Source organism: Aulonocara sp. 'chitande type north' Nkhata Bay, linkage group LG19, assembly GCF_057382095.1.
Source record: "Aulonocara sp. 'chitande type north' Nkhata Bay isolate Kocher_YH1m ecotype deep benthic linkage group LG19, A_spYH_male_GT1.1, whole genome shotgun sequence".
In the NCBI taxonomy this organism is placed as follows: Eukaryota; Metazoa; Chordata; class Actinopteri; order Cichliformes; family Cichlidae; genus Aulonocara; species Aulonocara sp. 'chitande type north' Nkhata Bay.
The window spans coordinates 8,314,180-8,458,358 of NC_141362.1; the positions used below are offsets into that span (position 1 = coordinate 8,314,180).

A 144,179-nucleotide genomic window follows, 5' to 3' on the forward strand; every position below is an offset into this window, starting at 1 on the left:
ACTAACCTCATATTGTGGATGGATTATCTCAGTTGTTCTCCTGACTGAAGTTTGGTCCGTTTACAGCATCCTGCCATGCGATTGCATTTGTCTCTAACCATGAGGAACCTTAACGTTAACTTTTATAAGTGGAAAAGTGTTAGTGTTCGTCCTCCAGCTTCACTGTTTATGTTATACTAACATAGCTGTGTCGCTAGCGATCACGTAGCACATCATTATATACCAATTAGCCCAACTTCAGTAACCCTACAAACGTCGCTGCTGTTTAGTTTCCTGTCTTCATTTATGTTGGAAGTGATAGCAGAGCTGTACGTTTGAATTTTTTCAGAAATCTCTCAGTCAGAACATGCAATATCATGCTTAGGTAACTAGCGAGCTAACTTCCGCTAGCTTCCTGCTAACTTCTAACTCCGTTAAATGTAATAAATTTTGTTTTCATGGATGCCTGGAAGTTAAACTTCATAGTTACACCTGGTAAAGCAGCAATGCTGATCGTTTTATTAAAGATGAAAGAATTTGCACAGTTTTTAACTCTCAGTGATGCTGCAGTGTTCGTTTGACCAGAAGAATACGGAGTTTAGGACCCAGATTACTCCCACATTTAAGAGCATCTTAGTCCGACAAATACGACAATAACGACGGCCGCTTGCATGTTCTGCAAAGAAATGTGCTTTGTTGTGTATCTGACGGACAAACACCAAACAGTTCCACATCACTGAAGTTGCACCATTTTTACAAACAAATTCTGGTTCATCTGTTTCACTCAACAATCGGCCATGTGCGTATGAAAACAAAGGCACTGCGCATGCGCGTTTTACTCATATTCTATCGCGATATTTCATTTTCCTATCGTTGCCTAACATTATACCGGTATTACCGTGAACGGTATAATATGGCCCAGCCCTAATCCTAACCAATTTCCTCTCACCTGACGACAACAGTTTGGATCTTCTTCCATACCTTGGCTATCTTGTACTTATGTACAGTTATTTGAAATGATCACCTTGGATTCTGCAGTTGTTTAGTAATGGCTCGAAGAGAACCTCCCAACAACCAAATCCTTTTTACGCTGTAAAGAGAAACTACCAGTTGTAGTCAGTCATGCTCACTAACAAGAAATAACTAAACCATGCCCTTGTCAACAAAAGACACTGGAGAACGTTCACCACCAAAAGCTATTCCTATCCCCATTACCAAATGATCTGCCAACACGATAAGCTGAGCTGGTGGCAAATCTGTAGACTCATGTTTCTTTCTTCCACCCTTATTTCCTTTACATTATTTCCTCTTTCCCTTTTTCCTCCTCGCCCTCCCCATTCCTTTTTCCTCTGATCTTCCTTTTGTGTTCTCCATCTTTCCGCTTGTCCTTTTTGACACCCCCCATTACTGTCTGTTCCCTTCTCTTCCTCTTCTTTTCTCATATCTTCCTCTTCTCTACTTATTTCTCTGTGTGCCATCAGGAAGTGCCTCGTCAATGGGGACTATTGAGTGTGCCCGGCTCTGGCCCAGTTGGGCCTCTCTGGCCCTTCAACAGTTGTCTTGGAGAGGGACAGCAGCCGCCAGAGCTGGCTGTCCTCCCACTGTGCTTCTTTGGCCCAGCTCGGCCCAGAGCTGCTGGACTGCCCGCTCCCAATGCAAACAAGTCGGTCCGGAGCCAGAGGAGGTGCTGCTGGTGGATTATGTATGTGTGAATGAGACAGAGAGTGTGTATGGGCTGGTTGGCTTGCTGGCTGAGCTCACTGTCACAGCTTGGATGGACATTCAAGAGGAGGCAATAAAAAATTATGTGGTTTTACTTATTCTTTAATTTGATATGATGCAGAAAACTGTTTGAACTGATTATTTACCAAATACCCAATTATACCCAGTGCAGCACTGTTTCGATGCATCTGTTAATCACAGCAGACTTAGTAGACTATTAGATATGCATACCCTTTAAATGGCAACATAAGGATCAATTGGACTGTAGTTTTGTGACTGACTTTGGAAACTCTGGGATCCTCCCTTATGGTTTCCCCATTTTAGCGCAGAAGAACCTGACTTGACACTTGAAAAAAGACAGAAATATAAGATTGGTGTGGGGTTTTTTCTAGCTTCACCTTTAAATACTACATAAAAAAAAGTCTGTTTGTATAACTGCTTGCTGTGGTGGAGTTACACCATATAGAAACTATCCTGAGAGCCACAGCTGTGGCCTCCAGTTCTGAAAAGAGCTGGACACTTTGATTTGGCTGTTCTTTGGTGTAATGTAGAAAAACATGCTGCAACTGTTTGAGAGCATGTGATACTATAATTATGCAATGTACATAGCCCTACTACAGTATGTAATTATGCTTTAAACCACAGTCTGTGGTTTCTTTCAAAACAGAAAGTCTGCTGTTGAGAAATAAGGGAAAAAGCACAAAGTTGCTTTGGTCATCTTTAGCATGCAGCTGTGAAATAAAGATAGAATTGGCATGTGAACAAGTTACACTTTTGCCCCCTGGCAAGACTTAAAAGACTTATTTTGAGATTTCACCTGAATTACTCTCAGCAGATAACCTGATGTGTGATGTGCTGCTACTTCTGGGAAGTCACTGCTAGAAACTCTTTACTAAAGAGCGGGTGCTTTAAAAAAAACTTGGTCGGTTTTTGGGTGAACCATCTGTTACTGTCTACCACAGGCCAGCCCAACCATTCAGATTAATGAACCATAGGAAGGAGAGACACGAACAGGCTAAACAAATCACTGTCTGGGGAGGTTTGTAATCTGTCAAAATTAAAACACAGCTTTAGCTGTAACTTCTGGTTTTGTCACCAGAAGTTCCTCAAAGATGTATCATCTCAGCTAAGGTAGCAAGGCAACTAAAAGTCTTCTCTTTTATGACACACATTTATTCCATGGCCTAAATATAAAAGACGAATGTAGCATTTGGTTTTGGACTCTGCGTTAGCTTCAGGCATGTTGGTTTTTTGGAGACAGAAGTTACTATATGTCAACTTTAGTGGGTTCTTAGTTCTTCATAGCAAACTTAGATAGTAAGCTGCATTCAAAATCTGTACAGATAAACATATCTGCTAATTATATATATAACAATAATAATACTAGAATTTCACTCATTAAAACTGAAGCATTAACTTCTTGTGTGGGCTCTACCACAAAGTAAACCATTCTGTTTGCATGGTCCAGTTCAGTGCCTGGAATTACTGGAAGGGAAGCCTGGAACACAACAATGCACTACAGCGTCAATCAAACTGCCAAGTGTCCAAATGGAGGAGGAAAAAGAACACCGAGTGCACAATTGTCATGAAGGGGGAAATTACCCAAATGGCTCTAAACTAGTCTTTGGTTCAGACTGCCAGCTTGTTGTTGTTGTTGTTATTGCTGTTTTTAGTGCTTTGGCACATATATATTGTCTATAATTATTTCCAGCAGAGTCACACAGTGTATGTTATTTAGAGAAAATGCAGCATGGAAGTCTTGTTGTGCTTTGACCTGCAGGATAAAGAGCTAGAAATGGTATCACTCGGATCTGGCCCACACAATGTGCTTAGACATGGCCCACATACCGCAAAGAATGACGACCCTTTGGTGGCCCAAATTTGGTTTGCCAGAGGTGGCCCACACATGAGCCAGCACAAGGCCAGTTGTAGACACACTGCTGGCCCTGTGCTGGCCCAGAACAGTCAGCCTCATGTGTACCTTAATCAAGCCACGTAATAACAACATGCATAATAGAGCAAAAGTAACATGACAAAACTCTGTTCAGATAGCATATGGAATGATTCTTATACAGCGCTTTTCTACTCTCCCAGATTACTCAAAGCACTCAACACAACATGCCACATTCTTCTAATCACAGACATTCTCTAAACTGAGTGCTTCCTAACTACTTTCATACACATTCACACTCTTGACATGCAGACTGGAGGAGCCAAGGATCAAACCACTAACCTTCCAATCAGTAGGTGACCTGCTCTACCTCCTGAGCTACAGCCACCCGGTGGTAACATAACTAAACCGTCACTTATTTTTTTGGATAAAGTGTACACTCACAAACCTGTCAAACCTGCATTTGAAATGTTGGCTGCCATAGCAGTATCGTATTATAGTATTAAACCCGATACTTTGATCCCCATGATAGAACAGAGAAAATCAGGAGTGGTCAAAACATTTATTTTTCTTTATTCAATCAGAGCCCTGCACAGCCCAAAGCCAGTTGCAGAATCTCTAACATTAGAAGCTAAAAATGTGTCTCATATAGGTGTTATTTTGGTACTTTCCACGTCACACATAGTTTCGATATAAACAACTCCTTATATGTTACTAGTTCCGCTTTTTCTGTCTGGTTTCCTGTATGTATTAATATGCTTGTACAGCTCTACACTAACTTCCTGTTTTTCAGTCTGGCTGAGCACTTAGTTTGTGAATCAAAACTGGCTTTGCTTTACAAGCCTTTATTATTAAAATACATAAAACAATATAATCAGAAAATAAGCACTAAGAATATATACATTTATTCCTTAACAATAGTCTTCTAACTAACAGGAGTAACTGTCATGTTACTCCTGGAGGTACCCAGGTCCAAGAGAAAGCTCAGAGGGGACAGGGCCTTCTCTATTGCTGCTCCTAATCTGTGGAACAATCTTTCCCAGCACATTAGAGAGGCCCCTTCACTGTCCACTTTTAAAACACGTCTTAAAACCCATTTTTACTCCTTGGCTTATGACACAGTCTGACCCTGATTTTATTGTTTTAATCTAATGTGCTGATTTTATTGTTTTAAATGTAATTCTCATCATCATTTTTATACTTTATATAATATTTTATATTTTATTATTGTTTTTTAATGTTTGTTTTTTAATTTTAATTTTTTTTAATTGTTTAAATGTCATTTTAATAATCATCTTATTTTTTTTAAAATATTTTTTATTTATTTTATATTATTTTTATTATTATTTTATTTCTTATTTTTTGTTCAATGTATCATTTCTGGCATGTCAAGTGTACAGCACTTTGTGTTCAGCTGGGGGCTGATCTGAAAGTGCTATATAAATAAATTGCTTGCTTGCTAAAATAGGAAAACAACATAACAGCAACATAAACAGTGCCATCGTTGCCAGACCTGGCCCATATCTGGTTGACATACACTCTGCCATGACACCAGTCAGTAAGAAGTGCCAGCTTTATGCCAGATTTGGGCCAGACCTGTTTTCTATGGGCCTGGGTCACATAAACCAAACCATAATCGAGCTAGATATGGCATGCCATCACATAAACAGTGCCATCTATGACAGGCCTGGCCCATATCTGGATGGCATACCACTTACCATGCCAGACGTCAGCCAGCAGTGCCGGCTTTATACCAGATCCGGGCCAGACCTGCGTGCTATGTGGGATAAGTGTACGTGTATAAAGCCTGTATAGACAGTAAACATCTGCTTCTTTAGTTGAGTGTTATTTGTAGGAAAGCAAGGAAGCTAGAAAGCAAATATGAGGATGCTTTGATGCTGACAAAACAAAATGACACATATAAGAGCATAAACACTCTATAATATACTATATATGAGCAGCATCAGAGGGCACTGTGAGTTAATGGAAAGCTGAAGAAAAAAATACTTTTGTTCTTTAGGAGTTTTTTTTGTCACATTGACAAGGTAAAAATGATAACACCCTAAAATACTTAATGTACTGTTATCACTATAAAACACTATGCAGTGAACACACTGCAACTCTTTGAATACATAAAACAGAACAACATCAAGCCAACCATTCTTTTAAGCCACTGTGACACCCGCAGTCTCTGACTGATGTTTCAGTAAATGAAGAAGAGACTTCTCTCTGCTTTGACATACAGTAATGTAGCAATGCAAGAACAATCGAAAGTGTGACACGTTGCCAAATATTATCACAACAAGACACAGTAGCTCTTTGATTGCATGTTTAAAACCAGCCAACAGCTTTGAAGTACATGCAGGACTTGAAAGACGAACTGCTGGAAAACGAGGAACTAAAAGCATACAAGACATCACTGAAACCACTTGCCTAATGCTGTACAAATCTCCTTTGGGCTGTTAAACAACTCTGACCCATGGAGAGATTAGCAAAGACCTCTGAAATTGTCTTGTGGTAACAGACACTACGGCATTAGCGGTAGATCCTTTAAGTTGCAAGGTGTGGTTCTTGGATCTGAGCGAAAGTCAACACCTTAAACTCTTAGTCATATTCCTCAGACCAGTCATCGCCATGAAGTACAGCAAATTATCCTGTGGAAAGATATCAGTGACGTCAGGGATTACTGCTAGTAGGAAAGGGTGTACATGATTCGCAAGCATTATCCGCATAAATGCCATTTGCTAGATATAAAAAAAAAGGTGACTCATCCTCCTTCCACGGCTCCATGATCTTGTTTACCTGCACATGCATTGCTTTCTGCGGAGCACAGGGGTCCCCCACCACAGTTGCATATATAGCAAATTGCAATGCTCTGTAGAACCTAGTGTCTATCCATCAATCCTTCTTCTTTCACTTATCACTTAATTTAGGGTTGCAGGAGGCCTATCCCAGCTGGGTTAAGGTGAGAGGTAGGGTACGCGCTGAACGGGTCACCAGTCTATCAAAGGTCTAGCATCTATCATAGCTAGCACATAGCTTTTTAGTAGTTTGTGCTATAGTGGCTCTTCTGAAACTGACTGTTCCCCTTTTGCCTAGCAAATACCACCTTTTGGCAGATCAAACTGTAACAAGATAATTGTTCACATTAAATGAGAGTGGTTTTAACCAAAGCTGAGAAGCTCAAATCATTGAGTAATTACTACAGTCTGTCTAAATACAGTTTAGCTGCATCTTCTGAGAATCAGAAATGAAAACGGTATGCGAGTTGATTTTGTAAATATGGTGTGTAAGTACAGCATATCCAGTTTGTGAAAACTGTTCCTTTGTCAACTTTGTGATGCTACCTGTGCACCAAGACAGGTCCATAGCAGTTCTTTTATTCTGAAATAACTTTGGATGAACCAGGCTATATTTCCTGACTTCCCACTGTAGATGTAAAACATGCATGTAGCTTCCAGGTCAGAAAAATGAAACCAAGGTTGCAAGTGCTTTAAATTTAAAGATGATATTTGTGGTTGGTTTGACAAACAGTGTGAACAGAAAGGGAAAATCATGAGCCACATCTCAAATAGAGAGGAGGCCTCCTGTTAATATAAATTGAACTTATTGAAAAGTACTACAAGTTTATGGGCTTTTTTTCATTTACAAGTTTTAGTGACTTAAGAGTTTAAAGTCATTATACATGTTTATACATTGTGTAGGTTTGAAATGTCAGCATTATTCTGAGAATATTCCCCCCCGCCCCCGTAACGAGACAGTCCTAATCACCAAGTCTAAATTTGGGTTCTCAGTGAGCATCCCAAATTTAACTTCAGTTACTGTCAAATGTGGTAACTGAATTCCCCCGGACTGTCGCAAGCTCCACATGTCCACCCAAAAGGAATGCACTGATTCACAATAGAAAAACAAGTGATCCAAACTTTCAATGTCATTTTCACAGAACGCACAGGCGTTCACATCTAGGTTAAATTTCAGTCTTAGGAATTCATTAGTCTTGGCAGCCGGGGGTCAGTCCGCCAGGGCCTCCGCTCCTGGCCGCCACCCGGCACACAATGCACCCGACCCCTATGGCACCTCCTGCGGGTGGTGGGCCTGCGGGAGGATGGGCCCATGTCTCCTCTTCGGGCTGTGCCCGGCCGGGTCCCATGGACTAAGGCCCCGCCACTAGACGCTCGCCCTCGGGCACCCTCCCCGGGCCTGGCTCCAGGGCGGGGCCCCGGTAACCCTATCCCGGGCAGGGTAAACTGTTCCCTCGGTGTCCTTTTCATAAGGGTCTTATGAATCGCTCTTTGTCTGGTCCCTCACCCAATAAGGTTCTGTTCATAATTTTTATGGACAGGATTTCTAGGCACAGCCAAGTGGCGGAGGGCTTTCGCTTTGGTGGCCTCAGAATCTCATCTCTGATTTTTGCAGATGATGTGGTTCTGTTGGCTTCATCGGGTGAGGGCCTCCAGCTCGCACTGGAACGGTTCGCAGCCGAGTGTGAAGCAGCGGGAATGAGGATCAGCACCTCCAAATCTGAGGCCATGGTTCTCAGCCGGAAAAGGGTGGAGTGCCCACTCCGGGTCGGGGATGAGTTCCTGCCCCAAGTGGAGGAGTTCAAGTATCTCGGGGTCTTGTTCTCGAGTGATGGGAGAAGGGAGCCGGAGATCGACAGACGGATTGGGGCTGCAGCTGCAGTAATGCGGACGCTGCACCGGTCCGTCGTGGTGAAGAGGGAGCTGAGTGTAAAAGCGAAGCTCTCAATTTACCGGTCGATCTACGTCCCTACCCTCACCTATGGCCACGAGCTGTGGGTAGTGACCGAAAGAACGAGATCGCGGATACAAGCGGCAGAAATGAGCTTCCTCCGAAGGGTGGCTGGCCTCTCCCTTAGAGATAGGGTGAGAAGTTCGGCCATCCGGGAGGGGCTCAGAGTAGAGCAGCTGCTGCTCCACATCGAAAGGAGCCAGCTGAGGTGGTTCGGGCATCTGACAAGGATGCCCCCTGGGCGCCTCCTGGGTGAGGTGTTCCAGGCATGTCCCACCGGGAGGAGGCCCCAGGGCAGACCCAGGACACGCTGGAGAGATTATATCTCTCGGCTGGCCTGGGAACGCCTTGGTATTCCCCCGGATAAGCTGGAGAAGGTGGCTGGGGAGAGGGAGGTCTGGGCCTCTTTGCTTAGGCTGCTGCCCCCGCGACCCGGCCCCGGACAAAGCGGATGAAGATGGATGGATGGATGGATGGATGGATGGATGGATGGAATTCATTAGCTGGGTAAATCTCATTTATGACTTTAAAATTAACCTCTTTTGCTTTAGGGGGAAGGGGAAGGCTTTAGGACTAACTATTGGGGTGGCTATCTCATTTCTGAAATCCTGAAGCAATGCAAATTAGCCACGTGGTGCGATGTAAGGAGCTCTCTGATTGGTTGGACAAACACAGGCTGGGTCAGAGGGGATTGTTGGGGTTTTCTCTCCTCTGTCTCTTTTTGACCTCTTTTTTTTTTTTTTTACCTTGTTTCTTTATTTACTTGTTTGTTTATCAAACAAAATAATAAACCAACCAACCTTAATTGATCCTTTGAATATTTTTCATCTAATTTTTCCAAAACATTTTCAAACATTCAGATCCGTCTTTTATTTTCTTGTTGAAATCTCATAAATGGTGAACTAAAAACCGTGGAATATTGTTTGAAACACTGAAACTTTAGTCTTCAAGGGAACATGTTTGGCTTTCTTGCAGCTTTTATTTTGAAAGTGGAACACTAATCAGTGCTTCTCCACACCTGTGGTGCAGGCGCTGCACAGACCTGGTTGGGCATGCGCTGCAGAGCATGCACACCTGAGGAGGGGGCTGACTTGATCGGAAAGCACGCAGAAACAAGTCGAATGGAAAAGACAGACCGATGAGGAAAAGCAGACAGAAAGAATTTAACTGAGCTTGAGATGAAACAAGATCTCTGCCTGACAAGTAATTACCCCTGTTTGGTTTAATGTTTGATTTTAAAACAGTGTAGCTATGAAGCTCAGACAAATACAGATCACATATTTTCATACAGCGATGCTCCAGTCAGGTTAATGTTTGTGGGTCATCACTGTAAAGACTGCAAGTTATTGGAGAGTGTCTGAAAATGTGTCTGTAAAACGCCCCTTCAGTCCCAATTTTAACCACTGTCTGCACATCTGCACTTCGGTCCCGCTACTCTTGAAAATGATTTGTTTGTTGGCCTTAAGTAAGGAATTCCTGATGCCCAAAGTGATGAAATAATACCTTCCCTCAAATGCCTTAAAGCTAAAGTACTAAGCCCATTTTGAAAATGTAAGGAGTAAAAGTAAAAAGTTGTCAGAAAAATGACCACTCAAGTAAAATACAGAGACCTGAAAATTCTTCTTAAACACATTAATTTGTACTTTGTTACTTCCCACCTGCCTAGGTTTGGTTCAGGTTTGCAGTATCAGTTTCTCAATGACGAGATCTCCACTCAGATTAAAAATAAATAAATAAAAACAACCTTAGCCAGAAATGGTGGTGATAGCATTAACCATTCTTGTTAGCACAGTGGGGATGTTCCTGGCAAGGCTAACCAACTAGTCGCTTGTGCTGAAAAGGATGATACCAAACCGGGAAAGGTAAATAGTCTTTAAAGTGAAATGTAGAGGTAAAATCAAAAGCAGTGTTGGTCAAGTTACTTGAAAAAAGTAATCAGTAACTAATTACCAATTAATTCCCCCAAAAAGTAATCCAGTTACTTTACTGATTACTGATTTTCAAAAGTAATTAATTACTTAGTTACTTTTTAAAAACACGATTTACAACCTGAATAGGTGATAAAGTGATAGATCTTTCAGCCCAATTCTACTTTTTCTGCATAATCCATCATACAAAATGTAATCAAATGGAAAAGTCGCTTTTTTCTTAAACTTGTTTTATTAGTTTTAATCTTTTAACTTTATGCATCAAGCAAAAATGAAATTATATGCAACATTCTCTGACTGGAAGAAATTAGTTTAATATTTAAACCTATTTTCTGCACATTCCAGCACATAAAATAAAATATTTTTTGTGTTTACACTCACTCTTTCAAATAGATGCAAGTAAAACAGCAGAAAAAAAATAAAATCAAAGACTAGCGGTCCTGTTGCTCTATTTTCACCTGTAAAGCAGGAGTGGGATAGGCGGAGGTTTACCCTGGTGCAGGTGTGCCGCAGCGGTCAGTGGAAGAATCCGCGAGTTTCTCTGTGAATTTCCCATTATGTCGTTGCGCAGTCGGTGCTTATTTAGGGTTTTCTTTTTCGCTGTAAAAAGAAGTTTTCTTCCCACGCACAACGGACGCTAATGTTTTTGTCACTTTTTATGTAATCAAACTTAAAGTAAGGTCAGTACTTCCACGCTTTAAACGCTGCACGCTCATACTCTGTCCCGCACTCGATATATGATCCATTGTTGTCACGAACGTCGCACTCGCTTACGTCATTGTCATGAGACTTTCTCGCAAAAAAATCACGGTATTAGTAATCCCTTACTTTTCTCGTTACTTGAAAAAAGTAATCAAATTACAGTAATGCGTTACTGCCCATCTCTGCTCAAAAGTAATGAAAAATGGCGGTGTCCTGCAGGTTTTAGATGAGTCTTTGATCTAACACAGCTGATTCAAATGGCTAAATTACCTCCTCAACATGTCCTGAAGTTCTCCAGAGGCCTGGTAATGAACTAATCACATGATTCAGGTGTGTTGACCCAAGGTGAGATCTACAACCTGCAGGACACTGGCCCTCGAAGCCTGGAGTTGGCCACCCCTGCCCCAGAGGGTTACATTTTTTCTTTTAAGTAATGCAATAGTTACTTTTTCTAGTAATTAGATACTTTTTTGATACTGTAACTCAGTTACTAACTCAATTACATTTTTGAAAAAGTAACTGATAACTATAACTAATTACCTTTCAAAGTATCTTGCCCAACACTGGCTTTTATACCCTCTACACTTCAAATCCACTCAACAACTATTGGATGATGTGAAATGCTGATAACAAAGTGATGCTGAACCTCACAAAACAGCTGAGTAATTCCCAGGGTTTTCATATAACACAATAAAAACACGATCAAACAAATAATTTTAAGATTATCTTTCTAACTGCATAGTTTTTAACTTTTGATTGGCATATAAAATACCCCAGAACACCTTATTAGATTAGATTAGATTAGATTAGATAGAACTTTATTAATCCCTCGGGTGGGTTCCTCTGGGAAATTCGATTTCCAAAAAAGCACAGCACCGACAGAAGTTACAGAGTTACAGAATATTATATATATATATATATATATATATATATATACACACACACACACACACACACACACACACACACACACACACACACACACACACACACATATATATAAATACAGAGACAATATAAATAAAATATACGAAGGGGATAAATAGAATAAATAGGAATAAAAATAAAAATACAAGTGAATTGCACATTTCAAGTATTGAGTCTATTGCACCGTTGACTATTTACAAAAGTATTGCACAAAAGGTATTGTACAGTGAGGTGAAGAGGCACTACAGCTTAGTTGTTCCCCCCTCCTTTGTCCACCTGTTTCCCCTCCCTCTCCCCTCCAGAGAGGAGTTAAACAGTCTGATGGCGTGTGGGACAAAGGAGTTTTTAAGTCTGTTAGTTCTTGTCTTTGGGAAAAGCAACCTGTCACTGAACAGACTCTTCTGGTTGTTAATGGCCGTGTGCAGAGGATGCCTGGCATTGTCCATAATGTCCAGCAGTTTCTTTAATGTCCTTTTCTCTGCCACTGTCACCAGAGTGTCCAGCTTCATGCCGACCACAGAGCTAGCCCTCCTGATCAGTTTCTCCAGCCTGGATGAGTCCTTCTTTGCTGTGCTGCTCCCCCAGCACACCACAGCATAGAAAAGTACTCCAGCAACCACCGACTGGTAAAACATCCTCAGGAGCTTCCTGCAGATGTTAAAAGACCTCAGCCTCCTGAGGAAGTACTGTCGGCTTTGGGCTTTTTTATACAGGTGCTCTGTGTTGCATGACCAGTCCAGTTTATTGTCCACCCACAGCCCGAGGTACTTGTACTTGTTGACCACCTCCACCTCCTCCCCCTCTATCTGAACCGGCAGTGGACCTTCTCTGGACCTCCCGAAGTCCACAACCAGTTCCTTAGTCTTTGAGGTGTTGAGTTGCAGGTGGTTTGTGTGACTCCATGCGACAAAGTTCCTCACCAGACTTCTGTACTCCTCTTCCTGATCATCCCAGATACACCCCATGATGGCTGTGTCGTCTGCAAACTTCTGAATGTGGCATAATTCAGAGTTGTAGCAGAAGTCAGAGGTGTACAGGGTGAAGAGAAGAGGGGACAGCACAGTTCCCTGTGGTGCTCCTGTGCTGCTGACCACTGTGTCAGACGTGATGTCCTTCAGCCTGACGTACTGTGGTCTGTCGGTGAGGTAGTCGGAGATCCAAGCGACCAGGCAGGGGTCCACCTCCATCCTGTTCAGTTTTTCCTGAAGCATACAGGGCCGGATGGTATTAAAGGCACTGGAAAAGTCAAGAAACAGGATCCTGACCGTGCCTTTTCCCCCATCCAGGTGTGAGTGGGCTCTGTGTAGGAGGTACAGGATGGCATCCTCCACTCCGACACCCGCCTTGTATGCAAACTGTAGTGGGTCCTGGGCATGTTGTACCTGTGGTCGGAGGAGGTTGAGGAAGAGCCGCTCTAGAGTCTTCATAAGATGTGACGTCAGTGCCACCGGTCGGAAGTCATTCAGCTCATTGGGCCGGTTCTTTTTGGGGACCGGGACGATGCAGGATGTCTTCCATAGGGCGGGCACTCTCCCCAGTCGCAGACTGAGGTATTATGGTGGATTGTGTTCGTCAAAGGAAAAGCCCTGCATTGTGCCGTTATACTTGGGTGTGGCATGAAGAAAATCTTTAGACAACACATATCTGTAAAGTTTTTTACTTACATTTTCACTGCATGTTTGAAGTGTGCGAAGAGTGCAATGAAAATATACAAAAAAGCTTTTATGTAATATTACCTACTGTCTTAAGCAGGCTGCAATATTTTCCATTACTGTAACCTACATTGCATTACACACTCCAGCATATTTGCACTATGAAGGAACTCTACCATGATACTCTATATTTCACCAGCATTTTAATTGAACTCCCCAAACAGTGCTGGGGGTGCTTTCTAGCACTGTACCTCCATATTGATCGCAGAGAACAATAGAGACCTGAAGGCCTTTGTAGTCCAGCTTTTGACAAAGAGCCGTTTGCAGACAGATAGAAATGTGCGTGGAGTGCAGAGCCGCTGGACTCACCTGTCACTGCGCACTGAGGAGCGTTTAATCTCCACTACAGCTCATCCATCAAACGCTGACACCACAGGAGACAGCCACTATGTTTACATGCACAGAGCATTCACTTCTAAGTAACCTAGTTACTCGACCGCGATCAATTTTTTTGTCATAGGCACAAGTAAAGAGCTATTTCGATAAAAAAAATCTCTAAATAATTGAAGACAATTTATATGTATAGATGATGGATGTGCTGCCCTCACTTTCAAGCAAGAATAAGACATCTAAATGTTGAGAAACGTTTTCTGTGGGGATACTTCATTTCCATGCACGGAAGCAGCCTGGTTTTGATCGGTGCATATAAATGACACCACTCTCAATGACCTTGCTAAGCTTATAATTTAATTATGGGTTATAGGTAGATTTGGATGTCAATAAAAAGGCATGGCAAGCGAGCAGTACCTACTATCACCGCTGCCATGGAAATCCTCATTTATTTACCCTGTAGGCTATTAAAGGAAGCCTCGGTCACTGAGGGAGCTGGCAGCCAAATCCTTTCATATATTTTATGGAGCAGCAGGCTCAGAGCAGACAGGAATATTCTATTAACTGTTTTTTTGACAAGAGGGAAACTCAATCCCACAGTATCAAAGGTTCATGTAGAGTCTGGAAGCTTAACCTGAATAATACTTTAAGTATGACCAATAGCTGGGTGGCTCTGTACATGTATTTTTCACTGCTTTGCAGACCTATACATATAGAGTATTGTGCTAAGTGCCAATACTATGTGCTCGATAGATTTCCATTGTGTTTTGAATGGCTTTGGGAGTGTCAAGATGGTTATATTGTATTTAATACAGACCTGACACTATTTAAAGGATCTGGCAGCATTGCTTTTACAAACTAGTGTGCCTCTTTTTTCCTCTTGGATGGCAGAGGAAGTCCCAGTTACATTATTTGTAGGCCAAAAGTAGCACGTTTTCCCCCTCTAGCATCATGAATGGGCTGGATGTACACTGCAAAACAACAGTGTAGGTGAAATCATTAAATTGTTTTTTGACTTCATGCCTGAGGGCTGATTAGGTCTGAGTTACAGCACCTTTCTGACAAAACTAAGATAAATCCATGTTCTCCAATTAAAGGTTACAAATAGAACAAATAGGAGTGGATTCTTATGTCTGAAAGAAAATCATGCCAGAATAATTATTCTTAATATGTGACCCACACAGGAACTTTGCAATGGTCTACACTGTTTTCTTATGGTAAGTTCAGCCTTCAGGGTGACTTTGTCTACAAATTTAGCGGTTAATGCTGTTTCTCACCTCTTTTTTACCCATTTTCAGAGCTGTAGGTATTGAAAAATGACATAACCCTTTACCATGTTTACTGTTTTTCCGGTGCCATTTGTCCCCCATTTTACGGAGTTGTTCTTCTTTTGGTTGCTCTCTTCACTGATCGCCAGAGTGGATCATCTACCTCCATCTACTCCTCGCATCCTGTAGCTTCTGTCCCACCAACTCTCTGTATTTTCTCCTTTACTACATCTGTGGACCTTCTCTATGGCCTTCCTCTTTCCCTCCTATGTGACAGCTTCACATTGAACATCCGTTGTCTAATATATCCACACGTCTAAACCATCTCATCCTTGCCTCTTTAACTATTGTCTTTAAGCCACTAAACCTGAGCTCTAGTTCTGATATACTAGTTTCTAATCTTTTACATCCTGGTCACTTCCAACAAAGCATAGCAACTCTGTCACCTCCAGCTTAGCTTCCTGTCTGTTTTACAGTGCCAATGTCTCCAAACGATGAACCATCACCTTCATTGTCCCTCTTGCTACTATCTTTCTCTCTTCTTCGCTTCCCTTGTTCACTGTCCTTTGCTGACCATTCATAAAGCAAAACATCACATCTAAAGTGTTTTTTCTCAACAAGAAGCCATACAGCTCCTCATTGATGGTCAACTCCAGTCTTAATCTAGTTTCAACAACTCTTTCCTGTAGCTTTATCCTATGGCTCATCCACGTCCATCTGTAGCTACTACAGCTCTCCACATCACTTGTGTTCTTGAAATTTAGTATCAGTACGCTTCTTCTCAATTCCACAGGCACCAAGTTGTTTTAAACAATCAGATCAGAAAGTCCACTGCCCTCCCTCGCAGACATCTCCATACCTCCACAGGTATGTCCTCTGGACCAACCACCTTTCCACTCTTCTATGAAGAGACCATCCTCTCCATGGCTGACGTACTTCCTCCTTACTAATCCTCTGCTGATTTTCCAGCTGTCTTTTATTTGTCTTCCTCTCTCATTTTCTTCATTCAACTACTCCTCAAAATATGCCTTCCATCTTCTCAACACTCTCGTCACTCTCTGTTAGCTTATTAGTGATCACTTAATAATACAGTTTTCTAATATGTCAAACTAATTTTCCTAACCAGACAGCTGCCTGCTGAGGGAACCTAACAATATACATTTCCTTGAAAAACTTATAACATAGCCATATTTGGATGTCATTGAGGCAGCTGCTCAGTCTGGAGTTAAGGCTGAACTCAAGGCGTTCCCAGGCCAGCTGAGAGAGGTAATCTCTCCAGCCTGTCCTGGGTCTGCCCCGGGGCCTCCTGCCGGTGGGACACGCCTGGAACACCTCACCCAGGAGTCGCCCAGGAGACATCCTTACCAGATGAACCACCTCAACTGGCTCCTTTCGATGTGGAGGAGCAGCAGCTCTATTCAGAGCCCTTTCCGAATGGCGCAACCTCTCACCCTATCTCTAAGGGAGAGGCCAGCAACCCTTTGGAAGAGGCCCAATCTTGTTCTTTCTGTCACTGCCCACAGCTCGTGACCAGGTAAGGACTTAGATTGACCGGTAAACTGAGAGCTTCGCTTTTACACTCAGCTCTCTCTTCACCACAACGGACCGGTACAGGGTCTGCGGCACAGCAGCCACAGCACCAATCTGTCTGTTGATCTCCCGCTCCCTTCTCCCGTCACTTGTGAAGAAGACCCCGAGATACTTAAAGTCCTCCACTTGGTGCAGGAACTCATCCCTGACCTGGAGTCAGCACTCTACCTTTTCCGGCCTTCCCCGATACTAACCCCAAGTTGCCCTCCAATGCGTTCATCGAAGTGTGAATGTGTGTTAGTGTTGATTAGTTTGCACTTGTGCATGTATGAGTGGGTGTGAAAGGGTGAATGAGGCATGTTGTATACAGCGCTTTGAGTACTCCGGGAGAGTAGAAAAGCGCTACATAAGGATCAGTCCATTTACCATTCTGGCTGAGGACCATGTTCTCAGATTTGGAGGTGAGGAATCTCATTCCCACTGCTTCACACTCAGCTGCGAACCGTTCCAGTGCGAGCTGGAGGCCATCATCCGATGAAGCCAGCAGAACCACGTCATCCGCAAAAAGCAGAGATGAGATTCTGAGACAACCTAAACGAAACCCTCCGCCACTTGGCTACAGCTAGAAATTCTGTCCATAAAAATTACGAACAGAATCGGTGACAAACTAAATGAACAGGAAAAAAATCTATGAAACAAATGTTAATGCTGCTGTTTTTTATCTTTTGTTTCTACTACATAAAAGTGTCATGCAAATCCACGTAAACCAGTGACTTGATCAGTCAGAGCTGATGCTTCATGTAAATTAATAGCTGTGGCGTACAAGAGTGGTTTCTCTAAGTTACAAACCAAAAGAAGAGATAAAAAGGATGAGTGGAGAACAAGTTGGCCGCACTGTTGAAAAATACATGAGCTACTCTTATATTTTGCAGCATAAATAGGTGCATTTCATCATCCTTACACAATTTTGGCTGATGACTGCATTGTGGTAACTACAGGGGGTGATGTTTTCCTCCCTCTCTGCTACAGATCTGTTGATATCAAGATAAAAGTTATCATCTCATTTGGCTGAGTAATCAGTCAAGTTTAATTTACTGTGATGGATACGGCTCGCTATAGAAGCTCATTCCTAGTATGAAAAGAAAAAAGCAGACATGAAACTGAGGCAAAAAATGAAAAAGAAATCATAAATAGTCAAGAACTGATTTATTAAGACAAAAACTAATAAGTTCAAAATACCCTTAAACATTCTCTCAACATTAACTGAGCAGTTAAAACAAGATAATAAATCTGTAGTCAGCAAGTCAGAACGCAACAAAATAACATTTGGACTTGATGAAAATAGACTTCATAGATTCAAAGTTTACAGTGTTCTGTTGAAGGTAGTGCTGTGTAATACTGCACATTTTGGTATCGATCAATACGACGTAAATAAATACAGGGGAAGCACTGCCGAGACCAATATTGATGCTTTTAACCTATAAAGGCCGTCTGTGTAGAGGAGAGCAGTGTGTGATAATTTATTAAATGAAATACAATTTATTTACAAGTTCTGAACACATTTTATTGACCTCTGAATCACAGAATTTTTTATTTTTCACAATAATTAAAAAACTCCACTCTTTTCAGCTTTGCAGGTACTTTAAACTGGGTGTTTTTTGGACACCTGGAATGTAAATGTGCTTGTCTCTAAAGCAGTTTGGGGAAGCTGGGGGTGGCTATAGTTCAGGAGGTAGCGCAGATCATCTACTGATCGGAAGGTTAGTGGTTCGATCTCTGGCTCCTCCGATCTGCATGTCACATATCCTTGGCTAACCCCAAGTCGCTCTCCGATGCATCCATCGGAGTATGAATGTGTAGGAATGTAGTTAGTAAGCACTCAGAAGTTTAGAAGAAAGTGCTTGTGTGATTGGGTGAACGAGGCATGTTAAATAGAGCGCTTTAAGTACTCCGGGAGAGTAGAAAAGCACTATCCGGTTGTTCAGTCTGACGTCATTAGCCGTGTCTGGGCCTAAACTCCGCTGCAGGTCCATATATCCAACGATCACTATGGCATTATTGAGAGTTGAAAAACTGTCTAAAGTCTTTCATCTTTAATAAAATGATCAGCGTTCTGCTCTACCAGGTGTAACAATTGAGTTTAACATCCAGGCATCCATGAAAACGGAATTTATGACATTTAACGGAGTTAGAAATTAGCAGGGAGTTAGCTCGCTAGCTTCTATCTAAATACAATATAGCATGTCCTGACTGTGGGTTTTGGAAACAAATTAAAACGTACAGCTTTCTTATCACTTCCAACATAAATGAAGACAGAAATCTAAACAGCAGTGACGTTTGTAGGGTTACTGAAGTTTGGCTAGCTGGTATATAATGATGTGCTACGTGACCGCTAGCGACACAGCTATGTTAGCATAATATAAACAAGCTAACTTTTTTTCCACTCGATAAAAGTTAACGTGAGTGTTCTCGGTGGTCAGGAACAAATGTAATCGCATGGCAGGATGCTGTAAAAGGACCAAACTTCAGCCAGGAGAACAACTGAGATAATCCATCCACAATACGAGGTTAGTCATTCATATACTGCTGCATGGGCTGGGCTGTAATTACATCCTAAGGTTTTAAAAACTGAGCTTAAATAAATGATTAGCAGTAATAAAAGCCGAGGGAGGTCAACAGTGATCACTGACTGTTTTAGGAGCTTTTTGAGATCAAATAGAAGAAAATACAAAACATTAAACATGTTAACAACACAAAAGCCATATTAAACGCAGACTACTTTAGACCCGGAAGTAGGATTCGTCGTGTCATCACTGAACAACCGGATATATAACAATCAGTCCATTTACCACTTTAGGCTTCTGTTGTTTAAATGTGCTATAGGCTATAAATAAAATCAACGTGACAGTCAACAAATAAAGCTTCATCTATTTTTTTAATGCATATTTTAGGTATATTTTTACATACTAAACTTAGTAGATAGAAAAAAGTAATCCGATGCCGATATCAGCATTAGTAACGATGCTATTGGTTTGTGGATCAAGCTGCCCACCTATATTTGAAAGATGTTAATCTAAAAAATCATTATATTTTTCTCTGGTAATGCATTCACTTTTTCTGTCTCACGCTAGATTAAATTTTCCGAACTGTGATGCCTCCTTCCCCCCCAGGCTTTACCTTTTGGTGTCAAAAATGTATCCCACATGACAATCAACAACATCAAGGTACTGTGATTTGACCTGATGCGTCAGACTCTGTGGAAACTTCCCATATCACTGTGTGAAACAGCTCTTCATCCACACCTCCTACCCATCACATTCCACCTGGCCCCACATACACAGACCTCCTGAGCTCTGTCTTGATGGTAGCAGCTAAGTTTCACAGGCTCACTTTAAATTCCACATTGGTAGCACTGTGTTACCTTAGTGTCATCAGTCATGTTCATTCCTGTCTGGCAAAAAAGTGGAGGAAGTGTTCTCGAGTGTTTCTGCGTGTGTGTGCGTTGCTGTGGATGATCAAAACATCCTGCGAGGTCAAACGAAAATGTGAAATGTGTGGGTGAGAAAAAGATGTATTGTTGGCGCAGTGTGTTGTTAAGTTTGTCATTGATGCTACTTTCTAGGTCAGACGTCTAGTGAGAGGGGAGATTTGAGCTCTCAGTGGGGCTACCTGCAACTAGCTTAAGGTTATAAAAATAAAAGAGTGAGGGCAGGAGAGTGAATGTGAGTGAGAGAGCTGTCTTTGTTGCTTACCTTGAACGTGAGACTGAAAACAGTTTTCGCATGTGGAACCATTTTCCCCAGCCTTAATGACTGCTAATTTCATGGCAAATAAACTAAACAATGATGTCTTTGAGTCTCGCTTCATTTATAGAGCAATGCTACAAGACAAAATCACATTCTTTTCCAGTTAAAGTGCAGCTTAAATGTTCCTTTCTTATCTACCAATCGACCTGTGAGTGCACTCAGCCGGATTTAGTTTTGTGGACCAGTGCATAAATATATATATGTGTGTGTTTTGCAACATAGGCCAGCACTGTTGTCTCACTGCAGGAATGTACTCGGTTCAAAGTCACCATCTGGCCAGGGCCTTTCTGTGTGGAGTTTACATGTTCTCTCCATGTTTGTGTGGGTTCTTACTTCAGCTTCCACCTACAGTCCAAAGACGTGCAGTTAGTGAGGTTAGGTTAATTGATGATTCTAAATACCCATCTGTGTGAATATGAGTACAAATGGCTGTCTGTCTCCCAGTGTTAGCCCTGCAACAGACCGGTCCAGGGTGTACCCCGCCTCCCACCTTATGGCAGCTGGGATAGGCTTGTGAGATGATGGAGGGATGGCTGGATGTTCAACTTTGAATTTCATGGTTGTTGGCCTGAATATTTCAGAAACTGCTGTTCTACTGTGATTTTCCCACACAAGGAAGTCAAGGGTTTACAGAGAATGGTATAAAAAACAGAAAACATCCAGTGATCATCGATTGAGAAGAATAGTCAAACTGCTTTAAGCTGACAGGACCAAAGGACAGGAGAGAAGAGGGTGTCTGAAAGCGCATCACACTGAACCTCGAAGCAGATGGGCGGCAGCAGCAAAAGACTGCATTGGGTGCTACTTCTGAGATCAAGGCTACAGTTCATATGGGCTCTCCAAAATGAGACAATAGAAACATTGGACTGACGAGTCTCTTCTGCTCTGACATTTGGAAGGTAGGGTTGGAATTTAAACACCACGAAAGCATGAATTTATCCTGCCATGTACGACAGTTCAGGCCACTGCTTGGTGGTGTGTTAGTGTGAGGAAATTTTGTTGGTGCTCTTTGGGCCGCTTAGTACCAACTGAGCTGACCATGTCTCTTTATAACCACAACGTACCGATCATCTGATGGCTGCTTCCAGCAGGATAATGCATTGCCTTACAGCTCTAATCATTTCAAACGGTTTGCTTAAACATGGAAATTGAGTTCTCTTAAATCGGCCTGCACAGTAACCAGATCGCAACACAACAGAGCAACTTTGGTGTTACCACATTTGGTCTTTAATGCTACCATAAAGAAAGGAAAACTCAGCGGTGGCATTTTAATACATGAATTTAATATTAAGTGCATCAAACACATCATGAAATAAATGCTGATTGTACAATATAGTGCCAACAGAGTAATAACAGGATAATAACTTCCCCAGTGTTGTTTCCTATAAATCTGCTTTCACTGGCCATTTCTTTCTGCCACCAGTTACTGACTCCCCTGGGAAAGTTAACTGTAACTTAACTCTTACTTACTTATGAACATCTGACGTAACTGTAGATCTATACTGAGAACATGGAAATTATCTATTGCAAGTTTTAATATAAGGTAAATGTATTTTGATGGGTTAAAAGTTTTCCATTTCTGTTACTGTGAAGCTGTTATTGCCTACCAAAATGCTTTTACGGTTTACTAAACAAGAATCGGTGTGTGCGTGTTTTACTCTCACAAATGGTGCAACTGTGACCAATAAAGAAAACCTGATGGTTAAAGATAGATGGTGAGTTTCTTTTCCTTTTCCTATCTTTTCCTTAGCTATCCAAGTTTAGGTTGAAATACATCTTACATCATAGCTGACTTTTCAACACTCATCCTCATGTCTGTTGATGTGTGCTTTGCTACAATAATGTGTGCAGGAATGATCAAATACGTGAGACATCAGAGTTCAAACAGCACACAAAAATGTATTTACATAACCAAGGACACTTTCAGAAAATGACAAGAAAGAACCACAAACACGTTGTAACCTCCACTCCCTTCAACCACCCTGATAAATGCTATTGAATGTTGTGATACCGTGACCTACACAGGCATTTTCCCCCCATGATTGCACATCACGGGTGAACTTGTCAAAACAGCTCTGAGACAACTCTTAACAACCAGGGCCTTCCCGTCAACCATTAATCCAACAATTAGAGAAAAGGCCAGAGAGATGAGCAGATGCTCCATAAATGGGAAAGGCTGAGGGAGTCCTGGCCATCAAAGGTATTCCTAATCTCTCTAAGGAGGATGACCAAGGAGAGTAAGAGAACAGCCGTCCTCCTGTAGTACAGACGGATTTCAAATAGTCTACTGATAATTCATGTGGCTAAATTTAATCTGGACAGGCAGCCAAAAATAGTTGAGATTGCCTGTAAGAGGGTCACTTTGAATCTAGTAAAGTGCTTATTTAATCAACAAACTCGCTCACCCTTCTATTATTAAAACTGGAGGATCTACGGTAACCAACAATACAATAAGCATGTGTACCTGGTCATTAGAAGAAGAGTGATTCATGATTTTGGAAGATTTGGTGGGACTGAATATAGCAGTGCTGTGTTACTGAAATAACAAAAAAGAACAGGAGACCTGAGCAATCAAGACCTTCTGCAACTTTGCCTGTAAAAACCATCCATTCTCTTCCACTTATCCTTATCAGGGTCACAGGGGGCTGGAGCCTAGCCCAGCAAGATTGCGAAAGGCAGCTTCGCTATTCTGACATAAGGCTAACACAGAGAGACAGATGACCATTCACACTCATATTCACACCTATGGCTAATTTAGACATGTTTCTAAACTGTGGGAGGAAGCCGGAGTCCCCCAGTGAAAAATCTGTGGAGGACGTGCAAACGCCACACAGAAACACCCCTGCCAGATGTTGGCAGTCAAACTCAGGACCTTCTTGCTGTGACATAGTGATGCTAACCGCCATGCTACTGCACTGCAAAAACCTTATCTGATTTAAATTTAGCTTTGTACTTTGCATACTGTGCACAACATGTACACGCTGGATTGGGCTCTTTCTTTGCTCATTGTATTTTCTCAGGTATGGGAAGCGATGTCCTGAAAGTTAACGTAACTGATCCTCTCAAGCAGCCACATAACGACTTGCTTCCTAAATCCTGTCTACATACCCATAGGTATATATTTAAGTTAGCTTTAGGATGAACTCAAGCCAAACTCAGGCCAACAAACACATCAAAGGAACACAGCCATGGTAGATTAACTAAAATAAATTGAAATACAGCAAACTACCTCCTTGCCTAGGAGCAAACAGTGTCAAAAGAAATGGGAACCCACCCCTAAAAACATTGTGGCTAGCAAGCAAGGTACATGGTAATGGCTACAAACTCACATATTGACTTCTGCTGCATCTGGTTCAACTGGAAAGAGCCTTTGGGACAGAACAAAGGAACTGGTCATTACCTCATCAAACACTAACAAAACTAAAGAACCACATGTTTGTGGAGAGCAAGATAACCGAACAGGTTCCACACACAAAAAAGTTAGCTTTGATGAACACAGTGTGGATATCTGTGACTGCTCCACATAATGACGCCACATCACACGGAAAACTGTTACACAAAAATATACAGAACGCTGCTCTTATACAAAAGCATAATCTAACTTACCTAAGTGTTATTTGCCCTTTTACTTGGCTAGTGTTGGGATTGCAAGGAAAGAATGTATCACACAACACTTTGTGGGTGTTGCGTTAGCAGCAGTGGATAGCTGCTTCTGGCCTGGTACAAACCAGTTAACCTGAACACTGGATTTTCAAAGTATCCAAAGTGAAGCTATAGTGCTTACTAGGAATAGCACATACAGATGGGGTCACACAGGAAGCAACTTGCTCAGTGTATATCACTGTAGCTGATGGTTGGTAATTAGTGGACACCACTTGCGTAGATAAACATCTGATGAACATACTGTATCACCCTGCCATATGTCAATCAATGGCATCCTTTGCTGTTGCTCACTGTGTTAACTGTTCATGGCAGGCCAAAATGATTGACACGTCACTGGGAAATGTCCTGGTTCTCTGGACAGGCAGTCCACCACTGGTCACTTTGGTGAAAGTGTTACTAAACAGACTTTTGGAGTTGTTGGGTGCTTATCTATTGCTCTAGTGAGACAGCTACCAGCTAGTTTTTTTCCTCACAAAAATAGTGTGTAGCTTTCTAAAAAAAATAATGTGAATTTTACGTATTGTCTTTCCCAGCTAGCAACATTAGCACTGTGCTCTCTGCACTGAAGTTGTTATTAATCTCTGGTTCTCTTCCACAGCATGTCTTTTATGCTGTCGTCCTTCTCTCTCCCCAACCGGTCGTCGCAGATGGCCCCGCCCCTCCCTGAGCCTGGTTCTGCCAGAGGTTTCTTCCTGTTAAAAGGGAGTTTTTCCTTCCCACTGTCGCCAAAGTGCTTGCTCATAGGGGGTCATATAATTGTTGGGTTTTTCTCTGTATGTATTATTATAGGGTCTACCTTACAATATAAAGTGCCTTGAGGCGACTGATGTTGTGATTTGGCGCTCTATAAATAAAACTGAATTGACTTGAATAGTTAATCCATTTTAAACAAAGCACTGGTTAGTACATATCCACCAAGAGTTTTGGAGACGTACAACATGTTCTTTTGTCCTAACGATGACACACTTTTTCTGTGGTAAGACTGAGAGCCTCTCTTTATACTTCGTCATATAAACATAATGTATGACATAAAATACAAAACAGTTCTCCACAGTTCAAACAATGCGGTCAATGCAATTTCAGAATCATGATCGGTAATTTTGCACTGGCAGATCAACACACATGCCAACACAAATGTTTGTGCACTCCAAAAACAAAAAACCCTTCCAGCCATCCATTCACCCCTGTTTACAATGAGCTAAGTTCAGGCTGTGTGTCCTTACCTCATTATCACCTGTCCCTCAAGCACTGTGGGCGGAGCTCTGATAGCTTCTCTCCTGAAATAGAAAACACAATCAAAAACGAAATCTATGCTACGTTCAGTCACACAGTAAGACTTAAATTTGAATTTGTTTGAAATATTATACAGATTCTTGATTTTTTGTCATTTAATGCTCTTTAATCACTTAAACAGTTATTTTACCTCTTTAACCAATTGTTGCTTCTGCGCCCGCCACTCTAGAAGCCAGCTTTTAGAAGGGCATCTAGCTAAGACAAACCTATGTTGGTCCCTAAACTATCATCAAGTCTATTCCTGCTTTTCAGTGGGACAGCAGTTCTCCAAGGAGTGCTGAAAACCGGATTGTTTTACACACACCTGTTTCAAAATGTCACTCAGCTACACGCTTGTCTCAGAGGGAGCGCAGTTAATCGCTGATTTGGCACACTTACAGTGACAACATACCAAGGTCCAGTTTCAGGAACTCAGTCGCGCACTCACAAAACAAACTGTCATTCTTATAGTCTCCCACACGCATGTAGTGTTTCAGACTTGGATGCACACAGATAAACGCACACACACAATTCAAAAAATTTTGCAGAAACATGTACATTATGCTAATGTCACAGGCACACAGCGTATGTAACAGACACTGAGACCTCATGATGAGACAAACAGTCCCTCTGCTCCGCAGACATCTTTGATTTTCCTCCCAATGTTGACTCACAGTCAAACTGTGCGAAACACATAAGGCTGCGTTTTCAAAGCCAGCCTGAAACGTGCAATTATTTTCAGTTGCCTGCAAAAAAAAAAAAGGAAAAAAAAAGACCCACAGTTTGTATATACTGGAACGCTTTGTGAAGCTTTGTGGCTTTGACTGAATGGGAAACAATTAAAGAACTTTTTGGCAGCACATGAAGCCAGACAGCGATAAAAATGGTCAAGCTTTTCAGCACGGGCGAGGCCTCTCAGTTTGGCCTGTCAGGAGGTCTGAGAATCTTCCAGAAAACTTTCCTCCTGGTCTCCCTGGGTTTCATTATTTAGGGACAAAAATACAAAAGTTCTGCTGCTGTACTCATTTCACGTTTGTTAAATATTAGTTATCAGAGCTAATTTACGTGAAAGGGATTAATCATGCTGTAGCTAGCCACTGTAACGTTGTAACTGCATGACTTATTATGCTATTTTCATTCATGTGTCTTTTAGAGACTCCCAGTGGTCTCCTTCAAATCTTGAGGCAAGTGAACTAATCTGACTGTCGTATTGAATATTTTCTGTGCAGTGATTAATCTCTTTTTGGGAAGGTTTCACAGGCAAGGTTCAAGCCTAGTTGCAAAGACTTGTCTTAAAATAGCTCTAGATTTAGCCTGTTCTGGATTAAACAGATCCAGTCTCAAGATGGGGGCTAGAAGCTACTCTGGGCCTACGCCGAGGCTTTAATTAATCCTTCAAGGTGGTTGCTTCAACTTCAGCTTTGCAAATTTGTGAGGGCTCATTGACAACCCTGGGTATTTAAATGAGCGTTGACATGCACTGCAAAGACCTGCCTCATGACTGCTCTAGTTGTTGAAAGGACGATTCTATTGAAATTTTTGACAACATAAACTTTTCAACATTTTCTAACATCTGGAATCCATCATAATGAAACTGGTTTTATGTGTTGCCAGAGAAACAGCTGTGTGCAGAATTGTCTAATAGTCTGCAGGGTCCTTTTTTAATGCAAAGTTTTAGAGAAAGATGGTTCCAGCTTCTTCTTCTGAGGAAGATGAAAAGCTAAATCTCAGCTGACGGAGAGCACGATTGTGTGTTTTTGTTTTGGAAAAATCCGTGTTTTTAATGCGCTGCCACTCAGTGCATTTTTACAAGCGCGTTTGTTGCAACAGTAGAACTCTGGTTTGATAAACTGACCCTCGAGTACAAATTCATGTGTTTGTTGCCTTCCTAACTAGTGCGCCTTCTTTTTCCTCAGAGACTATGGGCTCTGTTTCTGTTTGGTAGCTGTGTCATAGCTGTACAACCGACTCGTAACACCAGTGATGATGCTCAAAATCAAGGTTGGGGCATCCCCGTGCCTGATGACGCTGCTGTTTCTTTGAAGTCAGGAGCCACGGCACATAGAATCAACCAAGTGACACACTCACAATGTCAGCAGTTTCCATGGCAGTGAACCAACAATCCCGAGGTGCACTTCCCTCAAATTCTTGAAAAGTTTCAAGGGTTTGTCACCATGGTAGATTGCCCTGATGTCGGGTAACTTTCTGCCTCCTTTGAAATAGGAAACCTGCAAAAAAATGTAATTGGGCTAAATGATTTATTTATCATAGGGCTTTAGTAACATTTCAAAGTTCTCCTCAGTAGATTTTGCTCGCTGCTCTGTGCAGCCATATTTGATAGCAAGGCAATTGCAGAGCTTGCCTGGTGAGAGGCAACCTGTCATAGCCATTTCAAACTGACCACGACTGGTCTCAGACCAGTGGGAAAAGGTTAATGAGTAATTGTCTAATTTATAAATGGAGAAAGACTGCCAACTCGTTACAGTCTGAGTCAGTCTGTGCCAATGAGTGCAACTTTTCTGTGCAACATCTCTTTGCAACAGTGGACTGAATTCAGCTGGTTGCCAAATGGTTCTATTCTGTTTATATATCCATATAACAGAAAGCTTGCCAAGTGCCTATGCCATTTTGCAGTTAATTTGCCATCACACAGTAACTACATCACTATTTTCACATTTATGAAGTTCTGGCGAGATTCTGAATGTCTTGCCAGAACATTCACAGAAAAATAAATTGTATGTAGACGGCAACAGATTTTGCCGTTCGTCACCATATTGTTGCAGACAGATTACTTGTAATTGACCAATATGACCGTTTTTAATCACAAACTAATAGACACGTAGTAGACTGACTGTGTTATTGTTGCTTTATCTTCTTGAGTGACCAAAGTTGACTTCAAAGCAGCCATTTGAAAGACAAAGAAATGGCAAGTTCATTGCACTTTTGATCTTGTTGTTGTCTCCAACCACTGTTTCCCCTAATGTGACGGCAGCACTTATCAGACTCACAGATTAAACAGTCTCAGGGAACAAAACGTAAATGATGCCCAAACTGGAAGTCCACAGATGCAGTTCTTTAATGCAGCTTTTTCCTGAAGCAACTGTTTCTCATCATTTTACACTTGATAACATGTGCACTGTTTTACATGAAAAGATACAGATGTGTAGCTGGCTGATTAGCAGACTCACCACTTCTGCTTTAGAGAAGTGAAACAAGTATCCATCCCTTTATATCTGCTTTGCAGTTACCCCTCCTCGACTCCAGCTCCTCCTGTGCTGAGAGGTGGATTAAAGGTCTAACAGGAGCCTAAAGTGGGAGTGTAAGTTTGATGAACTGCAGCTGAGACTGTAGTTAGCTGAGAGCAGGGAGGAGAAACAGAAGGGAAAAGGAGAAGGAGAAGAAGGGGAAATGGGAAGTCAACAGGAGGAGGAGGAGAAAAGTGGGGGTAGAGGGTGTGTGCGTAAGTATGTGTGTCTGGGGGATGGCGTGGAGTGGAAAGCGTCCAGTAGCACAAACACCTCTGAAACAGAAACATCCATTTAGCAGCAAAAACAAGCCCCCCTCACAAGACCTCCATGAATGGGCCACTTCAGCAGGCTGAGGAAGTTCCAACGAGGGGCAGGATGTTCCCCTCAGGACGCACTTGAGACGGGCTGAGGGCCAAAAGCCTGAATACATAGACCCCTCTCTCTCCCTCTGTCACTGTCCAGCTTTGCCCTCCCACCCTGGCCGTGCCTTCAGTACCCCTCTGAAAAAAATCTTCCCCTCCTACCAGCCATTTACTGAGCTGCAGCCAGTGAGGCGGCGAGGGAGGGCGTGGAACCATGCTCAGCAAACAAAGACAGAGAGGCAAAGACTTTACTTGATTAAAGAGCAGTTAAGATGCTATGAGAGGCTAATTTGTTCACTGCGTGACAGAATCAACAGGAACTGGGGCAACAAAATCTCTGCTCACTGCATTTCCTGTTGCACTTTAAAGGTGTTATTCAAATTCTCAGCATCTTTAGTTTCCCTCTCTGCATGCTGTACACATACCATGTCATGATAATATACACATTTTACTGAAGAAAACAATTAATTATTGTATTTAAATTGTAATAACACATCTTCACATTCAGCTGATTTACATACCTGCATGTACTGGTTTTGGACCTTTAAGTTTAGCCCCTACCTTGGAGGAGACGAGGTCATAATATACAAAGAATTTCTTTGTCATAAAGCTAACTGGACGCACTCTATTACAAATTAAATATCACCACAATAACCAGTACGGTCACTGTCTTTGCTCGGCATCCTTGGTTTGCTGACTCGGCTTGTTAATCAATCAGCATTTGACTTTCACACAGCGCCATTGTTGCTGGACAACGTAAGTGTGTCTCTGTGTTGGTCGAATTCCCATAATCCTCCTCTGTACATATAAGAGCCTCTTTATGCAGAGTGGCATAAACGCTCGGTCTCTTATTTCTCTTCAAGCGCCTTTAAATAAGATAATAACACAGTAATGTGTCCACTTGTCGATGGAGATATTCGGGAATCAAAGGAAACAATACCATCCAGTAACGACAGTTATCTGTAGTTGCTTTTTACTTGACTGAAAAACCGTGTTTAGGTATTGCTAAAGACAGTATGGCAGCACGCTGGTGCAATGGTTAGCACTGTTGCAGCACATGCAGTTAGTGAGGTTAGGTTAATTAGTTAATCTAAATTGCCCGTAGATATGAATGTGAGTGAGAATGGTTGTCTGCTTCTATGTGTTGGCTCTACGACAGACTGGTGACCTGTCCAGGGTGTACCCTGCCTCTCGACCTATTGTACCTGTGATCGGCTACAGACCCTCCGTGACCCTGAATTGGATAAATGGAAGAGGATGGATGCATGGATATTTATTTTTAGCCATGCTTGTGACACGGCCTGAAGGGTTGGCCCTACAAACTGAGTATATCTAATGCTGAAGTCTTTGTTGGCCAATTTTCCTCTGCATGCAAAGACAAGTATATTTGTGTAGAAATCAGTGACAAAAATGACAAAAAATGTTGGCTTTTCATGTTTGTAACACATTTTTGTTTTCATGATCTCATAATAAAAAATAGCATGATAGTCATTTTGTAAATTATGTTTCCTTTTAGAGTAAAATCAGCTTGGCTACCCCATGATGGCTACCTCATCGTTGATAAGTTGCCATCAAATTGACCCCGTGAGCATCGTTTAAATGCCACAGTTTAAATGAGCATCGCTTACAGTGTCCTTTACACCACAGTGTTATCCTGACATAAGGCACCATGTCACAAACCTCAAATTACCTTAAACTGGTTTCTCAAGCATGACAATGACTTCGCTGAATGCAACTGGCCTTCGCAGTGATCCGGTCTCAGTCCACCTTTGGGATGTGGTAGAAAACAAGATTTATATCATGGACGTAAACCGACAAGTCTGCAAAATTTGTCAGGAATGTTTCCAGGACTTTGAAGAATCTGTGCCAGTTCTGAAGACAAAATAAGGCTGAACTGGGTACTAGTGACATGGATGTAGTAAAGTCTCCAGTGAGTGTGTTTCTTTGCAGCAACTTCTTTGTCTTTGTTAAAGTCTTGCATTTCATCCCTCAGTTATGTAAGTTTGCGTAGAAGGGAAAAGTCCCGCAATCTGCGTCTGTACTGACAACGTTCAGACGAAACAACCTGAGACAGCAAACAAACATGCTGACATTTGTACTTTTGTGGTATTTTAGCTCCATTTCATTGACATACACTTCCAAACTTCTACCATGAATCATAAAATCTGTCTGGGGTTTTTTTAATGTTTGACTCGTTTTTTGCCACAGGAACAGTTTGTTTTTGCAAATTCATACTCTTAGCGACAGACACACTGCTGACAGCAAACGCTATTATATTGTTTATTGAAAACGTTTTTTTTTTGACAGCATAGTTTGTCAGGCACAGAGACACAGAGAGAGAGAGAAACTGAGAGAGAGAGACATAAAGAGAGAGTTGTGGAAAGTTGTTTTGTTTGCTCAGAGGGGGTGTGATGGTGGAATGTTACAGAGGATTCACCATGAGCAGAACAGGTACGTTACAACAAAAGCTATGAATTACACACACGCTAAAAAAAAAAAAAATCAAATAATGCCAAATGGTTAGTTCCACCTTTCTATGTTAGAAACATGAATACAGAGGGAGGAAAAATAAATAGTGCGGGATTGTGAAAACAAAAAAAAAATCTGAGGATAACTTTTGCAAAAAAACACAAAACCCCCGACAAACAAACCCTGCAGAATGCAAAATGGCGGCAATAAAACAAATGCATGAAAACGATACTTACAAAACAGCTCTACTCGTGCATACTTAAGCAACGTAAAAGCGCATTTCAAACTATAAATTATGCTGGACTAACTCATCGCGAGGTTAGAACTATATGAAGCGTAGAGAAAAATGAAAATAGTGCGGAGCTGCTTGACAACTTACTGAAAAAAAACAATCCACGTGAGAAAGGACGTGAATGTTTGGGTGTAGTTGTGCAATATAGGGAAGGAAAGACGTATACTTAAGATGACACCCCTCTCCCTCCCCTCCTGATCGGAAACGGGAGAATAAATAAATAAATCCGAGCAGTGACCGCAAGCGTTTAAAGGTCAACGCGTGACTGTAAGTACAGTAAGAGTCGCTCCCTGCTGAGGCTGTGGGGGTTGTTCAGTTTAGTAGCAAAGCAACCATATTCACTCAAATATATGTGTTGTTTTTAATGTGTCGCAGATACTTCTGCACAATAATACGGAAACGTCTCCACTAAAACTCCCGATTCCGATTTTATTTGAATTGTGAAACACCGTCACATTTGATAGAAGATTTATTATCTTTAATAGATGTGTTTGACAGGTTGCTGAAATCACATGACTCAAAATCAAAACCGTGGAAACGAGGTCCTGGTTATTGCCAAAAATGGGACACGTCTTAAATACAACACATTCATTTTAAGAGTGATGAAACAGAGAGAGCCCATCAGTGTCAAGAGTAAAAAGCTCGACATGGACACAGAAATAACATGAAAAATAAAAGATAAACTATGCCAGGAGCAAATCCTGATGGGGAGCATCAGCATCTAGTACAATTACTACTCTACATCATCATCTTCTTCTTCTTCTTCTGGCTCTTTAATGAATAACAACACTGAAAAACTGAAATAGTTAAGAATAAAAATACTCTCACCATAGGGAAAGCTTTTACCCAGCATGGAAGAATAAATACAACAAAACATCATCTGTTTCATTAGATCCATCCAACCTTTTACCGAAGTGCCTTTTTTGTTTGTTTTGTTCACTTGGGAAAGAAACGAAATAAAAAAATCAGGCTAATAGTTGCCCGCTTCTAGTGAGAACTTTATTTTGGTAATTATACATTCAAAATGTGATCAAAATGAACCAATGTCCTAAATTATTTCCAGGCACTTTACAGATTTGGGCCAAAAACTGTTCTGAAAACAGAAATAACTACGACTTTGTGTGGCTGCTCACTATGCAAAGGCCTTGTTTCAGTGCTCTACCAGTGAAGCAATCAATTAAAATATGAATTTTCACACTTTAAAGTACTTCAGGTGAGGTGAGGGATGACCACATGTTTAAAGTCATCTCACACACTGAAGCGAGGCCTTTGCAGAGCGGCGTGTCTGCACCTTTTCCATTTAGCAGCGAGTAAAATGTGTTAGTGAACCCTTCAATGCCACTTGAACGTCGCTTTCCCTTTTGTGACTTTTCTGAAAACAGATTCTGTAAACATTTCAACGCTTTTGCTTTTTTGGGGGAGGGAGGAGTCGGCTAGACAGATGACTGCATTAAAAAAAAGAAAGAAAAACAAAAACAAAATAAAAAGATGGATCCATCCATCTTGGAAATCCCATGATCCTTCCCTGCACGTGTAAACCTCTGCCCGCCTACATTCACCAGTGCAGTATTTGGTTCAGAGATATGAAGAATTTGATAAAATACACTTTTAAGACTAATTTGGCACTTTTCTCAACAAATGGAAATTGAAGAAGGACCCACCACAGAGTCTCATTCAACAAACCGATATTTATATATTTATATATATATATATATATATATATATACTGTATATATAGTTTCTTTTGTTGCCGTGTGATCTGTAAGTCGCACAGCATGCCTTCATTTCAGTATTAATACTACAGAGCAGCGATAAAATCTCAAGCGTTTGGGCAGAGTGTTTTTTTCCCCCACACTCAAGCACAAAAGGACAACAGCTTTACATTTCTGCCTTCAAGCTGATCTTTTCATCCGTGAAAGTGTACACAGGCGCTCAGAGTTTTGAGACTGAAGCTTGTTAGCGCTGACCCTGTGACCTTTACGAGTTAAGCAATTGAAGCCTTCAGAAGCATGTTTAAAAAAAAAATCCCCCTATAATTACGTTAAATCTTTTCAAACAACACCAGCTACAGGCGATGCAACTTGAATTCCTCTTTTTGGTCATTTTTAGACTACGAAACAAGTGACATTTAACAATTACACATGAAGAAGCCCATTTCTAACCCTCATCGTAGCTGCTAATCTTAACCCTAACCCTCTACAGAAAACTGTCAATACAGGCTAACACCTTCATGTTTGCAGGTGAGATGTTACTCTGACACCAGCCTTTGTGGTCAGATGTAAAAAATGACTATAATGCCAAAACTTGGAAGAACAATTGATCCAGATGGCTGCCCCTCTCTCAGCCTCAGAAGTCTTCCTGTTAAAAGGGAGTTTGTCCTTCCCGCTGTCGCCAAATGCTCGCTCTGATTGTTGGGTTTTTCTCTGTATTATTGTAGTTTCTTCACCTTACAATATAAAGCACCTCGAGAAGACTGTTGTGATTTGGTGATTACATAAATTGAACTGAAATAATAGAAGCAAACACATTAATCTTTTCATGGCCTGAACAGTAAAACAGTCCAAACAGGAGGATTTTTTTTCCCTTACAAAGGGTCTGAAGGCTTCTTATGATTCACAGCTAGTCATTGTTGTTGATGTTCAATATGTGTTTAAGTACTAGAAGGTCTCCCCGGTACGCATCTCCTGCTTTTTCTTGCCCAGCAAGAGTGAATCGTCGCTTTGATACGGCAAACGCTAACTTTTCTAAACCAGAACTCAGAACTCATTGGAAACATCCGGCTCTCCTCAGCAGGAGCCTTCAGCCTTCGTGAGTCCTCCTCCGGCAGTCAAATCGCACTCTCTCGCTCTCAAAACAAAACAAAACAAATCATCTTCGTGTCATACATTCTAAACTGTAAACAAACCAATAAAAAGATGGATCAGAAACCAGAGGAGTCTGCCAGTTGTGAAAATAATATCGCAGTTTGGTTGTAAAATAAGTTACAAAAACAAAAGGAAAAAACCCATTGAAATAGAAATCTTTGCGTACAGTACTAAAAATCCTAAACTAGACCTTTCGAACTTAAGAACCACATGTTAAGTCTATAAATATCTTTACAAATATACACGTTAATTACTCAAATAAACCTTTTCTGATTAAGTGTTTTACACGTTCATGACAGTGTCTCCTAGATTGCAAAGTTTCCAATCCTAAAACAATATCTTAAAAAAATGTCATTTTTTGTCTTTTAAGTACACGGCTGTGGACAGCATTATGATACATATTTGCATTTATATATTTACAATAAATCACTTTGTAGATACATTTTTAAAAAACCCCTCATAACCTCGCTGTTCTTATTACTGAATGGCCCTGAAGCTTTGCCTCATCTTTGATGAGGAAAATTTGTTCCATGATTATCACTTTTTCTTTTTCCCAGGAAGCTAAAATGCGGATGATGGCGTACACGTTCACGAGGAAACGCTCACGTGATCCTCTCTGTTGCTGAACGTCTTCTAGTAACTCTGCGGAAGAACAAATCCTGTCATTGAGCTCACGCTGGCTTTGCTGGTATCTCGTTCATCAATTTTCTTTCACATCGCTTTATTGCGATAAAAGGGCTCCGTGTAGTAAAAAAAAACAAACCGAAAATTGGAGGACCCCCACCCACTGGATCACCAACAAGTCACTCATCAATGCCCTTCATTTCCTCCTCCTAAATCCAGTCTCAGGAGGTTTAATCCCAGTAGGCACGGAATGGTTTCACCCCACAGATTGTCTGTAACAAAAGACTGGCCCGAGTACAAAAATATAATTTCATTTCTGAAAAGAAGAACACAAACATGGTTCAACGGCAAGAAAAAAAAAATCCTTCAATGTTTAAAGAGAGTTCGTGGGGATGAGGAGAAAAAGAAAACACGAAACAGAGCTTTGTCCGAGAGTTTAAGACAAATCAAAAAGAGCTGAAGCACTGTGGAAGTATTGCATGCTGAGTTTTCTTTTTTTTCTTTTTTGTCCCTCTCCGTATCTTGAGGTGCTTGAGTCAGTGAGCGGTGATATTTCTGTCACAAACTGTGAGAAGAGGTTAATGTCCGACCTCCTCCGGCACAGGTTTTATGTCCTAATCACCCCGTTACTGGGAAGCTGTTTGGGAAGACAGGGCTCGTCAGGCAGCGGGTCGTGGGCGAACACGGAGTCGTCCCCTGAGGAGCAGGTGCTGTTGGAGTCCTGACAGGTGGGCGAGTACTGCTCGAAGGGCACCGACAGGTCCAGGTACTCCTGTCAGAGGAGAGGTCAGAGGTTAGACTCTGGTGTCACAGTCAAACTTTTTCACTTTTTGGTGGTCAGATGATTGGAAAAAAGTTTAGCGTATTATTCCAGGTCTTCAGAATATGAAATACTTTGGAAATGTTATGCTGCTTTACATTGTTCACTCGCATGCAACTTTAAAAATACACCCAAACATCTAAAGAATCTCTCATTGCGACTCTTTAGCAGTGTTTTTATGGTTGGGTGACGCAATAAGCTGCGTGTGCTTTTATTTCTGGTGTTGTGTGTGTTCTGCAGCTTTGCAGGGAGACTTACGTCTGTGGAGGTCATTGATAAAATCCGGTCGTGATCTTCTACCAGCTGTCTGAAGGTCGGCCTCTGCGATGGCACAGCGTGCCAGCACTCCCTCATGATCATGTACCTGGAATCCCAACAGCGAGGATTTAGTCACACTGCATCTCGTTCACTACATTCTCCGGTCTTAGATGGACTGTTTTTACTGTTTCGGTTTTTTTAGCAGACTAGACATAACACAAAAGGTCCCTATTAGGCTCATTTCCAGCTCCTTATTTTTATTCTTAGCTTTGAGTGATTCACAGTTGAAAATGATCTCATATCTATATTGTACAGGGCCAACAAGCTGTTTGGTTCCCTTATACCAGGGGTGTCCAACCCCAGGCCTCAAGGGCCGGTGTGCTGCAGGCTTTAGATATCACCTTGGGTCAACAGCGGTCCGAACCCCCGGGCCGTCGTTTGGTACCGTGAGAGACGAGACTCGGGTGTGAAATTTAAGGTTTTCAGGGTTTTTTTTATCATTAACTTGGATTCCCTGGATCTTTTCCCGTGTTGTAGTTGTGTGTCTTATTTTGAAAAAAATATTTACGTGTTACCATAGTGACCAGAGAGCATTAAGGGGCAGAGAGGAGGACGTTACTCTCTTGTTGGCGCATTTCAAAAGGGGACGCTGCTAATAAAGTTACACAATTACACAGTAAATTCTTGTTTATTATTATATTTACAAAATACCACAGTTTTCGTCCTATCATATCATTTTATTTTGTTGTATTTATCTGTGATGGATCACGGGGACATCTAAAACCTGCAGGACACCGGCCCTTGAGGCCTGGAGTTGGACACCCCTGCCTTATACAAACATATTATGAATACAGTATTTTAATGACAGAACAACTCATTAAAACATCGAAACCCTCCTAACAAAAAACACTTCAAAAAAGAGGTATAAAGTTATGGCTTTCTGGGAATGTCAGCAAATGTATGACAGTATGACAGATAAACAGAATATTACTGAGGAACATAACAGGGCCCTGGTGTAACCTGCTGTTGTTTGGCTCATCTGGACAGCCTCCTGTAAACAAAGGCAACACACTTATACTCATGCAGACACCTACAGTTCATGGGTGCAGTTGGCAGGCTTGTCCATTCGATGTCCTTCCTTCAGCAGTTTAAAGAGTTCTTCCACTGGGATCCCTGGGTACGGCGAGCCTCCCAAGGTGAAGATCTCCCACAGCAGTACCCCATAAGACCACCTAAACAGCAGCGCAAACACACGAGGAATATAGATCAGAGGTCGTAGCGACGCCGCGGTCTAAGGCAGTCATAGTTCACACAGATGCGCTCTGTCCACCGATCGATCTGTTTGAAGGAAAAATCGATCCTCGGTAATGTTAACTGCACTCAATTTGAAAAAATCCATTTGAAATTCTTATTGTTTCAGACAGCTGGTCAATATTTGTAAACAAACAAAAAAAATCTACTTCTCTTGCCTCAAGCAAGAAATAAGACGAGTAAACGAAAGAAGGAGATGTAATCATCAGTTCGTTGTTTTGATGGCTCAAGAAAAAAAACAACACAAAAAAACGAAGCGTGCACAAAAATCTTGTGGTAAATAGGCAGCTATTAACTATGGACGCAGATAATGATGTTTCCACAACACCAACACAGGCCTGACCTGAAGGGAGAAGCAGAGATAAATGGGAAAACTTATTATACAGCATCTAGCGTTAAAGCGCAGCTGCTATCTAAACCAAGCCATCATCTCTCTTTCTTTGTCTCTCGGTGGCAGCAGCTCCAATGAACCCCCGTATTATTTCTTAATGTCTAAAAAATGAGGGACAGTAATCATATAACGGGCAGTCTATTAACTCAGCATACTATTGTTTGGCTATTCGTCCAGTGAATCAGAATGAGTCCCCTCCTTCTATTGCAGCTCTCGCTAGGTCTAATCTAATTATCCGCGCTCTGGTCCAGAGGGTGAATAAATGAAAAAAAAGGGCCGCTACACTGGCTTAGCCGGCTGGTCTTAAATCCGAATACGGCGCACGCCTGAGACAGAGAGGGAGAGAGTCGGATGAAAGCCTGAGAGACGACTGTGGTGAAAAAGAGACATCAATATTCAAAGAGAGGGAAACATGTCAACAAATCAGGTGTTCAGTGTCACAGCAGGATAGTCGGAATCAGAAGGAAGAGCAGAAAAGAGAGGCTGCTTATATTTATTGATGGTTGCTAGGAATGAATATTCACAGGCTATTAGGTGACTAACAGGAGAAGAAGGCAATGAAGATATAAACACTTCATTTGGGCACCTGCAGCAACGGGAGCTGACAGTCTCGGAATCTCAATGCAAGCATCACCGATGGCTGATTTAGTGAGATTTAGAAGGATAATCACTTTGGGGAGGAATGAATATAATCCTGCATTTGGTGTGCTGGTTCAATGATAGCTGTGGCAATATCTATCGACTTCAAATGTGTTCATCAATCAGCCCTGTTGGGCGATGAAAAGCCACTGAAAGTACATGTGCGAACAGACGAAGAGGAACAACGCTGCCTTAGTAGCAAAAAGGCCATGCTGCCACTACTAATTTAGTTAGTGGGGAACTCGTTATTTGCTTGGATTTTCTCTTCACCAATCATACCAAACCTGTTACTGACAATCTGGCAGTACTGCATGTGCTAGGTGGTTGGAGACGAGAGTTAATGAAAAGTCAGCCACAACTTTATTGGCTTTATTTGTTGCCCAAGCATTGCTTCTTGCTGTTTTCATATTCAGCACCGACTCTCTTCGTGACTTATACGGAAAAACAACATCATCTGTTTCTGGGGCTAATAATAGACTCTGACGAATGGTATCCATCTGTGATTTCAGTCCTGTAGACACTTTTAATAAAGAATATTTGCACATGATACCAATCAACACACCACTGATCGTGTATTCTTACAGCAGACATTAATAAACGTCAGCCACTCATATAAGCAGCGGCATGAGTCAAATTAAGAAAATGAAGGCTGTTAGAATATATCAGCGTCGCAATATAATGACCGACTTTGTTAAAGAAGTTTTGAGTAATATTGTGAGCAGATAAGTGCAAAATTATTGAAAGGCTTTTTCCCATGTGTCTTTTTAACATAGTATATCTAAACATACTACTTTTACTGAGCTATAGCATAAACCACTACAGGATGTGCTTTAACTCTGTAATGCTCAACGCTTGTAAAATGTATCTTTCTATTTATATACAGTATAAAAACTTCAGTAAGGGTTTTTAGCTGTCGCTGTGAAAGCATCGTGCCAACAAAAAGGGAATTGGTTTAGAGGAGGTGGACATAAAAAGTTATCAGAGGGTTTCCAAGTGTCAAGATTTGGAGTGAGAAGTATCACCAAGAAACTCAAAGAGAGCCACACCGTACAGAACGAGCCTGGCAGAGGTAGGGAGCAGAAGATTTCAAAGACTCTTTGAGAGAAGTGTCAAATAATCCCAGAACACCAGAACGCAAAGAAGACAATCGCACACAAACTCTGCACAGGAATGGACTGCGAGAAAAAGTCCACTTCTGCAGAAGAGAAACCATCAACCCAGACTCAACTATGCTAAGGATGACCTGGAGGAAGATACTGCATACTGGAAAAACATGCTTTGGTCAGATGAGACAAAAATAAAGCCATTTGATCATAGAGGCACTGCTTGTGTTTGGAGGAAGAAGGGAGAGGCGAACAACCCCAAGAACACCGTCCTCACAGTCAAACACGGTGGTGGGAGTATTATGTTCACAGTAGAAGGAATCATAAAGGAAGGATATGTGAAGATTTTGAAAGAAAACAGCAACACATGTCACTGAGGAGTGTCCCAGTCCTGGTGAAGTCTACAGTGAGTGTCATTGACTGTGGGGTGAACTGACGACCAGGGTCTGTGCAGGAAGTTTGGAGGAGCTCGAGAGATTCACAAAAGAAGAATAGGCTGGGACTGCTCAGGAGGACATATACAATTGAGTATCAGCATCATGGGGGCTAATAATTTTAATCCAAAGCAAGCCTTGGTTTTTGGAAAAGCTGTGCTAAAATGTTTCATAGGGGGACTTAGAATTGCATCTACATCTAAAGATATTGACATTGCTTAATTCAGGCTTGGCCAACTCCAGGCCTCGAGGGCCGGTGTCCCTGCAGGTTTTAGATCTCACCCTGGGTCTACACACCTGAATCACATGATTAGTTCATTACCAGCCTCTGGAGAACTTCAAGACATGTTGAGGAGGAAATTTAGCCATTTAAAGCTGTGATGGAGCAAGGACACATCTAAAACCTGCAGGACACCGGCCCTCGAGGCCTGGGTTTGGACACCCCTGGCTTAAATGAAAAGAATGGCATCTACTCTATCTGTGACCATATCTTTGCTCTAAGCCTACCAGCATTACATTTACTGTTCTACTGGACATTAATTCGTTTATTTAGTTACAGGTAAGTTTCTTTCCCTTTAAAATCATTTCTGCAAACGTGTCAGTGCCAAAAGCTTTAGTCTTAATCATACCTGCTTTTACAACCCAGCTGCTTTTGGCCCACACCTTCCCCACCTTCCCTGCTGTTAATGGGCTAGTGCGTCACTGTGAAGCTGCAGTGAGATTTCTCCACTGCAGCTTTTATAGGCTGACACCTCCGAAGCTGTCCAAAATAAAATCCTCACCTCCGTGACATTGGCAGCGGCCGCAGTGCTGGCTGAGCCTCTATCTGCACTAAATAACTCTGGTGTTTGAAGTCGAAAAGAGAACTGGTGATGTTAATGACGACTTACACGTTTTCTTGAAAAATGAAAAATGTGCGAAAGGACAAAAATCCTATAAAAATGGCTCCCAATTGTTGCCACTGTGTTTTCTGCCTTTACAGCTGTAAATGAGCCAGGAGGGTTTCAACAAGCATGAATCTGACAGGAGAAACAATATGCACTACAGTTTTTTCATTGTTTTTTAATTGATTCGCCATCATATTTCCTAAAAAAAAAAGGGGGAAAAATAAGAAATCATTGCGAGTCAAAAGTCAAGGTCCCCCAGGGTGTGTGAGAGTAAACTGGCTTCAGAGCGACTACTGTATAAAAGGAGGAGGAGGAGGTTTGGCGGGAGGATTGACTGTGTAATCCAGACCTGCTGAAATAACAGAGAAGCCTGATTCTCCCCTCGGCCTGTTCCCAGTCTAGTGTAATCACACGGCGAGCCAGTGTTGACAGGGGCCTGTGTTTGGCTTGGATGGCTGTGCTGGGGACACGGCGTCTGGCTGTAGCCGGCGGGGCTTGGGGGTTGAGAAGACGTTTTGGGGTGGGGGGTGGTATGTTACAGCTACTGCAAGGCAGGCCGCCTCGCCTCCTCACCTTTCTTCTCTTGATCGTGGCCAACACGGAAGCAATCAGAGGTTGTGAAAACTGTCTCTGCTGCCCAGATTCCTTTTGAAGTGCTGTGGGGAAAGTGCCCCGAGGGAACACCTTGTGATAAATCCACTGACCCTCTTTATCTCCTCCTGCTCTGGGGCAGGTTGGATTTTCACTGATAAAACAGCACTAAGATGTCGGGACTCTGTTGTGTTCCTATCTCTCTCTGCTGTCGTTGGATAGAGATTAAAAGAACAAATGCAGGAATGCGCCGCGGCTAATACGCGAGAACCTCGGGGGTTATCAGGTGAACCGCAGATATTTGGAAAGGGAATGTTATGATTCCATGTTCGCACACGGTTGATGCTAACACGCTCAGTCACGATATTTCAACACCCGGATTCCGCCGGTGCACTCGCTTACACGCGACTGGGCAGTTGGTATGTGACGGTTAGTTTGTGCAAACTCACACATCGCTCTGGTGCGTGTAGACCCGGTCGAAGAGAGCCTCTGGAGCCATCCATTTCACGGGGAGACGACCCTGAAACAAAGGAGACAGAAACGCTTGGGTCAGCAGAAGCACTCTGTACGGAGCTGACAACCAAACACTCACACAAACACACAAACTTCAGCCTAGTCACGCTGCCACCACCACAGCTTGAACTTCAGCTAGCTTCAGAAATCTGATGACCATTTCGGTGCTTCATTCGCAGCAACGCCTTTGCTTGAAAACACATTCATATCAACACTGTGGAATCCGCATATACACTTTTAATTTTGCTCAATCTGCTCAATTCTACTTTTGAGATGCGACCCGACCGTGACACTGAAAGAAAAGACTTTCAGCCATATGTAATAAGCTGCTGCTGTATTCAATACCATCCCATCGTATCGCTTCAAACACATAATATTTTCCTAAAGGACAGCACTGAAGGAATGAGCCTCACATTTGTGGTCTTTTTGTAGTAGTCTATATTGTGCACGTCTCTGGCGAGACCGAAGTCGGCGATCTTCATAACGTTGTCCTCCGTCACAAGGACGTTTCTGGCTGCCAGGTCTCTGTGGATGCACTGAGGGAAGAAGAACAAATGCATCAAACACACGGCGCATTGCACTCACGCATACACGCAAATATACTGAAACACTGATGCAAGTTGACAAGTTTTACTTTGCACTATGAAACGCACAAACTGAACTTTAAAAGCCTCAAATTTAGTTTAAACTTAGAGTTTTAATTCACTAATCTAATTATCTTTCAATTTCGCAATTAACACATTGCTGTAATGGACTTGATTTCTTCCTGTTAAAAGGGAGTTTTACCTTCTCACTGTTGCCAAGTGCTTGCTCATAGGGGGTTGTCTGATTGAGAAGTTAAGTGCAGGCCAAAGCATCCTTTTATATGATAACTGAGTTAAAGTGAAGCAACGTGGCTAACCTTCTGTGACGCAAGATACTCCATGCCTCGGGCAACCTGGTAGGCACAGGACACCAGGTCTTTGAACGTGAGCTGCTCATCGGGGATTTTGCACGTGTCGAAGGAGTAGTCCATGCCCGGTGGCCGCCGTGCACGCAGGTACTCCCTCAGGTTGCCTTTGGAGGCGTATTCCACCAGGACATACAGAGGACCTGCACGGGAAACAGAGAACAAATATGACTTTCATGGCAATGGTTAAGTCCTGCATTAATTCTGTTGTTACTGCACTCTGCGCTCACCATCCTGTGTGCAGGCTCCGAGTAGGTTGATGATGTTTTTGTGTTTCCCAATCATCTTCATCATCTCCATTTCTGACACCAGGTCTGATAAATCTTTATCTGTGGCGTCATCTGAGATAAGAAAATCAATGGAGCATTTGTACTGACGAAAATACGAACCGAAGCAATCAAACCAACGCAAATCCAGTACACAAGACAAACAGAACAACAGCGAGCATGGTAGCACTGTCACTGCCAAGGTCATGTATTCATTCCTGCAGGGTAGCCACAGTGATTACTTACCTTTCAACATTTTCACAGCAACAGTGAGCGACTTGTTGGGCTTCTCTTTGTCGATGCCAACAGCCTCAGCCATAACCACCTGACCGAAGCAGCCTTCTCCCAGAGGTTTACCCAGAGTTAGCCTGAAACAAGTGGCCAGATTTCAGACTTGGAGTTCAGTGTGTATACTCATAAGACTTTAAGTAATTTGATTACATGTAAATTTCACATGTAATTTTGTCACATAAGCACAATGTAAAGTGTGAAATATAATTTACTTGACTGAATAATTTTTTTTGAGCGCGTGCAGTGTGCTTTTTTCCTCACCGTGTCCGAGGGAACTCCCATTTGGGGTCGGACGGCAGCTCCAGCTCCGAGACGTTGGCGAGCATCGGGCCGTCGCTGGACGACAGACGGGCGATCCTGACCAGCGGCGTGTTTGAGTTCATGGAAGAGTTGGAATCCAAGGACACCTGCTTGGGTACAAAAGAATAAACTGTTATAGTCTCTGAAAAAGAGTTTGGTGACAGGCATTCAAATAAAGACAGAGGGAAAAGAGAAATCTAACCGTGATCTTTGACCAAATATTTTTTAACTAAATAATGAATAAGTAATTCCTTTTTCAGATCAGTTTGACTCTTTATTATTTATTCAAACAGTCCTAATATTTTTGATGTTTTTGAAAATGAACCAGCCCCTGAAACATAAAATATATTCAAAAGAAATCTTTTCTCGTGACACACTGAAAATCTTGACACTCTTTTGGGGGGTGAAAAAAAACAAAAACTGACAAAAATACATCCAGTGCAAAATCCAGTCAAATTCAAAACCGCTTTGAAGTTTAAAGAACAACATTCAGTGACTTGAGATAAAACCCTTTTTGGGAAACATCACACATCTCGGGACCAGACCAATGTCAGTGACTTTTACAAACAGCAGGCCTGTGGCTGCGCACGGGAGGAAGCGAGAGGTAACAAAGATGAATGAAGGAGGATGCAGAGGTGGGCGAGTGAGTGGCGAGGTGGGGTGGACATCTCCATCCATCAACAAGCTCCATTTCTGGATCTGCGGTCATTCCGCTGAGCCCTTGGGCTCGGCATCCTCCCGCCATTTATCTGACTGCTGGGGAAAAAAACGATGGCTCGGGTCTGCTTTTTGATAGATCTGTTTATGTCAGGGTCTGCCGGCTCAGACCCTTCAGGTGGGGTCCTGAAACAAACATGTCCACTTACCAGACTTCTTGACTGGAGGAAAATGAGAAAAAGGGCCCTGACCACAATTTCAGAGGCATGAAAAGTAATATCTGATAGAACATGCCAGGAGCTTTACAGGAGATTTACTCAGAGTTATGAAAAAAAAAGGAGAGAACAGGGAGATTAGCTTTACAAAAACGAAGCAAAGATTATAGAAAAATGCAATAAGAACTTTCCCTGCACTACCTTATAAGACCATTTATATGAGCGCCGCACAAGTAGAAATGATTTAGAGGCTACAATTAAAAAATGTTTCGATAGTTGAGGTTTCTACTTGATATAACCTAACAATACTTCTTTATGTACCAAAAAAACCCCAACCTCAGACTGTATAACAGCCTTTACAGCTGAAACCTTATCGTGGTTTTAAAAGTCTGTTTGTTTTCCAAGAACTGCATTATGGCTTTCAAATAATATTTTCTTTTCTAAAAATGCATCGTTTCCATTTTGAGATGCACAACCCTTTAATTATGGAGTCGGAAAGCTGGATTTTGCACAAAACACACAGACACACATAGTGGCTATGTCCTGCACACAGTGGGAGCCAGCAGGGTGGGGCCGAAGAGATAATCGCAAACTCGTCTACATGTTAGACATTCAGACAATCTTGGCATTCAGAGAGAAATGGTAAGATGCACATCCCTACCTGGATTATAATTACTGTAAGAGACCAAAAGTAATGAGCTAAAGGCTCACAGGGATTAGTGCGACTGCTCTAAATAATCTGTTTCTGACTGTCTTGTTTTGTTCTTGGCTCTCTGTGATGTCATTCAAAGTGGCTATCCTTAATATGCTCAACCCAGACTCACAGCTCTGGCTCTGAGCACAGAAGCCTATTTGTCCCACCTCTTGTTCGACCTTCTCTTTAGAGAAAAGGTTGAAGGTAAAAAAGCTTTTTTCAGATGGAAGATAAACTACAGTACGTAGGATAAATCAGGATTTCTTGAACTGTGATTCATGCAAAGCTAGAGTCCAAAAATAATAACTTGGACTTATAAAAGAGCGTAATAGTTCCCTTTTAACCCCGTACTGCCAAGTGTATCATATCTGATATCTTATTTTTTGAAGCCTCATCAGTGTGTTTTCATTTCTCCTAATATGATTTTGCTTGTTTAAGGGAAACAAACCGTGAACAATAAATTGCACAAAATGCTATTTGTAGCAGAAATTATAAAAAAAAAAAAAAAAAAGAAGAATTATCTTGATTTAACCTAAAAACTGAAAGCCCCCTTCATATATCTGTTAAAAGTTAGCATTAGAGCTGCTCACAGTAAAGCACAGTAAAAATTGGTTTATATTAGCTATTTGGCAACATATAAGAATCAGCATTTATAACGGCATATAAATAACAATTAAAAAAGTAAAGAAGAGACAAAGAAAACACACTTTAACCATTATATCAGTGCTGACGTTGTATAGTTAGTCCACAAGAGGGCGCTCTGCAACTGATGACAACAGAGCGTAAAATGGTGACGACGACTCGCGATCCGATCCGCAACTGATCTTAGCAAATGATCCATGAATAAATAACTGCATAACAAATGTTGAGGAAATGTTTTTTCGTGCGTCTTAATTCTACCCCCAAAAAGATGACATCTGACAGCGTCCCCCGTACAGATAATGACGAATTTTAGCATCTCAGTATAAATCAATAAGGATGTGGTTTGATGACCATTAGAAGCAGTTTCTGTTATTTTTTCAAGGGTAGCTGCATAAGCAGAGACCAGCTATGCTAACGTCTGATGTGCACCCAATAATTTTGTTCTATAAGCAGTCCTGAAATATGACAGAAACCACTAAGGTCAGAAAAAGAGCTTGAAGGGTTAAAATATCAACATCAGTCTAAAAAAAAATCCTGTATCTGTCGGTCTGTCTCTGAGTGTTTACTAACAAGTCAAGCTAGCGTACCCAGGTTTTACTCTTTATGCTAAGCTAACCCGCTACTAGCTCTAGCTTTGTGTTTACATAAAGAGATGATCAATCCTTTGTCTCAACTCTTGTTGGAAGAGTGCTCAACAATTTTTTTACAAAATAAATTATTCCTTCAGCCCTCGAGACTTGCTTTAATTTCAATAACAGCCTGTTCGATAATAAACTGAGCATGATTAGCCCGATCTTAGTAGATACTGTATCTAAGCTTGAAGTCACGAAGAGTTCTTCGGACTAAAAGCTGCGGCAATGCAGCTGCTCCACTCTGTGTTTCTTCGCAAACAGTTGATGAGAGAGAGTGTGTGATACACTCAGAGTGAAATCTAAAACCAACACTGACAGTCACAGGAGCGCATAAATATCCCTGAACCAAATCTGCTCCAAGATAAATGTGAACACATGTCACCAGTGTGCTGCCGTCCATCGTCAACACAGCGCCAATTAAACAACAGGACAGACAGACGCGTAGAAACCTTCTTTAACCAATTTATACTTTGTTCTATTATTTAAATGACAGATACCCCAAACTCTTCCTTTCTTAGTTTGACCTGGGTTATATACTAAAAGCTGCATTAAACAGACAAGCAGAGAGAAGAAGGGTTTTGGGAAAGTCTTGTGCAAATCTTGTATCTACTTTCTGTTACCTGTCTCTTGAGGGGGAACTTTGACAGTTTTTGCACGGGAGGCGTGGGCAGAGTCTTCTGCGTGGTCATCCTCATACGACAGAGGATTGCGATGACCACGGCGAGGATGAAGAGCACGCAGCCTGTCACGTAGATAAGGATGTCGGCGTAGTAGTCTTCCTTTTGTGGACTCACTGCTTTAGGAGGGAAAATGTGAAAAGTCAGTTGAAATTCACCAAATTCACACAGCATTTTGTTTTAATTCCCACTCAAAAATAGCTTGCTTTGTTCAGTAGCACACTTCAACCAAATGGATTTTTAGTGAGCATTTTCTGTGAAGAAATATCCATAAATCAAAAGAGAAACCGATCAGAAACTTGTTGTTCCTCACTGAAAGCTCGCATTCACACCGTGGGTTGGGGCAGCAACCCACGGTGTGATCATCGTGTAGTTTTATCCTGCTGCAGGTAATTGCACCTGTGATACGCTTTTCCTCAGGGAGGCAATTATTGTCTTGAAAAGCAAAAGCTGAAGTGTCGTTAAATTGCCTCATAGCCCAGAGACATCTGAGCAGACGATCTGCTCTGATTAAAAAGCGCCTTTCAGTGAAGGATGGATTGCATGTTCGGTTGGTTAAATTAAAGGGATGGTGACAGAGCGTCGACGCACTTAAAATATGTGCTTACAAGTAGCAATCTATGATAATTAGGTTTGAAAATTGATGTTAAATATTGTGCTGCAGAGCAAAACAAGTTTCGTGGCGTTTCTAACATTTCAGGTAACACAGGTGGGAGAAAATGGACCCACAGAGTGAAGAGTATACCTGGAAGCACCGTCAGCCAAGCAGAGTGGTAAGAAAAGCCGATAGAGTTCCCTGCGAGACAAGTGTACTCGCCCGCATCCTCAAAAGACACATTGGTCAAGAAGAGAACCTCTAGCTCCTTATCTGTAGTGTTAATGCCAGCCGTCTGTGGAGGATGAGAGGGAAGAGAAAGAGACAGAGAGAGAAGATATATCGTAAGGCGAAAGCTTCTTAGAAGAAACACCAAATGCACCCTGGAGGAAAGGACAGTCCTGTTTACTGTTGTCAGCACCATCACCCACACCTGAAAACACCCAAGCAGCACCTACACCACGCTGTGAGACAAGCTCGTTGGTTCAGCCTAACGCCACAGGCACTCTTTGATGTAATGAACTCCTATCAAGAATTTTCTAGACTGTAGCAGTGATTTACTTTCATATGTGGAATCGTAAGACACAGGCATCCATTTCCACATTTAGAACAGGCAGAAGTGTCATAACAGAGTTTCCTAACACAAAATATTTCTTACAGACTTCTGTAAGCTTCTTTGATAAGGAGAGTTTTCTGTTGCCTCCAAATGCACCCGTGAGTTTAAACTGAACCACGTACAGTTGACCTGATGACAAAGCTTGCATTTGGTTCTGGACTTGCTTATGAAGGTCTTTGTGTGTTTGTGAGAGGAAAGTGATTTGCGCCTTTGGATCAGTGTTTTTCTAGGAATGCCTCAAGGATCAGTCCTAGATCCTTTATGTTTTTAAAAGAAAACAAATTCAAATGAGCACCGGGTTTTGTAAAGATGTTTTAAAAAGATATTTTTAGTTTAAGATTACTGCTGCAAGATGTCATTACCAAAATGGGATTTCACCTGAATTTTTTACAAGTAAAATTTAGAGAGCCAGATTTATTAAATGGTCCGCAATCCCCAAATAGAGCTCAGAGGCCTGGTTAGTTTTATGGGTGATTTAATAAAGCGCCATAAAGCACAAAAAACCCTTTTTTTCCCCCAGCTTTTTAAATTGTGCAGATATTTAACGTTAGTAAATCAGTTTGCACGCTTGATTTAAACAGTCTTAGTCTTAAATAGTTTGTGCCTTGAGAAAGGAACTCACAGAAATACAACAGGGTCTGAGTTCCCACCTCTTACACGCCATCTTGTCACTGTGCACTTTTTGTAAATATCAAGAGTATCATCAACATCAACTTTTTTTTTTAAGCACCAAAGCCCAGCCTAAAAAGTGCATCACTGCAGTTGCGATTTTTCTTTCTTCAAATATCATTTGGTGTGATGACCGCTAGGTTAGTTTGATTCAAAGGCAGTGCTGGATGTGGCTTAGTAAAGGCTGAGGTGGAGGAGTTATTCCCCGTGCCTCAGTAATGAACACTGACATCCAGACGCCTGCTGCATGCTCTCATATAAAAGCACATTAATATAGCAGGAGGATGCTCTCCCAGAGAAATCAATACTGGCTTGTTTGTGTATGGGTACGCTTTGGTCAGTAAAGGTTTTATGTGGGCTTTAATCTGTGTGTGTGTGTGTGTGTGTGTGTGTGTGTGTGTGTGTGTGTGTGTGTGTGAGAGACTTTTGAAGTTTTTGCATTAATTAATGGCGCAATATTGTCTTTCTCTTATCGACCGGGAAGGAAGACAAAGTGGAGCTAAAATAGATGATGGCCATTAGCTAACTAAATGCGAGCATTAGAACTCAAACCTCACTGATGAATGTGTATAGGTGTCAGCAAGCCAGCGAGCCAGTCAAAACCCACAACCAAGAGGAACATTGCAGAGAGGAAGAGGCACAGCAGATCAAATGTGGTGACGACGGTTCTCGCCCAGAGTTCAGAATTTACCTGGTTTGTATATGTTAAGCCAGAAAGCGTTTTCTGACTTTCCTACAAAGTTTGAAGCACGACACCAGTACTTCCCGGCATCTTTCTCTGTCACGTTGGACAGTTTCAACTTACTGTGGGTCTCAATGTGTTTACTGACAACACTCTGTAAAGGGAAAATTGAAAGGCAGAGTGAGGCCTTCACAGCTCCTGCAAAAACACATAGTAACAACATGCAAACCTACATACTACACACACATCTAAAAGAAGCACTGCACATTGGTTTTTACATTTACAACATTTTTTTGTGTTATTAGCTTAGTTTCATTGTTTATTGTGAACAAAGGGGACCTCTTACGCTCATTCTTATCTCCACATAGCTCTACGTGCTTCACAGCTCAAAAACGATCCAGGTTCTCTCCCTTTAAGGCAAACTTTCTTCTGATTGGCCGATCCGTGTGTTTTCATACATCACAGAGAGCCATCAGTGGAAAAAACTGCCTCAAGCTGAACATTTAAAGAAGTCTTATCATCCTCATCATTTAGTCCACTATTGTAACAGTATATATGTGATAGAAAATAATGAAAAGCATGATGAATAAATCCTCTTTATAAGCTGCTGTTGTAAAAAAAAAACAGAGACAGCCAGGCTATGGCTTTCCAGTTGTTTACAGATTTATGCTAAGCTATGCTAACATGACGTGAGAGTGATACAGTGAGGCATAGTGTCATTCTGTCAGTTTTGTTGATTAAAAGCAACATGTCAAACCTGTAAGATCATAAACACACAACAACAGGAACACACACGAACCATACATTGCAGACTCGCACCAATCCGCGCTGTCTGTTGCTAGTTTAAAGGCATTACAGTATGTCAGTCCTATAAGGGTGTAAACCTGTGAGTGTAAACACTCACGATCTGACTGGGTGCTTCGCTCGCAGAGAAACTGCTGCTAAATTATTAAACGGGCCCGGCGCATAAAGGAGAAAACATATCACCACTCACAACCACTAGCACTTTATATAGCCTCTGTAGAAACTATCTACACCCTCACTTATCTTAACTGCACTACTGTATAGCTCTGTGTAAATAATCATTCTGTACATTCGATAATCTTTAATCCTACAACTGTTTACAACTTGCATAGTTCCCATTTCTGTATAGCTGTATATCCCAGATTCTGTAAAGTTATTTATTTCATTTCATATTCTGTATAGTTTTTCATATTTATATCCTGTTCATATCCTGTACATAGCTTGTACTCACTACAGCCTGTACATACTTATAGTTATAGAATATTCACAACATACTTCATACCGTGTACATTATAACATACCATAATAGACCCATTTCTGTAATATACTCACATATCTATATTATTGCTAATATATATTGTAATATATCTATATCACTAAAGCACTTCTGGATGGATGCAAACTGCATTTCGTTGCCCTGTACCTGTGCATGTGCAATGACAATAAAGTTGAATTCTATTCTATTCTATTCTATTCTATTCTATGTTTTATAGTTGCTTAATGAACATCCACGGCTTGGCTCCAGACGTCTCCTTCTCCCTCCCCCGTGCGGGGCGAGTCACTCATCGTTAACTCTTTTTCCAGGCATCAAAAGAACGATTCAGGCATTTCTCAAAAAAAAGAAAAGAAAAATTCTTTTTTTGACCCCCTCGTCTCACCCTAAGCTGTATTTAACTTCTACAGTATATGCCACACACGAGAGAGCATATCATGTCTGAGTGAACTGTGGTGGGCCTAGAGAGAGAGACTGAGAGTGACAGAGAGAGAGGGAGGCACACACAAATCTCAGTAAATACTGTTTCAATTATGCGGTAGTCGAAAATAGAGCGTGGAGCCGCAGTCTGGGCTGACAGGCTTGCTTTCCCCCCTCTTTCTCTCTCTTTTTGTTGGCCTCTCTCTTTCTCCTCCTCTTTCGCTCTGTCTTACTCTCACTCTCTCAGTCCTTTTGCTTTCTATTTTACTCCACCTTCTCAGACGTACATTTCTAAAGATTTGCTGGACACTTTATATGCTGATCTTGTGTTTGAAGTCGTGAAGTTACGAAGACAACATACTGCACCCACAACCATATCTCTTATCCACAAACGACCCACGTGTTTCAGCTCAAGCATAAATTAAATGACACTACATTGATGTAAAAGGCTTCGGCACAGTCAGTGTTTTAATAAGTCATAAAATAACTGTGAATCCAGCAGATTTAAAGTGACATTTCAACATTAAATGAGTGAGCACCTAGGACACCTCGCTAAACTACCAGGCTCATATAGCCTCATATTGAACGTGCGGATAGGAGAGCGTCTTATGTAACAAGTGAAGGTATTCATTTATTTATTTAAATGACTTGACATTAAAAGTCAATGAAACTTTAATGTCAAGATGGAGTAACCCAGACCTTCAAGCTCACGACTCATAGTGTGAAGATATTTAAAAATTTTAATAATAATTCTAATAATGTGTTTAGAAGATTAGAAACTCAGGCCTTGAGCATCTCTTCAACTCAGGAAGGTTATCATCTAAAGGCTTCAGCTCCAAAATAATCTATTTGCAACCTGAGAGCACTCTTGTACCTGGACAGTTACTTTCATATGTGAAAAGCTAACACTGTGACGTTTCTCCATGCGCTTTGTTCAGCTTCTATCTCTTGCTCTTCTTGTTTCACGTTTGCATCTTATTTCCTTCGTCTCCTCCTCCCGCCCGTCTCGCTGCTTTTCTGACACCCCAGCCACTCGTTCTCGCCCTCGCTCTCCATCTTTGCCCACCAATCTGTCACACATTCTCTCCCTCTCCCTGCTGACTTTGCCCTTCCTCGTGTTCCTCCACTAATTTTTTCCATGGCTTTTTTGGTTGCCTCTTCCCTTTTTCCTCTCTCCTCCTCCTCCTCCTCAAACCACGCGACGCAGCACATCTGACGGCAGTGGCGGTTAGCAGAGCCTGCCTCTCTCCCTGCGTTGCCGCCACCACAGCAGTTAACTTAGTCCAAACCAGATGTTTGTTTTATTCACCCTCTCCTCTTTCTCTCTCCAGAGGCAGAAAAAAGAAAAAAAGGAGGGGGGGCGGTCAAAATGAGACAGCTAAGCCCTCTCGGGTTTTGCGATGTGGATGGGAGTCTTCCTTTCTAGACCCCAGATCTAAAAACACGCCTCGAAGTGGGTTTAAGGTTGTTGCCCTCTCTTCGATTGATTGAGGACAATCCTATCTACACTTTCCTAATACTTCATGAGGAAGTATGCGATTAAAATATCTTTTTAAAAACTAAAAGATGCTTCATCAGGGCAAGGACAAAAACTGAAGACGGGCAACGCTGAATAGCTCAGAAAAGTTGTGACTAATCTACAGGGACATCTGAAAATGCAAGTCACGTATACATCATTTTCCAGCTCGATTTATAATTAAATAGTTCTTTCCCAAGCAAGTAAACACGTAGGGCCACCTTGACTGATCAGACTTATAACCTTTAGGGTGGATTTTTGATTCACTTTATTCATGTATTTTGTTTTTCTGACATTCTTTAGTTGAATTACGGTTTGACTCAATACGAAATAAAGCGCAATAAAAAAAAGTCAAGTATCTCTTCTTCTCTATAATGCTGTAGCCAAATATAGATTTTAGGAAATCTGACAAAGAAAACCTTTTCGTTGTTGTGATTGTCAGTCTGTCACTTACTGAATCAAACAATGCAAACATGGCTGCCTTGGCAATCTCCTTTCCAGTGGTTAAATAAACAAATCTGGGATTTGCAATGAGACTGAAATACCAACAGCTGATATTTGGATAAACCATGACATTTATCTCAACAATAACAAATATTTCTCTGCAAATGCAGCTATTGCCTATTTCGTGCACTTCCTCCTAACATATTTTATTCAAATCGAATGTAACCAGTAAGCGGCACTCGACTGATTGGCTTGTGGAAATGCTGGTTAAGCATGATTAATTGCTGTTAGCCTATTAAAGAAACATGAATACATTTAGAGTGGTGGAAGAGACACAATGCGCAATCACTGGGTACAATCCTGCACTAAGTTAGTATACGTGCTCACCCCCAACCATTCCCCTTGCCCCTCCCTCAGCCTGCTTCTGCTGGAGGTTTCTTCCTGTTAAAATGGAGTTTTTCCTTCCCACTGTCACCAAGTGTTTGCTAACGGGGGGATCATCTCATTGTTTAGGTTTTTTCTGTGTTATTGTAAGGCCTTTACCTTACGATATAAAGTGATCTGAGGTGACAACGGTTACGATTTGGACCTTAACAAGTAAAACTGATTTGAAATTGAATTGAATTAGAACGTCTGTGCTGACAGCCAGAGCTGTGTGTCTGAGACAATCTTAAAAATGATATCCTCTTACTGTTTCATCATGACATAAATGAGTAGAAAAAAAGAAAAAGGAACAAATAAGAAAAAGGAGAAAGAAAATAAAACACTGTAATTATAAGTGAACTGGCTCCATCATCACCAGTATGGAACCACACTGCTCAGGCCAGCATTAGAATAAACTGAAGCAGTGCAGGTGCCGTGGTTAAGTGGAGAAAATTATTTACAGGGCTATTATTAGGTTTATGAGAATCCATTTTTATATGGTGTGGTATGTTGCAAAATGCAGGTGTGTTTTTTCCCCATAATGAAGGTATGGTGTTTGAGGAATGAGCTCTTCGGGTTCAGGCTGCAGCGAAAACAGCCTGTGGGCCCCACAGACCCACCTACTGTAAAAGCTCATTAAACAGAACTATTAGGAGAGATTAATTATGAGTAGAATTATCGCAGACTGAGATCGACTCCAGGCAGTGAGACTCAGGCTCATTACAGATGTAAAACAAAGAGCTCTGAGCTACAGACCCACCTTCAGCACGTTGACGTAGGGAACACCGTCGGGGCCAAGGCGACTGCCGTTCACCTCAATGTGTTTGAGCCACTGGATGTGAGGCTGGGCGTCGCTGTAAACCTTACAATGAAACTCCACATTGCTGCCCACCACCACCGTCTGATTAGCTGGCAGACCAGCCTGGAGGATGGGCCTGTGAGGTGAACGCTCTGAGGAAAAAGAAATTATAGAGTCATTACCACAACTCATTTGTGGCAATAATATGCTGCAGGAAATTTAGACTTAAGGTACAGCTAAAAATAAGCTCTTTTATAATTGCTGTGTGTTAAGTTATGTGTTGTTAAAACAGCAGAAGAGAAAAGACATTCACCGAGCACGTCGAGCTGGTAGGTGTGGCTGATGGAGCCGTATTTGTTTTGCACAACGCAGGTGTAGTTTCCCCGGTCTGACGGCACGGCGCTCTCCATCACCAGACTCCACTGCTGGTGTCTCAGCTTGGGGTTGGATGGGGTGGAGGGACGATGGAGATGAGAGAGGAGAGAATATTTAGTATATGTCATAAAAAATGACAAGGGTGCAGAAGTCTTTGGGAGAATTTGCTTTCATATTTTCAAGAGAGCAACACACAAATACCCATTTAGTATATTCCTACGTTTAATAAGACGGTCACCATAGAGAAATTGCTCCAATAAATATCAGCTATTGCTATAGAAAAGCGTCCTCTCTACTGTCAGAGCTATTCCCTCCTTTGATATCCTTTGGTATAAAACATCACAGAGCGCACCGCTCGGTAAACAGGAGAGGCCTTTGTGCAGTGCATGTTTACTGAGGTGCAAACCCTTTTGAACAAACATTTCAAACGACAACACAACTGTAACCTCTTTTTATTAATTGCATCCCGCTTGATGCAGAACAGATGTGATTAGCAGAACGCAATATTTTGACGTGGTGTAAACGTCTTAATGGGAAATTATTCCGCGTGCCCGCAGCGGCCAGGGAAGCTGCAGAGAGTGGTGCCATCAGGTATCGCTTTGAATAAATCACAAGGAACGGCCTTTTCAAGAAAAAGAACGCAGCACACGCCATATGTTTGAGAAACCAGTTAAACTAACTGGAATCATGACTTGATGAAATATGACATTTTCAAATAGCAGAGAAGTATTTTCTTCTCTCCGCCTGCAGTGAGGGCAGAAGGATTTTTTTTTCTTCTTTTGCACCTCTGAAAGTGGTTCCACTGTGCCACTCAGGAGCAAGCCATCCCCGGAGACCCGAGTGTTGAATTGTGTGTAGTAATTCAAATCAGGTGTGGCTGGATGGCAGCAGCAGACAGATACTAACTTGACAGATTCAGAAGTCTATCGGATGGGAGAGCGAACGTACGAGCAGTCCGGCACCGCGAGGCGCGAAGACAGAACCCGCCACGCATCGATAAGCAGAGTCTCCACGGGCCGAGAGGAATGACCTCCACGGTTTAAGTGGAAACGTGTGGCGCTTAGCGCTGCGAGACAGGAGCAGAGTGAACTCCTCCGCGAGAGGTCAGAATTACTAACGACGGGAGTGAGTGATGTCAACAAGGAGGCTTTTCAGGGTGGAACACTTAACATCACCCGCAAAGGAAAATGTGCCGACCCAGAGAAGGTTTAATGTTTTTGTAAACATTTAACCCCACACATTTTGGTGGCCAGCCAGCCATTCACAGAAGGTATATATATATATATATATGTATATATTTGTATGCCGAGGATCAAATTCTCCTCCCCTACTTCTTCTTCTTCTCCTCTGTCTGTCTTACAGTATACACTTCTTGACTCCCACTCTTGGAGGCGTATACGGAAAATAATGTAACAGTGTAAATATTATGCCTGTGTGTGCTTTTTGCAGTTGCGTGGTAACATAGGCTCGCTCGACGCTGGCAAATGGTTCTTCAGAAGGGCTGGCTCCACCCCGTCTACCCCTCTCAGAGACAGGAGTCAAACCGAAGTCAATGGCTGCTCTCATGAGCAGCTGAGTGACGCCTTGTGCTGTGGTGGCTGGGATTGAGCTGAGCTGAGAGGGGAGTGAAGGGATAAAAACCCCCCAGAAAACAGGCGACACATGCAGGGGGAACCGAAAAGGTGGTAAAATATGAGAACAAGTTCAAGCTCAGTAGTGGGCAAGACCACCAGGAGATACAGAAAGAGAGCGATCCAAAGCATGACTTCTTTGCTTTGTAACTCTTTGCAAACTTTCAGTTCAGATGGAGCTTTTGCGCAACTACATTTATACGACAGCTGCTGTTACATTGCAGATTCTGATTTCACACCTAGCCCGAGACATCTGTGTCTGATACACGCACTCGGTTTTAAAGTGTTAACTGCCACTAATATCGTGGCTACTGAAACCGAACTTCTTGTCTGCGGTAATAATTAACTTTGAGTGCCATTCTACTTTAATTCCTCCTGGCACTTTTCATTATTTTCTAAACACACATCACTGGCTTTTATTACCATGTTACACTGGCTAACCCCTGTTGAACTCGTAGCATTAGTCCCCAAATGTGATAATCCTATCCATTCCAATCATGCCAGATTCCAACCAGAATTAAATTATTAAGCAGCTTACATTAGAGTCATACAAGGCTTTAAAGGTTTTAAGGCTTTGGCTGTGGATGTACGGAGCGCACAGAGCATGCCATGGGAATGGACAGGCAGTTTTACACTGCAAAAAGTGCACTTTGAAAGAGACATTACCAGCTTTTCAGGAGTCTGAGAAGGACAGAGAAACAACTTGAAATTTGTATTCTGTGTTAATTTTTTCTCTGAAATATTTTGGGACAAAGTAAACTGCCTTTCAAGGCATTTCCTTTTGCTTCACCGGGATTGCCATCGAAAACACTTCAGTTCCCTCATCCAATGGGCAGATTCTCTCACGTCTTTTCATCAAATTCTGGACTCTGAGCGAGCTTGAGAGACTGGCAAAGATGCTGACATTTTTTGCAGTGTATTAGTTGTCTGAGAAAACACAGGAAGCTCTTTTCCCTTTATAGTCCAAACTCTCCGTCTTCACCTCACAAAATAGCTTCTGTCAGAACCAGCGGGGCCAGTTACCAGAATTTATGAGTGTGTCAGAGCGGACCAGTGGCCCGGATCTGCGCTACCGTCTAATTTGACCCATAGAGAAGGTAGAAACAGAGAGATGCAGCCCTAAGGGGGTTGGTATTAAAGCTGGTAAAGTTTAGCTTTGCAAGACAGCAGAAGGCTGTAAAAATGGAAGTATATGAGTAAAAAAAACAACAAAAAATTGGATCATCTATCTTTTGATATCTGCGATGTGTTTGATTAAAATGACCGAGAGGGGAAAAAGACGTGCGGCTGGTCTAAAATTAAAAAAAGGAGTCCAAAAATAATCTTGCAATGTGTAGAAATTCCTGCGTGGCCTACTGAGACTCACAATCCAGGCTGTGTTAAAATCCGGAGTGGAAAAAACAAGGATTTAAAGTGCTTAAAGTCTTAAAAAGCAACAGTGTGGAGCCAGTTTAAGAGCCCCGTCTTGGAAAGCTGTCAAAACAGGGATTGCTGAGCGACCTGGAAGGAATGAAACACAATAATTACATTGTCAGCTTTAGCCTCGCTTGTGCTGCCGAAGTTTAGCATGAGCACAACAAAATCCCATCCGCCATATGTGGCATCATACAACGGCGATGACTTTGTCTGTCGAAGGCTCGGGCTGGCTCAATGGGTTGACAACACGCCCATCTCTTGCCACGTCCATCTGATGGCTCAATAGACGGCTGAACTTTAACCTTTAGGGCTTGGCCTTCACAATAAGGAGCGCCGCAGTTGTCTGGAAAGGCGAACAATGCTCCGGCACATCGCACTGCTGGAATTTTATTTTCCATTTTATAAATGAGCCACACATCCTATTTAGTTTCCTTTAGTTTTCAGCTAATGCACCGCTTAGCTCTCTCGATTGCATTTCAACAGAATTGTAAAGTGCTTGCAAGATTTTAAGCGAATATCTGAAACAGCCTCCAGCTTGCATGGGGAAAAAGGTGTCAGTGTACAAATATACAGGCCTGTAGGGTTAGACTATCAAATACTGACACTGGAGCTGCTAACACACGGATCATTCTGCTGATCCTCTTCTGTAAATTAAACAATCCCTTTGTTGTAGTCAGCATTTTCCCCCAGAAATACATTACCTTCCAGAATGGAAAGCATGTGAAAGACATTAACACTGAAAGCCAGACTGTCTGATAATACCGTTGTCAGCAGCTGGTAAATGCAGCTTGACCTACAAAAAATAAAATAAAATAAAAAATCTAGAAAGAGCTTTAAAAAGTTTAGTTATGCAAAATAAAGTATAAAATCCATTGATCTAATAAAAAAAAAAAGTGTTGTGTGGCCAGAAAAAATGCTTCAAAATGGGTGGAATATTAATACAATCCTGCCTTCTGCCATTTGTTTTCTTGCCTGTTCTGAAATTCAATTCAGTAAATTTTTATAGCGCCCAATCACAACAACAGTTGCCTCAAGGCACTTCATGTAAGATAAAGACCCTACAATAACACCTTTGAATCTCTTTACCACAGAGATGACATTATCTCTGCCATCATTTTACTTCAGCCTCCTGTAAAAGATACCCTTAATCTCAAGAGAGCACTTTTATCCCTGATTACATTGTAACCACTGAAAATAGACGTAAGCTGTTTTGCTTTGAGATACCTTCAGGATAAATGCTCAATGTCAACATCTTAATTGTATTTAAAATATGAGAGTTTTGATGGTGATCGACAAAAGAGTCAATGTGCCACTTTCCCCCCTACATTTCAATAAATTCTTCAAAAGAAAAGTAAAACCGGAGACTAGTTTAGACGTGTGCATATTTGCAAACGAAAAGAGCGATTGTCAAACCCTCTGTTAAAGCGGAAGTCTTTAAGCAACAAAGGTGAACGTAGTGCATCCTCGGAAAGGCTGTTTTCAAGCACTCTGGCGTGAAGACAGGACGTATTTTCTGTAGGTGGCTAATGGACCCTAATGGTCCACTCAGTCAGTGCCTTTCTCTCACACGTCCGCAGATCTGAAGGCACTCAAGAGAAAATGACAAACTGGCTGGTGGGCAGCGCTTACATGGAGTGGACTCCACTGTGCCCGTCAGCATGGATCAGTTAGCAAGTCAGTCCCCAACCAGCACACTCCAAGCCCTGAGATATATGCGACAGAGTCGTTTCATCCCCCCATCCGAAGCCAATTCGTTCAGCCAAAGTTAACCATGGCTGTCACATCAAAAATGATCTTGTCATTTCAGTATAGATGCTGGAGGAAGCGACTTCACCTTGACGACCTGTTGGAGGAATAGAGTCTTTAAGAGGCCATTGTCAGGCTGTCAGGACTCCGAGACCCCCCTAACCACCCCCAGCCCACTAAGATGAACCAATATATTTCTATTAACACAACTATTATTCAAACTTTAGCTGTTAGTTTGAAAGACTAATGACTATTACCTGTAAATATCATTTTGTGCTACAAGTTTAGACTTTTTTGAGAAAAGAAGTATCCTCAATAGATCATGTTTAACATGACCGGCATTAGTTACTGTGTCTAAAATGACAAAAAAATAAGAGATGGAGGATTAAGGAATAAAGCATAAAAGTAGTTTGTGGACTAACAACTTCAAGCATATGGCAGGAACAAAAAAAAGGCAAATTAAATTATATTAGATACTATCAGGCACATCAATCAACTTAACCGAGGATAATGTGACTAGATTTTCAGTGTTAATATCTTTTAGTGCAAATTAAGCCATTATGGAAATTTCTTGGTCTGCATTTGAAGAAGGGCGTTATTTGTGGCGTGCATAGTAGCAGAATAACATGACGAGCAGCAGTTCTTGGCATTGAGATGGACTGAAGCTGTCACCCTTGACCTCACTGAAACGTAGCTGGGTCACAGACTTGTCTGTCACCCGGCACTGTGATTTTATAGAGGATGACCTCTCTGTTCACCTCCCTTAAGGCCAACAGTGGTCACATGGTGATTAGCTAAATGGATTTCGAAGCATCTCTGGGAAAGAAGGGAGGGACGAGGGGAGCGTGTGAAAACGTCTTGATAAAGACACGTAGAGGAATGTCTTAATAATCACAGGACGTGCTCTTACGTGTGCTAATGCTAACCATTTATAACAGTGAAATAACTGAGGCCATAGTGTGCAGAAATGGCCAAGCCACTACTAGAACCTATTCAGTCCCTACGCTTGTACTGCAACTACAACGTCCCATTCCACTGGATCATTTTATCCTTAGAGTACAAGTGGCCACAGATACAATTAAACCCACAGCAGTGGTTGTTTTGCTCAAGCTACACAGAGCAGAGCATGTACAGGAATTTGTGTTAATGACTTGTTAGTGTCACAGCTCACACTCAAATAAAGCCAGCCCGAGGTCAATGTGACTTTACATACTTCGTAAAGGCTTAGTATGAAGAGGCAGCTATACATATCGACCTCTAACTATACATGGAGCATCCCATAGGAGCATGTATTAAAGCATAAAGGTGTACAAAATGGTTACTGCTGCTTCAGGGGCAAACACACCAAGCTATACACACTGCATAGGCTGAGTTTGTGTGAGGAAAATACAAAGATGGCGCTGACATTAAGACCAGACCTTAATGCTAAAAACACCTCCGCTGTGCTCTTTAACTGGACACTGGTGAGTACAGAACAACTCTGGGATTTGGAGAACTCAGAGATTTGTTGAACAGTTGGATTAAACATCTAAGTGCTCTGAGCGCTCAGTTTGGGATTAATTTGCTGCTAACAACAAAATTTCTCATCCATTAATCTTCATGTGTACTACACATGCTAAAAGTTGCTGTCAGGGAACCACTCCAGTCAAAGTTGGAGCGTCCTGAGGACTGGTGGCAGGTGTGTGTGAATCTGTGTGTGTGTCAGAGTGGGGACAGAGAGAGGGAGACAACTGCTGTTGGTCTGCTGGGAGCAGATGTTGAAGATCTCTGTAAACTGTTAATAGCTGAAGAGTCTCATTACATTTAACTCTTTAAAGGCCAAATGTCTCTCACTGCTTCTATAGCAGTCTGACACATGATTACCCCGCTGAAAGTGGAAGATGAAATGTTAGAGTAATAGGAAATAGCTCAAATGGACACTTTCCCTCTCTTCTGTAATAAAAAACCTGTCTCAGTTGACTCTTTAACCTCACTCTTTCTCATTTTTAATTCAGCAATTATTCTGCAAATACACTCTCAGTTAGTGTACTATGTCCTCTACATACCTACTTGTGTAGTATGTGAATTCTGACAGCCTACTGTAACACTATCTAGAAATAACGTTAACGTTTAGCACAACTGTGGTGCTTTCACAAAACATAATACTAAATTCTTTAGCAGTGAAGATGACAGTTTAACACGCTTATAAAAAACCCAATTGCATTTATTAACTGGGTTTTAACTGCAATGCCTCGAAATGAAAAAGTTTGTTAGCTAGCTCTTAGCTAGCTAGTAATGGCTAGCTAACAACGCCGTCATTATCTGATAATATATACTTCCTTTAACTGGCTGAAAAATGTTTGTCCACGTGTACAGTGACTGTTAGGAGACACTATTCGATATTTCTAGAGCCCTCAGTGTAGCCACAGTTAGTAATTTGAGCGCTATAATACTCTGAAATTAGTGAGTTTAAGTATAGAAGTGCAGACAAAGCATTAACTTAGGGTGGCTAATGTTACTAAATGTTGGCAAACCTCATGTACATTTTTTTCTGGAACATTAGTAATGACTTGATTACATTTTAATAAATCATAATTGCTGAAATGACAGCAATTTCAGGTTAGAAAGTAACAAATTAATGCAGCTCTCCCTTACATAATTCACCACATATGTGAATGTTAGCATCTAAAACAGTCTCCCCACCATCATTTTAGGAAAGCACTGAGAAGAATGAGAAGGACAAAATAATAAGACACAGGCTGAATGACCCTCAAAAGAATTTACATCTCTGGGCATAATTTTAGAATTTATGTGCCATTAGGTTGAAGTTTATTTTGAACCAAAACACACGTTTTTACTGTTTGAATTCCGATGGTCTTACCACACCAAGTTTGTCCTTTAATTCTGCAGCTCAGGGCCATTAAGGGAAAACAAAAGTAAACCAAGCCCCGCTACTTTAAGCAGTGCCATTCCACCCGAGAGCCTAGTGTTTAGAGTGAATCCGATGACAAAACTGAGCACAACAGCTGTCTGCTGCACTGGGTTACTGTCAACACTGAGCTATCACGCGAGCATGCATGTATCTGTGAACCATTCTGATTTCAGCACAGCGGTCTGACCCTAAATTCATATTCAGCTTATCCGTTTCTGAGTGCCGGGGGTGTCCTCGACTATGGCGTGTTTCCTGACCTTTATTTACCGTGAGAAGATTCACAGAGCGTGAGTTTCTTTCAGCACTCTGCTTCACAGTCTCCCAGTTATAGACATTCACACCAGGGAACATTGCAACACCCACACTGATCTACTGATGGACACGCAGCAGGGGATTAAAATGCCTTGCTAAAAGGCACTTTGACAGTAGCTCAAACAGGGAAGAACATGAGACTCCTCCAAGCAGATTCTTTTGGTGCTGTGTGAAGATTTGAATCTATGAATCACAGTCCTGCTCCTTTAACCTTTAGGTGTTAACATGTTATTGCTCTCACCTTGATGCCTCCCATTCTCTGCTCTCCCTTGAACTCTTTGCCATTCTTCAGCCAGTGTATGGTTGGTGGTGGGTTTCCAGACGCAGCGCAGCGGAATTTGACGGTGTTGGCCGCAGGAACGGCCAATAATTTCTTGTCCATTCGTTCTGGCCTGGTCCAATATGGCGCTTCTGTTGGGAAAACACAAAAGACTCATTGAAAACTCTTAAGACTTTTAAATATTTCCATTTCAAAGACATTAAATAGATAAGGCAGACTCACGCAATACGAAGATGCCACTTTTTTTTTTCTCCAAACAGATCTGTCTACGGTTTTCCATTTACTCTTAGATCATAAAACATTTGGAAAGACCCTCCAGGAATTTACAGTTACATGTTTTTGTAATTGTTAAAAGACGGCACAGATGGGACAAGTTGCTCTTCTGCCCTTTTTTTTAAACGAGTGCTTCATCTTGGATGAGTTATGCACTATACCAGAACAGATGTGGTGTCACCAGAGGTCTTCCCTCATCTAACAACACAGAGTACCTGCAGTGTTTACAGAGACTAATACACATGTACACTGTTAGGTTTCTGTGATTCATTTTCAGTCATTTTAAGCTCTTTTTTTTTTGTGATTTCAAGATGTTTTTCTTGAGTAAATCATGAGGCTTTTGTTTTGATATCCCAAAGGAAGAGTTGCTTATAGATGTTTGAATGAAACCTTTTCATTTTTTACTGATAAAACAATCTTTCTTCCAAGTCGGCCCTTCCCCGCTGTCCACAGAGATACAGTTAAGTTGAAGATGCGCCAGCGGTGTAAAACACAGTTTGACGGATGCTGAAAGAGCTCAAAACGGACGCATGAAGCGTCACGGGGGGACCAGACAAAACCATCTTACCATCTTTCCTCTATAACAAGATGAGGAGTTGGTCTGAATCATGAGATCTTGAGAGTTTGGAAACCTGTCAGGGCGATTTATTGAGTTGTATTGAGAAGACGGTGGACAAAGAGAGCGTAGTGAGTCAGGAAGGGCTATTGTCCATGCTGTGTGGGTGTGGAGAGTGAGAGCAACGAGGCATGGCTTGCTCACTCTCCTCTTGGTATAATCTGTGTGTGTGTGTGCTTCCCAGGACAAAAGCTGGGGAGTTGGCTGACCGGTCATCAGATGTCTCTTTTACTTTCTAAATGCAGCAGGAGAGAGTGGAGCTAATTACCATCTCAATAGCCGCGCTTGTGTGTGTATGTGTGTGTGTGTGTGTGTGTGTGTGTGTGTGTGTGTGTGTATTTGAGTGAGTCAGGCAATAGTTAAAAAGTAATTCTCACCCTCGAGCGCTGAACGGGCAAATTCCCGTCTCATCTTGGCAACTCAGGTGAGATGTCAATCACCGTTCGATATAACATCTACCTATAAATGCCTTTGATCTACTGTGTGTCTATTTATCAAATGTCTGGGGTGTTCTGATACTTTTCTGACACTTTGGCTCCTACCATCAAACTCTGGCTTCAGCTTCACAGAGTAATTGCAACCAGACTGAGAGAGATGTTCAGCGATTAAAGACACCTACCTATCTTCTTAGAAAGCAAACAAACAGGATGTTACTGAACCCTCTAAACAGACTGTGTGTGTGTGTGTCTGCTAATAAAGCACACAGACCACTGGCTGACTTAGAGACTCCCCAGCTCGCAAAGACAAACACCCTCCACGTGCAATCACACACACATACACACAGACACACACACAGCTTCCACCTTAAAAGGGAAGTGTCTGTTTGAATTCATGACTTCTCTCCCTCCATCTCTCTTTTTCTGTCTCTGGAGCGAAGTTCCACACTCCACACTGGGACAATCCTCCAAAAGCAGTCTGAACACATTGTTTTTTGGCATGGTAATCAGCCACCCTACACACACACTGACACACAGACACACACTCAGTCAAACAGAAACGCTCAGTGAGGTTTTAAACAAGTCTCTAACCCAATGTGTGGTCCTTCTCCTCATCCTCCTCCTTCCCCTGCTGCTGCTGCTGTGGGTCCTGAACTCATCTGGGCCTGAAAACATATTCCTGCTGCTGATCCTTCAGCCACAATGACGCTTATAACCCAAAATAGATGCTTAGGTGGATTCACAGGACGGACTAAAGGAGTCTCCGTGGTTTTGTCACCATAACACACGAAGGTTGTTTTATTCGCGGACCTTCAGCTGCTCTGACTGACGCTCTCCTCTGTGGAATCAGGAGATCAGCCGTCAGTCAGGCAGTCTGGATGAAGCTTTTGAAATCTTCTCGTAATTTGTTGCCCATTGTTGTACTTGTCGCTCATGCGAGCAAGTCTCCTCTCATTCAACGTGTTCCAGATGTAACAATCACCTCCTGTGAACCATTAAGCCAATTAGTAGCTTGCCGAAACAAATGTTTATTCCACGTGAAATTATGCCGTGATTAAGCGGGGACGGTGATTTAACAGTTTAAAAAAAAAATCTTTTTTATTCGCGAGACTGAAAAGCTTTCTTTCTGGTGCTTCAAAAATACGATATGCTGGCTCTGCCGATTCTTAAAACAGCTTACTTTTCAGAGAGCTGATGCAGACACTTTCCACCAGAAGGAAAAAAGTGAAAGAGCCGCAGCCTTTTCCAGTTCAGAAAAAGCCGTCGATATTTTGATTTCAGCATGCTTTTGATTTACTGCGCAGCCTTGCTCTGTATGCTCAGCAACACGCAGGAATCCCATCCCGTGTCTAATTGGCAGGATGGTATTTCCTCAGCAGAAGAGGGGAGTGGGATTTTCTGGGAGGGAGGCGAGGAGGCACGGAGGAGGGGAGGGCTGGCACCCCTCAACCCCTCGCAGAGGGGGGTTAGAAGGGACTCGACAGATAACCCTGCCCTGCACGGATATGCAGTCGCTGTAGTGGAAACTGGTTTACAATAACATCTTAGCACAACTCAGCAGCTACAGTGTCATGCCCACCTGTCAGACACGGAGGCTAACTGCGAGGGGAATCTCTCTGGGAGCCTATAAATACACGAGCGTGATCCGCCTTGCTTGCTTCATGTTTGATAACAGATTTCAAAGTGTGGCTGGAGAAATCCCACCAACACAGACGGGGTAGAGATCAGTCAAAGGAAGAAGGTTGTTTCCGCAGGCACACAAAGTGTCACATTGTCAGCAGGTATATTCTTCCCCATTGCGGCTGCAGCCCTTAAGGTAAGACTCAAACTCAGTGATATGGTGCAAAATATTGTGCAAAAAGCACAAGCTAACATAGGAAGACCGTCCACTTTTTGGTCTGGAGCTGGGATTTCCCCTATTATTATTATTATTATTATTATTATTATATTGTTTTTCTAATTAGGGTGGATATGGTGACCCAGAATCCTCCCTTAAGTTACGCTGCAATAGGCCTAGGCTGCTTCTCATGATGCTGTGAGTCTCCTTCACTCATCTGTTTTCCACTCACTTTGTGTTTATACACTGCTCTACATTTCATTATTAGTCATTATTAATGTCTGACTCACCCCCAACCATTCCCCATGCCCCTCGATGGGCCTGGTTCTGTTGCAGGTTCCTTCCTGCTAAAAGCAAGTTTTTCCTTCCCACTGTCACCAAGTGCCTGCTCATAGGGGTTCCTATGATTGTTGGGGTCTACAATATAAAGCGCCTAAATAAAACGTAACTGAATTGGAATTTTCAAGATTTTCTCATAAACTTCTTAGTGCGCTCACGTCTTTCTGGCTCATGGATCTGTGCTGCAGGTTGGAGAAGCATGACTGTGGCTCCTCTATCAGCTATGTTGAGTACAACAGCAATTAGCTGGAGCACGACACAGTGCAGTGCTGATCGCCACGGCACAAGTCTCTTCAGCGCTCAGACACCGATCTGGGGAAAAAAAAGGGGGGGTCTAATTGTGTAATTGTATAATTTGCCCTCACTGACGCCTGCGAGCACACAGGCAGATTTCATTACAGATTACACTGGGGCTCTTTGAAGGCACACTGCCCTGGAGGGCCTGCGGGGACTCAAGGCAAACAGAGCAGGAGGAATGGCGGCTGTGGAGCAGCGTAGCGTGGCCCGGCGTCCAGCTCTCTGCTCTCCTGCCAGGGTAAACAAGGAGGCTGCATAGCTCAGGAGCACAGCACAGCACAGATTAACCCTCCCACCCTCGTTCACATACACGCTGCCCTTTTAGTTCGCACAGGCTCCAAGTGTGTTCGCTGCTTTCCATGCTGCAAAAAATACTCACACACTCAATTCGCATTCATCGTGTGAGGGCGGACGGCTGTTCAAAAATTGCTCACTTTGTATTTGCCCATCTGTCAGCGCAGCATCTTCAGGGCACTCCATTTTAAAATGTTTTTTCAAGTTTTTACGCATATTTTGAGAGATCAAACGTCAGGTCTGAGAGATTCGAGTGGTAGGTTCTTGCGCACTCATTGCTGAAGTTGGCATCGCTCTGGTCACTTTACACAAGTTTTGTGACTGCAAAAATAGTCCACAGACAGCAAAGTCCTTGAAACCACCTTGGCTCTCCAACAGTTTTCTTTAGGGCCATGCTCTAAAGATCATGTAGGTCATCATACAGGTAGGGCCTCTTCCTCCCCACTTCAAGCGCTCTTAACTCCTGGGTCGGACCGCACTCGTCCTTGAATGCAACCTTCAGCTTGTTCTGAAATCCACCTGCAAAACTGCGTGACGACATCCACATCCTATTGAGAAAACCTCTCATACGAGCACCTGGCAAATGAATCAAGACTGTCTCTGTGTTGGTTTCTGCTAAATTTGTGTCTCCAAGACCATAAAAATGCAAAGATGACAAACACAGAAATACATGTTGAAAACAATGCACACCACGCTGTTTCAGCTGCAAAGGTACCGCTAATTAATTTGGACATGTGTTGCACAGAGGAGGCCACCTGTTTCCCTGATATCTTTGTTCACTCTCAATATCTCAAAATGCTGCTGAGGCTAACAAAAGAAGCCTACCGACAGCAACAATGCAACTCTCATTGATGAATAATTACTCAGTAAATATTTTAGTTCCCCAGCTGGAAACTTTTTCTTAAAGTGGTCAGGTTAATGCTGCCTCCTTTCCTTGTTTCCTGCGCCCTCTCTTCTCATTAATTAATACCCCGACATTTTCACCATCTCCACATATCTGTTATCGTCTGCTCAGCTTGTAGATGTGGATCTTCTTTCGGGGACTCTGTCTGGTTGTGTGGTTTATCACATGGCTCCTTCCTGCTACAGCTGGCTAATTAGCATTGGCTTTGCGGACATTAAGCGGCGATAGGGGTTTAAAGTTTCTGGGCTAATCCCTCTGCTTTTGGTCAGGAAATCAGAGCCTTATATGTCATGAGGTAGACTTACTTTAAGAGATTAAGTCTGGCAGTCTGAGGCTATTTACCGGCATTCAGGATGTCTGCCGTAAGCTGTTACCGCCTCTGCCACTTCAGCCTGTTTAGAAAAAACACACTGCAGGCTTTCACTGCGACGTGAAGCTGTGCATTCAGAGATTTTACGCTGGAGCTGTTAGCAAGCTTTTCCAAAGCGGCCTGCACTACAAAGACCGCATCGGGAAGTTTTCTTTAAGAAAACGTATTTATTTTGTTCATTTTTTCTATCTCTCTGGATAAAAGCAATCAATTAAATCAATTCTAATTGAAGTCGAACTGAATCAAGTCTGAAAGATTAAAAGTCAAACATGAAAACGAAGCAATATTAGGTTTGAGTCTCTCACACATATTGAGTAGGTTGAATAGTTTAAATGTTGATATTGACAGAAGTAAAACATTTGTAAGATGACCTCAGATCAAACATTTAGAAACTGGTATAAGATGCAACTAAGTTCCCCAGAATCATTAAATGAGCACCATCTTAATTCCAGATCACTTTAAAAAGCATTATTCTTATTCTTATTTATTTTTTGGACACACCTAGTTGCTGTTGGTTCTGGAGTGGCCACATTTATATTTCCGTGGAATAGCTTTGCTTGTTTTTCACATGATTTTAGAACATTTAAAATTTCTTGTTTCTCTTGAACACCAGTTCATCTCCCCTTCCCGATCCATCTCTCGCCATGCAATCGTTGTAGCTGGATAACAAACGATTGGGTGAACTGTTAATGATGACCACGGGGCACTGAGAGTTTCAGGAGCGGCAGTATCTCCCACAATCATTGCCTCAGCTTCAGTTTTATTTTAGTTTGAGCTGAGTGTGACGACGTTTGATTTGGTTGGATCTTTGTAGCGACTTTCACAAAGGGGCTTTGATTTCGGCTGGGCGTGCGCCTGTCGCTCTGTCACTGAAACAGTTGCGCATTTTGCTTTTGGCACCAATTTTGTTGAGTGGTTAAGGGTGGACTGGGAGTTGGTTCAACATATCATGGTCTGTTTGACATCGTTAGCATGTTTTGGGCTTTCACTTTTATACAGTCTGCTGACTCCCCCTTTTTTCGTCTCTGCATCCTACACTCTATCTTTTACCTTTCACTTACATCCCATTGTCTTCCCTTTATTACTGTAGTTCCATCAACTCTTTCCTCTCATTTTTTAGATTCGTCTCTGACTGTCAGCACCTCACCTTCTGCTGTCTCGCTCCGTATGGTACAACAAAGGCAGCACAGTGTGGCGTCTGGCTGGTCGAGAGCTTGCCGAGAGGGGTGGAGGTGCTTTCTGTCTCTCTGGAGTCATGCTAGCTGACAGAATAGAGCGTGTAAAGTGTGTGCAGCCAGTGAAAGCCATCCCTCCTCGTTCTTTGTTCACCTACACCTGAACTCCGCAGGTCTCTGAATGCCAAAACAGCTCACATCACAAAAGAGCAGTGAGAGGGGCTGTTACCTGCTGGAGAAACAGCAGCCTTTGATCTGTGCGACAGTGGCATTTAGTTTTGTGCTTGTGGGGGAAGGTTTAATGCGAGCGATTATAAGAGCCATATAATGTCAATTACAGATATACAACTCTGATTACGCTCATACAAGCCTGCATAAATCCATTTGTAGTCACACAGTGGCCCATAAAAGCAACTTTGTGGGGACGTGCTGTTGCTCCTGCAGATGAACTCTTTTATCACTATGACAAATGAAATGAGTTTAAATTGTAAACTGCACATTAACTTCTGAGGATAAAAGTGCAAGTGTGGTGTAAATAATATGAAGAGCTCATTTATGTACGACATAGGGAATTTATAACTTTATAAATATCTGACACAGGACCTTAAAGATGCATTTGGCCCTTCAGTTCCTCCAAGCCTCATCAGAAATGGTGTTGATTTCTGATGCCATTTTGGTTGCTGGGGGATTCCCATGATGCATTGAGTATTTCTTCTTTAGTCACCTTTCTCACTCACTATGTGCTAATAGACATCTCTGCATTGAATCACACTTGTTATTCATCTCTGGCTCTCTTCCACAGCATGTCTTTCATCCTGTCTTCCTTCTCTTCTCTCTTCCTTCTCTCTCTCAATGAGCCTGGTTCTGCTGGAGGTTTCTTCCTGTTAAAAGGGAGTTTTTCCTTCCCACTGTCGCCAAAGTGCTTGTTCAAAGGGGGTCATTTGATTGTTGGGTTTATCTCTGTGTGTATTATTGTAGGGTCTACCTTAAAATATAAAGTGCCTTGAGGCGACTGTTGTTGTGATTTGGCGCTGTATAAATAAAACTGAATAAAATTGAATTTTTATGGAATGAAACAGAGGAAAAAACTGAGGTATGGCAAATTACACAAGAACTTTACTGGCAGTCGGTGGCAACAGGTCTCATGGTGTGATGAATCCAAATTTAAAACTTTTCGGTTCAAATTTACATCATATATATGGAGCAGGTGAGGACAGAGGGATGTGTAGAGCTAAAGCACGGTGGAGGCTCTGTCATGTTTAGGGCTGCATTTCAACCAGTGCTGTTGGAGATCTTATCAAAATTGATGGAGCTTTAAAAGCAGAAAAGTACCATCAGGTTTTGACCCACCATGCAGTGCAATCTGAAAAGTGTCTGAATTGCAACAGCTTCATTTTCAGCATGACAATGAACCCAAACACACTGCCAATCCAATAAAAACATGCCTGAATATAAAAACACACAGTAGACCCCTATCAGTTATTGATCTCAGCATTACTGAAGCAGTGTGGAATCATCTTTACAGAGAACAGAACAAACCAAAGAACCTTGAAGAACCTTAAATGTCCTTGAAGAACCCTGGAGAACCATTTATGAAGACTGCTTAAAGAAAGCTTGACTAAGAGAGTTCAATCGGCATTGCAGAGTAAAGGTGTTCATAATAAATATGGACTTAAGCTATCATTCTACAAACTCTATTGTTGACCTATGTTCTGTGTTTCCACATATGTTTGAACATGTTTCAAGAAATCGCTGTACCCATTTACCATTTTCCTTGCAAACTATAAAGAGATGAGGACTGGTTCAACACTCTTGCACAATACTGCATTTCCTGATGAGAGACGTATCATACTTTCTGATTGTGAAATGTGGTTTAAGAAAAGAATTCACCATTTTCATTACCTGCACCTTCAGGGTCTTCATCATAATCTTCATCATCACCAGACGACAGAGAATCTGACGAAAGAAAATACAAAAAAAAGAGTTTAATTAATTATTAATTTATGGCTGGAATGAAATTATTTCATTTAAAATAATATAAATGAGCAATAATTCATTTTAAAAAATACAGCAGTTGTATGAGAAAACACATAATACAGTGTATTTTCTTATACAACTCCTTGAACTATTTTGCATTTTGGATAAGAAGGAAATTACATGTGGAAAGTTTGTAGACCAGAATGTATTTTATGCAACAAGAGGGAGATAAAGGGAAAAGGGGGTGTTCACAACCAAGCACGAGTAGACAAACAAGCACAAACACACACACACACACACACACACACACACACACACACACACACACACAGATGCATGAATGCATATTAAAGCTGTTCATTCAGAAACTCATGAATGAGCCCACCGTTCTCTGTAGCGTGGCAGCTCTCTCAGATATTGCAATCCAAACATTTCCACAGACGGTACAAATAAGAGGGTCATTAGTGTCGCTGAGACGCACTTGCACAAGAGTGTGCGCACATGTGCTGATACACGCACAAAAACTATTCTTTCTAGCTATCTCTGCAACACACACTGACCCTAACTCTTGCTAACGGTTAGCGCGCCGGTTTACGCCAAATTACTTTCCATCTTGCTCTCCATCTTGTTTAGGTTTGCTGTATCACACGTTTTCACTCCGCTGCTGTAATTATTTTCGATGTGACCTCAACGTTTTCTGGTTCAGCTCCACGGGTCTGGTTAATGAGAGCCAGCTGTTACCTCGACAACTCAAACTGCTCCTGGAACTAGCAGGTTTTGTTTCTATTATTGGACACCTCAGCCCACAACTCCACTCTGCTAGTGCTTTGCACCTTAGAAGCAAGGCAGCAGTTACAGTTGACTGACGGATCAGACGGGTGCCAGCACTGTATCAGTAAACCAAGTATTTAACACACTATAGTGGTTGTCAAAATGAATTACATAATAGAAAACTTTGGAATAAAAGAGAGAAATAATAGAGAAAAGCAGGCACATGTATTTTAGTGCACTGATAAAGCTCTAAAGCCTTCTGCCTCAATAGATGAAGGGATTAGTTTAGCTTTAGCATACAGTTAGGATACAGTGTAGCCATAGACTGGACATAAAGGATGGACGTAACCACCTTAAACATTTTGACAGCTGCCATCTTGTTATCTGTGGAATCAGACATCACGTGAAAAGGTTGACCGACAAAGTAGCCACATCGTAAATCCCAGTTTATTGTCTATTTTACTGTATTCGGATCGATTTTGTTAACGCTATATTAAACAGCACTTGAAACAAGTGATGGAGTCCATAAACTCGTAAGAGTTTAAACCATTTAATCATTAGTCATAAGTCTTTTGTCATGCCCATCACCCCCAACGGTCGCAGCAGTTGCTGCCTGTGTCTGAGCCTGGTTCTGCTGGAGGTTTCTTCCTGTTAAAAGGGTTTTTCCTTCCCACTTTCGCCAAGTGCCTACTCATAGGTGGTTACCAGATTCTTGGGGTTTTCTGTGTATTATTGTAGGGTCTTTAGCTTGCAGTATAAATCACCTTGAGGCAACTCTTATTGTGATTTAGCGCTTTATAAATAAAACTGAATTTTTGTCAATAAGTAATTCACGCACTCCTTTGTAGAAACCTCAGTTTGTAGTTGTACTTGTTGCATGTGTGCTGTGTGTGTACAGTGAGATTTGGCCCCTTTCTACTGCCTGGAAGCTGTCCAAGTGCTAAATCTGATACCGCCCCTAAATTTCTGACACCTTGCTCAAATATTTGAGGGAAAACACAATAGTCCATGTGTGTTTTAGATAAAACGGAGGCTCTATGTTTAAAGTAGAGGGAGGAGAATCGGCGGTATAAGGGGGGAAAAAACAGGATACTGAAACGCATACTGGAAGAAGTCTGGCTTCTTGAGTAATTTAAACATGCACAGAGAGCAGAAACAATATGAAATGTCAGACATTAGTGTGAAATGAACTGGCAGCCTGTGCAACACCTGAGACATGTTAAGTGGAGGTGGAACCAGCTTCAGTTATCTCTATTTATCAACTTCTTCATAAAAAAAGTCAGATTTTAAAGGAGAACGCCTCTTATTCTTCCTTTTAAGTCACTGATGAAGGTACTGTGTTTGCACAGTGTCCTGGTGTGCAGTTTGGAGCTGATACGAAGATCCGGGAGGAGAACCTGCCCACCTCTGTGTGTGTGTGTGTGTGTGTGTGTGTGTGTGTGTGTGTGTGTGTGTGAGTGAGAGGAGGTGGGGTGAGTGAGCTGAGAGTGAACTCTCTCATTTCTTGCCACCCCATCTGCTTTCAATGATGAAATGTTTCAAGCTAATTGCTTTCTAATTAGTTGTCAATAACAGGCTCAGTTGGTGTCCATGAGTTTTACGGGTAAATGCGGCTCCACTTTTAAGCACACACACACACACACACCCACACACAGAGCCTCCCCCACCCCCTACACAAGCATTCCTATTAGAGCTCCGCTTGCATCGCACACTTGTTTAAAATGTTTCCCATCCCCTCGCCGGATAATGAATTTCACCTTTGACTATGCATCAGGAGGTGGGAATCTGTGTGAAGCTTGGCTGGGTGTTAGCTGGTGAAAGCCTGTACCGGTATGCTGGATATGTGCTTGTGTGTGTGTTGGTGTGTGTGTGTGTGTGTGTGTGTGCAGCTTGGCAGGCAGATGACATGGAGCTGAAACTGAGCAGGAGTAGCAAATAATAGAAATTTCCTCCTGAGCTAAGTTTTCAGTGTTTCTCTATAAACAGCTGTCATGTAGAGACAGCGCTACTGTAACTGTTTGAGTATATTTGTTGATAGAAAATACTTTCAGACTCGGTTTGTCTGTCAGACAGGCAGAACAACCGAGACAGGTCGGATTTCAGAGAGCTCTGCGAGGTGCAGCCAAAGCGCCTGTTTCTGCTGGAGCTCTGCTAGTAACTCAACTATCTTAAAAATATTGTGAGTCTCGTATCCTATTTAAAGCTCAACAGTTAAAGTATCTGCCTTCCACTTTTGCATTTAAATATAAGGCTAGATGCCCCTACTTAAAGTTTTCAGATACTCAACAACTTTTGTCTTTTCTACACACTTTCCCCACGCTCTCACCTGTCACCCTGATGGTGTAGTTGCTGAGCAGCGTGTTGCTCCGGGCGAGGTGGCACGAGTAGACCCCGGAGTCGTCATACGACACATTGATAATGCGGAGTATCCTCTGGCCCAACCGTATCCGGTTGCAAGGCACAAGTCCAGCGCCGTCTTTTAACCACACAATAGGCTCCGTGTGGTCTTCCTGCTCTTCCGGGTCACATGACATTTCCAGAGTGTCCCCGATGCCCAGAACATAGTCCTCCAGGAAGGCCGTCTCGCTGGATACAGGGTCTGCAAACAAAAAAAGAAGGAATGGTTTATGTAAGAAGAAATTTTTAATAAATGCAATCAACTTCATGCACGGGGTCAGTATTTAGCCTCACCTCTAAGTCAAAAAACAATCTGATAATAAAGCAAGATCGGACACCTCTGCCCATATCAACCTTCAAAAAAGCAATAAAGTAGCAGAATTAAGTAATCTGACCCTGAGAGTCAGAAAAGTGCAACTTTTTTTTAATTGTCGAGTATGCAGATCTGTGTGGAAATGACCTCCCCACCCTCACCCCTCCCTCCCTCGTCTCCACGCCTCCTCCTCAGCTGGCCCTGGTCAAACACCAGCTCATTTACTCCGCGAGCTCCGTGAGCCAGCTTGGTTAGAGCCAAGGAAAAATCAACATGTTTACAAGCCTTGCTAAGGATGCCAGCCTCCACTGGAGGACGGTGGAGACATGGAGGGACACGTCTGGATAAACAAACTCTGGCTCCCCTCGTGTCTCCTGCAGTCCCCTCATTAGAGATGTCTTCTTATTCTGAACTTAATCACACGTCATCACCCATTGCAGAGACACAAGAAAGATGGCCTTATGCGCCCACTGGTTTATTTACTAGCTTATTTAAGCAAACACACTTTAAAAAACACACACATTTAGGACACTTACGAGGACGTCACAGACGCTTTCACACACGCGGGAATGTAGCCACTGTAAAAGTCTTCGAATGAGCTGCTCAGGCAACAGAGTACACAACGCACACTTGTTTGCTCGCACAAGTGCACACCCACCCACCCATGGGAAACAGTGAATGAGGTGTGTTAAGAGTGTGATTTGCGATGGCAAATACACCCACTGTTGACCTGCTAAAAGGGCAACGATGTTACTCAAGCAGCGATCGTGAACGCAGCCCTCTGGAGAAACGCTCCATGATTTTAAAAAAAGGCCAATTAATTTACTAACTATCACCCTGATATTAAACTTAAACAAGTAACGCACAAAGCAACTTCAGCCATTAGATAAATGTGTTGGAGTCAACAAGCCCAACGCATTTCTCCCATGTAGCGCGGATCATGAATAAAATGAACGGGACAGATGATTTGTGCGTCTTTTTCTCTGTCTTATTGCATCCATCGACCCATTAAAGAATCCTGGAGATATTAAGTCAATGTGCTGAACGCCGCTGTGTAGTTCTCTGCGTAGCCTCTGGCTTTGACAGCCGCATTTACAATGCTTTTTGTTCAAACAAAAAAAAAGGTCCATTCAGGTGAAGAAAAACACTGAGGCAACAGTGCCGAACGCATAAATCCAAGCCCAGCATGAATGAATGAATGAATGGCTATGGAACAAAGGCAGAATACAGGCCACAGAATATCTCCAGGTCTTAAAACATGGGAAATTTGGGTTTATGACATAGATATAATAATCTCCAGAGACTCATAGCTCACTTGTGCTTTATGGAAGGCGAGCGCTCGAGCACAACCTCGTATGGCAGCTCTGAATGAGCAGCAGCAGCAGCTAGAAGTGTTTCTTTGTATGAGGCACTGACTTGGTTTAGAACCATTTTTATTCCTTGCACACAATAATGTGCAACCATTCAAAGAGTCTCACTTTTATGTGCTAAAGTTTTGATATATATACAAAAGGATTGGCCAATATTAGCATACAGGCTTAAAACATGCCACAAAGTTGCCCTTCTTTCCAGAAAACTGGTAATATTCATAATGTGTACAAATCTACTCTAAGCAGATTATGGCTTTAGTGGAGAAAAATCTGGATTAAGCAGTAAAGTTTATTTAATTAGGATTTGTTAATAGCAAGGCGAGGCGAGGCGTTCATGTGATCCAGCTTGCAAAACAATACTTTTTTCCTTTTTCACTTTGATCCTGGGGAAAATGGATAGGACAAACATTTGCACACCACTTGGATGTTTACACCACCAGAGGCTAAACAAATGCAATTTACAGAAAGAGCAAAACAAAGAAAAAATATACTTCTTGGACGTTAAGGGAGGAAAAAACCCTCAATTTTTCAGATGTTGCACAAAGGAGCAAAGAACCCTTTTCTTAGTCACTATCAATGACCAAATATGTGTTTCTTTCTCAGATCCTGCACTTTGAAATGCAGATTTGGAAAGTGCTTTGAATAAAAAGTGGATTTTTGGTTTGAAAAAGCCTCACGCCGTGCCGGCTGCACAACCTCTCAGGACAGATGTACCAGCCGGTGAGCTCGGGTGGAGACCCGGGTCTCCACGCTGCACCTTTCAAGTGAAACTTCTCCTACGTGAAGTGATGTGTTTGATCACACTGACAAGAGACGGCTCTTTGAGTGGCAATAAAATGTGCTCGTGGTGGTGAGTCACAGAGAAATATTCCTTAATTAGCAGCTGATAACCTAAAGAAAAAAAAATCCGGCTGCTGTGTGCCTAGCTGTGGAAGAATGGGGTTTTAATAGGCAGCGTCTGGGTGGGTGCTTATGGAAGTGACTAAATGTGAAGCAGGGTGTTGCTCGGGCACTTTTTTCCTGCATACAAGTTAAGATAAGAAACGAATCAAAGGTAGTTTGATTCATTTCATTCAGCAGAATGAAATAAAACTCTGCCACAGCGTCTCACGTGGTTCCCTGCATCTGAAAGAGTGAGGCCTAATAATCTGAAATGAGTCCTTGAAAGACCACAGGAAGCTTTCCCAGAAACCTTAGCAGGAGCCGAGGAAGTACAGCGCTACTCAGACTAAAGAATAATTGGCTACTTTGAAAAAAAAATCATAATGCAGACTTTCAAAATAAATTTAGATATTAAACACGAGTTCTGATGAAAACGCAGGGAAAATCATCAAACCAGAGGCGATTCATCCAGAGCACAACTATCCTGCTGACAGCATCCAGTCTAGATCAGGGGTCGGGGACAAACTCATTTCACATACAGACCACTTTGATCCTTAGTGAATGGAAGCCCGTTTCCGCCACTAAATAAAAACAAAAAAGCTAGTATCCATAACTCGAAATTTCGAGTTAGCTCTGCCAATCCAAAATATACGTGAATGAGGTCGCTTTCTTGTTACCCGGAAGCATATCGCGCAGAGGAACGCGCACTCAAAAACGGACCCCAACAAATTGGCGCTTTTGCGAATACGTTTGCTGATAGTAACACCATGTGATTCAGCTAATAACACAGGGATTTCATCATTTGTGAAGCCAGGCTGAAAACACTCAGCAATCTGTGCATTCACGACTGGATGTAATACCGGTAGCTTAGCTGTAGCATTTGTAGCTGAGGGCTTCAGCTAACGGGTAACAAGGAAATGACGTCATTCACGTAGATTACTGATTGGCAGCGCTAACTCGAAATTTCGAGTTGCTTTTCTCAAAATTTTGAGTTAATAAATCGAAATTTCGAGTTAATATGTCGAAATTTCGAGAAAGTAACTCGAAATTTTGAGTTATGGATCCTTTTTTTTAGTGGCGGAAACAGGCTTCCATATTAGTGAAACTCCCCTTTCTGTCAGTGTAAAGAAGTTTAACAACACAGTCAATCACTGAGATATCCTAGATACAAGAAAAAGAAGTGCAATTTCAACAGTACACCTCAGTTTTTTTAAATGATAAATGCTGTAGTAAGAAATCTGTCAGCACGACTCTCAAACTGTAAGAAACAAATGCGTTGAGTTACAGAAGAAGTGTATCCAATAGATACACTGTGTAATCTTTGGTACCGCATGAATGGTCATATGGGAGGTCTTTATCAGTAAAGATAAAGCTATAAAAGTTACGAAAATACAGTTAAATGTTGAAAATGAGTGCCTTCTTTCACATTTACCGAAGCTCTCCAGTTGGACGTCTTTGCAGGGACGATTCTGGGTCCTGGTGTTTGACACCCCTGATCTAGATCTTCCTGCCGTGTGTGTCTGTGTGTGTGTTTGAGGGTGGAAATCTCCCAACGGAACCTGCAGCCAGCTGGAAGCAATGTGTGATGTGTGTTTTTGAGTGTGTGTGCTAGAGTGGATGTGGGTTCTGATATGTGTGCGTATATTTGTGCAGTACAGGCTGGACAGTCACTCCATAAATCAAGAGACCCCTGCCCTCCTGGCCCTTCTAACCCTCGCGGCTCAATATCATAACAAATAGCCCTTCAGAATAATATAAAGTCTGTCTTTGAGATAGGACCGCGCGCTGTCCGCTAACGTGCCGCTCACAGACCCCATCTTTTTCTGCGCCTCTGAAGAGGTTTATTTATCCTCTACAAACTTCTCGATGAAAAGGCCTCTTTATGTGGGGGAACCTTTCCACGCCTGTCTTTCTCCCACTCGAGCGCACACACTGAAGGACTGAGCGACGGATCTCGAGGAACAGGAAGGAGTGTAGGCCAGACCGAGAAGCTGTCGCCGTGGCCGCTGTCATATCAGGACTTTTTAAGGGAAATTCTCAAGTTGTCAGCAGATCTCAAAGGTTTTCGCTCTGAGAAAGAACACGAGGTTTTGATAGAGATGTGAACAAATGCAGGCCAACATCACAAATATAAAAAACGGTGCAATCTTGAATAAGGCACGCTCCTCTCTGCCTTCTCAGTGCGTGCATGTGCATCCCTGGGCTTTCCTGTTTCTGTGGTCTGCCACCCTGTTTTCACTATATTTGTTTACATGTCTAGATCTGATTTCCCCCCCTAAATCTAAGCTTTTGACGCCAACGTCTGAGCGATGGGGGAAAAGAGGAAGATCAAGCAGGGTCGAGTCGAGCAAGAATCCTTAAGATGCGGTTTTATATTACGTTCTGTATTTGGGTGGGATGTTTCCTGATACGTATCCTTCTTGACACATTCAGAGTGAAGAGAGCATTTTCTGAAGTTCACATCCGTCAGTAAACAAGTACGTTGATGCATCACGATGCTGCATTTTGATGAATTCATTTTCTGCTCTGAAGGAGGCGAACACGTCGAGTTTCATCTTTCAGCGCTGAGAGACTAATCCTTTAAAAGTTTGGTTGTTTAAGTACCCTTCCTAACTTCCTGCTGATGATGGTCCGGGTTGATTTATGAAGCTGCTTCAGTCGGGCTGTTTTACATAAGGCAGAATCCAAACTGGTTCAAAGAGGCAAGAGGGATCGTAAATGGTGACCGATAACAGGACTCACTTTCTTCGGGGAAGGAGGGCTTAACAGGTACTTTTATTGAGCCTGGTACAAAAGCAGGAGCACATACTTTTTCAGACCATATCTGCTTCTAAACTGCTCTTGAAAGTGATGGATTCCAGATGGGCCGGGGAGACGTTCATCTTTATCAAGCGCCCTCTTTTTCCTCCTCCTCCTCCTCACTACAGCTAATAACACAACAAGGCCATGTTTCCAACATGTGCGGAGCGTGCCGATGCTAAACCAGCAGCAAACAATTTAGCAGTAAATGGTCTTTTCAAGAAGGTAATTAGTTGTTTGCTTCTACTGCAGAAAAAGGCCGGACTTCGTCTTTTTAAGCAAATACATCACTAATTCAACACAGGGCAACAAACAGGTTTTAGGATTTTACACAGAGAATGACTAACTTTTGCTGAATCTTAAGTTGTTTTCACACATATGCACGTGCAATGTTAGGAAAATGGTTTTCTACTCTACTCTAAGACTCAAGATCCCTCATTCACACACAATCATACAAGCGGTTTTTTCTATGCCTAAGCGCTTTCTATCCAACATTCACACACATCCAAGCTCTGATGAACACATCACAGAGCAACTTGGGGTTCAGTTTCTTGCCCAGGGATACTTTGGCATGCAGGCCGGAGCAGCCAGGGAATGAACCACCATGAGTGGATGACTCGCTCTTCCTCCTGAGATGTAGTCAGCCCAGATCAGAATCAGGACATGTTTTCAATTTGTTCAGCAGGAGATTTTCATAATCTCCTCAGAGAAAAGATGCATTGTATCAAATTTATCTACTAGCTAATTTTAATCTGCAGATCCTGGACAGGTCAAACAACAGACAGAAATTTATAAAAACACATCTTCAGTAAGCAAATTACACTAATATGATCACTTTTAATCACTTTTATTTAGGCTAAGGTCCTGTCTGGGTCGGGCGTGCAGGAGGAAAGACACATGACGCATGCTCGCTATGACTCCGCCAGATGCTTTACGTGCACTGTTCTCACTTTTTAAATTATCAGCCGTGATAAAGAAATCATAAACACTAAGATAAAAAAATAAAGTTACTTTGAGTTATAAAAACACTAAATTACCCTCTAAAGATATTTCCCGTAGAGCTCGATGAACGCAGACGGACAGCTTGGTTCGGACCATGATGTCCTCCACAGCAGCCCGTCTGCTCACTGTGTCCCGCCAACAGATTCTTTTACTTCTGCTTCCTATGTTGTAAATCCAGACTGGCTGCCAACCGTTTGGCAAACTCAACACCCCCACCAGACGAGCCAGCATCACATGACCTTCAAACAGGATCTGTGGAACCCCTACCCACCCCACAAACCACCCCCAACAGCAACAACAACCATCACCTCCCCTCGCCATAAAGAGCGCATTTCTCTTCCTCCATTTCACAGCTATGCCAATTGTAAATCCTGCTCATCTTAGAAAAGCTCCCCCCACACTTTGCTTTTCTCTTTTTTCGAAATGTGCTGCAAAACCGCTAATCTCTCTTTAATATGGTTTGGCCGGATGTAAATACCTTCGGACAATGCCCCTAATCTGGGCCAGCCTGACAACCTCACACCGTTGTGGAGAAGCCTGCCAGGAGGAGACTGGAGAGAAAAGAGGGATGGCTCGGTGGAGATCAAGGAGGAAGGGGGAAAGAGAGGAGAGAGAGGGGTGAGGTTTCCCCCAGCTTGTTGCCTCTATTCTTCTGTGAGCCTGAGCTGCGCCTTCTCAAAAGAGCCTCGAAAATCAAGTTAAAGATAGACGTTGCCTCTAAACATCCCGCCCCGGCCTGTGCCAGCCTTCACCCTCCCTTCCTCCTCCACCTCATCCCTCCTCGGTGGCTGGCCCTCTACTCAGTTGCGCTAACGAGCATCGGAAGCTACTGTACATACAGGGTATCCTGGCAGCGCCCAATCGTCTTTGCTCCTTTCACACCCTCATCATCACCCCCCACCTCGCCTTCATCCCTTCAGCCTCAGAATAGGACCGGGGTTTGGTCCACGGTAATTGTAATTCCAAAGACGAACTGGCCTAGTTTCAATTCAACAGACAAGTGTAAGAAGCTCGCCCCACAACGGCCAGGATGTCTGCGGAGTGTGTGTGTCTGTGTGTGTGTGTGTGGGGGCCTACTAAACAACATAATCACCCTTCCCCGAACAACGCGGAGGAACCAATCTGATTACAGCACAGCTTTGAGAGCTTTGAATTCATACGTCACAGCTTCTTACTCGAGTGTTCCTAATAGAGCGAGTAGTCGAGTAGTAGTAATTTTAGTGCCACTTTCTGGAAAGTCAAATCACTCATGATTTCCCAAAGATTTTGAGGAGGAGGGGGGCAGACCGGTACTCGGAAAACACTTAGTGAATGTGGGAAATCGGAAAAAAGGTAAAACTCGAAAAATCTGAGCAAACGCATGAAAAACAAACGTTTTTGCAAGAACTGAAAATGTAGTGTGAGAACTTTTTTTCTTTTCCTGCTTAAATCCATCAATGTTCTTCGTCTTTTACAAAACAACTCATCACGTGATTAGCAACAAGACAAATGAATGCACGCATGAACAGCTAAACATCTGGACCACAAACACGTTTACTGCACATCTGACCTGAAACAGAGTTTTAAAGGGTTCAAAGTGATGCCTGAAGGCGTCTCAGCTGATGGAAACCATCTCCGAACACACCTCAGGGAGATGCTTGATTCAAACATTAAACTTTGACCTCAACTGACCCCGACCAGGACCCTACTCTGACCTCCCAGTGTGGCAAGTGTACTTCTGATACTCTCCAGCGGCGACGACCCTCCCCCGCAAAATCTCTGGCTCGACAATGATAGCGATGTGTGTGCGTGTGTGTTAAAAAGGAAAGTGTGCCTTAACACTGATCACAGTACTCAACTCGAGCACTCAGAGACACATTTACAAAACAAGCCTAAATCCTGGATCGCTCCGTGTCTAGTCTGTTCCCCTTGGCAACGGTGCAAACTTTGATGGCGGCGTTGTGCATTCATCTGGTGAAGAAACCTACAGTAATCGTATTTACTCTCTCTCTCACTTAACAAAGAGCTGAAAATTAAAACCTCAACTGGGGTTTTGGTAATTAGCCTATCAAGCATTAACCGTGTTTAGGTGAATTCAAGTAAGCACAGTTGGAACCAGAAACATGTTGCAGGAGATAAATGTGTCCTAAGTAAACTTTAGATTGATGTCTTTTGTGTTCCTTTGGGGAATTTAATTGAAACTCAACTGATATCAAGCAGCGCATACATCAGCATTATTTGGTCTACCTTTGTTAACTCGTGTCCCAGGGTGGTTGGGGGAGTTTGCGGTGTATGTTTGCATGAGACCTGGGGTTGGGATCAGCAGGACGTGAAAGCGTTTACTGCTCTGTTTATGATGCGGTTTATTAGTGCGGCGGGACCGTGCGGGTCTCTCCCTCAGCCTGGTTCCAACCTGCCTCCTCTGAAACCTGCTGCTGGGCTCAGCCACATGGTTCAGATCACCTGGCGCACGGTCAAAAACATCCCAAGCTTTCTGGGCAACCGACCACTTCGTCACTTCGTCTCTCTCTTCTTCTTCTCGTCTTGCTCTCCCTATAGTCGTTTTTTTGTTCTCACTCTAACCTGACAAGGAAAAATGAGGAACATGTCACAGAGGACGTATCAAGATTACAGCTCCCTGCGGGTCGTTGTCTGAGCGTGGTGAAAGCCTTGAATGAAGTACTGTTAGAGTATGTTAGCTTATGAGAGCAGGGCAGGGGCAGGAAAAGCCCTTTAATCCCATCATCCCTGCCTCCTGCTTCCCTCCAGGTCCTGCCTCCACTCACAGCACAGGCTGACCGTAGAGAGGAGCCTCTGTTTGGGGCGAAGAACAACTGGAGCACAGTTGTCCGAAGACATCTACACTGTTACATTGTTACCACTGTGCAAAAAGGCTTTGAGAGCCAGGGATGATTTTAAAAAGCCTGGATTTCATTTTAAACTCACTAATGAAAAAAATTGATTTTATTAATAATTCTAAGTACAAGACATGGGCAGCTAATATTACTAACTACTTAGCAGTTGCCCAGACAGCTTGATTTACTTGCGGTAACCAAATCAGTTATCAGGATGGCTGAAACCTGCATGTGATCGCCTACGCTCCTTTAGCATCCATTGGTGTTTCCACAGCACTGCATACACATGAAAAATTTCAGTTGCATTCTTGTTCGACCAGCACCAACTTGTCACTGAGCAAAGAATTCAAACTTGATTTTTACAGTTAAACAGCTAGAGACGGATGATAGCTAAAAGCTGCTGCTGGTGGCGGGTTGAAGGCGGCTTTTATCTGCGAAAATAAAAATGAGAGAAATGCCTCAACAGTTTATAAAATTACAAATTAACTGCTCTTCCAGCCTTTATAAAAAAATGTATTTCAAAGCATCGTCATATGAGCGAAGCGTGTTGCTGTACAGTTTTTGGAGCGCTGCTGTAGGTTGCTGGTATTTAGCCGTGCTCCGTGTTGCCTCTTTATCAGCTGGAGCTGTGCTCTCCTTTGTGGAAGTCTGACTTTACAGATTCTGTCAGTTAGAGGCCACCGAATCAGCAGGGTGTCAGAAAAGTAAAGATCGGGTTCAGTTCTATCAGCGTTGTTGAAGTTACTCCTTGTCAGCCGAGGAAGTCGATAAAGGTCACCGATGACATCCTAGCTCCTAACGAAGTCTGATGCAGGGTGACGCCCCAAAATGCAGCGAGCGGACACATTTGGAAAAACAAAGAATCAATAATATAAAAAATGAAGTGAGGCTGTTTCCTGGTTTGATTGTGACGGCAGCCAGCAGATAAACCACTGACTGCATGGTGCACGGGCGACGGGGAGAAAGACGGCTCACAAGGCGAAAAGACGGCCAATTAACACATCCACCGCGCTCAAAACTAACATTTCATGGGAGTTCTGAAAAAGGAAAAAAAATCTGATGGTTTAGAAAAAAACCAACATAAAAACAAATCTGGAGTCAGCTCTTCTGTCACTGCTCTGCTGCTAGCCAGCACACCGAGCGCTCTCGCTCTCTTCTTTCCAGGGAGGAAAAAGGCTTCCCTTACGCTCTGCAGAGGGCACAAGGCTTTATTATTTTAGCTCTCCTGGCAAAATAACATAAAGGGGGGGAGAGGGGGGAGAGGGGTGAGAGAGCGAGACGTGGGAGGGAGTTTGGTTTCAATATTAGATGTGTCAGCTGCCCTGGATGCGAGGGAGCATTAAACAGAAGCGCATGCAAGGGTGTGAGTGGAGACCCCAGGTCTTTTATTTTTGGTTTTTTGGGGGGGGATCAAGGCAGGAAATAGATGATTCAACCAAGAAAGAACGAAAGAAAGAAACTACTGCTCATGTATAACCTTTTTCAGTCTTACTGCATCACAGTCACCTGTTAAAGTAAAGGAGACGAAATAAAAGAGCAGAGGGAAAGACACAGAAGAAGAGGAAAGACACAAAGACCGGGACAGGGAAAGGAGGGATGAAGGGGAAGGAAGACAGAGGACAGAAGAATATGAAAGAGATGCACACACACACAATCACACACACACGCACACACAATCACAAGCAAGGAGGTAATCTCATACTGCGCAGTAACTGCTTCCCTCCCTCGCTCCCCGACACACACGGCATTAAACACTGTCTGTTGGCTCTCTGGTTCCATTCACAGAAATGTAAATGGGGTGCAGCAGAGCCAGACAGCTCTGCTTCTGGTTAGTGGTCAGTGAGAAAGAAAGAAAGAAAGAGAGAGATGGACCTGTTAGGAGGAGAGGGATCAGTGCACGTGGGAGGCCTGGAGTAAACTTGCTCACCATGTGACTTTTATTAGTCTAATTATCTTGAAAATGCACGTTATTAATGACTCAATATGCTTTTGACTCCCGCTAACGAGATCCTTTATTATAAGTTAGACAGCGTGTCCTCTGATACAGCGGAGACCTGTAAGACAAATGAAGTACCACTGAGTTGAGTTTCTGTATAGAGGAAATAAAGACATGAGTGCTGTTCATATCACTGTAAGGATGAGTATGAGTGAGAACGGTGGAGTAAATGCAATTAAAAATGGTAATTGGTGCAAATAGAAGAACAAGAAAGTGGAAAGACAGACGTAAGCTACTATTTAATGATGGGTGGGACATGAAGCCAGGACTGTGACTCTCTTGGTACTTGTGTGTGTCTGTGTGTGCTGGATTTCTAACAGCCCAGCGCTCAACCTGCCATCTGTTTGACTCTGCCAGCAACAAAATTACCTCTTCCAATGGGGTTGGCTCAAACCGCGCGCACACACACACGCTTACAGTCAGGTTGTTCACATACAAACACGTTTAGACATGCACGGTGTATATTGGGTACATTTTGCAATCATCATCCATCTTGAAGATTCAGGTGAGATTATGCAATTGAACCAACGGTGGCAATAAATCCACATGTCAGCAGGACAGAAGGCAAAACAGAAAGAGTGAGACACCTAACTTAAAAAAAAATCCTGTCAACCCATCACTTCACAGTGCAAAAATATTTTGTCAGCTTCAACTGTGGCTCCAGTTGACTAATCGCCAACTCTCTTTTCCCCGTGCGCCCTCCGAGAGCGGTCTTCCTGATGTGATACAATGAGCCTTTTTGTTCTGCTCCATGTCTGCCTTATCTGTTAAGTATCTCAACAATTTCCTTAAGGGGAAGCTTTGTAATTAAAAGTCCGACCATATGTCAACGCCACTGTCAGCCAGCGGGCTAAGAACCGCCCTGAACCGCAGCCAGGGGTAGAGCAAAGGGCATGCACAGGTGTGTACGAGGCAGGCGAGTGTGCGTACGTGCTGGTGGAGAAAAAAAAAACAGAAACAAAAAAAGCAGGCAGTGGATGCAGGAATCAGAGCTTAGAAACTGATGGAGATTTGAAAACTTGCCAGAGAGGAGAAAAATGAGCAGATACACAGGAGGCTTTAAGGCTTAAAATGTTGTATAATATATGTATGCATTCAAATATGGCAAAGAAGAATGCAGAAAAGGTGGCGGGGAGTTAGACGTGACCAGAACACACAGACGGGCCTTTTTCATCCATAATTCATTGAACGGTGTGCAGAGAGGATTTCAAAGGGCATTAATGAGGTGTAATAATACATGCATAGCTGTGGCCTGCAGACACGGCTCGTACGAAGGCCGCGGGCAGACAATGACCTACTGATCTACAGCTGTCTGCTAATTTTTTGTGTTTCTTTTTTGCCTACCTAGTGAAGGTGCACCAAGGTGTGCATCCAACTCGTACCTGACAAAGACGGGTTTTCTTTCACACAGCAGAGGTCCCAACATACAAGCCGGTTTTTGTTTCACAGTATAGCACAGTTCAATCTGAGCATTTTCACTTCAGTCTGTGATCTGATATGAAAACCTTTAATAACATTTTGCTAAGCAACAGGCTTTTTCCACTAATGCTCAGCTGTGTGTTATCCTTGGAAAAACACTGCGTCTAGACAGTGCCGCCTAATGCATAACGTGCTTAGAAGGACGAGACAACACAACATGTTTTAATGTTGATTTAAATGATCAACTACCATTTATTACTCTTTGTTAAAAAACTGTGTGAATACAGTAACATGTGTAGGTTTACAGATGTAAAAACTGAACACTGGTGCCAGTGTTTGTACAACTGCAGAGAGTCTAGGAGAAATACCCCGCTATGATCCCTTGTGAGTTTGTTTGTAATGATTAATTCCCATCCACAAACGTGTCTGAAATGCCTACTGGATTAAATGCCTGACAGACTGAGGACAGAAGTGCCATTGTTTAACAAATCATCATTCAAAGCTTGTTTGGCCTGAACATTTACTCCACTTGCCAGAAAGATTTCTCGATAATGTTGCCGGGGAAATGAGCCTTCGCGCAGACACTGTGAAAACCAAAACACAACACAACGGAGGAACTTTTTACGCTGAAGTTGTGATGAACAGGCAGCCACGCTGAGCCCACACATGTACAGAACTGGCTAATTACAGGCTAGCGATGTGGAGACTGCTCCACCATAAACAATTAGAAATAAAAATACTAATAATATGCAAAATAAGACCAAGAAGGTACACGAGTATTGCTTTAGGGCTTAAAAAAAGAAAGAAAGTGCATCGGATGACTAATCGTCAACACGATCAGTGTCATTGTGGTGTGATTTAAAATAGATGCTTGTTAAAGATCAGATGATTTATTTTTAGTCACTCTCTATAAAGAAATAGGACTAAAAAATAAGAGTTAAAAACAAGAAGGTTTAAGGAAAACTTTGCACAGCTGGCAACATGTGCAGACCTATGAACATAAGAGCGTTTGAGCTAAGTAGGTAAACACAAAGGCAACTAACAATCCTCTTACATGAGCTGTAAGATCACTTACAGCTCATGTAAGAGGTGACAAGGAAAGGACTTGATGGTGCTAGAATGATAGAGCCAACTGGATTCTCCACAGGGACATCTGAGCAAGAAAGAGGGGAAACTCGGACTGACCAGAAGTCTCAGGGACACTCAGGGATACTGGAAAGGAAAGAGCTGCTGTGGGTGGGTATTAATAATGATAATAATAATAAAAATAAACATCTGACTAGAGGGGTGCTTGCTTGACGCAAACTCAGAGTGCGAAGAAGGGCTTAGAGGTGGATATAGAAGAAACTAACGTGCACTACAGCAGCACAGTAAAGCGCTTCTGCTGTGACAGTAGCAACATCCTGATTAAACACATCAATACATCCATTACAAAGATTACATAGAACTCTTCCTCCAGACATGAGATGGGAAACAGCTGACCACACCATAAATGCTGACTGGAAACTATCTCTGTCCACACACACACACACACACACACGCATGCATGCATGCACGCAGGTATAGATCTGTTACCTTCAGGAAGATGCTGTCACCATCAAAGACTAACAGCACACATCAAAGTTTTTCGAAAGTGTGTAGAAGTGAGCGTGTTGTGTAGAAAAAAAGTAAGAAACAAGGAGAGGCAGAGAACGAGAGTGTGTGTGTGTGTGCACTCATGCTTGTTTGTGTACTGATGTGTGTGTGAACTGTAGAGCATGAGCGTAAATCGGCAAATGCTGAGGTTTTAACGAGTCGCCTAATCACCCAAACACCTCCTGCTGACATTTACAGTCCTTGCCGATGGGGTGGCGTGACCACACACACACACACACACACACACACACACACACACACACACACACACACACACACACACACACACACACGCACACATTTTCAGTCTCTAAACGGGACAAACAACTTGCTTTCTTCTCTAGTTGAAGGACACGGTGACCACACAACCACGGTGCGTCTTCCTCTCGCTCATGCGGACACACATTTTCTTCTTCTGCCTTCTTTTATTTATAATGTCGCATTAACTGCAGACTCTGCTCACGCGTAAACACAAATGTGCGCACACAGCGATGCAATGGCAAAACTGAATGTGCATGTCTGCTGATTCACATGTGCCGTATACTTCCATCAGAGCTCCGCGGGGATATCAGCAGGGGGTGTGTGTGGTCAGTAAATACTCAGGGAAGGTTACGAATGACACACACACACACAGTCTCTGTTCTATGTCATCAGTCTCTCAAATCAGTCAACTTGGCCTCTCAAACTTTTTTTTTTGTCACAGCAAATGACACCAGCTCTTGGAGAAATAAACAACGCTGCGCACCGACACAACTTAACACACACCACAAGGCCTGCTTACCTCACACACACATAAATAAACACCCAGAAAACAGCTTGACTTTAAACAGGATTTTTAAAGACCCACTATATTACCATTAGATGACTTTTTAAAGGGTAATTACGACCTTTTTTTCTACTATGATCTATTACTGTTACTTGTTAAGAAGGCATTGTGGAAAATGTTTATGCTTAAAAATAAAGCGGTTTCCTTCTATAACTTCTATCCAGCAGCCAACAGAGGTCAGTGATCACAACCAGAGTTCAACCAAAACAACTACACACTTTAAACATACTGAAAAAGATCTGAATTGATATTTAGAGGCCAGCTGTAAACCTTCAAGGGCATATTTGTCCTTAACACCTGCTGATCCTGACACACACTAATCCACACACTTCCCCCCAAAGTCACACAGTGCCACACACGGAAAACACAAAACCTAAGTGACAACTTTGCAGCCCGGTGTTGCGGTTGCTGAGGGGAAATTGTGCCATCTGCCATTAAACAACACTCATTTTACCCCTACTGCTCGTCCATCTGTGGATGTGGAGAACTCTCCTGGAGGCCAGAGGGCCACGGGGGAGACAAGACGCAGGCCAGAGACGCCTACGAGGAGCAGTCCCAACTGGACAGCAATGAATTGTCAACACTTGAGATTCTTACTTTTTTAAAAATCAATTTGAACCTGAAATTTGGGGATTTTTAATAGTTTCACATAAAATAAAAATGTAGCTTTAACCCTCGAATGCAGAGTAGTCCTCTTAGCCAAAGTAAGGGTGTGTCTGATATTCCCTTGTTGGTATTTCTGCATCTTCATAGTAATGTTGGTCTGGGATCAACATTCAAACTGACCAATCACATTGTTGTAATGGAAAAAATGGGAAAACTGTTTTTTTTTAAATATTAAAGTCTATTCTTGAACCAATGATAAGCATTTTAAGTGTATTCTTTATTAATTTACACAACACAATAAACATGTTGTCAAGTTAGCTTGATAACTGTCGGTGTGCTAGTGTTTGTTTTAGCATTAGCATTAGCATTAGCCAATTTCTTGGCTAATGCTAACTCAATGCTCAGATAATGTCATTGATCACTTTTAAGATGATGTGTGAACAAAACCAACCTGTATTTACTACTATTTCTGCTATGACTGAAAGAAAAACAGCTAACAACACTTCCATGACAACCCCCCCCCAAACATTAATTTGTGCCAGATATTCAAGTGAAACAAGTCTCAGAAATAATATCCAGATCACAACAGGACTTCCAAGTGTCACGAAGGCTGTAAAGAAAGTACCCACTTAACATCAGACGTTGGTGTATTCGCTGTTTCTACACCGATCAGTCAAGGGTTTTCTTTCTTTAGCCCAAAAATATCAACTGAAAATGTTTATATTCGATCTGATTTGGCCCAAGATGTGTTTGTTTTGGACCTGCAAATAGGGCCTGTAAATGTCCCCCCCCCCCCCCCCCCCGGAAGAAATAATACAAACTTTAGCAGACATAACAACTTTAAGATTTGGTTGAAAAGCCAAATGTGACAAAAAAAGAGTCTTTCCAGCTCTCTGAAAGGACATTTTAAGAAAAAGATGCTGCTTTACATGCAAACCCACTGTGCAATTTGAATCAAAAAATGACATTAAGATCAACCTCATGTGCCTACACCCTCATCAGAAACACAATATCATAAAATGACCTAAAGGAGTATCGCCACAACCCACTTTGTTTGTTTGTTGAGCTAATCAGCCACTCTAAAACACCATGTCTATTATCTTAGGGGTGTGGTCATAAGGCGCTATGACAATCCAGACGACTGAATGAATAAGGTTGCCATGCAACGCACCATTGAAAAGGAATTAAATTTACATGTAGATGTAAATAAATGGGCAAATACATCTAACCTTCATGTAGCTGTCCTACATTCAAAAAAAAATTGTGCCCAAAAATGCTGGGAGCTTAACAGCGAAAGCTCAGAGCTGTTTAGACGTCTAGCAAAACCCATTTCTTTCCAGCAAGTTTTGACTGGGTGGGTAATTATGAAGGTGAACAAAGAGTCTCGCGTTTTCAGTTTGATTCTAAGGTAAAAAGCTTTACATTGCACCAGGAAGCGTCCTTGGCAGAAGCACTGCTGCACGTGTTATCACCACAGCTATCCACTTGACATCAGATGAATCATCACACCCCAACATTAGGAACTTGAAACAATATCCTCCTCAGAGCCGTGGGCTCCGCGTGCATTTGGCTGCAGGTACATGAAGATCACAGCCTGAACACCCGCCACCCAGAGGGGGGTAAAAAAAAAAAACACAGACACACACTCAGCTTTTTGGATGATCCCACGCATGAGAGACTGTGATGGCTTCCAGCAGGGAAGGCAATCAGGCAGACAGAATCACACATTGTCTTTCCTTACATTATGCGTTTTACACGAGAGAGGGCGGGGGACAAAGTCTCTTTTTAAGTCGCTGGATGCAGAGGATAATGTGGCTATTTAGCTGTTATCTCTCAAAGCTGTGTTCATTATCACTGATCAGCAGATTAAGTCCCACAAACACAAGTCTCCACTTTAGTGACTTAAGTCCAAGTCTTGAATCTCAAAGTCTGCATCTCTGCTCTGACCTCAGTTATTTGGGCGACAGCCAAAACAAACTGTACACACAAAAGCAGCAGTTAGAAAAGCTGTAATACCACGATCTTTTACACTCATGCACAAAGTGTCTCAGCTTGCGTAAGACAGCTGGGCCCTCTCCAGCAGGCGCCCGGGCTCCTCGTCTTTCTTAATGCGCTGTACCGTGTAAAGAGTGTCAAAGACTCATTTTAAATAACCCTCACATAAAAAGGAAAAAAAAGGGAGGGGAGAGAAAGAAGTGTTGGCTAACACCTACGAATAAAGATTACTCTGTGTTGTTGTTTTTTTTTTTAATAGCAATATGGAGAGATTAAAGCAAACGCAGTCAAAGTTTATTTTGGATTGATCTTTGGGTATTTCTCTGCCTCGAGAACAAAGAGGGAAAATCTCACTAAGCTCAGCGAACCGAGAAGAGGCCAATTAAATCCTCCTCGGACAAAAAACGTCATAAAAATTTTTTGTTGAAAAAGAGAAAGGACTCCATTCGCATAAACAGTAAATGGGACTTTTAAATACCATTATTTGAAGTGATGAACACAGAAAAATTAATGTCTTTCAAAGAACATGGAAAAGAAAGCAATGAACAAGAGTGCACAAGAAGCACTGTTTAATGACCTTTTCTACCCTTTCAATGTAAAGCCAACATGTGGATTATTCAAATCACGATTAAAAAAAGGAGCTGGAACCACTCAGAGTTTGGTATTTTTAGCTAATAATATAAATCACAACGCATTAAAGGGCATCTTTGCTCAAATTGTTCTCTAAAATTATGTTGCAATGAGTTTGAGGCACAAAATTCAAAATGAGTTTTCTCAGCGTCTTAAGCAGACTTAGGACAATTAATAATGTGGCATCAGCAGTGTGGGGTTGGATGTCTGTCTCCTACCTGTGGGCTGAGCAGTGGGCAGCCCGGCTGGAACGACGGTGAGAGGAAGGAGGAGAGAAAGCCAGAGTGAGCACCACAGAGCAGTCATTCCTCTGGGCGAAGAGGTCAGACGCAGAGCAGCGAGGCCCGACTCCAACTTAGACAACATCCTCCGTTCGCATACTGTCCAGCAGAAGAGCGGCCGCAGATGCCGCAAGAATCTGTCCGACAGCTCCCCACCACGGACCTGAAACAAGCAGCAGAATCTGTCAAAGAGAAGCCAGGATGTCCATTGAGACTATAAACACAGAAATCAACACAGTCTGAAACTTAAAAAAAACCAACATCAAATGGCTGTACATTGAACGCAGTGCAACAAAGCGCCTTGGGGTCTGTGCATATGCTAACGTGTTTTGACCTGAGAGTCCACACAGATTTTAAAGATTAGACGGGAAATCCCTCTTCAAAGTTTTTTCTTAGAAACTTTCTCTGAGCACCTGGTTCTTAGGATGGGAAAACAGAAATTCCAACACACGAACAGCTCAAAGTGAAAACTTCAGTACCCTACCGTGAGTTCAGATCACAAGCTCAACAATCAATCAGTTAACTTGCTCATTGTTACAGAGCTAAACAGCCTGACGCTCTTTTCCCGGGGACTCTTCTCGACAAAGTCACCCTCCATTATCAGACTGCAGCATGGTGGCTACAGAAAGGGATAGCAGAGTGTTCAGCCCCTAAGTTTTCCCGAGAAAGGAAAAGTTGGAATGCCCAGTGAGATGTGAGTGAAATGCCCAGAAAAGTAAAAGAAAAATCTCCCCACACGAGCACACGTAAACACACATGGTACCACTATTAACCTAAACGTCAGAGGGTCTGTGAATCTTCTGAATACCTTTGGTTGTGGGACGTCTACCTTAACACACACACTCCTACGGAGACGTTTATTGAATACACATGCTAACATTACAGAACGAGCTTCACTTGCACACACTGAGGTGTATTGCACACAGACACACAGTCAAAAGAAAGGTTGTATTGTCTTAAGTCTTAACAGTACTGTTTTCTTTCCCTTGCAGGACCTGTGACCCACTCCTCGCTTGGCACAAGTGCGAGGACACATTTGCACGTTATCGAGCTTCAGTAAAGAAAAACACAGACTGGGGACACTTCACAAGACACACGTGGATAAATAAAGCAGCACACACACACACGGTGTCCTAATTTAAACAGTGCCACCGCACCTTTTACCCGTCAACATACTTCAGCCTTTAATGTTCTCCTTATGAACTCCCAGGAGTCCTTCTATTCCCGTCTCAGCCCATCCTCACCTTCTTACAACACGAGACGCCTACATGCTGCTGAGGTTTGTTTATATAGCACAATAAGGCCTTCGCTCTCAGGCCGTGGAGGTTGCTGATTACAGGCCTCGCTAAATCTAAACTTTTGTTTTCTCTGGCAGGCACAGAAACACACACACACACACACACAGAAATAAATATATACATACATAGATATAAAATAGTAGCTTTTTACAAGGCAGTACACTTGGAGAGCTGACAGGGCTTCAGAGTTGGTTCATATCAACCCGTAGATCTGTTTAGACAAGTAGCATGACAGCCTCTCAAACCATGTGAGAAGAAGATCTAATACAATAGCAGCATTGACTTATCTGGTGTCAGGTAGGGGTTTAGACTAGGCCAGAGTCCACGGCGAGTGTTTGAATCTGAAGAGCAGCAAAGTGCTGCAGTGTAATTGATGCATTTGGGTGAAATAAATGACAGCCATGTGCAAGAGCAGTAATTAATGTGTGCCCCTTATTACACACAACTACCTGATATCCTCACTGAAAATGAAACCCTCATATACAGCACAACCAGCTAAAAACACTTTGATATCACTTAACAACCTCAAATAGCTGAGTAGAAGAAGAACATGAGGTAATATGGATCCCAAAGACCGAGAGAGGAGTTCAAAGCCACAAATTTTCATGCTAATATTTTCTTAAAGCATGGCAGGGAAACACAACTACGGCAATGAATAAGGCATGAGCATTAATCATGCAGGACTATCTTCACATTGTAATAGCTCAGGGGCGGAAAAACGCTTCAACCCGGGTTCAAATCCCTGCCATCCCTCTATCCTCAGTGAGGAGCGACGTGAGGAAGTCACATGCTAGTCACACCTCCATGGAGTGTCAGCAATCTTTAATAATTAAGTCGGATAATCAGCGGCTGGGGCCGGATCAGCTTTGTGTTCTTGGTGGGGAAAAAAGGGAGATTAGAGGTTTTTTTTGGAGAGTGGAGCCAAGTGGAGGTTAGATGGGTAATAAAGAGACACACAAGTGGGTCATCTTCCTTTGCAGCACGCCTTTCTCCACTCCAGCTTTTTTCTTTTGCAATGCAATGCATGTCTCACACCCACCATCTCCCTTCTGCCTGTCCCTTCACGACTTCTTGCCTGCCTTCATAGCTGAGCCACCCTCTCTTCAGAGAGCTCGCTCGAACGAGTCCTCAGGTGAGAAGAGATATTGATCAGCTGAGAGGCAGAGGAGAGCTCGGCACTTCAGAGCTGTCAGAGGTTCAGGGGTGACTCCGGGCTCAGCTCACCTCGGGCTGACACTCAGACGGGCGGCGTCTCGTCTGAGACTCAGCCTGCACATGGAAAAAGATCCGAACGCCAGGGCTTTGTCCTCTGTGTTAAAGCAGAAGATACAGATGGACAGCGAAGTCCCTTTTGAAATTATAAAGACTACATGAAGTGCTGCTAGCAGACACTGGGGGACATTAAAATGTTATAAATCGTACTAAGGTTGGTATAAACTCAGCTTTTACTACCTCAGACATGTGAGAATCCTAATTACAGGGGAACAGAAAGACTAGAAGTCCTTACATATATAGGCACAAATTTTATATCAGAGGTATAGTGTAAAGCTCAGATAAGGTCACATAAGTTTGTTTTCTTTAAATAATAAATGAGTGTTTGTGCATGAAAGTAATGATCCTTTTTCTCTGTCAAATTAGACAAGCTGAAGCAGATTAATGAACCCTTCTCTTTATGAACGAGAAGGAAAACGTAAAGGCACTAAACCAGGAGCAGAGCGATGGTCTCGGGCCAATTTCACTAATGAAAAGAGGCAATCAGAGTCTCATTTGGAACCGAAAGTGTCTGAGGCTCGCCTCTGATTGAAAAAGCTGCACACTGGCACGCATTATTTCTCGGGTCAATAGATACAATTAATTTGGAGCATTAGCACAACTATTATCGGCCGCACGCTTGTTTATGACAGCATTTTTTTTCCTTCTTTTTTTTTAATAAGCTAAAGCAACAGAGCCCAAATCTCATTTTCAGCGTCTCTCTCGCAGGACGCAATAATCTAATAATTTTCTTCGGGTTGGGAGTCAAAGCCGAGCTGAGTGGCCAAAAAGGAGAAGAAGGAGAAGAAAAAATCACCATCTGAATCCCATTGATGCGCATGTGTTTGAAGAGGGGATGAGTGATCTGCTGCTGAGGGGAGAGAACCGCACAGTTCATTCACTGAGAGGGAGAGGAGGGGGGACAATCCGCCGCTTTCTAACTTCAGAGATGATCAGAGGATTTGGGGGAGTGCGGCTCTGTGAAAGAGATGTGCAATTCATATTTCAGCGCCAAACCTGAGAAGACGTCACTACTGCGGTGAGGAGAAACGGCGTGCCCATCCTAACGAGCACGGGGATGGCTGGATTTTATTTATTTATTTATTTAAAAAAAAAAAAACAAGATAAAATCAGGATAGGTTCGATTCATTCTGAATGAAGAGCGAGCTCACCTCAAACGAAATCTGGCAGGTATCACCACAAACCACCCTTTGTGTAAGGATAAGCGTGCGTGATTTCATTTGGCCTCTTTCTTTCTAAAACACTCAGTTTCACAGTTTCCCTCATTCGTGGATTTTTCTGTAAATACTGAAAAACTGGAAAGGATGAAGGGAATGACTTTGGATGTGGAGAGAACGCTTTAGCGCAAATTACTTTTTTCCCCTCACTGAAAAATCAACCAAACTCAATCAACTGCTGGAAAAAGCATACACGTTTCCCAACCCAAATATGTTTTACAGTATTTTTTCCACTCGTTTTTTTCTTACAGCGTGCGTAATTTCAGCAACACACACACACACCTCCACAAGCTACAACAGAAGCCGCTTTGCGCTCCTGCTCCGAACCCGTGGCAATAGATTTGCGCACTGACTGTTGATTCCTCCAGAGTCTGCTGACACTGGCCAAGATGCGCCAATTGCGCACAAACAGGGACCTCCACGCCACCTGTGCTGTGGCACAGCCGCGGGGCTGCTTCACGACTCACGCAGTGTACACAGTGCTCAAAGCTCTAACCTGTCCTCATCTACAAGGAAGTGAAGCTGTGAGACTTATGTGTCTGAGTCTGCGCAACCTGCTTGTAAATAATAATAATAATAATAATAATAATAATAATAATATTTACCCACAGTATCCCGTTTTGACAGAAAAGATCAGCCTTCAGAGTTTAGATGGCACCAAGCTTTCCTTTGGTGAAATAGCCTCTAGTCTCCGGTAAACTTCACAAAAACCCACAAAACTACTTTTAAATCCTCACGTTCCAGCGCTTGGAGAGCAGTTTAGCGACAGCGGAAAAAAAGAGTCACAAATCCCCCCCTCACGACTTGAAGGCGAGTGTCTTCGCCAACTTCTGTCCACTAAATCCCGTCCTCCGCCGCGCGCTGCTGTCCGCGTTGTCCAAAGTGTCCAGTCCTCCAAAGTCCTTTCATCCTGTCCTGCGAGGGGGCAGAGTGGACGAGGCGGACGGGGACGCGGGATGCGCGGTTCCTTTGCGTCTCCTCCGGCGCAGATGCCAGTTTCGGTGCGTTTCGTCGCTTCTGATCAACCAACGCAGAGTGGTGACTCTTCTCCTCTCGCTGTCTGTGAAGTAGGAGTTGCAAGGTGCTGCCGTCAACCGTGCACCGCTGGGAAACACGAGGAGTTCCAGGTTTACTTTCAAAATAAAATCCTTGGCTCGGATCCGATGACGCATGCTTTGCTCCGAGGCACTCGTTCAATTATGAAAATGCAGGAAAGGTAAGGGAAAAAAAGCACTCGCCAGCCTATGAGCCATCTACAAAGGAACTCTGTAATGCAGCAATGGTTATATCGTATCGTTTCATGCACTTTAGTACTTGTGTGTACTTAAATAAGAGTCTTTATTATGTTTTTCTGTTTTTAATTGTATTTTTTGTTTAATTGCTCACATCCTGTCATCATTGTTAAGTTGTGAATCAGTGTATTTGATGAAAATCTGAATGCATTCTTCAATAAATGAATATGTAAATTTAAATTTAAAATATGTTAAAATGATATACCAACAGAGCCATCTGAGGAGACAAATAAGTGAAGCACAGCTAGCTGTCGTTAGCAGCAAACTCAATTAAATCAGCCTGGCGGACTCAATTGAGTCATCAAAAAGAGTCCTATTCAATAAGGCGATTAGATATCAAGCTTTTATTTTGAAGGCGGAACCATCGCGTGTACGATTGTGTGACGCTCATCACTCCTGTTGAGTCCACGATGCCTCCCTCTGCCAGCCTGCGCGCCGCTGGGACAAACAGCAGCAGCGGGGGAAGGGCGATCAGATTTCGGCGCGCCGCCCCTCCGGGGTCCGCTAGAGGCAGCCAGTGATGGATGGTCCAAGCGCCTCCCATCTCTTTCTTTCAAACTTGAGAATCCTGAGCTGCTTTATGAGCCCCGAATTTTTTGTCTGACACTCAGCGTGGGTACAGAGGCACCAGTAGATGGCTCTGAGATGTAATGAAGACAAGCGTGCTGTATGGAAATGAATACAGTGTCCGCACATGGTGACTGACCGCAGACTTTTAGTTATCTATAAGAGTGAGGGGGATCTCAACCAGTTCCGTTCACTGAAAAAACTTATACCAGAAAACGTCTTTGGATCAGAAGTTTGTTGAATTTATATTTTGTCCATCTGAAGTCCTGGATATAACAAATATGAGAAAACCCCCACTGTAAAATATTTTTAACTTATTTATCTTTTTTTTTTTTTTTTTTTAAAAAGGCGGGAAACTAAATAAAACACACTCTCCTAAAACACCCACCTTTGTGAGCTTCTGGTGTAGCCAATGTTCAAAAAGCTTCTAAGTAATACTGATGGCTGCCATCACTTCTTTTGCTCGTCTCCCTGACTGTTCTCTATGATTCTCAATATCAAAGAATGTTGCAGCCAGTGGTTTTCGGGGTGCATGGTGCATACAGCGTAGCTCTGCGTAAGCACCATTAAAGCTGAGGGATACATGCCAAAAGCAATGCATTTTCAGTAAGCTTTGCTGATCTTTGTCTTGCATCTGCTGATTCAAAATTTACCGCCTCTATTTTCCACATTATTAAATATGTACTTTTCCCTTAAGTAGGTTTATTGCTGTCTAATAATTACAGCTTACTGTGGAAACTGTAAGTCATGCGATAATCTGTCAGAACTGTCATTCAAGATTGAGACCAGCCAATGCAAACGTTTGACCATTCAGACCCCAAAGTGTGCTGAGTGAAGAGCAAATTACCATTAACCACCCATTTAATCTGCCATATACTGCAGCCTTTGGCTAATTACCGCAGTCAGGACAGAGGCGATAGCACCCGACTCTGCGTCAAACAACACACCAATTACCGACATCTCTTAAACTGTGTTTTGAGAAGGCAACTTTATGACACCATAAAGCGCAGCAGACCTCTGCTAAGTGGCTGCGAGGAAGGTTGAGGAGTGTGCCGCTATTTGTTCAGCAGAGGTGGGCTCCTCGGCAGTGATTTGTGACAATATGTGTCAGACGAGCACGAACTGACATACGTGTGAGAGTGAATGAAGGTTTTTAGACATGGATCTAAATTACATACATGATATAGATGTTTGGGTGCTTTAATATTTGCTCATTGGCTTTAATAGACAAAGAATTCTGCTTTATTTTGTATTTTTCTACATACGTCATGCATACAGGTGATACTGTACCCGTGCCCGACCTCATGGGAAAGTCAAATGGTGAAAGAACAAAGAGGTCCTCATTAATGTTGGTGAAGACGAAGAGCGCAGACTAATGATGAAGGCCAGTCCCGGTGACCCTTCGTACTACAGAGCTCTGTGAGAAACGCTGGTGGGAGGCAGGCAAGCTCGGGAACAAAAGCCAGTCGGTCGGGAGGAGAGGTCATACAGATGGTGAGAATGCTCAGTCAGACAGCTCAAGTACTGATGGGCAAACTGACCAAATGACCTCTTTGTGCACACACACACACACACACACACACACACACACACACACACACACACACACACACGTAAACAAAACTCCTCCCAGCTCCCCCACGACACTCTAACTTCTAATGAACTCACACAAACATATGTATTCACACACATAACACACCCCCTCCACCCAAACACACACACATACAGACACTTACACCCCACCCCCCACCCAACCCCTCGAGGGAATAGATCAGCAGGAGATGAAAGGTGAGGCCTTTTCATTTAAAATGGAGTTAAAAATTAAACAACAACAACAACGCTGAGTCCGTAGAGTTTAACTTGATTATCCGAAGCCTGGCATGCCCAGAAGAAACTGACAGCTTTAATAAATTCTGTGTTTTTCTCTTTTTTTTCTTTTTCACCCATTACATTATTCAGCTTATCACGGCACATATTTTCACTGATAACCCCGAGTAGCAGGCAGCCCTGATTGTTTTCTCTTTGGGCCTCGTCGCAGCACACTGCCTGTGTGGGCAACAGCCAATTGACTCGCACTGGTTTTGTCTGTAAGAGGTGCACAAAAGCAGCAGGGCTAATCATTAACACCGGAGTTTCGGGCCAGACAAAGATGCAGCACAATGGGAGGGAGTCGATCTCCGAGGTCACTTCGCACTCCACTTGGCAGTGCTTTCTTGGTCCTGCACATACGCTAGTGACCAACTGCTGTCGTCACACGCACCCGCTAACATACTGTATATCAGCAGCTCTCAACAAGGGGGTTGAGACTACTCCAGCGAGACACTATATGACTCACAGGGGCTGTGAGATGAATGATGGGATTGGAAACGAGAAAAAACAGTTTTATTCTGAGAGAAAACGTTCCCAGACACAAAGTATGTGAAACCAGAGACAAGCGCGCCCAAGCAGGCGCAATCCAAAAAGGTCAATTATCTGGAAGCGAGGTTATACAATAAAACAAACTGGCTCTTAATTTTATTTACATTTTAAACACAGCCCCGACTGTTGGATATCTGTTTGACTTGTTGGAACTTGTAGATTTCACTTCGGTTTTATCACTAGCTGCAAACCGTGCCAGAGTTTTTTGAGGCCATTTATGTGTATTGAAAACAGTGGTGCTATGCTGCTAACATGACAGCTTGTCATCAGGCTCTGTTTCCTCAGATCTCAGTGCAAACAGGACAGCTTGCAGCAAAATCACACGTCGGTGCATTTGCATAATTTACATTAGTTCAAGAAGTATGGGTGACTATTAATCCAGGCTAATAAAACAAACAGGCTTGCCAGGTTCATAATAAGCACAACCTATTTACTATGTACCATGATCAGTGCAACCAATAGGGCTTCACCTGCAACAATATAATACTAATACTATTTTTTAGATCACAAAATAATTTGGGGCATTGCTAGTATGGCGTTTTTCCCCCAGCATCTTTTAGAGCAAGCTTATTGGCAATCGAGTAGTTGTGCGACCAAACCCAAGAACACAGGGAAACAGTCGATGCGAGTGCATGCGTGCAGCGACTCCCTTGTAACCACAAATTGCGATGGGCGCCCACACCTCAAAGCGAAATGAGGCTGACAGGTTTGAGGCGCAGTGTGAGGTGAGCTGAACACTCTCCTGAGGCTCAGCGGGGTTCCAGCACACAGTTTTGTATTGTCTCTCCTCTGCTGGGCGTAATGGGAGCTTTTTAGAGAAAAGGTTATAGAGCACAGCCAGTCCACCTGTTTGGCACAGTCACTGCCATTACACCTCTCTAGAAGACCACTGAGCTGCAAGTCATTTTCGCTCTATGGGCTAGTGTTTTCGTCACTGTGAGAGTGGAGAGCTTGTTGGTGAAGTTGCAAAACAGACAGCTTGAGTCTGAGCCCCTGGACGTTTGTGCAGAGCAATGCATCTAAAGACCGAAAAGAGTAAATCACAACATAACTGTGCTCTCAATGTGGCATTGAGCCGCACAAGGACTCTGTGGTCTCTTTGACGAACTCCTCGATTGTCACTTTCTCTAAATAATATAAGAATATGGTTGACAATTAATAGTAGAATGCCTTGAGAAAAGTTTTCCCCCTTTCTAATTCCTTAGTCTTACATTTTTGTTGCATGTTTTAGAAAATTCCCCCCCAAAAATAGACAAATATGACCCAAGTAAATACAAAAGGCTGTTTTAAAAAAATATTTTATTTATTAAGGGAAAAACTATTATTCTAACGTAGCTGACCCCGTGTGAAAAAGTAATTACCCCGAAACCTAGTAGGTGGTTGTGCCGGTAAAGATCCCAGACCATCACACTACCACCACCATGTTTGACTGGTGGTATGATGTTCTTTTTTGAAGTGCTGTGGTTTTACGACAGATGTAACAGGACTCAAACCTGCTACTTTTGTCTTGTCAGTCCACAAAACATTTTCTTAAACGTCTTGAGGCCCATCAGGATGTTTTTTGGCAACAGTTAGACGAGGCTTTGTGCGCTTTGGTCCGCAGTGGTTTCAGCCCTGGTCTCTTTCTTATTGTCTCATGATGAACGCTGACCTTGACTGAGTGACGTCACACCTGCATTCCTGGGAACATTCACCGCCTTTTCTCCATTTGTAGATAAGGGCTGTCATCATGCCAAAGCCTTAGAAATGATTTTGAATGTCTTGAGTCAACAGGTCTGACAGTAATTAGGCCCGGGTGTGTCTAGTGAAATTGAACTCAGCTTTAAAAAAATATGGTTACTCACAGTTAATTTACGATTTAAAGGGAGGTGTAGTTACTTTTTCACATAGGGCCAGGCAGGGTTGGATAATTTTTCCCCTTAGTAAATGAAATCCTCATTTAAAAGCTCCATTCTGTATTTACTCAGGTTATCTTTGTCTAATATTAAAACTTATTTGATGATTTGAAACGTTCAAGTGTGAAAAATATGCAAAAACTAGGAAATTGGGAAATTTGTGATGGCAACGCAGTATATGATACTTCAGAACTATGCTGGAAGTTGCAAATTTCAATTAAAAATGAAATCTCCTTTTTGATTATACTCATTGCCCCGTCAAGACAAACTTTGGACATACTGAGCTTCCGTTCCCCTGGGTGCCTATTGCACATTTGCAAACAGATCAGAGCAAACAGGCAATGTTTAAGTTATTGACAGCAGGAGGGCTAAAGATTGGGATGGGCATAAAATTCTTGTTTAGTCACTTGTGCAAAGTGAGCAGCTGAGAAAGAAATTAAGTTGCCTTGTTAATGGCAAGTGAATGGCTTTAATGTGGTTGCTCAGTACTGCTGCATTTTGTAAACTTCCTCTGTGCAAAACCCAAAAACACAATTAAAAAACAATTTTACAGAGAAAAAGTAAAACAGTAAAGCATGCTGTACAGAATAATTGAGATAATCATAAATGGAATAGTCAAAATTAATATTTCTCCAGACATCTGCTTGATTTTGACCTTTCACTGTCCTGATTAAAAAGCAGAGAATTCACATTTTTCCACTTTGATTACTAAAAATTTACCCTACCCGACCTTTGGCCATTAAAATCTTTTTATTAATATATTTTTTATTGCTTATAACCTTTGCAGGAGTTTAACCTTTTCTGAACGAACCAATTTTAAACTTACACATTTATTGAAGTAAAATGTTTTTGGGCAGTAGCAATCCAGATTCCAAACCCACAGCACAGAAACAGGAAGATTCCGATATCAGATCATGTTCTTTTGAACGAGTTCTGCATTTGATATAACTGATTGTGATGTTGTTATAAATCATATTGCTGTTGTCTAGTTTCATTCCTTTTTGTAATTTTAGTAGAAATCATTTCCCCATTTTTACCCCCATTTTATACTCTATTTATAGTTTCCTTGGGAGAAATAATCTATAGGATCAATGTTCATTGTTATGCAGATGATATTCAACTATGTGTTCCCCTGAGTGTTAGTAATGGAGAGATGTTTTGTTATTTTATGACTTGATATAACCTGTGATCTTAGATTTAGATGTAATAATTAACTTTAAACCTTGTTCTGACATACGAATATCAAAGAAAGTTAAATCGTTTAAATAAATCTATACTAATCTATTATTTATTTATAATAAATTTATAATAAATCTATATTTAACCAAACTCTAAAAAATTATATTGATCTTGAATAATGTATTATTGTAGTTGATATTTTTTTAATCTTAAGTGAACCTTGAAAAAACATCATCTGTGCTTTTGTCTTGTCATGTCTGGATTATTGTAATTCCACTGGGGCTCAGCCAAAACTACGCCCTCAGTTCCAACTTGTTCCAAACTTCTCTACCAGACTTTTGACAAGCTAAATGAAACGTATCACTTTCATCTTTGCTATAGCACACTGACTACCTGTTGGCTACAGAATTAGTTTAAAGGGTTTTTTTCTTGGTTTTAATTACATCAAAGACATACTCATGCCTTATAAGCTGAGCTACTGTTGTGTTATTTAGGTAGAAAACAGCATTATAAAAGGGCATTTTTTCTGTAGAGTCCTGCAGATGCAGAATCTTTTAATACAACAAGCCATTTTTATGCTAGCTCTGTTGGTCGACTTTCCTTTGGGGAGCTACGAAGGAAGGAACTTGCTTGACCACAGTGTGACCATACTTGGCTTCAGGACCTTCAGGGTGGACAGTGACATTAATCGTAGCAGTAGGAAGAAATGTGGATGGGTTGCAATAGCTGTAATTAATAAGTTGCAAGCATGTTACTGTAAAGGAACATTTCTGTGGCACAGATATTCAACGGCTAGCTGTGAAATATGTTCGTATTACTTGCTGAGAGAATTTTCTTCCATCACTGCTGGTTGAAATTAGCTTGAAGCATCACACTGTGTGGATTCCTCTATCAGCTGACTTGATGTCACATTTATGGATGTTAAGAGCCAGATTTACTAATGGCATAGAAAAAGTACTATCATTACTTCATGGGAGTTCCTGTCTTACTTAGGAGAATATTTAAATCCTGTTTGTGTCATTCTGCTTGCTGCTCATTGCACCAATATTTAAAACCAGAGAGAAAGTCTTATTTCTTGTGCTTGATGTTAAAAACATTGCATCTTTTGTAAATAACCTGTAAAGCTAACCACACCTATGAACGCTGCTCGGAGATTTCACTCACATAGTATTTTGTCCCATTTAATAAATTTGGCCCTAAACAGGTCCTGACTATCCTCTGCACAAATATCAGATGGTGCAGAAACTGCACCACATTTCTCTAACGTCTGATTCATCTCTGTTGCCTCATCTCACAATACCCACATTAATTTTGTATTTTACTTATTAAGCTGCTTATTATTCAATATTTAGAAAAGAATATCTTTAAAGCACTTTTTTTAAAAATACAAGTTTTACAGTAGTGTGGAAACTCCTGCTGTCAGCACTACTCTCACTTCCCTCCCTCATCTATGCTTATGTCGAAAAACTAATGAACATTCAGTTTGTATCTGGCGGACTGTTTTCCTGTAGTTTAGTTTTAGATGGAATATATGAATACATCATTTATGAGGAACGCATCTCTTGGTTGAACTTTTAGCACACAGATTCTCAGTATAGATGTTTGCTACTTTTTGTAATCTGCATATTTTAATGGCCAAATTTATGATTTGTAATCTGAGTTTGATTATTTCCCTCTGCGTGACAGTGGAGCTTCCTGAGGCTGAGGGTGCGAGGTTGCAAATGTTCTTATGTGGATAAAAACAGCCCTCTGAGTGAATTAAAATAAGTTCCTTGATGACTGCTATTCAATGCTAGTTTGGCACAGAAGCACTGAGATACTAAATCTCTCTGTTATCCCAGTGTACAGTGGCCTGGTTGTTCCATGCCGGGTACTTGGCACACTCCGCGTGTCTCCATTTCCAAATTCGGCTTTACCTCCCTTCTGCTCTGATTACGAGCTGAGGTGTAAAACAGAGAGTCAACAGATCAAACAAAGCAAGCCCTCAGCTGTGTTTGTATTTCTACTCACCCCCCAAAACCTCTTAGAGTCAAAAAGCAGGTTGCTTAATTTCTACCTCTCATCCAAGAAAACTCAGAGAAAATCTGCTGTTTACAAGGAGCAAACAAAAAGAAATGCTACGCCACACATATTCATTTATATTTAAAGCAAACTCAAACAACAGAGAATGCTCTATGTGAGGCCAGAGTGTGACGCAGAGCATGAGTTTCTCACCGTGCTTGCATGGCAAAATATATATTTTGTAGATTTGTAGGAGTGAGAAAAGAAAGCAAAATCAGACAAATGAAAATAATTTCCAGGAAGGCATCTTTTTCTACATATTGATATGTAGTCTTCTCTCAAGTTCCAGCACACACTTAAACATTTCAAACTGATCAAAGGAAGTAACGTTATCCGATGGTTAGCCTTGTATGTCAAGTAATATCTCGGTTAAGTAGGCAGTTGGAAGTTCTTGGCAAGAAGCAGAGAGTAGAAGAAAATAGAGTATGGAAAAATCACCCCTGCCTGCTGTGTATCAGCTGTAGAGTGTTTTAAAGTTTGCCAGCTGCATTGCTGCCAGCCAGCCAGTGTGACAAAAAGCTTTACTGATCTTCAGCGTATCAAGGTGGAGATGGCAGACGCGCTGCTGTGTGTTTGGATTACAGAGAAACATTTTGTTGTATGTCTCCACACTCACACAGCAGCCGAAATACAGCAGGAAGTACAACAGTTTAACAAACCCAATCTCCTTAAATCAGTTAGTGAAATGAGACTGACTGATGGCAGATTTTAACCTTTTGTTGAATTCTTAAGGATTTTATGGGCTCACATCACTGTTATGTTGTCCTTTCTTTTATCCTTTGAGCCTTTCTCGTATATCCTTCCATTATTCTTTTTCTTTTCACTGCTGCACAGTCTGTCCCTTCATTATTTCATATGTGTTCCCCTCTTTGACCTACCTATGCTTATCAGAATGCATGCTATCCTGTATCGTTCTCTTTCTTGCACTGCAGTCATTTCCCACTGTGAGTTATTTACTTTTACTAAAGTGACAACTTGGAGGGTTTTTTTTGTCTCCGAAGCTGATGAAAATTCAAAACGACTCCACGTTCGGCTCCAAAGGACAGTCCAAGACACACATCAGACAGCAGACTATACATTTCACTACTCAAACATGCACTGCACAGTGGTGAGCGGGCACATAGCCAAAACAGTGTGTACATTTTGCTATTGAGGTTATATAAACTTGGCTGTCTCTCCTTAAAGTTTCACATTATCAGAGCATCTGAGTTCTACCTTGGCAGCGCTCTGATCACGCCACACCGTTGCTACATTTTAAAAGGCACAGAGGCATCTGGTCGCATGTTCACTGAGGCTGCTGCTGATACAGTGACACAGAAGTGGAAAGGAGGTGGAGGTCGTGCAGCGAGGATAATAAGCAAGAGGATCATGGCATCATAGCGAGAGATGAGCTTGAATGGTGCAAGTATGATAGGAAACTACATCAGCAGCACCATTGTTGTATGCCAATTTGTTTGGTTTTGTGTCACTCACCCTAAAACAAAGACTGAGTAACTTTCTCTGCTGTGCAGTAATAGGAGGAGAAATCATTTCAAGTCTGTCATTGTGGAAACTGATGATGAAATAGGCCAGAATCAAGTACAGGAACTGCTTAAGGTCCTCTTATAAAAATAATTAAGCAGCATAACAGCTGGGGGAAACACATTGTGATATACTGTGCACATATTTGAGCACCACAGATTTGACATCATTTTTGTCGTGTGAGAAAGACTACAAATGGTTAGAAAACAGGGCCACAAACAGCAAAACTTCAGTTTTAAGTTGGTTTAAAAAAATAATTACTGTTTCTATTCTATTTAAAAGTTTTTGTGTGGATAAAACAGACCTTTTCATAATAATAACCTTATTAGATGCTGCACTTCCATTCTTCGGCTTACCAGCAAGAGCCAAAATGCCATAAAGACATACTGGTTACATTACTGGTTACATTTACAATGTTACAATTTGATACGCTGGAATAGGCTGCTGCTTTTTTTTTCTTTTACTGGAATGTGAAATGCTTTTAAATGCTTTAAAGTTGGGCATTTTAACATAGAAGTTGATATTTTGGACAAGGCCTCAAGTGGCCAATTGGGGAACTGCAATTTTTTGCAGCTTCAGGGGTTGCTGCTTTTGTTTCATCCAAATAAATCGAGTAGTATTTTCAATTATTCATGGAACGTGGTGTAAAATTGGCATTTTCAGTTTCAATTAAAAAGACAATCTCTAACACAGTTTGACAAAACAACTTATTTTAACAGCTGCAAAAGAAAAAGTGTCATTCTGTCCAGCTGGAACCTCTTTTCACTGATCTCACCTGTACTAAAAAAATCATTTATCATGCAGATTATCAGGGTTTCCTTCCCTGTGATTGACAAAGAGGACAGCAGCAAAAATAAAAATGCACGCTGCAAAGACAGATGAAAGGCTATTTTCCGCCTGCGCCTCATCCAAAGGCTATTTTTAGCCCGCTATTTTCTTCTTAGGCGCTCCTTCAGTTGTTTTTTTTACTAACATCAAAAAGCCTCCGCTCCAACCAAGAGCCTTGGAAGAAAGATACATTTGGGAAAGGAGATGGGTTTTCGCAGAGCAGCAGAATATGCATCCAGTGCACATCCATGCTATTACACCGACACAGGAGTGGCAGTGTTGCAGGGATGACCACAGAGCTGGGGGAGGGGTAGAAATTTTTGTGGGTATTGCGATCTTAATGAAGCTTAACAGTGAAAACAATACTGGCTGCACACACAATGGCACCGCCTTCCCTCATAATTTTGTTGTGATACAGTGTGGTATCTGTTCAGATGTTCTCATCACACGAGCACATCCGTGCTGCCTTCATCTGACGGGAGCGAGATAGTTTCTCTCTCTTTCCGCTGGCTGCATGTGGCTTGTTTTAATGACTGAGTGGGAGGGCGGAGAGGCGGAACTGTGCCCCGGGTTTCTCGTTTTTACGCACTGAACTGGGCTCGTCCACTGGATTGCAGTACAGCAAGCGCAGCAGCGTGGGAGGAGAGGTGAAGGTGGAGGAGAGACTCACACTGCTTGTCAGACCTGTTTGTAAAGCCCCGGTGAAAGCAGGCATACAGAGTGCCTTGATGACTGACTTTAGACAGATTTGATTTACAATCCGCCAGTCAAGCTAGATGTTATCTCATCTGCTGTGCAGTGAAACAAGGCCTTGTTACCTCATCACCCTCCAAACAGGTGTGCACACATGCTTTGCTCTGCACTTATTCTTTAATCTGTTTAAACACAGAATGAGCACATCAACGGTGACTTCACGTGTACTCCATCAACTGTTTCGATGCTACCGATTTACTTGTGCGTCACACTTGAACTTTATGATTTCGGGCTGCACAGAATTTGTGCAAAAGCAAACGTGGGAAAACTTACAAAGGGACTGTACTAGGAATAAGCTTCCCAAGGAAAAATAACATCTGGGAAATTCAGATTTCTTTGAACCACGACCACAATCGCAGTCTTTTCTTCTCTTTTACTGATCCATAAAAGAAAACCAGTGCGACTTTGAAAACTGGCACTATTGTCCAGACATATCAATGTGGCAACAATAGTTTATATGAACTTGTGCCACTGCATAATACTGATGAACTCAACAATATGTCCAGACGAGACTCCATGCAACTGTCAGTTAAAGCTTTATCTGTCTCTGATGTGTGTAACAAAGAGCATTTGATGATTCATAAAGCCTTGCGTCTGCATATAGACGACTGCTGGTCGTTGGTTTTAGCTGCATTCCTGTGAAACAGCAGTGCACGAGCCTGTGAAGGAGTGCTGCTGGCAGACAGGAGGTATGTCACGGCGTTTATCAATCATCAGTGCTTTTCACCCGTCCCCGATCTGTCACTTAAAGGCAAAGAAACACCGAACACGTCACGGTTGTATGTTGTAGGTGAAGGTGCAGCTTTATACTGAAACTTTGTCTCTATGACCAGCGTTGCCATCGTTACCTAAGAGAAGTACTTTGTTACACACGTGCAGTGCGTTACTTTATGAATCGCCTTATACTACTTGTTACATTACTTTCTTGTTACCCCATAAAATGATGTGAAACTCACCACCCACACACCAACATAAATCCCTTTCCTAATCAGGACACACATATGATCTTTCTTGTAGTTTTTACATATAAACATAAAGTTGACAAAGCAAACAACCAGCCCACAGACCTTCTATTTCTGTGCTCACCTCCTTTCAGTTTGCTGGTTAGGTGATTCGCGCTCACTCTTGAAGGCCTTGTTTCCTTCACACCAGAAATATTTCAGTATTAATCCTTTGTTGTCATTCAGTCATGTGGAAATTCTAGCTCACACCTTAGTATTTTCCCACCTTGATTATTGCAATTCACTTTTCACGCGCATTGTCCATAGCTCGTCTCCAGTTACTGCAGAGTGCAGCAGAAATCCTGCTAACAAAAACAAGCTGCCAGTCACATGTCACACTTCTTCTCGTGTCCCTTCAATGGCTTCCAGGGAAATTCAGAATGGAGTTTAAAATTCAGTTACTAACAAGTAACGCTCTACGTGGACAGAGCTGATATAGCAGAGCTTCTGAAACCTTATCACTGCAGCCGACCTTTCCGATCCCCTAACCAGGGCCTTCTTACTGTTTTAGTGTCATGATGCTTTTAATGTCTATACTTTCTCTTTCCTTTTCTTTCATGGTTATGATTTTGGAGCATAAAGGCAATGGTCAGGATCATTAGGTTTAAGTAAATGAGGAGAGACAGTCAGCTGACAGAAACCACTTAAAACGTATGATGCCTTACAATCAGGTTTCCGAAGCTTTATTCCTCCCCACGTGTGTGACATTTCACAACATCACAACTTTGTTAACCCTTCAATCAAGAGTGACAACATGATTTCTGGTTCAACCTATCAGAACTCTTGAACAAATTCCAGGGTAGTTCATGTCGTAGTGTAACAAGCCAAGAAAAATAACTTACCTACATACACTTACCTCTGTCTTCACTTTGGTAACAAGTAGATATGCCCAGCAACACACAGAGGAAACTGCTGTGAAATTGTGCTGTGTGCATTTGTCAGAGCCACAACATATGCTTGAATATTTTTGGGATCGCTGGTTCAAATTGGTCTAAAGGAACAAACAAACCCAAAAAAAACACACATAGAAAAGTGATGACGTGGCTGAGATGGCAATCCCCAACCTTTTTTGCGCCACGGACCGGTTTATGCCCGACAATATTTTCATGGACCGGCCTTTAAGGTGTCGCGGATAAATACAACAAAATAAAACTAGTACCGGTACCGAAAAAAGAAGATTTATTCATAACACACGTGAAAAGACCCAGGAAAACCGAGTTAACGATAAAAACGATAACAAAATAACGCTGAAAACCGATAAAAACCCTGAAAACCATACATTTCACACCTGAGCCTCAACTCTCGCGGCCCGGTACCAAACGACTCACGGACCGGTACCGGTCTGAGGCCCGGGGGTTGGGGACCGCTGAGCTAGAGTCTACCCATCTTCCTCTTTATTGCTGCATGTCAGTTTTTTAAAGATTAAAAACTGTTACGGAGCTGCACCTGTGTACTCTGTCACTCATACCAGCGCACAAACACTAAAAACCCTCACGCAGATTACAATCTCTGCTCCAACATGGAGGGAATTTGCCAAGAGCGGCTCGCAACTTCGCCGCTCGTTGAAAAGAGCAGCATTTACAGATTGCACGTCAGTTGGTTCCCTCAGGCCACTGGATCGAGTGCACAAGCCTGTCAGCAAGTTCTTAAAAAACAAAAAAAACCCAAACCTGACACAACAAAATGTTGTGGAACTAAAACGGGAAAAAACCGAAGTATAAAAACTAGCGCAAACTAGGATACCTGTGCCCCTTGAAGACACTTTGTGGCAGCTGATGAATTTGGCTAAATCTGATTAGTCTCCCGCTGGTTTGCCTTTCTTTGGATAACTCTGATTCAGTGGTTTCTTTAAGCCTGTGAATGGAGTCGGATGGGCAGGAGGCTGGAGGAGGAAAACCCCCTCACTTCTCCAAAGCTATTAGCTCCCTCTCTTTCCACCTGTCACACATTGGTGACTTTATTTGGACTCGGCTGAGGCCCCCTTGCAGATATCAGAGAGATCATCTCCATCTTAAGCTAAACGACTCCAACAAGCGTTGCGCTCTTCCATTCCTCTCCCCCCATGACCCCCACGACCCCTCGGCACCATGGGCCGCCAGAGGAGCAGAGGTCTGGGCTAGGGCGAGGAGGATTGGCCATGGGAATAAGAAGGAGATGAGCCGAAATGAGCTCTGTCATGCAGAAAACTGCAGGAGGAGGAGGCGACAAATACACACTGCCACCCCCCACAGATATGCACACACAGCTGGGACAAAGAGTAACACGCACACACTCTCACACTGGCTTTCTCTTTCACACTTTTTCCCTCGAGTTTTCTCTTCATCCCTCACTTAAATTTGTCTTCTCTTTAACCCCCACGTTGTCTTTCTCTCGCTCTGTCCCTAACTCTCTTTCTCTTTCACACACACACACACACACACACACACACACACACACACACACACACACACACACACACACACACACACACACACACACACACACACAAAATAGCAGCTGCGACAAAGCCCACTGCAGGATTAGCCAGCCTTTGTTGGCAAAACACAAATTACAAGTCTTTTAGCGCTGACTCCTCCCTCCCTGCATGTGAGTAAGTGAGTGTGTGCATGTGTGTGAGATAGTGTGAGCGTGTGCATGGCAAATTATGCGGCTGTGTGTGTCCATGTGCGTGCACGTGAACGTGTGCACGCTTGCACTCGTTTCTCAGTGTGATATGATGTATGTGGGGGGTTTGTGTTGCTTGCATCTCACGCTGTGCGCAGGCATGTGAAACCAAGAGTGTTTGTGTGTTTATGAGGGGGTGTGGGTGCGGGGTGTTGTGTTGAGGAGTGTTTTAAAGAGGGGGTTTTGTTATCACTCACAGGCCAGCAAAGAAAACAGGCGTAACGGAGAAGAACCCTCAACAAGATGCCGTCTGAAACACTGAGGAGGAGCAGGCTGTCAATTAGAGACGTCTCATTTAAAACCGCAGTGCAGCTCAGTTTCTGCTATTCTCTCGCTTTTAGACAATTTAAACCTCCACCACCATCATTTTCCCCCAATAGTTCTTTAAAAATGTGTAGTTACATCTGCAGTCGCACATTATGACGCTCTAGAGAAGGTGGCCATGCTGCAGGCTGGTTTTATTCACTGTTTGTCGTTTGTCTTCATTCAGATGATGACAAATTCCCATTCAGCTCTGCTAAGGTACAAAGGGGGGCCCTGCAGTGCTCACCTCTTTACAGTTTGCAGTTGTTAACTTACCAAACAACACACAGCCGCTATTAAACTAAGAGAAAGGACAAAATGTAGACAGTAGAGTTTCGCAATGTCTGCCTAACAAAGAACTGTCACAGCAGCCCATATTTAAATTAGCAGAACTGTTGCCAAGCATAATTATCTGATAAATGCCAATCAAAAAAACGGAATAATTGTTTTTCTATTGTATCAACACTTAAAATCTGGTTCTGAATAGCTGTTGAAATAAAACCCTGAATCCTAATTCTCATGCACATTCTGAGTGTCCTTCAGAGTTATTGACTATTGATCGTCATTGATGACTAGAGGAACCCGGTAATGGTGTGGGTTGTGGGGTCAGGAGAAACACACAGGTAATCAGTAATTGGAAGCCTTGGAAGCAGCCTTGGACCAGTTTTGGTTAGAAAGATGAGTAAGAACGTATGAACAAGAACAAATAATACGATCAGAATTTAGCATGTGCTTTACACAGCTGCACCCATCTCAGTTAAACAGACCGCCAGTCGTTGTGAGAGAAAGTATTTTCAGTTCTAAGGTTTTGCACATGATAAAAATGACCTGATCACCAGCAGGTCTTAAATTTAGATAAATATACAGCATCATTATCTGTGTAACAAAACTAAGCCAAAATGCAAAAGCAGTGTGAAAAACCAACCTCTCCTAGTTTGGAAGGGTTGTCTGGTAAAATCCTCTTCTCTCTAAAAAAACATGCTTAGGTTTGCAAAGCTGCATCTGAACAAACCACCTCTGGAATAATGTCCTTGGGACAGATGAGACCAAGGTAGAGATGTCTGTTCGTTTGGGAAATACCAAGAACAGAATATCCGAATAAACGTCTCATACCAGTTGTCTAGCACAGTGGTGGACGGGTGATGATTTTGGTTTGTTTTTTGCAGCCACAGGACCTGAGCATACCAAAGTATTTTAGACTCAACCGCGAGACCTTTTGTCTGACAGCTAAAACCAGTCCAATACTGGGTCATATTGGTCTCCCACAGTCCAAAGACAAGGTTAGTGAAGTTAGGTTAATTGGTGATTCTAACCTGTAAGTGTGAATGTGAGTATGAATGGTTATCTGTGTCTCTGTGGTGACCTGTGCAGGCTGTGCTAAGTTCTTGCCCTGTGGCTGCAGGATTAGCCCTCTGACTGTGTTTGAGTTATTTGTGCAGAAGTGTAACTTGTGAAGTGAAAAGTCTCCTGATGTTTGTCTGTTCCTTTATCAAAGATTACACGGAGGGAAAAGGAGGGAGAATAAAGAGTGTTGATTGATGTGTGTACCAGTTTAGAGCATTTAAACAGGCTAATTTATATTTATATTACCAATGTAAACCTAAACCTAAAATCTTTTGAGATCTACGCTGTTTACACCGGCTGTTTGTCCTCTTTCATTTTGTTGGTGTATTTCTGCATTTAAAGTGTATAAATACAACGACGCTATGTGGTTGTTAAAATGATTTTAACAACCACATAGTCCCCACAAAACCAGCAACACATAACTTGGTTTTCAAATTTAAAATTGTGATTTTCCCCCAAAATGTGAGCAGAGATTTTGACATTTAAAAAACAAAACAAAACACTGCTAGCTATTAGATAAACAGCTGTGGCATGTTACTGGCCATAATCAGTTAAGTAGCGAGGTCAGCCATGTCAATATTTTCCCATATCTTCTGAGCATTGTCTCCATTATTTACCTTTGGGAATAGCATTCCACTAACATCTTAAGATGGCTCCAGATCACTTAAGCCGCTGACCATATGTCATAACTTTGCATGGGATTAAGCATATTCTCCACGTTATGGGCTAACTTGTGGGAAAGTGCAGGACTATAATGGAATATTCCAAATTGTTAAAAAAAAAGCAACTACACACACACACACACACATATATATATATATAAAAGAGATAAACAGTCTCTTTTTGATGGTAGTTTTATTTTAATTCAGAGAGACCAAATACAAAAAACACATGATATAAAAGTGATAAATTGATCTTCATGTCACTGAGTGAAATAAGTATTTGATCCTCAACCAAAACATGACTTAGGCGAGCACAGCAGTAAGACGTTTTTTGTAGTTGGTCATCAGGTTTGCAGACATCTTAGGAGGGATTTTGACCCACTCCTCTTCAGAGAAACTCCTCTAGACTTCTTGGCTGCTGCGTGGCAACTTGAAGCTTCAGCTCTCTCCACAAATTTTCTGTCAGGCGACTGGCAAGGGCACTCGATGACCTTAATGTGCGTCTTATTTAGCCACTCCTAGAAGACCTATCCATGACCCACCTTTAGTGTTCTGGCTGAGGCTACGTCCACACTAGCCCGGATAGATTTGAAAACGGCGTTTTCGTCTGAAAACGTGGATGGAAGGCCAAAACGTAGACGAAAAGATGCGTTTTCAAACAAAAACATATTAGTGGGACATGGCCTGATGGAGTGAAGCTCTTGTACAAAATTTTACAGTACATAGCCCAGTCTGTTGGCCCCTCAATGTAGTGAAGTCGTCCTGTCCTGTTCGTTTCTGTCCTGTTCTTCCCAAACCTTCTCTGAACCATTTAGATGTTCACTGGCAAACTTAAGACTGGGTTGTAAACGTGCCTTCTTGAGCAGGGGGTCGTCCATTACAACAGTGTGTGTTACCAGTAATGTTCCTGGTGACCGTCATCCCAAACGCCTTCAGATCATTAACAAGTTCCCTGACAAGCTCTTTGGTCTTGCCCATGGTGGTGGAGATGCTGGAATAGATAACAGGTAGACAGGTTTGCTTTATGTACATAACAGGTTGAGATGCAGAGTATCAATAATTGATTGATTGATTGTAATCTGCGTGCCACATGGACATACAGCCTGTCTGTGGGACCCAGAATTCCCACTGGGCTCAATTCACATGACAATCCCACTCTGTAATGTCACGTGGTCTGCCACTTCATGGCTGAGCTGCTTTGGTTCCTAAATACTTTCACTTTCCAAGAATACCACTTGCCGTTGATTATCTAATATCTGGGAAGGAAGAAACTTCATGAACTTACTTATTGCAAAAGCGGTATCCTATTACAACACCACGCTTGGATTCAGTGAGCTCCTTAGAAAGACAGATTCTTTGACAAACGTCTGTAAAACAGACTGCATGGCTGAATGCTTGATTTCATACACATTTGGCAATGAAAATAAACACCAGAATTCAGAGATTAAGAGGTGCGATCCAATACTTTTGTCCAAATAGTGTAAATATGAATAAAAATACCTGTAGGGCCCTTACCGTATTTTATGTGCAATAATAGACATTTCTCCACGTAATGCCATCTATTCATTTCCAAGCGTTACTGTGTATTCTTCTGACTTTGTTTTGTCACCGTGCTGTTGCTAAGAGCTAATCCGCGTGCCCTTTCTTTGCTTTGTTAACTTGTCAATCACACAAAGTGAGCTGTACAGTAAAGTTCTGTCCTTCAGTTTCTATATAAATCAGGTTTGAGAGTCTGTTTTGTTTCTTAGCCAGTTACACCACTTTCTTTGTAACCCTAAGTTTTTCTTAAGTAAATATGCAAAGAGTTTACAGAATCAAATGTAATTCGCCATGAGCTGGATTGAGCCTCGCATGGAAGGTATCAGAAAGACAATAACTTGAATGACATAAAGACTATATTGTGTTGCTTAAACTAAGAATAACTTAATGGCTCAACTTAAGCTTCCTGCTGTGTTTTATATGCAGACCTACTTAGTCTGGTGACACAACAAATACAAAACTTTAAACAGTTTAAAGACGTTGTTAAGAGGTTGTGAAGGAAAAACATGCTGCGGTAACATTGTTTATTTTTGTTGAGTTCAAAGTGAATGCATGCATCATCAACCGAAGTTTTTCCTTCGTCTTTCATAGATAGCGTTTACATGCTCTATGCACACGTATGTGCCGTTCAGTGTGAGTGACCAGAAGACAAACATGATTTGTTAACAGTAGATGTGCAACACAAATGTACACATGTATGGCTTCTTTAGTAAGTCTATTTTCACACCAGGTTTCATGTAACACAGAAGGCAGGTGTAAGTGTAACTCTAACACTTAACACTGGCTTTATTAGAACTGTATTAAGTTCTTTGTTAACCCTGTGAAGCTTGTGCTATGGTCACAACGCCTGACATGTTTTTTTTAAGCCTGCATTAAAACAAGCATGTGCAATTGAGACAAGTAAATTAGACCACCAGGGACCACATGAGAAGCTGAATAATGATTGTGCAGTGCAATGATTATTGCAGCAGGGAGCAATAAAAAGACAGATTTCTCTATAAAACACTTTTAGATCTGCATTTATGTAACATATAACCTTTTATGTGCAACCTTCAAAGCTTGATGGAAATCAATGTTATACATTATGCATGTTTCAGATGAAGATGAAATGCAGCCTGGGTTGACGTGTGATATGTGTGGTCAATTTTTGGTGGGCTTCACACTTGAACTCCCTGGAAAACATGTGAAATTACTGTCTCAGATTTACTGCATACACAATTACTGTGCGATCAGTTTTGTCTTGAATGTGTGTATGCTAACAAGTGCCTTCACCAAGATGTCAAAAATCTTCTGGTCAGTGAAGTTAATCAGCTGGATCTTCAAATTATCTCGGACTAAAGCAACATAATTTCATCAGTCATTTTTTTAATGTTACTGGAAACAAAAAACAATGTTTAATGTGCTCAAAAAGATACACTGAAGGATTGTACCTATATTTTATTATCTGAGATGGCGTTCCCTTCACCAAAGAAGTGAAAAGGTCAAGGAAAGACAAAGCACAACTAACATCTGACTAAAACTTTATCTTCTTCCTGCTCACCTCAAGCCCGAGCTTCTGAATTTAGAGTCAGGTCCCTAACATACAAAAACATGCATAAAAAGGATTATTTGTTATAGATATTGTCACAGTTACTTATTGTCAGAAGACTGGACATGGCATCCTTCCATCTCCAAACTGCAGACAACAAGCTGGCTAAACAACAATAACAACTGGTTATAAGCTAACATTATGCCAGCCCACAGGCATAATTTTTAGGCTTAAAGGTCCTAAAAATCCCACTTTTCATCTGATAAGCAGTTTCATTACTTTCTCATTTTAAATGTGAGTTTATTCACTAAGCATCACAGTCAAATAAAGTTACATTTACTTCAAAGAAAATGGATGTTGTTAGCTGCTGTTAGCTGCTAACAGCAGCTAACAGTAGCTAACTGCAAAAACAGCAGTCCTTACTGACAGAATCCTCAACAACTGACCTCAGTATCACTGTCTTTGGTCAGAAGGGATGTTCACTGGCTCATCGACTTGCATCAGAGTTTTCTAAATATCACTAAATTTCACAGAATAGATATAGACACCTGGCATATTGACACTGTAGACATATTTACAGCAAAGGCTATAGTTGTTTGCTCTACGGTGGTCACTGTAGCGAGGATAATGGACTTGAAATGGGAGCCATAAGTAAAAAACAATCTGGAATCTACCAACATCTATAGTGAGAATTTATGCACTGTAACTTTTAGGTGATCCTTTTTGTGAAACTAATATCTCACAGTGAAGTTAACAGCAAGATAGCAAACATCACTACCTTCCCTTTTTCCTCAACTATGTTGCTATGTCAGTGCCATCCAGACTTATCAATCAAACAAATATTTGCCAAACAGGACTTGCATTTGTATCTGTAATGTTAAAAACAAATGATATACAAAAATGTGATCCCCAAAACTCGCTAAAAACCTAGTCAGGAGAAATGGTTCTTAAACTACTTCTAGCATGCTTACACGTACTATTTTATATGCATTCACATTGACAAGTATGGCTACATGTTTACATTATGCAAAACCTCATGCTAAAAATAATGCGGTGTCAAAGTGTCACTCCAGACAGCTGACGTTTGTGGGAGAATCTAGGTCTTCTTGAAGCCTGTCAATGTAAATATGTACATTTTCTTCAAAACTCCGAAGCAACCGAATCCTCGATATGTATAGCATAGAGGAGGTAGGTAACAGCTCAACGCTTAGATCTGATATGGCACAGTCTTTACATTCTTTGTGTACCTGTCTTTCCTCCCTTGGGGATAAGCTACTGCCTTCAACACACCCACTCAGCCTGCGTTCCAGTGACAAGAACTTGGAAACAAAGAAAGTAATCACGTCAGAAACATTTTCTTAATTTGTGGATCAAATTAAATTCTTCAGCAAATGGCAGGTGATTAAAAACTTTCTGTAATTGTAAAGAATGATTAGACTGTTCAGATGTTTAAAACAAACTCGCAGCAGAGTGACTAATTAGTAGTGCTTAACCAGTCCGCAAAACCAAACACAAATAACTCAAGTGTTAATTTTATTTCAACAAAGATTCTTCATTTGTTGATTGTACAAAGAGGCTAAATTTAAAAATCATGATTATAAGATTTAAAATCAATTTCACAGGCTCTCTGCAGTCCCGGGGGTAATTGTGTGATTAACAATGGCGAGTAGCCTTAATTGGAAATCCATACAAAAGCATGCAAGGACTTTAACGTTGCATAGTAGGTGAGGTTCAGTAGGATGCCAGTTGGTGGTTACCTTGGAAACAAAAGAGGATGGTCCTTTAAGAGAGTAGATACTGGGCTCTAATGCAGTTAGAAACAAAGAAAATAGATTAAGATACCTCAGTGCAGTATTCACTTTTTCTAGGAATGTTTGGCTCTCGCTGATGTTTTTGTCTGCTTCTGTGCAATAATGGAATAACGTGGGATGCAATCCACGAATGATTTTGATTGAAATGATTCAAACACTTAAAACACCACTGATAAGTTTAGATGCACTGCTGTCATCTCTGAAGTCTGTTTTGGTGTGGCTTCTCCAACTTCTGAGTGGGACGTTTAACCTGAAATCTCTGACTTCTCGCTTCAGATCGATTGCACCGTAACCCACTTTCTCATTTCTCAAGGTGCACAGCTCTCCTCGACTCCTTGACTCCTTTCTTGGCATCTTAGTCCTTCCTACCAGAGATGTGAGCAAAGGAGGTAAGACAGGGGTACGAGGAGAGAGGAGTCGTGGCATTTAACAAAATAAGCCATCCATGCTCCTTTTAAAAGCAATTAATTAAATATAATGAATGCATTTAATTAACTTGTTAATTAAATAAAAGGGCTGCATTATAAATTGTTTGGTTTCAGTCACCTATGTTAGTGCTCGTGAAATGTTTTATGTTTAGAGCCACTTTAAATTACATTTAAAACATTGCACAATGTTACAAGAGAGTTACACTTATATATTTAATCCAAAAAACTGACCATATTAGGTTTCATAACAATACTGATACTGTAAATACTTGCAAGTGTTTACAGTATGCTATTACAAACTGCAAGAAACCTCCAACAACAACCACTTGCCAACTGGTTGCAGATTACACAATTTTCCTTGTAGACCTGTGCTTACCAGGGGGCCTTTGACTGTTCTCTAGCCCTGCCAATTACTTTCCCACCAGATAGAGAATACATCTTTTCCCTCATGTCTGATGGTCGCTGACAGGTCTCTAGACCTGTGTGACTGAGGCCTTAATAGCTGAAACAAGGGGTTTAATAGTACACTAATATTATCAAAACCTCTTAAGCTAATTTTACATTGTGGGCCACATAGGCCTACTTTAATCTTAAATGGGCAGGACCAATGAAACTGCCTGTTTTTGTCAGTGTAAAGAAGTTTCATTACACACTTATTTCCTGAGATATCATAACGTTCAGTTCAGTTTTATTTCTATAGCACCAGTTCACAACAAGAACTGAACCCAGGACCATTTATAATAAAATATTTAAAATAATAAAAAGACATTTAATTTCAAGAAATGCTGATGTAATGAATTAAAGAAATTTGTCAGCGTGACTCACCTGTAATGTGAAAAAATACAGTTTGTCCTGTAACCATAAAACAGAAATTTTCTGTTAATTTATAGTTTTTTTAAACAAACAAACAAAACAAACAAACAAACAAACAAACAAACAAACAAACAAACAAACCATTGTAAAAAAAAAAAACGAAAAAAGAAACAAAACAAAACCCCCCAGAAATTTTTCTAATAGATAGTGTGTGTGTGTGTGTGGTGGGGGGGCACATGGCAGTTCTCTGAGCTGCTCGAAGTCAATGAATAAAGCTGGGATGAAGCAAATAAATAAACTTTTTTAACAAGGTTATGGAAAGATTGTGGCCAAGGATGTGAACACATCCACTGATGACTACATCATGTCCCTAAAACTTTATTTATTTATACAGCCAGAAAGCCAGAGAGTCAGAGGCAAAAAAGTAACACATTAGTGGATGTTGTTACTTTTTTAATGAGCAAAATGGAATTTTGTACCATCATATTCAACTGAAATGGTAATTTCTCAGCTACCAAGCTCATACCATTTTCTCTTTTGTGGTTAATTTAAAAATTTTGTTTGAGCACAAAAAATTGGTCAAAGCTAACTCAAAGCCAGGAGTCCTCAGTATCACTCATCATCTGAAAAGCCCCAGTCTGGCAAAGTAATAACACCAGAGTGGACCAGGCTTGATAGCCTGAATAAAAAAAGGTTACAGCTGAACTGTAGCTCATGCTGATCGGGAATTCTATCACTCTGTTTGACCTTGCTAGCTCTATCATTTTTTAACTGTCTGTATCTATTTCAGCTTGCGTGTCTACCAGACTTCATCTGCTTTTGTGTCTATCTGACTTCCTTTGTCTGCCTCTCAAAATCTAAAATGTGCTAAACAACATTCAAAAGCATTCTTTGGGAGTAAGTTCAAAGTCGGTCAGTCAGCCCTCCCTCCTTTCTGCCTCTTCTCATACAGTGTATATATATATATATATATATATATATATATGTCTCCCTCCCCTTTTTCTTCTTTTATTGTCTGGTATGAGTGGACAGTTGCCCACTTTTATGCTCCCTCCCTCTTTAAGTGATGCTATATAGCAGCCCAGCCATCCCCTGCAGTTAAACGTGGGTTACTATGTCTGGTTAGCGGTTTTGTTCAGTTTGACAACCTCGCCTGTTCTCCCTGAGCCTAAACATTTTGTGTTATGACAGCTAAAAGCAGGGAGCGCAATTACTGCAGCATAGTAACCTTAGTGTTTCTGTGGGGGCGAAAGGACTGCATAAACACACACACATCACTCTTAAATAGGTCGCATCCAAAATAGAAGACCGCAAATGACACATGGTAATAGAAAGAGCTCTGAGAGCACTTCAGCGTGAACAACACTAGCAGCAGAGTGCTTCAGATAGGGCGCAAATTCTGATCTAAAAGCCTCACGTTTCACTCTATTGTTAGTTTGGCCGGTTTAATGCTGCAAAGTAATATTTCATACAATCATAAGTAAAGTCATTAAGGTCTGTGTATAGCTGAAATGCTCGCTCACACATGCTACACCTGTAAAACAGCAACTCGAGCTAAGCACTGGAATGCAGTAGGAGTGCATACCATCCAAGCTTGCCATTTGAATAATCTTGAGTCTGGATATAAATACATGCCGTGATTCCAAAGAAATATTTTCTCTCCATACTGAAGTTAAAGGCATTTTATTGAACTTCAATAGAAAAAAGGAAGATTAATTTAAACATATTCAGGACTAATAAATAAAACAGACCTCATGATATGCACTTTGTCCGGCACATTAATGGTAGATGGACTGGTTCTTATACAGCGGAGAGAGGAGGTGGACCCAAATGCAGACACTTGTAACAAAACTATGATTTAACAAAGGGCGAGCCATTCATTGATGCCTGAATAAGAAACATACACAACAAGAGGCAAGGCGAAACTAAACAACAACATAAACTGGGTGAACCAACCACAGAAACACACACCAGGGTAATGAGGGAAGTGGAAACGCACGAGAAACACAGCCGATACAAACGAACATGACGCCACAGGGGAAGCAAAACTAAACACACTGAACATGAAACGCAAGGCTTTCAAAATAAAACAAGAAACATGGAGATATAAACTGAGAAGGGACATGTGCACATAAACACAGACACACAGAAAGGGACACAGAGGACCAAGGCACACTGAGACACACAAAGGGCGTCTAACTGACACAGGGGACATGACAGACTTGCACACTGAAGACACAACACTATAACTAACATAGTGGGGAAGACAGAATGAGAGGAACCTCGGCAGACAAGAACTAAATAGGGAAACAGAACTAACTACAGCCTCAACTATACAAGCAAGGACATCATTATACAAAAAGGTATGAAACTCAAAATGCCGGATCAAAAGACCCAGCCAATGACATGCTTTTCTACTCTACCTGAGCATTCACCTATACTCACACAAGCACTTTAAAAAAAAATGCTTTTTAATCTTAATTCAGACTCCAGTAGGTGCAGAGTAGAAGAATTTGGATATTTGGGAAGCAGACTGGAGCAACCAAGGTTTGAACCACATCCCTTCTGATTAGTACATGACCTGCTTTACCTCCTAAGCTACAACCACCTCTGTGCCTCGATTCCACCTCTGTGCCTCTCTTCTACAGCACATCTTCCTGTCCCGTCTTGTATTTCCGCTCACCACAAACCAGTTGTGGCAGGTAGCTGATAGCTCAAGTTTATTCCTGTTAAAAGGTAGTTTTTTCTTCCCACTGTCGCCGAGTGGTTGCTAATAGGGGGTTGTGATTGTAGGGGTCCTTCTCTCTATCATTGTAGGGTCTTTGCCTTACAGTATAAAGCACCTTGAGGTGAGGGTTGTTGTGATTTGGCACTATATGAATAAAATTGAAATGAATTAAACTAAAAGGATGGGGCAATGAGATCATGATTAGTCTGCAAAGTAAATTTGTTGTATTTGTTTTCTACTGTTTTCTAATGAAACTATATTTCTCTGTTGAGCAGTTTAATGGAGAAGACTGTGAAGCAGTAAAGTACTAACACATTTTTTGCAATTATTTCTTTTGCAGATTTTATACCTTTTCATATATTACCATGATAGATAGTGTTTGAATACTGCCAGTATAAAGTATCACTCCATAATTTTTTCTTTTTCGTTGAATAACCGTTTTGAATTCACTCTTCCACTCTTTTATTTCATATAAATCACCTTTGTTGGTCTTGTGGGTAGGATTTTTCCCCTCCCCTGTGCCCTCTAATAGCCAGGCCTTGCATTCTCACGATAGCTTGTTTTGACAGGAGTTCCACACTCCAGACGGAGTGAGTATTATTTGACTCCAAACCGCCCCCTTTAAAGGCGCTGAGCCTTGCCTCAAAAACCCGATTAAGGCCTCGGACAATAATCTTCCACAATTTCAAGCCCCTCATCTTCACTCTGGCCTTCCCACTGCCCCCTCCAAGCCCCGTGATCTCAATCAGAGCTTCTCGCTTTTGGTCAAAAAAGCACAGTTAGATCCCTGGCGCCGGAGTTCATGTGTTTTCACAACTGCTTGCCTAAGCGCTAGGAGCGCCTGTTAGCTCTGCTCTGTCCACCACTGAACACTTAAGACAAAAAGGATCTTTGAGGAAAGGGTGTTAGTGCTGGTCAGTCCTCCCACAATAAACCCCAAAAGTATTATGTTTCATTCCTGGTGGATTTACTGAAACGGTTGACTACTGTTGTTCAAAGATAAAGCCCGGTCTGACTCTGAATCTGCACTGAATCTTTAACCTGTCTCTCCTCGTCTGTACCTTTATTAGAAAGAATTCATGCAGGCTGAGAATACACTCTCTGTCATTCATCCAATATGCAACTTAACATCCAATACTACAGACAGTGACAGGGATTTTGAGACACCTGCAACTAATGAGCATGCATGTATTTTTGTCGTGACTTAAGGTTGTATTAGTGAGTAAATTTGTAGTAAATTCCAATTTCTCAAACCGCAAGGGGAGGTTTTGTTAAAAATGATACAAAGAAAGCAGAAATCAGTGCAAGTTGATGTTGTTTGTGTGATAAAATGCTCAAAAGTTTAATGAAACTATTTACTACAAACACCTAATTAATTAAATAATAACTGGTTAAAATTTAAGGTACATACTGGACAGATTCACTCATGTTACTTCTAAGTAAATAAATTAGCCACTTATGACTGAACTGTATTCAAACTATTGAAAGAAAAACACAAGAAGAGCATCAGTGAAGGATTATAATGAGCCTTTGTAATATCTGGATAAAAAAAAAACATTCATTTGAGCAAAATTTCTTGTTTGAATTTTCTCCATCTTTGTTTCAGGAGGAGAAGATTTCTCCTGCTTTGTTAACAACAACACCACTGCCAGAGTCAGAGAGCAATTAAACTAGCATTAAGAGTTAAGGGCAACAAGACACTCGACTCTCTCTTTAACGTGAAGAAAACACAAAGGGGAATGTAGCAATTTACAGGTTTATGTATTTTTTATTTTTAGAAAGGGATGTTTGTCTCCATCCCTGTACCTTCAAACTCCTTGTCTTCTTTAAGTTAAGTGTTCCTAATGTGCAGTCTTTCATAAATATGAATTTGCAGCTATGCATGTCAGTACACTTCAGTAAACAGCTGTGGTAGCTCCTGAATTCAGCTACGCGCCTTCACTGTTTCAATGCAAATGAGCCTTAATCAAAAGTGTCTTGGCAATAAGTGGTACATTAGTCTCATTTCTCTGACAGATGTTCTCCCTGTGGTCGCATAATCTTTGTCTAACCTGCTGAATATACCAGTTCCCCAAGAAAAATGCATCACAGTGAAGTGGGTTATCGTGGAGACAAAGGGTGCAGGTTAGCGGAGTAAGTATTTCTCTGGATGTAGAAAAGCAAAATACATTGACACCAGTTTTTCATGTTATATAATCATCAGTGTAACTTTGTGCTGAACATTGGGGGGGTGGGGGGGCGTCAAGATCTCTAAATAAATACATCTGGGTAAATTCCCAGATGATTAAACATGCAACTATTTTGCTGGTAATACCTGAAATGAGTTAAGAAAATCAACAGCCTATTTATGCAAGATAGTTCATAATTTTATTGGGGGTGTTATATTGGTTTGGTCTGATTATTGGGGGGGGGGGGGGGGGGGGGGGTCATAACCCCCCTGGAAATTACGCCCCTGTATATAATCCACCTTAAAACAAGTGTGTAAAGCTTGAACCGTGAAATAATTTCCAGGAAATTAAAATTTTTTGAAAATGGAGTGTTTACTGAACCTTCTCCCAAATATAAAAAAATTCTAGAATTTAGATGTATAGGTCTCACAGATTCACAGAAACTCATATATCAAATATGATACACTTGGCATTACAGGTTTAAGAAAACACCCAATAGTGAATAGCTGTAAAAGCACACAAAGCACAATGGACGCTGGATCAAACACAACGGAAATATAAAAACAAACAGTGCCGTAAATCTCACAAAAAGACCCTCACTAAACACAAGAAAGTAGTTTGTGAATGTTTTAGCTGTTCAATTACAAAACACACAAAAACCGCTGTGTTTTATGTGCTTCTGTTCCAGTTTCTATTTGCTGGGGTTTTCTTAAGTTGCTGTATTTGACCTCTCAGGCCCACCACAATGTTCTTTTAATGAAAGAACTGCATGACAAAACAAAATCGTAACATGATTCATTCAGCACAAGTGGCCACATGACCGTTTAAGGTTAAATGTTATGTTAAATGCACTTCAAAAACTCTCTTTCATCTGTTGTTGTTTCATTTTGTTACACAAATATGTATTTTAATGGCAGATTGTGTATTCATAGTCTGGTTTCGCCACTCATTAAGGTGTGTTCAGTACAGCCTGTCTGTACAACGTGTACACCTGATTACCACTGAAACAGCTGTCGGGAGTATTGGAAGCTCAGGAAACTAGAAAAATATTCTCTGCAGCCATGTATCAGGTTGTTGGCTGAACTGTGTCCTAGATTAATAATCATTTAAACACCCTTCTCTCCTGCACCGCCCTTTTATGACTGAAGCAGATTTAAGAGGGCAAAGAAGTCCTTCTGTGAGTGTGTCAGCTAGGTCACGTGCAGCACATGTATGTTTGTGCATGCAGCGTGTCTCCGAATATCTGCTCGGGAACTCTCGCACTTAAATGTGCAATCAATCTGTCTTTCCTCAAAGCATTCAAGGTGTGCCAGAACAATCAACGGTGAAGAATTATAGCAACACGCGTGGGAGACAACAGCAGCCGAAGACGCTCGCAGTGCAGCCACGCCTTCGGGTGAAGGGACCGAGTGAAATAACCACAGATATCAATCATGCCCTGGCTCAGCTGCTGGCTGCTGGGTCTGTGCCGACATTTCCCGGCAGGTGTGAAATACCAGAGGTGAGAAACAATTAACAGAGCAGTGATGCATGGTGACCTCTGATGGGTTTGTGCACAGTACAAGCTGAATTTTCAAGACTCTTTGTCCATTGGCTGCTTGGTTTAATTTAAACAGCTTTAGTTTGGTGTATAGTTTGGAAACGAAGAACACATTAATGTCTTCACTGTTGGTACCAATTATATGTCGTTTCACATGCCTGTTATCTGATAGTATATCATCTAATAAAATTCAAGTTATCTCCACATCAAGTGAGCAAATTCCCATCAATAAGGTAGATCATGTGACTGGCTGGGTTTTTAAAACATAATAGGTGGCTATTATGTTCCAAATTTGTATTTATGGACTCTACTAGAGTGGTGTTGGATGAGTCAGTTCAAAATAATCCTTTATTTTCTTATATTTGAAGTAGCCTCTTCAGGAAGTGCCTGAAATAAGCCATGTTAAGCCAGTGCTCCTCAAACGATAGGGTGGGTCCCACCGGGTGGGGCATAGAGCCACTGTAGTCAGGGTGTTGGTGACCAGGGGATTACCTACATTAATCCCAGAAAATTTAAAATGCATAATTGCTTAGATTGCAACGTCCAGATGAACCGTATCAAAATTCTGGGATTTTCTTACTTGGAGCATACATCAAGACAACTATCATAAACCCAAGGAAAACGTTAGCTGTTAGCATTATTTTTGGTGAGAAAATGAACTGAAATTTTAATTTTAGAAATTGGACTAAAAGTTAATCTTGATAGAGGTTGAACTCTTTTTTTTAAGCTTCTGAAGTGGTGTGCGCTAAAAAAGTCTGAGAACCACTTTTATAAGCAGCTTCTTCCTATTGGTTGCCCCTTATAAACAGTGGGTTTAAAAAGCAGGTGGGCGGGGCCTCTACATTCATAGCTATGGCTTTGACCTGGATGACTATATTAAGGATGCTTCCTTTTTATGGCATCAAACACATCCAAGAGTAAGAAAAAACTGTCTGAAGCTGGTCAGTCTGAGTTTTTAACACACTCAGATTATTTGCACATAAGCGGATCTCATTATCAAACTTTTACAGTGTTCAGTATCAGCATTGTCCATTCTGCTGTACATGAATCACATAGGGAAAAAAAGATTGAATGTAAAACTCCTTTACGTAACTGTTTGCACTTTCACTTATTTTTAAGTCAAGAAGCATCATTAATCATAAAAATGTGTTTGCAGTCGTATAAAGTTTTGGCTACTGAGCCGCCAAGTAACAGTTTCACTGCCATCAGTGCATTTGGCATGAAAAGATCTGAAAGCAGCTGAATAATTTTAAGAATTGCTCAGATTACAGATAATATTATTTTAAAGCTGATAAAATACACATCTACTAAAAGTGCATACATCATGTAATATATTTGTATGAATAAAAGCCACTAAGACTTCAGGGCTGGTTAGTCATTATTCAGTATCAGATTAGAGTTTGCCATCACATTTGCGAGTTATTACCATGCTTTATGAGTGGGCAGATGTCTGGTTTTAAAATGGTTGTAACTGATGAATCCTAATTCTCAATTCAATGAGCCACACTGTTCCAAAAAATAGTAATGTCAAATTATTTTACTGTGTATTTTACAGTTGTGTACTGTTTTTCCACAATATCATCAAATTTACATAAATCGACTGTGATTTCACATGTAAAATGTAAAATAACATAAAATCACTGTAAATGTAATAAAACATAATCTTCTTGTTACCCAAATATATTTCTCTGTACATATGCATAGTTAGATTGTGAAAATACATTGCACCTGGGGTGAGGGCGCGGTCATGAAAACAATGTGACATGCCATTGGATGTTCGGACACATAACGACATGACCATAAACATCGGCCAATGAATTAGAACTGACAACCACAAGGTCGCGGGTATGGCTGTGGAAAGCGCGGTGGAAGAGAGAGATTGAAAGATCATCCATGCAGTGCTGCAAGGCAAGTATATCAAACTCAGCTTAGTAGAATTAACTTGGCATTGCTTGACCACTATGGCTCGTAGTTTACTGAGCATGGAATCCCTAGCTTTGAAGGCAAAGGTGTAGGTGCAGTTAGTATACAGCTAGACCAGCCGCTATCTTGCTAGCTAGCAGAGTTGTTGTTCGCTAATTTGTTAGCTGCCAGCTTTCTGTGACCGTGTAAACACAGCAGTTGCTATGTGGATAGTTCCTACACCGCTAATACCCGTTAGGGGGCCCATGATGACAGCTGCCACTGATGCATTTGTCTTAATGTGAAAGTAAGTATGCAACTTAAGAGCTAAGAGGCGACCTGTTCCACTCTAGCAACGCACCTGCACTCTTGTAGAGAGCTCGTGCGTGCCAAGATGTGCTGCGTGATGAAGTGAGAGGAAGTGAGAGAAATAGGAAATAGAAGTAGCCCACTGTGCTAGCTTTGCCCTGTAAAATAAAATGAACATGTAAGCCAGGTATTTCCTTCTATTTTGTGGAAAGGAAGTAGGGCTAAAGCAGCTGAGGCGAATTATTTGACTACATTTAAACGTACATTGCATACATGTATTTGGATTTTGGCAGGTTTCATGATTCATAAGGTTTTTTTTCTTCCCCTGCAGATTAGTAGCGTGAGTTCTCAAATTTATTCAGTAAGCTGTAAAGGTGAGTATTGTGCTGCATTTAAGGATGTCAAAAGATTACACCTGTCGGAGTTGTGGTGCTTTAATGTAAATGTTTGGGCACCCATGGTCAACATTTAAGTTCATGTGAACAGTTAAGCAAGTAGAAGATGAAATAATCTCCAAATGGCTTAAAGTTATAGATGACATTTAATTTTAAATAAAATCATTTTCATACTTTTTTAAACAGAAAAGGAAAAGGCCCTCAGCAAAAGTTTAGACACCTTGTAGTTGATCGTAGGGCCCAAACTGCATGCCAGTGTACGTAATTGATATACATCAGTTGTAACATTGCAGTTAGTTGTTTGAGTCATGTGTGGACTTGTTTTTTTTGTCCCCTTGTCTCTTGTTCATGTACACAACAGGAAACTCTACTTTGGCAGCCGAGAACTTCATGTTATCTGTGGACCAGGCAATTGTGAATGGCCATATCACTATCTTTAGCGACGCACTTATCCTGATGTTTGGCTCTTACTACTGCACGAACATTTCTTATCCAGTAGCCCAAATGTAAAAAAACACATACAGTCCAGTCCTCAGTTTCTTAAAGAAGTTGTTGTTTTTCATTCGACAGATGCCTTATGATAAACCCCGACAAGGGATCCAAAGTGGAGTGGAACACGTCTAAGAAAAACCTTGCAGTCAATCCAAAGGTTCTGACGTTGATTGCAGACTATGAGTGGAGAGCATAAAAAGTTCTTATTTTTATCCTGAGGATAACTATATCTGTTGTTCAGTAACACTGGTCTCTGGTTCATGGTCAATGTCAACAGCACGGGTGGCCTGCTTGAGAGAGGAAAAGTGAAATATAGGCTGCAAATCCTATTCACATTTAGCTAGCATTAGTGCTAGCCAGTTGGTATGTTACTGTCTGCTGACAGGCTCTCTGTCACTCTGTCCTGCTTTAGGTGTAGCATTGTCTTAAGTATCATCTTCATCTCAGTTCATTGTAACAGGCATTGACACTTGTGGTGCTTGCTCTGCAAACACAGTCCCATTCGTTCAGTTATTTTGGTAAAAGTTTGTGTTAAAGTGACAACTTACAACATATCAATACTTATCAGTTAAGTATAATCAGCATAACAATGAGGCTTTTGTTTTACTCGAGTTGTTCTTTGCATATGATTACTTTGCAAATTTCTCCAAGGGAACCCAAATGGCCAGCAGCAGCCCTGAATGTGAGACTTTCAGAAAGCTAGAGCTACTTCTAAACCTGCAGGTTATGTGCCTCAAATATACCCCTTTTCGTTGCTCCAGATGTGGGGAGGCAGATGAACGTTCGAGGTGGCATCGTCCCCTTCTTTGGGGCTCAAATGTGCGTTTGCATTACATTCTTTTTTCTACGTGCCTTTGTTTATGCATAAGTGTTAGTTGTTCTTGGATTGTTCCAGGAAGGGTTATCCTTTTGTCAGTAAAATCCATGTTAATGATTGAAACAATGTCTCATGTCTTATAAGTAAAATAAACATCTACAAACTGCTCATACACAACATATGATCAAGAATTAACATAATCTTGATGTAATTATAATCAGGGGTTTTGTTTAATAAGGGTTCTTTGGGTGTTTTGTGACAGATAAAACCCACAATCTTACAGGGAGCACACTTAATTCAAACTGAAAGTCCAGTAAATATTCAGGAAATTTATGCTAAATTACGCTTCAAATCTAAATTTACGTGTGATATTATGTAAAATTAACAGTGAATTGTAATTTTAAAGCCAATATCTAGTTTTTTGACATGTTTTGAAAGATAAATCAAATTATTTTGTGCTGTATAATGTAGTATTACATCAAATATAATTGAATATACAATTTTTTTTTACATCAAATAATGTTATTTAACCCAACTGTTAACTGTATATTTCTGTGAATTTAAGCATTATTATTCATATTGACACATTCATTGACCTTGTTTATAGGTAATTTCATTGTTTAATCACATTAAAATGTTCCAAATTTAATGTTTAAAAGCACTTGGAAAAGGCAAAATCCCATGTAAAATTAGGGCAACAAATTGTATTGTCATTACTGAAAATAACCGTGTTTTTATGAGGAAGTTATTTTCTGTTATTTTACGGTATTATTTTGGCGCCCCAGCTGCTGGAACATTACTGTTTTTTTAAGATGTTTTTTTTTAATAGTGCAGATGAACTTGGGATGTTAATGAAAAAAATCTGTGGGGTTAATGGGTATTGGCAGACTATTAGAGTTTTTAGGTGAGCAAATCTCATTTCAGGATACAGCTTTTTGCTTGTTTGCATCTGTAAATCCTGGTATCCCAGAAATCCCTTTACAGCCACTTTGAGCGCTAATCAGACCTGCAGTAGACCAAAATCGCTGTGTTGCTGGTAAGACATCCAATTTTGTAATTACATACTTTGCAAGTCCATGCCTGTTGCACCTAAAAGCAAGACGATGCCAAGTCCTTAGGCAGTGGCTGGTTCGGTTTTTGAACCCCAAACATAACACTACAGATGTCTAAAAGTGCACATTGCTACCACTAATATACAGTACAATATACACACCCACACACTAATATACCATCTCAGACAACACCCAGCAACCCACACTCATCCATGTCTCTTGGCTGCATATCTCAGAGACAACTACTTTCTCTGTAAGAAGCCAAAACTGTTGCTTGCACATGCATGTGGGTTGGCAGCAGCAGCAACTGAGGCTATTAATATCAGGTTCTATTAATGAACTATTATCAGCTCCAAAGACTGGAGGTTAATCCCTAGCCTTCAGGTCATCAGTAATCAAGTTTTAATGCTACTTCAATGCCGTTTTAATGTAGGCAGGCAGATAGTCTTTAAAAATGTGACCTCTTTTGTCTACATCTATCATATCGACTGTGGGTAATTAGTGCTCATTTTCACGCATCAAGAAATTTAAATGCCAAAACAAAGAAAAGGGAGAACCGTACATAATCAAAGATAAACACATCTTATTGGAGGTCTGCAGCTTTAAATCTTTCCGTCTTCGTGGAGGTGTAGCTGCATTCTTCCCCCAGACTCGAGCAGTGACTAATTACTCTGCACTTTCATTGCCACCCTTAATTAAAGGAACCAATGTTTGTATATGGCTCCAGCAGCTGAGGATGTCCCAGTAAGCTGTAGTGCTCTTGGGCAGGAGGAATATTGCTTCCCACCCTAAACTTAATAATGCAGGACGGTGCCAGGAGCCAATTTCAGAGGCATGTGTTGAACTGATGACCTGATGTTCAAAAAGGAATACTTTGAGGTCACAGTGAGAGTGAAATCAAGAAGAAAAACAAGTATTTTTGAGATATTGGATATATAGAAAATTTCTGCATTCCTGTCAGCTTGACTTAATGTTATGTTTGGCAGCTGCCATGCACTTTAGATCCTAATGGGAAACTATGATTAGTGTCTTTAGTGAAAACATGAAAACTCTTCAGGCTGTTTGAGAAGGGGGCATGCTGCAATCATTTACAGTGTTAAGTAAAATACAAGGAATGATGTGTGGTAGATAGATACTTCACTGATTGGCATGCTCTTAATGAGACGATGTATGGTTTCCTGGGGATCTCCAGCCAGATCTGGACCAGGGCATCACTGAGCTCCTGGACACTCTGAGGTGCAGCCTGGTTGCATCTGATGGAGCAAAACATAATATCCCCAAGGTGTGGTATTGGATTTAGGTCAGGCGAGCGTGGGAACCAATTAATGGTATCAATTCCTTCATCCTCCAGGAACTGCCTGCACAATCTCACCACATGAGGCTTGGCATTGTCTTCCACCAGGAGGAAATCAGGACCCACTGAACCAGCGTAGGGTCTGACATTGGGAACAAGGACATCCTGATACCTGGGTGCCGTTGCCTGGGTCTGGGTGTACCTCTATGGATATGCTTCCACAGACCATCAGTGACCCATCACCAAAACGGTCATGTTGAACAACGTTACAGGCAGCATAACGTTCTCCCCAGCTTCTCCAGACCCTTGTGCTCAGGGTGAACCTGCCCTCATCTGTGAAAAGCACAGGGTGCCAGTGATGGATCTGCCAATTCTGATACTCTATGGCTCCACAGTGCCAGACAGATAGCACATGGCTGTCAGGCGACCCTCATAAAATCTGTTTTTGATTCTTTGGTCAAAGACTTCACACCAGTAGCCTACTACAGATCGAAATAACTCATCTAGGGGGTTGGGAAGCGTATCTGTAACCGGAAGGTCGCCGGTTCGATCCCTGGGCTCTCTGTCCTGGTCGTTGTGTCCTTGGGCAAGACACTTTACCTACCGCCTACTGGTGTTGGCCAGAGGGGCCGATGGTGCGATATGGCAGCCTCACTTCTGTCAGCCTGCCCCAGGGCAGCTGTGGCTACAACCGTAGCTGCCTCCACCAGTGTGTGAATGTGAGAGTGAATGAATTGTGGCATTGTAAAGCGCTTTGGGTGCCTTGAAAAGCGCTATATAAATCCAATCCATTATTATTATCTGAACTCAGAGATTGCTCTGGCCGTCCAAATTCCTCAATCTAAAAGAAGAAACTAATTTCGTCCGCTTGTATTTGCAAGTTTAAGCTTCCGGTCATTGTCCAAATCTCATGACCATAGGTGAGGGTTGGAATGCAGCTGGACTGGTAAATCTTTCACTGCAACATCTAATACTCTGCTGTACTGCATTACTGCTGACGTTGCACCAACTCAGTCCAACTCATGCCCTGCCTTCCCATCACACATGAATGAGACCGTGAAATCCCCCACTGGAGGTGGCTTCTCTCCCTAAACCAGAGAGAGCGTTGTGCCATTTTGAACTTGAACTTATATATCAGCTATAGAAAGTGCATTCAAAAGGGCGATACATTTAGGAATTGAGCTCTCCAAGGAGCACACGATTTAAAAAAACAAACATCCAAACTGATAATAGTCAAGTTGAAAGATGAAGTGAATCAATAGAGGGAAAGCTTGCACCACATGAAAGCCATGTCATCCTTCAAGTAATTGCATCTGTATGTGCACCGAGGGCTGGCTCTGAAGAACCCACATAAAGAGGGGTCATTACGCTGGAGCAGTTTGCTGTCAGAGCGATGATTTATATGGGCTAATATATGGAAAGCTTCATAACATAGAGCTATATGTAAACTTACTATATGCACTGTGGTAAGGAAGATTGCAGAGAAATGATGACAAAGAAGAAAAGCCACATGGAAGCATGTTTACTGAAAGTTCAAGAGGAATACCAACTTGTGCTTTTAAACCAAAGTTTTATCTTTGCAGTCTTTGGATTTTGATGCGTGAAGCCTCAGTTGTGCAAAAATGAATAAATGGCACTTTTCCAAATAAGGTCTTTATCTTTGTCTCTCTATATTTATATTTCTGAGCAGAATGGAAATGAAGCACAGTGGCACTGTTTGAATGGGAGGACATAAAAAGATTTAGGGAAAAGAAAAATCTAAGAAAAAGCAGAAGCTCAAAGTGGGACAGTGAGCAACTACTTCAAATGAAACTGATTTTCACAATCCTCTTTCCAAAAAAAAGATCTGCAAATATTTAATTAAAATTGTATAAAGACAGGATATCAGTTGTGTCTTTTTATTGTCTTTAGAAGTCCATGTTCTTATTTTGAATTTGATGCAACTAAAACATTTTTAAAATTTGGAGAGTGGCACTAAGCTTAATAATAATACTAATAAAGGTCAGTGCCAGTATCAGTGCTATAAAAAGGGCATCCAGAGAGGATGAGGGGCTCATCGGACAATCATCAATGATTTAAGAATAACATTTTTGAACTTGAAATTTAGGATTTTCAAAATTTACAGCACATGATATTTTAAGATGAAGACCATTACTGCATGTCTGTGAGCTTCATACCCTTAAAGCAGCCTCTTTTTTTCTGGCAAAACCTCTCCTCTGGTTTGCAGAGGATCAATTTATAATATATTTACACATTTGCAGCTCTTCACAAACACTTGCTCAGTATATTTTCCCGACAAATGTGTGTGCAGAACTAAGCAGCTCAAAGCAGCCACCAGGTGTGCAGCGTGCACTGCATAGCTGATTTTTGCTTACAAAAAAGAACCTGTTGTCACATAGTTTGGAAGCAGAAACACAGGAAGGAACTGGGTCCTTTTACGTTTGTTCACTGTCAGGGCAATCAGACACACAAATGCTTTCTCGGGCAAGATCTGCCACATTTGTCTGTTTTACAGTGTAAGAATATCTCAAAGTCAGGATCAGGAGGAAAAACAGGCTACAGCCACACATAAGCCTGTATGTTCACACAGAGTGTGGCTGTAGCCTGGGTTCAGACAGAAACGCAATAACTGGACTATAGTTGCAATTCTAGAAAACATAGAAAAATGGAAACTTTCAGGCTAAGTTGTGCTATTTTCTTTAAATCAATGGCATTTTTAGTTTGAAACCACTTTGTATGCTGCTGGTGTCACCTAATAGTTAACAGTATAGCTCAGTAATTCATTAGGCACAGCTGCATTAGCTAAAATATAGCACATATTTTGCAGTGCAATGTGCAAGCTCTCAGTTTTTCTAGTTAGAACAAAGACTGTGAACAAAGTCTGAGAGACTGAAGGCTTCCTGAAGCTTTAAACCTACAGCATCAGCAGAAAAGACAGATTTTATAAATAGCAGAGTTGCAGACACCCTTTTTTATTATATCCTTATATAACTCAGTTGCAATATGCTCTCTAAGACTGAAGCTGTTTTTTCTTTTGGATTGAAACTATAAAAGACTGTCACTGTTTTCACCTGATATTACTTATTATTGATGATGCAGAAAGCATGAGTGCGAGTTCAGTAGCTGACTCCCCTGCTTCCCCGTCCTCACCCTCGTCTGTTTTGACATACCTGCTGCGTTTGAACCTTTAAACGATTTTTTCTGCATTTTGCTTTTGCAAGTGTTCTGCATCTAATTGTAAGTCTGGACTGTGTCTCCCTTTGAATATGTACCAATAAACCGTTCTCTCTCTGTCTCATCCTGTCTGAGTCTGAGTTTGGACCTTAGCCTGAAACTTTCTCTGAGGTTAATCTTCACACTGCTACTCTAATTTAAAATGTGTAAAGATTGCAATGTATTGATACGGATTGATGTACAGATTTCCTTTAATGCGGAAATGAAAACATTGAAAATTTTTGCATTTTTAGTAACTTTGAAACTTTTCAAAATTACCTTTCTATTTTTGTATGTGGAAATAAACAAAAGTTCTGACTGAGTTTCCTCTGATTAGCCTTTTCCACTAGTGCCCCCGCATTCTGTGTTAAAGCTCAGTGAGAGAATTCAACCAGATCTATTATCCAGGCTTTGTTATGCTTAATCATAAATGATGGGAAACAAAATTTCAATAAGACCCGTTTGGTAACACCCCTGGCACGAATTCAGACAGGCAGACAGCTAAACAGTCAGACAGGTAGGAGGTAAAGTCTGGAAAAGCAGGCACACAGTCACGTAGGCAGAGGCAGATGTGCAGAGAGACAGGCAGACAGTTATTACTCTTACGGCGCGAGTGATCAACAGTAATTATCTTTTCTGACCAGGGGAAGGCTGTCTTTTAAAGCCTCCCTCCACACTGACAGCTCATTAATCACCAGCAGCTGAGCCGAAAGAGCCAGGCCGCCAAGCGCTAGAGCACAAACCTGTTCCGACAACCTAGATACATACCCGAGAGGTGACAAAAATAAAATCACTCAACCCTGTTACCTAAAGAAGTTTGGCTGCACGGGACGTTGTTTGCATATACAACTTTATGGAATCAGACAGGTCTGCAGCGGTGGGATCTGTGAATCAGCCTCTCGCGGTTTGTTTCCTTCTGCTTTCTGCTTTTGACAAGTGGAAGCGTTCTGAAATGTTGTAGGAGTAAGAACATAACAATGACCACATTACATGTGAGATAATTTCAGCTCCACTCATCAGGAATTTATGATGAAAGATGATCCTCTTGGGTTTTTTTTTTTTTTGGTTTTTTTTTAAAAAGAGTGGTTCAGTTTCAGCAAAATAAATGAGGGTATGTGGGAGGAGTGCAAAGTGTTCTTTTACAAATGAGACAATGAAGACAAAGTAGCTGCCAACACAAAAGGACACCAAATTATAGTTTTTTTAGACATGATATCTTGAAAAATTACCTTGGAGAGTTTCTAAAAACATGTAAAAATATTAAACCAGCTCTTCTGCAGGTGCATTTTAAGCCACTGATAGTCTGTTAAAGTGGACGCATTCTTCCCCTGCAACAGCAATCGTAGAAAGTGAACCGAGCCCAAGCTGCTGTTGATTCAATGTGAGTTCATTTTCAGGCTTAACAACTCGCATTGTGTAAAGCTACAATAAAACAATGGTTCTTTGGCTGGGTGGCGTGCCATAAATGTGCAGGCACACGAACCTGCTCGCTGCGTGTTGGGGGAACGAGCTGGAGGTCTTCCAGTCATTGTTATCCAGCATATTAGGGTAAAAATAAATGTTTACCTGCAAATTTGTGCCACATCCTCTTTCTTTGTCATATCAGTGCTCTGGCTTCTTTAAATGTATCGCTTGTGTCTTTGGCTTTGTTGATCTGTGGTTTGAACTTAATTTAATTTTATTGTCTGTCATGAAATGTTGCCTGAACAGAAGCATTTCAAACACCCGTCACCGGGCTGTTTTGACAGACAGCAACAAAAGATGATTTTTCCAAAAGCTGTCATTAAGCACCATGAGCTGCCAACTGTGGTTTTAAATGCACACAGCTTTAGTGTTTTAATTTGATCTTTTATATCCATGTAGGGCAGAGCAAGGATAAAACCCTGAAATGTGAACTTCATCAGGATTTAGGTGTGCTATAACTTTTCGTTGTCCAAGAGGAATTTTTAGTTACTTGAAATTAATTAAGAAAACTGCCACCTTTAGTCATGTGTTGTCTCTGTTCGTGTTTGTCAGCTCCATGTTTTAATTTGGAACTTTATCTTGTTTTAGACTGTCCACTCCTTGTCCTTGTGTTCTCCCACCTGTGTGATTAACTGCCCTTCTCTAAAGTGTGCCATCTGTGTTTAGTTGTCCTTCCCTCTTTGTATTTCGTCTGTCTTCTGACTGTCCTTGTACTTTGTGTTGGATTTCTTTGCTTGATTTGGATTGATGTCCTGTTTACTGAACCCTCTTTGCTCATTAAAAAGCTGCCTTTTGTCCTCTACCCTTGTTGTTCTGCATCATGCATTTTGAGCCCTGCTCTTGTGTGTTGCCTGTCAAAGGACCATTTCACGCTATGAAAGAAATCAATACTGGCTAACTTTATTTCCCCAGTAATCCTAAAAGTGACCGTGACTAGATCGTATTCAGTCACTTTTATCATATCAACTAAATAGTAGAGATTACTTTGATTGGTGCAATTACCTGCTAAATAACAAGAAAAGTAAAGTGGTGAAGAGAGCAACCGTATAACTATATTTTCACCCTGACAGCTGCCTATCTATGCAGCCAGGTCTTCAGTATTCCACCAGCCTCATTTATCACTTTACTGCAGAGGAGAGAAGTGAGCTCCAGCTTACTGTCTACCCCCCCTGACTGTGTCAGCGCTCACAGTTGCTGGGATCGGCAGGCCCTCGCTGTATAATGATGGTAATTCATTTCTATTAAACAGGTCCGTTATTATTGTTAAACCGTTAGAGTGGCATCTCGGCGATTAACATACGCTGCCAGACAGCAGGCTGAGCGAGACAAATTAAAATCCCGTCACCTTGGCGGCCACCACTGGTGCTGTCACCACCTTCATACAGTCATGGGAATACAAAGAACTTACAGGCTTCAGATGCTGCACTCTAGGTAAATAATAACATGAAGGCATGTAGCATGAAGCTATATGTTACAACTTGATGCAAAGAGATAAAACATGCTGAGTAAAGATATTAAATCAGTTAGTACACTCGTCATACACACCCCATAGGAGACTATACATCATCACTAAACAAAATTGCAAAGTATAAACTGGATAATACAACATTCTCATGCCTAACTATAGTTTTTTTTAGTCACTTTCCCATCCTTAAGGCCTGCTACTTCAGGGAAAGCTAATCTGTTGATTGGTTGTGCAGTACTTTGGTTCAGAGATTGCATACAATGCTGTCATCACATCAAGATGTGATTTTGTCCAACATGCTGGTGAAAGAAAAAAGCCCCTCAAAATTTCACATCTTCATCAGCCTCGGCTATAATTGGTGTTTTGTTTTTACTAAATATGTACACGCTAGCTAGGGCCGGGTATCGTCACTGATTTGTAGAACCGATTCGATTCCGATTCACAAGGTCCCAAATCTATTCGACCCACGATTTCATTCAATTCGATTCGATTCGAATCGGGGAAATTTTGCCTCAGACAGTCAGAAATATTATAATTGAGATCATGCATCAGTACATTACTATATTTTTATATCTATAAAAAGAAAGCTAACACTTGCGAGAGTTTATCAAAGGTGCAAGCATCACAGCAGATGCCTTTGTGTCAAAGTAGCCGAGGATAAAACACAGAAAAACATGAAGGTGATTTTCCTGGTAATTTTGCATAATTTAAAGTTTAAATTTTATTCAGTATTGAACAGCAGAAATGAGGATTTCTTTTCGGAAGTAAGTAAAAGGAAAAAACGGCGGCCGACAGCGCTGTAAACAACGGTAGACTTGTGCATAACAAGCAAGCGAATAATGCAGAAAACAGATTTTTAGATGGGAAACTGTTCCTGAAGTATACTGAGAGAGAGAGAGAGCTGTGCATGAAGTGTGATTTTATCATGGTGGAAACAAAACAGCAAAAGGAAGAGGGGATTCATGACGATGTTTATGTGAAGCGTAGTTTGGATCTTCTTTTGCTGCTGGTTCAGTGAATATTGTTTGGAGAGAGATAAAAGCTACAACTTCTGAATCTAGCGCAAAAAGGACGTAAACACAAAGCGCGGACCCGCCGAAACATCAGAATCAGCGAGCTGTCGGCTTTCAGCCCCGACCGTGTCCGTGCCGTCGTGTGAGAAAGGCGACATCTCACTGATTCTGATCCGTCGGGTCCGCGCTTTGTGTTTACATCTCTGCGCAGAATCCGTGTACGTGCTCCCATTTACTGTTTTAGCTGTTTGGTGGTTGTTGAAAATTTGTGAGGTTTAACCTGAGATTCTGGTGTTTCGGGCAAAATAAATTTATATTAAAAAATCGATTCAGGATTCTAATGAATCGATATCACGTTATCCAAGCTAGAATCGATTTTAATTGATAAATCGATTATCAAACCCACCCCTAACAGTAGCATGTTAGCATTCTACAAGCATGTTAGCATGCTAACAGTAACACTTAGCTTAAAAGACTCCCGTGCCTAAAGGCGCACAAACAGAGCTAGGTTGTTCAGTGTGATGTCAACTTTATCTCATATCAGATAAAGCTAATACCCTGTAAGGAATACTAGTTTCCTTTACTCTTTAAAACATTATTCACTGAGCTTTCTGGGTCAGCACTGAACAGGAAGCTATTGTGGTAATGGTGTGTGGCAGTTACTGTGCTTGTCAGTTATTGGACTCTTAGATTCCTATTACATCACAGTATAGTTTTAGTGATTTTATTACATGTGGAAAGTCCGATTCTAAGTTTTTGCCTATTTTAGATTTTACAAGAAAGTGTGCAATTTCAAATTAAAAGATACTAAACACTTCAGAGAAGCCTCATATTTTAACCATGAGGTCCTAACTTCTCCTGGTAAATACAAACAAACACCATCAGTTACACAATCTACAAACTTAACAGATATTTCGTTAAGCATTGTATGGTGTGAATAAGTCATCTGTTTGTACGCCTTATTTCAGAGAGACTCATTTAAGCTGGGAATGACATTCAGCAGTTAAATGCCTCTTCTTGTTTCCCGCCTGTTAGACAGTCTTTGGCTGATGTTTTTTTGCTGGATAATAACAATATTATTCAGGGATACCAAAAGCAATATTTGCCACATTATATGTGAATAAGTCCCTTTAATAGATTTTCCTATCCGTCCCTCCGGTTTTATTTTTTATTATGTCTTCCTGGCACCACAAATATCTCCTGAGGCTGTCTGTCTACCTCCTAGCCACCACAGCAGCAGCTGATGGGGCGAGGAGCACGACAAACAACGCTGGAGAAGGATTTGAGTGGGGACGGAGGACAGAAGAAACATGAAGGAGAAGGGTGGAAGAAGAGAAGGTTGAAGAAAAGAGACTAAAGAGGAAACAGCAAAAAGAAAAAGATGTGATGAGAAGAAGGCCACAAGGGGAGGATGAAAGAGGCAAGTGTGAGTGGGAGAGGCATCTATGGAGCGTGAAGTTAAAAAAAAGGCATAAAAGTGACAGAAACAATTTAAAACACAGTAGAGGCAGTGAACGAAAGACCGAAACAAAGGAGGGAAAGGTGAAAAAGGAAACATTTATCTTTTTCATGTGCCAGTCTTAGATAATCCCTGGAAATGGCAAAACATGATTCACTGACGGTGTGACTCATATTGCAGATCCTCACTAACGGTGCCAAATGAACAATTCAGCAGTAACACTATACTACTGCTGAACACAAACAGCTCTCAGACTGCTGTAATCAGTCATGTCTTACAAGAAAAAAAAAGTGTAGTATAAATGACGAAACACAGACATGTTTATTAGCTGCTATCTCAGTAAATCCGAGGGTTGTTGTTGTGACTTCTGACCTTTGTAGTAATGGCCGCTTCTACTGTAAGAGTGGGTGTTTATTTTAGTCTAGCCATCAGTGAGAATTACGCAAGGGAACAGCA

The 144,179-nt window shown here is 41.7% G+C and overlaps 1 protein-coding gene across 7 annotated transcripts; it reads right to left on the reverse strand.

Moving 5' to 3' along the window:
• Window positions 1–31,358: 31,358 nt before the first annotated feature.
• On the reverse strand, window positions 31,359–98,851 carry fgfr3 (fibroblast growth factor receptor 3). Of its 7 annotated transcripts, none has more exons than XM_086273774.1 (18): window positions 98,415–98,851; window positions 93,956–94,181; window positions 75,360–75,632; window positions 72,176–72,241; window positions 63,705–63,874; window positions 55,386–55,509; window positions 55,034–55,224; window positions 48,357–48,501; window positions 47,555–47,730; window positions 44,056–44,204; window positions 43,750–43,871; window positions 43,468–43,578; window positions 43,190–43,380; window positions 42,702–42,824; window positions 42,225–42,295; window positions 37,514–37,651; window positions 36,420–36,525; window positions 31,359–36,113 (listed from the first exon to the last, which is right to left on the reverse strand). In XM_086273774.1, exons 2-18 carry the CDS (start codon window positions 94,101–94,103, stop codon window positions 35,949–35,951), a joined length of 2,469 nt encoding a protein of 822 aa, XP_086129900.1. In that variant the 5' UTR covers window positions 94,104–94,181; window positions 98,415–98,851; the 3' UTR covers window positions 31,359–35,948. The 7 variants fall into 7 exon arrangements, with proteins under 7 accessions (XP_086129900.1, XP_086129906.1, XP_086129903.1 ...); XM_086273780.1 differs by having other exon boundaries at window positions 72,188–72,241; window positions 98,411–98,851; XM_086273777.1 differs by having other exon boundaries at window positions 63,705–63,871; window positions 98,411–98,851.
• Window positions 98,852–144,179: the final 45,328 nt, after the last annotated feature.

Excerpts from the sequence above, each read along its gene's own strand:
- fgfr3 (XM_086273774.1), bottom strand. The coding sequence starts at position 94,103 with ATGTTGTCTAAGTTGGAGTCGGGCCTCGCTGCTCTGCGTCTGACCTCT. Across the intron at positions 75,633-93,955 it reads GCCCACTGCTCAGCCCACAG|ACCCTGTATCCAGCGAGACG; the intron begins GTAGGAGACAGA and ends TTTTGTTTGCAG. Across the intron at positions 42,296-42,701 it reads ACTACAAAAAGACCACAAAT|GGTCGTCTCCCCGTGAAATG; the intron begins GTGAGGCTCATT and ends CCTTTGTTTCAG.